The 134,649-nt window shown below is 44.5% G+C and overlaps 2 protein-coding genes across 3 annotated transcripts; one reads left to right on the top strand and one right to left on the bottom strand.

Moving 5' to 3' along the window:
* Nucleotides 1–77,435: 77,435 nt before the first annotated feature.
* Nucleotides 77,436–104,785, bottom strand: QRSL1 (glutaminyl-tRNA amidotransferase subunit QRSL1). The gene is made up of 11 exons (XM_053288773.1): nt 104,609–104,785; nt 97,463–97,622; nt 95,897–95,995; nt 94,993–95,089; nt 94,157–94,333; nt 92,318–92,493; nt 92,101–92,213; nt 87,492–87,684; nt 82,042–82,159; nt 79,527–79,732; nt 77,436–77,820 (listed from the first exon to the last, which is right to left on the bottom strand). The coding sequence occupies exons 1-11, from the start codon at nt 104,630–104,632 to the stop codon at nt 77,609–77,611; spliced, it is 1,575 nt and encodes a 524-aa protein (XP_053144748.1). The 5' UTR covers nt 104,633–104,785; the 3' UTR covers nt 77,436–77,608.
* Nucleotides 104,784–132,231, top strand: RTN4IP1 (reticulon 4 interacting protein 1). Of its 2 annotated transcripts, XM_053288881.1 has the most exons (10): nt 104,784–105,712; nt 110,481–110,632; nt 111,036–111,104; nt 112,586–112,710; nt 117,257–117,305; nt 117,973–118,109; nt 122,151–122,334; nt 122,985–123,077; nt 127,114–127,160; nt 132,106–132,231. In XM_053288881.1, exons 1-10 carry the CDS (start codon nt 105,412–105,414, stop codon nt 132,197–132,199), a joined length of 1,251 nt encoding a protein of 416 aa, XP_053144856.1. In that variant the 5' UTR covers nt 104,784–105,411; the 3' UTR covers nt 132,200–132,231. The 2 variants fall into 2 exon arrangements, with proteins under 2 accessions (XP_053144856.1, XP_053144934.1); XM_053288959.1 differs by lacking the exon at nt 127,114–127,160 and having other exon boundaries at nt 104,796–105,712.
* Nucleotides 132,232–134,649: the final 2,418 nt, after the last annotated feature.

Genomic DNA, 134,649 nt, shown 5'->3' with positions numbered 1-134,649 from the left:
GCATCACAAAGCCTGATTTGCATGTGTAATGGCTCTGCAGTTCTGCTTTGATTTGAGAACAAAGGTAAGTATAGCAACTCCAAGATGTTTTCTGCAAATAGCCACTTCGAGGACATTCAGCAGCTGGTGGGGGGGTGGCAGGAAAATGTGTCAGGGGGAAAGGAAAATGATGCAACCTCCCCCTCAGCATGCACCATGGTGGGGGTCAGAATTCTACCCCCAAGGGCTGCTTTTGATTTTATTTATTATGAATATAATGGATATTATTTATATACTGTTTTTCAACAAAAAGCTCCCAAAGGGGTTTTCAATTCAATTCAATTCAATAGTCCCCTGTCCCCAAAGGGCTCACAATCTAAAAAAGAAACATAAGATAGACACCAGCAACAGCCACTGGAGGGATGCTGTGCTGTTGATGGATAGGGCCAGTTGCTCTCCCCCCGGCTAAATAAAGAGAATCACCACTTTAAAAAAGGGTGCCCCTTTGCACAGTTAGCATGGGTATTATTGTTAGATTTAGATACCGCCTTTTATAACATAATCCTGAAGTGGTAACTGCTTTTAGTAACTGAAAAGACTTTCTGTTTTAAGCATGTCTCAGTGTGATTAGCCACATGTTCAGTGTGACCCTTTGTGTCAAGAGCTATTCTGCTTTTCCAGATGGGCCATCTATTCATGCAGCCGCATTCCACAAAATAGCTTCAACTGTAATTGATGCAATAGCTGAGGAAAGGACAACATGGGGCTTGAGCACTTGGAGATGGTTAAATCCCTGCAACAGATCTGCTACAGTATAGTGGGCCCTGTGCAACAAATGACTAAGAGCTGCTTATTTGTTTCATGGAAATATGATCCTATCAAAGGGGCTCTGAGCATATGAAGTAGCCTTATACTGGCCACATTCACACGTAACACAGAACCACGGTTGAATGAGCCAGCAGTTCCATGGACGTTACGTCCAAATGGAACTCCAGTCTGAACCCTCAGGTTGTCATTAGTTTTTTTGCTGGTCCTGTGAGCAAGTAACTGGATACCAGACCACAGAATAGTGGCAGAGTGTAAGAAAGCTTAAGAGGGGAAGGTCTGCTATTTGGATATTTATTTATTATTTAACATATTTTCATACCACCCAAAACTCATGTCTCATTGACCCATGTCAATGATATGTCTACCATTAAACCATCTAGCTGCAATAAGTGTGTGCATGAGGTCCAAACATGCCAAATTGCACCAACTCAGGTGCTATCGATTGAACCAGTTCTTTTTGAACAGGAACTGACATGAACTCCGAGAAACAACTTTGAAAAAAGAGATGGTCATAGCAAACGCAACATGGATGTCGGCCATTCTTGGCCTACGTTGTCATTAGAGAACTTTGCATTATGAGCACAGGAAATAAGAGCAAACGGGGTAGAATTAAAAGATGGTGAGGCTATTCACACACACATGCAGAACTGGGCTAGGGGAGCCCAGCCCGGTTTGGCACATTTGTGTGAACCACTGGGATAGAGCCCAATCTCAGCAGCTCCAGGGCAGCAAACCCGACTATGGAGACACCCTTCAAAAAGGGGTAAGGAACATCGCACTCTGGTGGAAGGGAACTTCAATCTTTCGGGCCTTGTGAAGCGCAGCCATGGCAGCAGCAGCAATCTGAAGCAGACGGCCCTGCTCCCTGGATGCCTTTGCCTTCTTGAGGCCAAGAGCATCTCTGATAGCCAGGTGGAGCATGTTTGCCATGCAGCGGATGTTCATACACTCCAACACTGACTCTACTGCTGCGTTGACATTGGAGTCATTGTCTGTTACAATGAAGCCCCGGATGAGATGTGGCAACCCACCTATCCACTTCTCAATTTGGTGTGCAAGTACGGCTGCCACCTCTCCTTGGTGTGCTTGACATCCAAGGTCTCCATGTGCAAGACAGCCCACCTGAGCTGAGATGCAGTGTGGCAGCACCAGAGCTCCCCTCTCTTTCCAGGCCCCACCAGTGAGCACTTAGGGCCAGGAAAGCAGCGGGCATTCCATTCACACTGTTCCAGAGATCAGTGATGAAATGCATGCTGGTGCCAGCCAGCGCTGCACACAGCATGACTGACACGAGCTCCCTGCATCTCATGTACAGGGAGGGAACCATGTTCCAGCTGAACGTGGTTCTTGAGAGGATGTTGTAGTCGGGAGCAAGCGTCTGGATAATCCGGCTGAAGCCGGGGTTCTCAACCACCTGAAAAGATTGGTTATCAGTGGCTATCATCTCCCCTATGACATGGGTGAGGAGATGTGGGTCAACATGACCAGGATGCTTCTTGCCTGACGACTGTATCCATCGCTTGACTGGCAGAATGCCCTGCTGCAGGGAAGCCTTTGCACAGCTCTGGTCAGCTCTAGTCGCAGGCACACTGCTGACAGACGCTAGCACTGTTAGCAGAGTCAAGGAGATCCGGGTGATGCTGTCGCATGTGTTGCCAAATGGAGGTCATCCCCAGATGCTTAGCATCCTTCCCTCGACTGACCTGTGCCCTGCAGTGAACACAACAAGGAGCGGTTGGGTTATCTTGAGGAATTTCAAAATGATGCCAAACAATACTGGTGGACTCAGACATCCTGGACAACTTCTTGGGCCTCTTTGGTGATGGTAGCTCTAGGGGGGCTGGTGGTGGTTGCCTGTCACCATCACCCAACCCCCTTCCACCCTGTGCATTGGAAGAAGTGCCTGGTTTCAGCTGAGGGAGTGCCTCTGCCTCGGCAACAGACCCTTCTTTCTTGGAACCAGACTGGGAGGACCCAGAACTGGACTCCGTCAAGACCTAGGCATAATCAGGGGGGCCTCCACTGAGTGGTGAGAGGAGCATTGGGAGGGCTGCAAGAGGGAGAGGAAATAATCAAGCCAACCATCAAGCCCCTGCCCTCCATTCCTGCCATGGAAGCAGCTTCCCCTCACTGCCAGGCTCTGCACAGGGTGGCAGCACTGGCGGTGCACCCGTTGATGGACCCGCTGTCTCAGTGGCAGCAGGCTCCTCCAGATAGGAGAGCCTTCACGCCAGCGCCTCACCTGGGGCAAATAACTTGCCAGTGGGGACCTATGGGACTCCATGCCAGCATCTTCTCTGCCCCCACCTTGGCCTTCCACACCAGCTTGGGGATCCCTCCCACCTCTGCCTGCCACCCTGCTGCGTGCCTTGCTGGCCACACGGTGCTCAGACATGACCCCTATGGGTGTGGGCTTTAAAAAAAATTAAGAAATTAAATATATATGGTGGGGACCTCTATCCAAAAAACCCTAAATTAAACTGTGCACCTACCCACCCACTCCACCCACAACAAGAATACAATACACATACAATGGGGGCAAACAAGAGGGACCTGCAAAAATAAGAAACGACCTGCAGAGAAAAGCACAGAAAAAATGCCTCCCCAACCCAAACAAGGAAGGAGGCCCTATTTAACAAAAACTAAGGACAAAGGGGGCACCAAAAAGAAACCACCACTTATCTTCTGCCCCCCACACACTGGTCAGAGGGGGAAAAAACCTTACCTGACCAGTGGCAGGCTAGCAGCACACTCAGCCCGGGTGGGGGAGGACAAAATGGGCAGCCTTCTGGCTACCCACCCAACATGGAACACATTTTAAAAAAAATACTGAATACAATAAAAGTAAAAGCCGGTGGGGAAAAATGTGTGGGGGAAACAGGTCAGGAAAAAGGGAAGGGAGGGAAAGAAGACAGAGGGGAGGCAGCCCCTGCACTGGAGTCTGGAGCAGGCGATGTGCTAAACACAGCAGGAAAAGGGTTAAAAAGAAAGAAAAGGACCTGCTCCGGAGAACACAAGGACCGACCCTACCCCCCCCCCCCCCAATCCAAAATGAAATAAAGCAACTGAGGCTGCTGAGCTGAGAACTCTTCAACTCAGCCCAGAATTAAAAGCAGCAGCCAGTCAGTATAAAAGCAAGGGGAGGGAGCAGGGAGTGGGAAAGGCCGGAGAGGCCTCTCATGCCAGAGGGCCTGTGGCCCCCTGGCAGTGGGGCACAGAGCAGGAGAGGAGACAGACAGTCACTCACTCGGGGGGTGGGGTGGGGGGAGAATCAGCACCAGCAGCACACACATACACACACTCAGCCAGGATAATTACTTGGAAGAAGGAGGAGTGGTGGTGTGAAGGGGGTGGGGAACAGAGGGGACTGGGGAGTCCTCACCAGGTGCAGCACAGAGTCACAAAGGCAGGCAGGCACCACAAGTCTGCAGCCAGACTCTCGCACCAGGAGCAAGCAAGCAGCAAGAGTGATTTTTGCAAGACAGGCTTGCCTTTAAACAGAACTTGAATCTCCCTCCATTTGGAGCCCCCACATTTGCCCTCCCACCTGGCCAAAAGGGTGCCAGTTCTCAAGAACTGGCAGCACTGGAAAGCCTACCAGGGAGCCAGACTCATCTGGCCACTCAGGGAAGTAGGAGCTCAGCAAATGAAATCAAGCAAGACAAGTGACACAAAATGGCCACTAGCACCTAAAATGGAGGCTCAAGCCTTTGTGCCTCTTTGAACCAGTTTGAACCCAATGAGGCTCATTTGGTTTGAACTCGGACTGGCATTGCCAATGCAATGTCCTGTTTTGTCCGAGTTTGAACCTTTGAACGGAACCAGTTCGAATTAGAACGGGTTCGAATTCGAGCCTGTTTGCACATCCCTACTGGGCAGGCAATCCACCTGCCCAGGGATGTCAGAACAACAGTCTGTTTGGAGGTAAGTGCTTTCAGGCTTCCTCCTCACAAACCCAGTAGCCCTTGTCACTGCTCATAAGAAAGGGCTCAGTTTTAATCTCAAATTATCATTTACACTCTTGCATTTAATTTATACATCCATTGTTCTTTGTTTAGAGCAAAACATCAAAATAAAAATGACTCAGTCTGGTGGTGCTGAGCAATCCAGCAAGGAACCAGGAAATCACATGTCCTTGATTCAAGGTAGTCCTGGACAAACATTTGGAATTAACATCAAAAAAGGTGTGTGTGTATCTGCCTAGTTTAGGGGCTGAAATTATTCGCTGTTAGATCCGTTATCATCCTTTTAGTCCTTTATCATTTTTGCTGATGAACCATTCCCAATTCCCATATTGTCCACATTCTTCCAGAATGGTGCTGCTAGTGGTATTATAACAATTTTCCAGTTCTTGGAAATCATGCTCCATTTGATACATGCTAAATGATTGGCCTTCTTAGCCACAGAACCATAGTACTGGGTCATACTATATTCTTTTTTGAAGTATGATTACATTGCCATTTTATGCTTGTAGGTCAGCTTCTTCTGCTCACATGATGAAAAGGCTTTCACAAAATTCTGCTTATGCACTGGAGTTTCCTTCCCACAAACAAAAGTAGTCACCAGTTCTGGGCATGACCGGCTTAAGCATTTCAAGGAAATCTCTACAATCATGAATACTTTAAAAGTATTTTGATGCAAGGTAAGATTCCAGTCGGGATGCCTGCAGCAGACCACAGGATGCTCCAAAGTGGGGCTGTGGCATGTATCATCTGGCGATGTGCCTACCCCCCTCCTCACTTCTCTATTTGCCCAAGGGGAAATGCCACTCCAGGGCACAGATTCTAGTTCCCCCTAGAGGAGAGATCATTGAGGGCTTGTGGTGCCTTTGTAATATTTGGTTTATTATAAATAAATGTACAAGTTGAGGTGGAGCTGAGCTGGCAGAGCACTCTGACAAACAGCAAAGGTTACATCAGTTCCTCAGAGAGCAGCCATGTATTCCAAGGTGCTCCAACTCTTTGCCCAGCGTATCTGTTTCAGATTTGCCAAAATTCTGTGTTTGTCTCACATGAAAGCTGCTGTAAACTGTAGCTTTTTGTTTTTTTCTTTCCCCTAATCACACACACCCCTGGCTGGGGTTGGGGGAGGGGGTGGGTTGGTGGAGGACAAATTACCTCATGCTCTCCCATCAGCCTCTCCCATCAGGTAGAGCATACATGCCATTTTTCAAGACTATTTTCTCCCCTACGGGGTAATCCTTCAACCATTTATTATAATCAACTTGAGGTTTTACAGACAGGGCTCCCCCCCCCATCCAATCCTGATTCGACTGTGCCAGTCCACATATTCGCTGGATTTAATCCAACCTCCCTGCGGACTATCAGGGACCAGGACAAACAGGACTTTGATTCTCCCCGAATGGAGACTGCGAATTCTGGCTTAGCCCGAGTTATGTCCGAGGTAAAAAAATCCTCTATTTCCAGCAGCTTTTGAAAAAAAGAGTTTTTGTCATCTGCTTTCTCCGAGGGTGTTGATGGAGGTGCTGATGGCTATGCAAAGGAGGTGCTGATGGCTATGCGAATGGTCCATCTAATCCCTCAAATTAAAATGCCTCAAATCTGCTGTGAAGCAGATTCACTCTTCAGATACCCCTAGGCATCGAGCCATGTGTGAAAAACCTCCTGGCGTCTCGAACTATTCACCTGGGAGCTGCCTAACAAAGGAATAGGGCAGCTAGCATTCATGACTGCAAACTCGCTATAATACCTATCCCTCCTTCTTCATCTCTGAGAGGACAACAGAAGGAGATAAGAAGGTTTCACCTGACATCGTTTTGCTGATTTCTTTCTCATTATGAAGTCATTTGTCTTTGTTCACAATGAGTAAATTTCAGTGTGTGAATGGGGTCGTCTCTAGAAGTATCTCTTAATACAGTCCCACTTTTCTGTTTTCAAGTGTAATTTATCCTGGTACAGTTTTTAGACGCTATTTAATGGTCTTTTTGGAAGAACAGCAAAGGTATTTGCATCCATCATTTTGACTGATGGTTATTTAAGTATATGCCTTTCAGTATACAAATACCTTTCTTTGCTTCTTTATTACATTGGCGTAATAATGATAATTAAAAATAATGTAATCATTTTGCTTTGATGATGAGAACTGTCAGGTGTCTGTCTTTTGCCTTTGATGATAGATGTTTGATAACAGTAGGTCAGTATTTCTGTCTTTAAAGTAACAGTTGTTCTGGGTCCACCTGTGCACCTAGTCCATGAACCTGGATGGATTATTTTCTTCACTTTGCATAATATTAGAGTAGAATTTGGTACTGGGCAGTCCAAGACATTTTGTGGCCTGAGGCAGATAATGGGATCCCCACCACCACCACCACCCCTGCAGGCAGGAGCTCAGCATTCTCAGGCCATGATGCTGAATCATGAACATTCCCACACTATGCCACCAAGCCAGGCAGTGGTGGCAGGGCAATTCCTAGCTCAGTAGAGTTGCACCCCAGTGGGGCAAGGAGGTGGTAAAAATGCCCCAGAGGAGTGAGGAAGGGTGATGGCAGCAGGTAGCAAGGAGGCTCATGGGATGGTCCCCATGGTGGTGGAGGCTGGCAAGCCTCCTTGCATCTGAGCTTAAGATTTCCATCTCACCCTGCTTCATGAGAGGGCTGCTTCTGTCTGGGGTTGTCTACTGCAGTAGATCAGCAGTAGGCTTGGATCAGAGAAAGCGTCTTCACACAACTCACATAACTTCTCCACTTCTTAAATTAAAATACATTAACCCATGAAGTTCATCACCATAAGAATGGCCCTGCTGGATCAGACCAAAAGATCCATCAGGTAGGGTTGCCAGATTCAGATGGTGAAAAGAGTTGACAACCATCGCCAAGAAAGTGGAAATAGAGGATGCTTTTTTTTAAAAAAAAGGTCCGCAAATGGTCTCCACTTTGCATAAAATTTGCATATGTTTATTGGTATTATATATGCATATTATGATACCAGGTGAGCTAGGGGACTACTCAGTCTGCTGCCTAGGTGCTGAGTTCTCAAGGCTTCTTAACCATAAATTCACCTCCTAGTTAGATTTACCACACACACAGTCCTCTGTCTTCTTCCCCCGTGGGTCACCCAGCCAGCTCTCCCCAACCAGGCCAGCAACTTCACCTCTTGGCTTGAGGCAGGACAGCCAGCTAGTGACTGAACCAGCCTCTTTGCATGCTGACACAATGGTGCATGCACAGTCTCTCGCTTGCTTGCTGTACTCTATGACAACAAACATTTATATATTGCTTTTCAGCAGAAGGTTTCACAGTGGTTTTCAAAGAAAGAAAAATAATAAGATGCTTCCCTGTTCCCAAAGGGCTCCCAATATAAAAAGAAATGTAAGGTAACAACCGCATCAGTTATTTAAGGGATGCTGTGCTGAGACTGGAAAGGGCCAGTTGCTCTCCCCATGCTAAATAGAAGAGATTCACCACTTTAAAAGGTGAATTTTTACTCATTTAGCAGGGGTAACTGCTGAGTAGTTAGTTAGCTAACTGCTAACTTCTCTCCACCACACCACATGAAGGAGGCAGGCTGCACCTACTGGGCCCACCTATGCCCACCTATTCATACTCCTGCATTACGTGGCTCTGCAGAGCCTCCCCTCTGGCTTCCCCATTGGATGGATGGTCAGTAGGAGGCCGGCAGGGAAAGGAGACAGAGGATGAGAAGCTGCTCATGACAGCAAAGTGCTATGAGAGAACAAAATGTTCCAGCTGCCCCCAGAACTTTGGTGACCACAACAAATACAACAAAAGTCATTTGGTCCTCCAAATAGTCATTTTTCCTCCTAATGACAAAAAGGTTATTTGGTCCCCCAAATAGTTGCATGCCCTGTATAAAAGCCACGAGCTGGCAACCCTATCTTCAGATTCAGCATCCTGTTTTTCACATAGCCAGCCAGCCAGACTCCTCTGGGAAGCCCAGAACTGAGACATGTAGTAGGCAAGTAGTCCTCTCCCATTGCTGCTCCCCAGCAACTAGTATTCAGAGGCATGCTGTCTCTGAACCTGGAGGTAGGTTGCATATAGCTGTCATGACTAGTTGCCATTGATAGACTTGTCCTCCATTAACTAACACTACCATAAGGCATGGTGATGGGGAAATTAATGGAGAAAGGTCTAGGAATGACTATTTGTCATAAAATAAATTTCTATAAATGCTATAGAAAAGATGGGGGGGGCACCTTGGAGGTGGAGTAGCACTGTATGTTAAAGAAGGGATAGAATCTAACAAGGTAGAAAACCTAGGTGGACCGGAGTCCTCCACAGAAACCCTGTGGGTGACAATACAAGGCCTGAAGGGGAACGTGCTACTGGGGACGTGCTATCGCCCTCCTGATCAAAATGCTGACAGTGACTGGGAGTTGCAGGAGGAAATCAGGGAGGCTTCAAGGAGAGCAGAGCAGTAATAATGGGTGACTTCAATTACCCACACACAGAATGGGTAAATTCATATCAGGTAATGACAAAGAGGTCAAATTTCTGGATACACTGAATGACTGTGCCCTAGAACAGTTGGTCTTGGAACCAACCAGAGAGAAGTTGACCTTGGATTTAATCCTGAATGGCACCCAGGACCTGGTGCGCGATGTCAGTGTCATCGACTCTTTAGGGAACAGTGACCATAGTGCGATCAAATTCAACATACATGCGGGTAGAGAATCACCAAGGAAGTCTAACACAGACACTTTGAATTTCATAAGAGGAAACTTCTCCAAAATGAGGAGTATGGTGAAAAGAAAGCTGAAAGGGAAAATCAAGAGAGTCACTTTGCTTCAGAGTGCATGGAGTTTACTCAAAACCACAATACTAGAAGCCCAGTTAGATTGTATACCCAAAAGGAGAAAAGGTACCACTAAGTCCAGGAGGATGCCAGCATGGCTAACAGGTAACGTCAAGGAAGCCATAAAAGGGGAGAAGACTTCCTTCTGAAATTGGAAGTCCTGCCCAAATGAGAACAGAAAGGAACACAAACTCTGGGAAAAGAAATGCAAGGTGACAATAAGGGAGGCGAAAAGAGAGTTTGAGGAACATTTAGCTAAAAGCATCAAGGGGAACAACAAAAACTTCTTTAAATACATCAGATGCAGGAAACCTGCCAGGGAGTTGGTTGGACTGTTCAATAATGAGGGAATGAAAGGGATTATTCAGGGAGCATATGGAGGTTGCAGAGAAGCTAAATGAGTTCTTTGCATCTGTCTTCACGGCGGAGGATACTGAGCATATACCTGTTCCTGAACCAGGCTTTTGGGGGATGGAGGCTAAAGAACTGAGTAAGATAGAAGTGAAAAGAGATGATGTTCTAAACTGTCTGGAAAAATGGAAAACTAGCAAATCACCAGGGTTGGATGGCATCCATCCAGGAGTCCTCAAAGAACTCAAATGTGAAATTGCCGACCTGCCGCTAAAATATATAACTTATCTCTGCAATCAGGCTCTGTACCGGATGACTGGAAAGTAGCAAACGTAACACCAATTTTCAAAATGGGATTCAGGGGCGATCCAGGAAATTACAGGTGGGTTAGCTTAATGTCTGTTCCAGGTAAATTGATGGAAAGCATACTCAAGGATAAAATTGTAATGCACATAGAAGAACAGGCCCTGCTGGGAAAGAACTAGCATGGCTTCTGAAAAGGCAAATCTTGCCTCACAAACCATTTGGAGTTCTTTGAGAGTGTCAACAAGTGTATGGATAAAGGTGATCCAGTTGACATAGTATACCTGGACTTCCAAAAAGTTTTCGACAAAGTTCCTCATCAAAGACTCCTGAGAAGACTTAGCAGTCATGGGATAAGGGGACAAGCACATGTGTGGATTGCTAACTGGTTGAATGACAGGAAACAGAGGCTAGGTATAAATGGTGGGAAGTAAGAAGTGGGGTCCCCCAGGGATCTGTACTGGGACTGGTGCTTTTTTATTTATTCATAAATGATCTAGAAGTAGGGGTAAGAAGCAAAGTGGGTGGCCAAATTTGCAGATGATACCAAACTCTTTCAGGTAGTGAAATCCATAACTGATTGTGAGGAGCTCCAAAATGATCTCTCCAACTTGGGTGAATGGGCAACAAAATGGCAAATGTGGTTCAGTGTTGGCAAGTGTAAAGTGATGCACATTGGGATGAAAAACCCCATCTTCAAGTATACGCTGATGGGATCAGAGCTGTCGGTGACTGACCAGGAGAGGGATCTTGGGGTCGTGGTGAACAGCTAGTTGAAAGTGTCGACTCTATGTGCAGCAGCTGTGAAAAAGGCCAATTCCATGCTAGGCATCATTAGGAAGGGAATTGAAAATAAAATGGCTAATATTATAATGCCCTTATACAAAACTATCGTGCGGCCACACTTGGAGTACTGCGTACATTTCTGGTCAACACATCTAAAAAAGGACATTGTAGAACTGGAAAAGGTACAAAAGAGGGCAACCAAGATGATCTGGGTCCTAGAGCACCTTTCTTATGAGGCAAGGCTACAACACCTGGGGCTATTTAGTTTAGAAAAAAGATGAATGCGGGGAGACATGAGAGATGTCTATAAAATCATGCATGGTGTGGAGAAAGTGTATAGAGAGAAATTCTTCTCCCTCTCCCATAACACTAGAACCAGCGGTCATCCCATGAAATTGATTGCCAGGAAATTTAGGACCAGCAAATGGAAGTATTTTTCACACAATGCATAATCAACTTGCGGAATTCTCTGCCACAAGATGTGGTGACATCCAACAATTTGGATGGCTTTAAAAGGGGTTTGGATAACTTCATGGAGGAGAGGTCTATCAACAGCTACTAGTCGGAGGGCTATAGGCCTCCTCCAGCCTCAAAGGCAGGATGCCTCTGAGTACCAGTTGCAGGGGTGTAATGGCAGGAGAGGGGGTATTACCTGCCTGTAGGCTTCCAGAGGCATCTGGTGGTCCACTGTGTGAAACAGGATGCTGGACTAGATGGGCACTCTTGGGCCCGATCCAGCAGGGCTGTTCTTATGTTCTTAAATTGAATTTTCAGGCTCAGAAGTCCTATATATCTGAATTCCAGTTGCTGGGAGACAGACAGCAGGGGAAGTCAGTGGTGAGCTTCTGGGCTTCCATTGGGAGGGGCTTGTGAGCTCTCTGGAAGCATCTCTGACAACTTTTTAAAAGTCCTTAAAGAATTATTTTTTCACCCAAGCTTTTTAACTTGACCGTGGCTTTAAATTTTTTTAAGGTGTTAATGTTTGTCTTAATTTGTTTTATGTTGTTTTAAATTGCCCAGAAATTGAAGCTTGGGGCAGTCTACAAATTAGATAGATAGATAGATAGATAGATAGATAGATAGATAGATAGACAGATAGATAGATAGATAGATAGATAGATAGATCTGGATGGCTCCTACGGAAAATAGAATGCTGGACTAGATGGACTGTTGGTTTGATCTCAAAGGGCCCTTGGAATATTCATATCCTCCAAGACATACATATTTCTGGTGATGAGTCTGCTGTGGAAGTGTACTCACTGCATATTTTAACACACATACACAAGACTAGGTTCCAAGAGGACCTTCTGTTTCCTGTTTAAGCAGAAGGTGGATTTGTACAGCTCCAATTGGCAAGCCCCTTGAGTGAAGTAACCTTTCTTCTTTCTTAGGGCAGGGCAGTGCATAGCGCTGACTTGCTGGTGCTTGTGTCACTCACAAACATGTTTTGAGCAGATTTCAGAGCATAAAAAACAGTGGGAGAAAAATTAAAAAACAAATCCCCTGCTAACTGGGCAAAGAGGCACCTTTTACCATGGTGATTCTCTTTATTTAGCAGGAGGAGAGTAACTGGCCCTATCCACCCCCAGCACAGTACTTCCAGTGACTGTTGCTGGTGTCTATCTTATGTTTTGTTTTAGAATGTGAGCCCTTTGGGGACAGGGAGCCATCTTATTTATTTATTATTTCTCTGTGTAAACCACCCTGAGCCATTTTTGGAAGGGCGGTATAGAAATCGAAATTTAACAACAACAACAACAACAACAACAACACACTGAAGTTAAAAGAAAAATTGGAAGTGAATACATCAGGAGAGTTAGAAAAATCCTCAAGTCCAAACTCAATGGCGGGAACACCATACAAGCCATAAACAGCTGGGCTATACCTGTTATCAGATACACTGCAGGAATAATAGACTGGACTCAGACAGAGCTAGAGACGCTAGATCATAAGACCAGGAAAATTATGACCATCAATCATGCTCTGCACCCCGGCACTGATGTCGATAGGCTCTACCTCCCTCGCAGCTCAGGTGGAAGAGGAATGCTGCAAGTCCATCAAACAGTAGAGGAGGAGAAAAGAGGCCTTGAAGAATATATCAAGGACAGTGAAGAAGATGCACTTCAAATGGTCAATAACGAGAAACTATTCAGTACCAATGAAAGAAAGCAGGCCTCCAAGAAAGAACAAGTCAAGAACCGAGCAGAAAAATGGAAAAATAAGCCCCTGCATGGTCAATATTTGCAAGTGGAAAATCAGACATCACCATGGCCTAGCAATGGCTTAAGAATGGTTACTTGAAGAAAGAAACAGAGGGTTTAATACTGGCTGCACAAGAACAGGCACTAAGAACAAATGCAATAAGAGCAAAAGTCAAAAAATCCACAACAAACAGCAAGTGCCGCCTTTGTAAAGAAGCAAATGAAACAGTGGACCACCTAATCAGCTGTTGTCAAAAGATCGCACAGACTGACTACAAACAAAGGCATGACAAGGTAGGAGGGATGATACACTGGAACATCTGCAAAAAATACAAGCTACATGTAGCCAAAAATTGGTGGGACCATAAAATTGAAAAAGTTGAAGAAAATGAAGATGTAAAAATATTATGGGACTTCCGACTACAAACAGACAAACATCTGCCACACAATACACCAGATATCACTGTAGTCGAGAAGAAAGAAAAACAAGTCAAAATAATTGACATAGCAATACCAGGGATAGCAGAATAGAAGAAAAAGAAATAGAAAAAAATCACCAGATACAAAGATCTACAAATTGAAATTGAAAGGCTGTGGCAGAAAAAGACCCAAATAATCCCAGTGGTCATTGGCGCCCTGGGTGCAGTCCCAAAAGACCTTGAAGAGCACCTCAACACCATAGGGGCCACAGAAATCACCACCAGCCAATTACAAAAAGCAGCTTTACTGGGAACAGCCTATATTCTGCGATGATATCTATAACCATTGACAATAAAATTCTGGCATCCCAGGTCCTTGGGGAGGACTCGATGTCTGGATAAAACAAACCAGTCAATAACACCTGTCTGACTGTGTAAACAAGAAATAATAATAAATGATTGTGTAATGCTGCAGGTACTGTATTTGTGGGCGGGGGGGGGAGGGGCTGTTGTATTCTATCCAGTATCTTTTATGTTTTGTTGTTTCCCAGTGGTTATCCCTTAGAGAGTGTGTGGGGTGGAATCAGGAAGGAAAGGGAAGCGGAAGGAGAAGGAGAAGGAGAAGGAGAAGGAGAAGGAGAAAAGGAAGTTGCTCCTCTTAGATAAATCTTTATGAGATCATTTTGTGTATGTGAGGGGAGCAGCTATAAAACATTTGGTGACAAGATTTTGAACCAGCTAAGCATGTGAGCCTGCAAAGTGTGTGAATGTTCCTCCAACTTTTATTCATTGCATTACGGGGCCGACATTCCTGAACTGCTTTCTACTGTTGCTGCCGCTGATTGTTTCTCGAGCTTCCTGACCTGCACAACCGCTCAAGGTACTTCCCCCTTCTCAGTCACTGGACGCCCACTGCAGTATGGCTCAGATCCCACCACTACATTTCAAGTTCTGTTCTAGATTCCAACTGCCTGGTTAATCTATCAATCAGTATGTCACAGCATTGTGTGCCTTCAGTGTAAGATGTGAGTTTGCCAACTTTACTGATGAAATCATTAGGGATTAGATTGTTATGAAAACAAACTACTACAAACAGCATGAAAAACTGCTACTGGACCAGAAACTCACCTAAGATAAAGTTATAGAGATGGCTAGGAGTGCATGAAATGCTCCTCACTGTGCCAAATTGTTCTTTTTGGTACCCCAAAATTGATCTCCTGAAATCTAGGCTGTTCAGTCTTAATCTTTCCAAACCCAATCTTCTCATATGGTACTGTCCCTGAAAGTGGCAGCACAAGAAAGGAGGAGCTACCATTCCTACCGATGTGGAGACTCTTTCCACCAGGGGTGTCTCAACTTCTGAGGGACAGCTCCACTCCTCTCTGTTCTCTTCATTATCTCCCTCACACCGATGGGCCACCAGGGAAAGGAGCGAACATGGGTCTCCTTCCCACTAGCTACGCCCCTGCTTTCCACAACATCAATTCTGCTCACTGTCCTGCATGGAAGGTCACTTGCAACAGGTGCAAAAAAAGTAATGTCTGTAAGTCTGCTATAGACTCCATTACTGATTCACTATATGGTAAGGATGAGGCAGATGAACCACTTCCTGACAGCGTTTTAAGCGTGACAGAATCAGAGCCTCTCATCAGGTTCCTCGGCTCAAAAAAAAAAAAAAAATTCTCTGATCATATATGCAGCCTTCATTACCCCAGATGGTCTTTTTCAGTACAAAAGACTTCCCTTTGGATTAGCCTCTGCAGCTTCGGTATTTCAAAGCATGATTAATGCAATTTTGGGAACTACGGACAGTATTACTTACTTTCAGGATGACATTTTAGTGTATGGCAAAACCATTAAGGAGCATGATCCTGAACTGTAAGAAGTCTTAAGAAAACGCCAACACGGACTTACTATCTCTGCAAAGAAATTTCAGTTTTGCACACAGAGTGACATACTTGGGACACACAATATCGCAGAGTGGCATACATCCCAAAACAGACTTGATGAAAGCTGTTCAGGAAGCACCAGAGCCACACAAGGATGCACTTCACTCATTTTTAGGACTCTGTGAGTATTACTCTAAATTGGTTATACAATTTGCCTCCAAAGTTGCTCCATTGCATCTTCTTTTTAAAAAGAATGTAGCATTTAACTGGGATGCATCCTGCAAGAGGAGTTTTCAGACTATCAAACCGGCCATTGCTGAAAGCCCTGCTCTCACTTCTTTTGACACCAACAAGCACACTGTTGTTAGCACTGATGCTTCTGAATATGGTTTGGGTGCAGTGTTCCCTCTAAGGTGTGCACATGTGCACGCGCTCACAAGTTTTTTGATGTCTGCTCAGTAAATTTTAGATCCCGCTCAGGTTGAATCAGGAAGGCCCCACTCTGAATGCACGTGCGCACACACTGCCTTGATACTGCCACCCAGAACAAAACTCATTCCGCACACAGACGAAAAAAATTAGAGAGAACACTGTTTGGGTGATGTCTTGACCCAGCAAAAAGGGGACAAGGTAGTTATAGTTGCCTTTGCTTCCAGAGTGCTTACTGCATCAGAGAAGATGTAATCTGTTATTGAAAAAGAAACTCTAGCATGTTTCTGAGCGGTGAGGCACTTCAAAATTTACTTGTGGGGCAGAACATTCACTTTACGGTCAGATCATAAATCCTTATCTGCTTTATTTACTACTTGGGGATCAAGCAAGCAACTCCAAGAACAGCCAAACGGATCACCAGATGTATGGATTTTGATTTCCAGGTAGAATATCTTCCAGGTCTTCAGAATACAACTACAGATTATTTATCTTGACTTCTACTTCCAGGCCAAGAGGAGATCCCAAAAGACAAGGATGGAGGAGTAGTAAGTGTGCGGATAGTTTCATCAACTCATGGAGTAATCACGTCTTCTGAATGGAAAGCAGCCCTCAGTGCTGATCAAGCGCTTACTGAACTTAAACCTTACATAACTAATTGGCTGGCCTTGCAAAAACAAGGTACCTGAATATCTTCAAGCATACATGCTCCTAGCAAGTGAGCTGTCTCTTCTCAATGAGCTGGTGCTGAGGACTGATCATTTGGTGGTGCTAACCTCCTTACAAGCAAAAGTGATCAAAATTGCCCATGAAGGTCACTTGGGCATGAGCTTGACTAAAAGGAGAATCAGAGAAAGTTCTGGTGACCAGGTATGGACAAACACATTGAAGATGTGATTAAGCACTGTTTCGCTTGTGCTGGATCTGACAAGTCACAGAAGACTTTTGCCATTCCCCTTGAATCCAGAAGAGTATCCCAATCAATTTTCCTTCTAATTTTTTAATTTGTTAGTACAGGAGCAAAGGTGAACAGAAGCAGAGCTCAATCCACAGCAAAAAGTCCATTCCTACTCCTTTTTTTGTAGGTCTGTGCACAGTCTAAGCCAGGGATGGCCAGCTTCTTGAAGCTCACCCTGTTATCCAGACCAGAGTGGCCTATGGGCCAGAAATGCCTTTTGTTGCACACACTTGTCCCCCCAGCAGTGTTCAAGCTCATTAATTTAGTTGGTGTCACTTCCCAGAAAGGGCTTTACAGTTGTTGACTCAGGCCTAGCTTGGGCATTTAATACAAAATAAATAAAGAGGAGAAATGGCCTTAAACTCATGGAAGTTATGAGTGAAACTGTGGGAAAACCTCTTACCACACCTTGATTTAACTTTGAATGGGCCATCAGGGGTCAGATAAAATTACTTTGGGGGATACTGTCTAGCCCTGCCTGTTCTAGATAAACAAGGAAATGCCATGAATTATATTCTTGTCTCCTTGAAGGTTCATCAACAATGACTCCTTTATGTATAGCTTTTTACTCAGGGGTTCTCACAAAAGGGAGGCAGCTTGATTTTACACCACCCTTTTACACAAATAGTATTCCATTTCACATATCCTGAAATACTGATCATAAAACTGGCGCCATTTTGGCCAGCTTTGCTCTCATTGCCCAGAGCTTTTAAATGCTGTGTGATTAACGAAACACTGGACATGAATTCTAGGAAGAATTTCTGTTTGTGATGTTGTTCATCTTGCATATCACTTGAATCAAGTCACTGTAATTTAAAACCAAGGAATGTCTGCATGCCAAGTTATCTCACTAGGAAATAACAGGGTGGCTGTGGCTGAGACAAATATTTTTAACCGGGAGCCAAATTCACCTATTGCTGCATGGAAGAATGCATTTAGGTACAACATTCTGGAATGAAGAGAAATTATAGCTTATTTATTTTATTAGTTTATACACATATGAAGCATTTTTCATTTTGGTGGCACAACTTAAAAATAATTATTTCTGGGATACGTTTTAAGTATGGTTCCTGAATATTCCAAAGCTGGAATATAGCCAGCCTGCTAATAGCCCCCAAAAGGAAAGGAAAGAAGGCACACTCTTGCCTGTCATCCAGAATTCACTCTGTGTAATTCAGCAGACTTCTGCAATCTGATCTCTGGGGCTCAGACTCATCATGGGTACTATGTGAGGCATGATTCTAGCAGAAGGGATGGAAACACCCTGTCACACATACCATGTTTAGGATAAGTATGAACAAGAACCCCTCTATTTCTGCTTGTACTGGAGAATGAAAACAATATAATCAATAACAGGAAGGATGGTACCCAGAGACATCTAATGGCGCAGCAGGGAATGACTTGACTAGCAAGCCAGATGTTGCCAGTTCAAATTCCCGCTGGTATGTTTCCCAGACTATGGGAAACACCTATATTTCCATGCCTCCCCATGGATTACCCTAAAAACTGAGTGCTGGCGGGGGGAAAGCGGCGGGAGGGCTAAGTGCACCCTCCCTTGCCCTTAAAGAACCACCCCTCTGGCATCGAACCTTCAAGCCAACACCACCTTCGAACCGGTTTGGAAGCCTTTAGAATGGCCTCCGGACTGGTTCGTGCACATCCCTAGTGGCAGATATACTGGCTGACATCCAGACTAATTCTGCACTAGTACAACAAACAAAGATACATGCCAGAAGGCTAAGCAGATGCTCAAAGTTGCACAATCTCTTGCAGCCTTGGCCCATTTGCACAGTAAAGACAGCAGATAGCTTTGCATCATTCACTGCAATGCATATGGACTGAGGAAGAGGTTTTATAGCAGGATGTGCACCAGAAGTTGCACAAGTGCATCCTGTTGCACCAGTGCAACACTAGGATGCTTGCCAGACTGCTCAGGAGGACGTGGCTAAGCCTAACACTTAGCCTAATGCTTTGTAACCAGTTAGAGTTAGCTGTTGGATTTTACACCACTACCTCCTGCGCTGTGTGAGAGAGAGAGGAGGAGGAGGAGGGGCAGGTGATGTCATGGTTTTCTCTCCCCTCCGCCACACCAGTGAATTTGCACAAGAGCACCAGGCTCTTGCAAAAAATAATAGTAATACATTGGTGGTTGCAACTGAAGGAGGTACCAAGAATGAAAGGAGCACCAAAGCAAAACATACGCACAAGCTGTCTCCCTAGACCAAGAGGCAGACAGTTCATTTCAATTACAATAGCCTAATAATAATATCAACAATAAAACACACAAATATAGACACACACACCTGTAGAGGGAGGGAAAAATAGTCTGCCTCTGTGCAAGCCGCTGAGCCACCTAATGATGCAGCGGGGAAATGACTTGATTAGCAAACCAGAAGTTGCCTGTTCAAATTCCCACTGGTATACTGTATTTCCCATACTATGGGAAACACCTATATTGGGCAGCAGCGATATAGGAAGATGCTGAAAGGCATCATCTCATACTGTGTGGGAGAAGGCAATGGTGAACTTCTCCTCAATGGAGAAGAGAGGCAATGGAGAGGAGAATTGGTCTTGTGGTAGCAGGCATGACTTGTCCCCATAGCTAAGCAGGGTCTATCCTTGTTGCATCTGAATGGGATGTGTGAGCACTGCAAGAGATTCCCCTCAGGGGATGAAGCCACTCTGGGAAGAGCATCAGAAGGTTCCAAGTTCCCTCCCTGGGACCATCTCCAAGATAGGGCTGAGAGAGATTCCTGCCTGCAACCTTGGAGAAGCCGCTGCCAGTCTGTGAAGACAATACTGAGCTAGATAGACCAATGGTCTGACTCAGTATATGGCAGTTTCCTATGTTCCTATGTTCCTCGCCTGTATTCTACCAAAGACAACAACAGGGCTCTGTGGGTGCCAGGAGTCGACACCGACTCAACGGCACACTTTACCTTTATTGTGCAAGCCACACTTCTACAGCTGCAATCCTGTGCACTCTTACTTGGAAGGAAGCCCATTGAACAAATTCATTTACTTCTGAATAAACCCAGCAAGCCTGCAAACTCTTCTCAAAACTGAAAAAAATCAGCTACTATCTTCTCACACACATACAATGCTTTAAACATGAAACGTCAAGATAAGATCCGAAAACAGGCTGTGGCTGTGGCACCTTGCTGTTCCTGTATGCAAGACGGTGTCAAAAAACCCAGATCGTAGGAATGAACACCAAGCCATTTTAAGTTGCCATCTAGAAAGCACCTAGCTCACAAATGCCAACTCCCAACTTAGTGGAACTTGCTAGCACAACACACGAGTATAGTTTGCAGTAGCGCAGTGTTAGTCTGGATGTTAGCCAGCATGTTTTAGGGACATGCTAGCCTGATCCTCCTCCCTGTACCCCTTCTGTTTCTGTTGTGGTCTGTTGTATCTGGGCATGCGCCCCTCAAAAAAGTCAGAGCTGTACTTCTAGCAACAGTTCAAATGTAGTTATTTTGCGGCTGGTCTAAAAAAAGCCAAATGTTATCCTATGGTATTTCCCATTAATTGTTAGCATTTAAGCACAGGGAAATTACAGGTGGACAACAGAGCGATGACTGAGTGAACAAAATGTGTCCATCGCAGACCAGCCACCCTATCTGGAAGTGTCCATGCACTGGTGGATTCAGAGCTGGCAGTGACTAGCCTTACCAGGAAAGAGGTCTTGGAGTTGTGGATAGCCTGCTGGGAAAAAACTATTAGCTAAGGTAGCTGTTTGTAGTACAATTTGCTTCAGTACTTTCAGTACAGATGTTAGGATAAATTGCTTTAGTCACTCCCACAATGAGTCATTTGTCATCTTACATAAACAGACTTTTCAGCTGGGGAATTCCTTCCTCAACATTTTTGTTGGTGTTAATTTGTACCTGTAAGACAGAATTCCATGAAAAAGGTCATTTACAGAAGAAACTCATGCTCCTCTTCCCTCTTCTTCCCCCCACTCTCTCTACCTATTATCAATATTTCCTGATATTATTTATTTATTTGTTTGTTCATTCCTTCATTCAATTTTTATACTGCCCTTCCAGAAAGGCTCAGGGCGTTTTACAATAAAACAAAGCCATTAAAATCAGTTAACGATTAAAACAGAAATTATAAAACAGTGTACAACAACAATAATTAACAATTAAAACATCATAAAATGGCAATTGAACAACCGGAACAATTTAAAAACCCTGAAAACCAGGTTACAACATTAAAACCCATTAAAACAATATTAATACATTTATTGATACATTTGAGATTGTATAAGGGTTTTTTTTGTTTTGTTTTTTCATCACTCTTCCCTTAGAAGAGTGATGAAAATTAACTTCCCTTCTCGTTAGTTTTTGTTTTAATACGGCTCATTAATAGCAAACAAGGAAGTAGTTTGTTTTTCAGTTGAGACTGAACACAAGTCACATGTTAAGCATAGTCACAGCATGCTCTTCACCTGAATGTTCCCCCAAGCTTGTAACTAGCATTAGACATTTTACAAGTCCAGTTCGATCAGCCATGACTTGCCCCTCAGAAGAACTAAGAAGAGTCCTCCAGGACCAGTCCAAAGGCCTCAGGGCTGTCCTTAGAGAGCCCTGGTGGGGTGCAGGGCCCTGGGCAAACCAGCCAGTGCAGGGCCCCCTTCCCGTTAATTCTAATGGGGGTTAAAAGAGTGGGGCCTGGGGCGGTCACTCTGCTTGCCATGCCCTAAGGACAGCCCTGAAAGGCCTATCTGTCCAACATCCCACAGTGGCCAACCAAATGTCTTTGGGAAGCCCACAAGCAGGAGATAAGGGCAATAGGTTGGGGCCCAGCAGCTAGTATTCATCTGTTGATCTACGAAGCCCCCACAGCTATTGATATTCATATATCAGGTGAGCTGGTGTCAAAATAAATTTTTTAAGGCAAAAAAGCAGCTCATACACATTTATTCATTCATTCTTCACCTTACCATAAACATGCAATTTAAAAGGTGTGTGTGTGGGGGGGGGGACATAACTTGTTCCAGGGAGTGAGGACAGGTATGTTGGTGACGATACAAGTGCTAGACAATAAATTCCTTCCATGGCAAGATTTTCCCTGATTCAAACTAGAAAGTTACAGAACTGGTTTTTCAGATCTTGCCCTATGATAGGAAGTATTTGTATTCAATGTGGTGAAGGTGCTTTCAGAATGGCTGTACTCCACTAAATATGTTTAATGTTCTTTTACCCAAAGTTGCATAAGCTTCAATTTCACTCTCTTGCATCTTCCTTATGATACCCTTCTTGTGCCTTTTGTATAAGTCCTGGGGCTTAAAACTACGACAGAGGGAAAATATCTGCTCTTGCTTTAAACATACTATGATAGTTGAATTAGCTGCAGTGAACTTCTGTGGAACTTTTTATTCCCCCAGAAATAAACCTTTGTACTTCCCTTCCTTGTCTGATTGACCCTCAAGGCATGACTGTAATAGTAGTGTACATGCAAATACACAAACACTCCGACAAAAGGTCTCTGTTTCCTGGACCTTGGCAAAGCAAACCAGCCTTCAACAGAGGCCACCACATACTCAATTTGTTGTAATTTAAAAAAGGTCTTGTAGAGAGCAATGTTCTAGTCAGACTTTCTTCAGCACTTGAGATACTTTTAGGCTGAAATGCACAGCTGAAAGTGCCACTAAACTGGGGTACCACATGACTGAAGGGGTTATCCCAAAGTTGAAGAAGGATTTTTCTAGATAACTAAAACAACAGTAGCAACCAGTCCAGGTGTTATCTATAGTGCTATATTTACGCTTTTAAGAATCCAACATAAGTAGCATGATATCCCTGTAGACATTCTTTTAAACAGGGCTGGATGAATGCCTCAGCAGTGACTTAGCAGTATGGAGAGGAATGTAAGCAAGAAGGAAAATAATCAAATCAAAATAAAAACAGGTATTTAAGGTTCCTGAGATGGCAGAGCAGAGGGGGTAACCTTGCTGATTTTCATTTATATATACCCCTGTGGCCCAATCTAGCTTTGCATGTTGGAGGGGCCTGACATAGGCCCTCCCTTCTCCTTTCTTACACAAGTTCTTGGTTGTGTGAATGTAATTCAGGCTCATTGCAATGCTTGCAACCATTGCAATGCTTCAACCATAATGCTTCAACCATTAACTGGGCAAAAAGGGGCACCTTTTAGAGTGGTGGTACTCGTGTATTTAGCAGGAAGTTATCAACTGTCCTTGTTCATCCCAGTGCACAGCATATTTTCCAGTGGCTGCTTGCTGGTGTCTTTTTTTTATTTGTAAATTAAGATTGTGGGTCTTTTTGGGACAAAGAACTAGCAGTGTGCCCGAACCGGTCCGGCGGCCATTCCAAAGAATGGCCGAACTGCCGGACCAGTCCGGCCCTGCCTGGTTCGGGTCCGGGTGGGGGGTATGCTTTTAAGGGCGGGAGGGCTTGCTTAGCCCTCCCGCCTCCTTGCCACCGCCAGCGCCCGTATTGAACAGTATAGGGGCGCTGGAAACCAGCCACCCCCCCCCCGCCGCCGCGGCGGCGAAATAACCCCCAAAGCCAGCCAGCCAGCCAGCCCTCCCTCCCTCCCAGCTAGCTGCCCTCCCACCCACCCACCCGGTCGCTCACACGCTCGCTCACTGGATCAGAAACGAGAGGAGCTCCGGCACAGAGCTCCTCTCGTTCGGAAGGCCTCCTGCAGAATGGCGGCTTGGGCACGCGCGCATGCGCGCGCCGCAAAGCACACCGTTCTCCGGAGGCCCGGTCTACCCGCCGGGAAAGGGCCGGGTAGACCGGGCCTCCGATCGCTGAGTAGACCGGGCCTCCGATCGCCAGAGGCCCGGTCTACCCAGCAATCGGAGGCCCGGTCTACCCGCCGGGAAAGGGCCGGGTAGACCGGGCCTCCGATCGCTGGGTAGACCGGGCCTCCGGCGATCGGAGGCCCGGTCTACTCAGCGATCGGAGGCCCGGTCTACCCGGCCCTTTCCCGGCGGGTAGACCGGGCCTCCGGAGAACGGCGTGCTTTGCGGCGCGCGCATGCGCGCGCGCGCGCAAGCCGCCATTCTGCAGGAGGCCTTCCGAACGAGAGGAGCTCTGTGCCGGAGCTCCTCTCGTTTCTGATCCAGTGAGCGAGCGGGTGAGCGAGCGGGTGGGTGGGAGGGCAGCTAGCTGGGAGGGAGGGAGGGAGGGCTGGCTGGCTGTCTGGCTTTGGGGGTTATTTCGCTGCGGCGGCGGCGGGGGGCGGGGGGGGGCGGCTGGTTTCCAGCGCCCCTATACTGTTCAATACGGGCGCTGGCGGGGGCAAGGAGGAGGGAGGGCTAAGCAAGCCCTCCCCGCCCTAAAAACAAGGCCCCCCTTCGGTGCCGGTCCGGACTTCTCCGGACCGTGCACATCACTACAAAGAACCACCTTTTCATTTCTTTTATCGTATAAACTGCTTTTGATAACTCATTTGTTGAGAAAAAAAAAATATCTAAATCTGTTTCTCCCATAACTTAACTTCTCTCTTACTTACTTCTCTCTTACATCTTCAAGAAGTAATGTACAGTTTTCTCATGTTCAGTCCAACCCAGGTTAACTTTCAGCTCGGTTATATGTGGTAGGGGTGTGCACAAAACCAGGTAGCCTGGTTGGGTTCAAGTCCAGACTGGACTCAAACTGGACTGTGTGTGTTTGGTTTTGTGCACCCCTCAGCACCCCGCCCCCGGTTTGGTTTGGGGTGTGTGTATTTTTTTAATGTAATAAAACTCACCACCTCCCACTTTGGGGGCGTCTCTGCAGCCATAGCGGGGGGGGGATCTCCAGAGGTCCCACCTCCCCTTGCTGGCCTCCATTTAGCCTCCATTTAGTCATACATAGCCCAGTTTGGGCGGTTTTCATCCCGTTCTGGGCGTCACCAATGTGAAGGTGGCCATTTTGGAGGCTGCTGCACTTGCCTAATGGGCTTCTGTGTGGCCATTGGGCATGTGTGGCAGCCTCCAAAATGGCCACCTTCACATTGGTGAAGCCCAGAACGGGCCAAAAACTGCCTGAACTGGGCTATATGTTAGGGATGTGCACAGAACTGGGTGGGGGAGGCTCGAAGGTGCTGCTTTAAGGGCGGGGGAGGGTGCACTTAGCCCTCCTGCCACTCTTCCTCTGCTGGCTGGCACTCCATTCTTAAAAAGTCCATCGGGGTGCCAGTGTACCTGCCTGCCACCCCGTTTGCCCCCTTTACCGGAACTAACTGAAAATATCTGATGCGCCTGCGTGCACACGTTGCACCTGCCGCATGCGCGCACACACGATACTTCCGTACAAGTGGAGAGTCTCAGACTGGCCATTCCTAATTTAGACAGTTCAGGAAGATGCCCCTTCCATATTTAAACCATTCATGACTCCTTGGAAATACTTCTATATCTGGCCAGCTCACTGGTTCTGTACCCTGAATGACTATTGTTGTAAACAACAGACATTATGCTGCACATCTGCATAGGTGTCTGTGCACATGTATATGTTTTTTGTGTGAATTATTGTGCATTTGTTCCTTTTAAAAGTGAACCTGGATACAGACCTCCTCAAACACAGGATACAGATAAGTGTACTATTGTATGTGTGTTGAACATAATGTGTGAATAACCTATTCATGCATACAGATTTGTATACATGTACACTGTACACAGACTTTACATGCACTGAACATAATGCATGAATAGAGCTAATGAAATGAGTCCATGTGCTGGTTATATATGCCAAAATTACAAAAAGGGATGACTGGCCTGTAGAGATAAATTACCACAGTTATTATACAGCAGAACAACAGGCACAATAAATTCTCTTCAAATACATTGCTTTTTGTGCTATTTAATCTCAAATATCTCTGAGGAATCTTGCTGTGAATCTGCCTCTGTACTGAAATCTCCAGTAGTAGCTTTCCCACTCCTCATCCTTGAATCTGCAATGAAATCCTTCCCTGCCAGGAGCTGGAGCTGCATAATACTTGGGTAATTGCTTTCTTTGCCAGCCAGTTTGAGAGAAGAGATCCCTAGGTGTGTACAGAGTGCTTCCTCTACCTATAGGTGGGCCTTGAATTCGGAGACCAGGCATTTGAAGACATTGCTTCCAGGCTTAGGCACTAGGACCTTAGGCACTTTTGTAGTAGAGACAGTGAAAAGGCTCCTTTAATACCTAGCCTAGCCATTCAGACTTGGGCAAAACATGGTTTTACATTACTGCAACTCACTTATCCAGCTACCAGGCTTGGTTTTTAACTGCCAAGGAAAGCTTAGAGGAAACCTTCAGAGGAAGCCGAGTCTTGGATACAGGTTTTCTATACAGCCATCTTCATTTTCCCAGGATGCTCCTGAGTACCAGTTGCAGGGGAGTAACAGCAGGAGAGAGGGCATGTCCTCAGCTCTTGCCTGTGGGCTTCCAGCAGCATCTGGTGGGCCACTGTGTGAAACAAGATGCTGGACTAAATGGGCCTTGGGCCTGATCCAGCAGGGCTGTTATTATGTTCTTATTTTCCATCGTTTCCCCTGTTGTTCTCCTCCAGCGTCTCTGTTAACGCTTCTGGGTCAGATATCCCCCCCAAGGATTCTGTCCAGGGGCTCATGAACAATCAAAAGTGCTGCAACCTTTTCTTTTCCCTTCTCTACTGATACAAAACAGGGTGAGTCTCTTCCAGATGCCAGGAGCTTTTGAACAGAAGAGCTAGAAGTAGGAAGTAGTAGTTACACAAAGGAGTTATGCCAAGGAAGGAGGAAGCATGTCTGGTGCTTTTTATTGTATAAAATGAGAACAGTGCAACAACCTTGTTAGAGTTAACAGCAAATGCATGTGTACTTTATTGAGTGGGTAGCCCAGGAAATGGTGGATATAAAAGTGATTCTCATTGTAGCTTGGTGCTCTCATATGTTGTTGCTCTTGTTATTCCTTGTGGTTCTGTCCTGTCCTGCCTCCAAGGAGCTCAGAGTAGCATACAAGGGTCTCCTACCCCATGCACTTTTTATGTTTTCAGCAAGCCTGGGGAAGATTAGTCTAATGACAGATCAAGGGATCACCTTTGAGTGTTATGGTTGAATGGGGATTTGAACCTGGCTCCTTCTGTTCTACCACACTGGCTCTCTTTGTTGTTGTTTTGCTTTCGGACTAGGAGTTTGAGAAATGATGACTGTTACAACTAGATAACTATTTTTTAAAAAAATTCTTAACTAGTTTTGCCTTCTGTACCTTGATGTTTTGTGAACAGCCACCTTTTGGTGGTTCTGCAGTGTTTCTTGTAGCCAATTTTATTCCAAGAGTATACCTCCGCTGCCCAAATACACCAATATTTGTTATTGCAAACACTACAGTAGCATTAGGCCTCATGCAATATCGACAGCATGATGCACTTATCTCTGTGTATTCAGAGGAGGTGGGTGCATCCTTCCTACTGGGGAAAGAAATAAACTTAGTCAATTTAGTCATAGAATTAAGAAGCATATTCATTCATGGACTGATAACTGGTTGAAGGACAGGAAACAGGGTAGGAATAAATGGACCATTTTCACAATAGAGAGATGTGAAAAATGACGTAAGTTTTGGGTGCTATACGAATATGTTAAATAATTTTTTTTTTTAATGTATGTAGTGGGGTCCCCCAGGGATCTATTTTGGGACCAGTGTTTTTTAATGTATTCATAAGTGATCTAGACATTGGAGTAAGCCACGAGGTGGCCAGATTTGCAGCTAGCATTAAACTGTTTAGGGCGGTGATATCCAAGACAGATTGTGAGGAACTCTCCAAGTTGGGTAAGTGGGCAACAAAATAGAACTGGGGGTCATCCCATGAAACTGACTGCCAGGAAATTTAGAGCTAACAAAAGGTAGTACCTTTTCACACAACACATAATTAATCTTTTGAATTTTCTGCCATGGGATGTAGTGATAGCCACCAGCTTGGGTGGCTTTAAGCAGGATTATTCATGGAGCTGAGTTCTATCAGTGGTTACAAATAGATAGCTATAGGCTGTCTCCATTTTCAGAGGCAGGATGCCCCCAAATACTAGTTGAAGAGGAACAACAGCAGGAGATCCTGCTCCTGGTTGTGTTGCCTCGCAAGGCATCTGGTGGGCCACTGTGTGAAACAGGGTGCTGGACTAGACAGTAGGGATGTGCACGCACCTGTTCAGAGGCCCTTTTACGGGCCTCTGAACAGATTTGAAACCCGGGGTTTTTTTCCCCTGAAGTTTGAGGCCGGGGGGTGCCGCTTTAAGGGCAGGTGAGGGCGCACATACCCCTCCTGCCACTTCCCCCCCACCGCCAGCGCTCGTTGCCGGTAAAAGCCTTCGGGGCGGCAGCATACCTCCCTGCCACCCCTTCCCCCTCCTCGGCCAGAAGTGGCCAGAAGTACCAGGTGCATGTGCGCCTGTTGCATGCACGTGCATGCAACAGGTGCACGCGCACCCGGTACTTCCGGCCAAGGAGGGGAAAGGGGTGGCAGGGAGGTATGCTGCCGCCCCGCAGGCTTTTACTGGTGGCAACGAGCACCAGCGGGGGAAAGCGGTGGGAGGGGTAAGTGCACCCTCGCCTGCCCTTAAAGTGGCACCCCCGCCACCTTTGAACTGCCCCACCGCAGTTCCATGCACATCCCTACTAGACAGGCCTTAGGTTTGATTCAGCAAGGCTGTTCTTATGAATAGATACATTGCAGGAGATAGTGAATACTGGAGTGGTGAATAAAGGGGGTGGAGAAGGGGTAGATGGCAGAGCAGGGGACAGCATGAGACGCCATCCTAGTCTGTTGCTAACTGCCCAGAACCTTGGATAGTAGTATAAAACGGAAATAAATAAAATATGTTCCACCCGCCCATGTTACTTAGTGAATAAATACCAAATTTCTATACAATGAGTTTGTGCCATGCAAATTATAACCTGTAGGTAGATAAACATAAATAGGCCCTTCTCCCCACTCAATTTCTCCTCTCTCTTTGCTGCCTGAAAAACATTCTGCCTGTGTCTGATAAATCATAATATTCACTCTACACTCTAGTGCTTACTACATACCCATTATGGTCTCTTACTACACAAATATAATGTGTGCTTTCATGTAAGAGGATTACCTGTAGAGAAGCAGCTGTACTTGTGTAATACTAAGTGTGCCACCACAAGGTCCCAGTCTTACTGGTCCTTCAGAGTTCTTGGACTAAGACTGTCCAGTATTCAGAAAGGTGCTGAGTAATTGGAATAGACATTGAAATAAAATGGGAGTTGCAAATGTTGCCAAGTCACTTCAGGAACTGGTCCAAAAGATGCAGAGTTATGCCAGGCTCCATCTTAAGTCCGATGATGCTTCCACTTTGTACATTTCTCTATGCTGCAGTTGATTAGCATGCCAATTTGTTAATCAAACTATGGCTGATTAAAGTTCTTTGGCAATAGTATCATCTGAAGAAAGCAATAGAACTCCAGTGGGCAGGAAAATAATTCTGTTATGTATCTTTCCATATCCATATTTTTAGTTTGTCTTCCCATATGAAAGAAAAGATTCCATAGGCAGCAGGCATCTCTTTCCACCATCCAGCTGTAAGAAATCTCCAAGGTCATATCTATTCTAAAGACTTAAAAAAGTTTAACATACATTCCTTCTTCCCAGGGATCTCTGGAAAACGTAGTTCTGTGAGGGGGCATACTATGGATCTCTAACGGAGAACCCTCAAGCCCCTGCTAAATTATAACTCTGAGAGTGCTTATGGTTTGTCATAAGAGAATGTGGTAGAAAGCCAGCATAGTTATGTAGTGCAGATAAGATCCCACGTGATAAACTCATCCTGTTTGGAGCTTTGAATTCACAAATGCATATCCATCATTTAAGGACGGCAACAGCAAATAGCTACTTGTAAAGCAGGCATCATGGATTAACTTTCATTTCTCTTGGCATTGTTGCAAAAACAGTATTTTCCAGTGGAGGCAATTCAATCACTGAATTGTCCATCACCACATAAAGAAGAAATCAACTGGGGTACATGCATGTTTGGATGAGTCCTTTTGATTGATTGACTGATTGATTAAGTGCCATCAAGTCGGTGTCGACTCTTAGTGACCACATAGATAGATTCTCTCCAGGGGATGAGTCCTTACACCATCTTAAATAATGACCCTTGGTTTAGTTCTTTCATTTTCTGGAAATTAAAATCTGTATTGAGTAGTATACTTTCAATTTGTAAATGATTCACTTGTGCTTCCTCCTCTCATGTATTGCACAGACACTAGAGTGCCTCTTTATCATGGGTGGAGAAGTAAAACTGCGTTCTGTCAGGTTATTTTAGCTGACATCCCCGCCAACCTTCTGTGGTGGCTTCTCAAAGCTTTCTATTTGCACTGCTTGTGTTAGAAGAAGCATTGTTGCACTCAGAATCACCTGCTCATCAAGCGTGTCAGGTGTTGTTGTTTTTAGCAAAACTGTGGATAAATGTCTTATGAGGAGTAAATGTTGAAAAGCGGACATGAAACCTCAAGGCCACAATTTGGTCTTTTTCTCTATAATAAGATTTTTTAACTTCAAATAGGGAAGCACAGACTGACTTAATTTCTTTGGGAAAGATCTTGTTAGATGGTCTGTCTTCTATATGAGGCCCTTTTGTGGATTTGAGTTTGTCGAAGAAAATGTGTTTTGAATTTCTGAGAAAAAAGAGGGCCCTGTAACATCCCACATAGAAAGCACATAGATAGCAGAAAGCTATGATAGCTTTCTGCTATCATAGGACCAGCTTTTAGAGAGCAAGATAAAAATTATTATTATTATTACATTTATATCCCGCTCTTCCTCCAAGGAGCCCAGAGCGGTGTACGACATACTTAAGTTTCTCTTTCACAACAACCCTGTGAAGTAGGCTAGGCTGAGAGAGAAGTGACTGGCCCAGAATCACCCAGCTAGTATTATGGCTGAATGGGGATTTGAACTCAGGTCTCCCCGGTCCTAGTCCAGCACTCTAACCACTACACCAATGCACTTGTTTCAGTGATAAACACACTTCTAACAGTTAAGATGTGCCTTTAATTTCTCTCCTTCGGTCTTTAGCAGGGAAGAAAACACCATAAAGTGTCAAATTTAGCATAATGCCATCCAGTTTCTGATGCTAGTTTCCCAAATGTTATAAAAATGGCAAATGGGGCCAGACCAATCATAGGATGTGTGCAATTATCACTTTATAATGCTAAGAAATAGATCCCACTGTCGGGATATGCTCATTCCTAATTTATTCATGGACAATAATTGGCTCAGTGGAAACACCACGTTCGTTTCCTTGAACCAGCAGATTTAATTCTGACAGAGATAGAAGGTTACATTGCACTCTTGTCTCTTTAGTGCAAATGAAGAATTATTTTATAAACAGAATCCTACATTACTCCTATATTAAAAAGTGTATTAAAAAAAATACTTGTAGGCTTTCTATCTTAGGTTTAGGACCTAAGTTACTGCCCCAGAAGAGTATCTTACATTATCCGCATCAACTCTGCTTTCCAGCCTGTCATTTATTCAGTTGGGTACCAGGGATGGGGTCTTCTCAGTGGCCACATTTATGGAATCCTCTCCCCTGAAAGATTTGCCAGTTTTTCATGTCTTTTAATGTATAGAAGTCCTGGGTGAATTGACATCAGTACTTTACAAAATAATGATTTAAGAGGGCTAAAATAGACAATATTCAAAACGATGAATAAACACAGTGCAAATGTCTTAGATCATTCTAATTCAAGACTCCTTCCAGTTCTTCAGATCCTTTTGATATTAAGGTTTCTGAAATGTACACAGTATTCTTGTAGCAGTGGCCTATAGCAAGAATGGTACTCCAAAATGTAATTGAACTTATTGCTGATGCTTGCTTGCTTGCTTGCTTTCATTTTATTAATGTTGCAATATTAGAAGGGCCATCAATCTGTTAAAGGGCTTTGGGCTGCAGTCCTCTAAACACTTTGGAATAAATCCCTTTGAACTCAGTGGGCCTTACTTTCAAGCAAGAATACATAGGCTGAGGGCTGTTGGTAGCTTAGCCGCTCCATTTTTAAATGGATCAGCCGATCAATTAAGGTAGATACAGCAGTAGCTTTATTGGAGATGACAGATGATGTTTTATAAAAATACTAACCCCGCTTTGTTTAACTGTTTGTTTTGCAGTTTATATTTATACTTTCTACCGTTTAGGCCTTCAAGGTGACTTACAAATATACGTGAACACATGCATGCTAGGCCAGTGGATCCATTTGAACTGTGACTAACATGTGTGGAGCTTGGAATAAGCAAGTGCTCATTATGCTGCCATTGGCAACTGCTAGGCGTAGGGGGGCTTTATATAAAAGGGCAGCAAGAACACAGCATTCCCTCATAACCTGGTTGTATATAAATACCACATTCTTCTCTCCCACTCCCCATCTTGCAGCATTTTGTTTTTTTGGGGGGGCATGGAAAAAAGAGCTGTATGAACTATTGCAACTGGCAGAGGAGGCTCCTCATTTGGGGCAATGGGGTATTGCTCCCCACCCCCGCCACACCAGCCCCGCTCCTTCTCACCAAACATGCAGTCTCTTTCTTTCTGTGTGTCTGTCTCTCTTGTGTGAATGTTGCTTTTGTGTTTTCATTGCTTGTGAGTAGATGGTACTGGCCCCTGGCTTTACAAAGGAATGCAAAATACCATTTCCTCCCTTTTAGGGTGTTCAGTGGGATCCACTGCCCACAAATGAAGTAATTACCATACTTAGTCACTATCCAAATTGCATATTTAGTGCCTCGGCACCAATCAGGATGTGCATTTGTTCTCCCCCACCTCACTAAGGATACACAGGGACTAGCCCAGCCCCCAACCAATCAGAATAGCTTACAGGCACCTATGTATCCTTAGTGAGGTGGGGGAGAACAAATGCACATCCTGATTGGTGCCAAGGCACTAAATAGGAAATGGGAAGCAAAGCCAGTCATCTGATTCCCCAAGGCCCTTCTAGGCAAGCTGAGCAGACTCTCTGGTGGTCTGTGTGCAAAATTGGAGCACTCAATCTGTAAGCAAATTGAATTCAGAACGGATTGGAGCCCCGGCTACCTTTCTCCAGCCTCCCCTTCTCCAGAGGTCCTCTGTGTAAGTTCTTTGGACAGGTTTGTGATATGGCTTAATTTTCAAATCTGATAAAGGATTATTTCAAGTAAATGTTGCTTAGAACTGCAACCACTTCTATAAAGTTTATTCCAAGTAAAGCGTGAATGAACTCATGGGGGCTTACTCCCAAGTAACTGCTGTGGGCGTAGGATTGAAGCCCAAGGACCTTTCCCAGAAATGTTTATATTGTGAGAAAGGGAGAAATAGGGCTTGCTTTAAAAAAATAAGAAGTATTCATGTGCCTTTTTGTGAGAAGGAAGGAAACTAGTGGGCTCTGTGTGTGGCCAAATACACTGTGGTATTTTCAAGCGGTGTGAATGTGTGTATGCAAATAGGTGCTCAAGATTCAAAACCTCCCCCCCCGCCACCCACTTCAGTTGAACTTCTTAACTGGTCCTGCATGGGGAAGGAGGAGAGGGCTGAGATTGCAAGGAGGGGGAGAAATGGAGGCAATGTTGATAGAAGAAGGGATGGAGCTACTGAGGGGAAGAAGAGGTAAGGGGACTTCAGAGTGAGAAGGCATTGCCACGATTTTCACATTGACACCCACCATGGACCACTCTAAGGGCAGGATATTATTTTACTCACAGCCAGGGGTGTAGCTATAATTGAGCGGATGGGTTCAAAGAACCTGGGGCCCCAGCTCCTGAGGGCCCCCCCGCTCCACTCCGCATTCAGCTCCACCCCCTTCATTATCTCCCTCAGTCTGAGGCCCGCTGGGGAGAGGGGTGAACATGAGCCCCATCTCCCCTGATTACATTCCTGCTCACAGCCAACCACGGGGTGGATTTAGCACTAAATAGCTAGCTGCCAAGCGTTGGTGTGAGTTATGGAGATTTTGGTTGAGACAAGTAAACAACATTATAGATGTAGAAAACCATGTGCTGGTGATTCACTTCTTTTTAACTTTAAGGTTGGACCTGCCTACTATTAGCCCTGCCTATGATTTCCCCTGGCTCCCTTCCCTTCCTTTCCCTCCGCCCCCAACCCCAGACCCAAAAAGCAGTAGCCTCCACCAGCAACAGGACAGAAATTTAATCTCTAAAATCAAGTTTGTTTTTAAGTCTCCAGTGACAAGTTGGGCCAAAATATTGTATGGTCTTAACCTCTGGTAATGAATTTAATGTTAATAATTAAGAGGGCTAAAGTTGTGTCATAGCTTGGGAACAATCTTATTCTCTTGCTGCTCACAACAGATAATTTTTTGCTGAAAGATCAAAAGCCAAAACTGTGTAATAGCTATTACTGGGCTTCTGATAACAAGAAATGAAAAATGTGGAATTATTTCTGTAATTAATGTCCGTTTGCAGTATTTCACTAATATGAGTCCTTTGCTTTGCTCTTATTCACTGTAATTTTCCATTGCTCTCAGAGTTAATGTGAAATATTGATTGCTTTGCACTTTCTCACATTGGGTTAAAAAGAAAGATTGTTTGATAGCCACAAATTTAAAGTTCATTCTGCAGTATTATAAAGAGAGTTTCACCTTAGTCAAATGGGAAAAATACTAGAAGGCTTATTTTCAATCTTCTTAAAGGAACAGCATTCAGGAAACAGATTCAATGTTACTACAGCTTTTCATGCTTTGGTAACATCAGACTTGTTGACGTTGATTACAGTCATGTGTTTAGATACAGGGCTGTCCATGAATAACACATGTTCAGTGTTAATGAGACTGCTCTGTATTGACATACCAACCCAGACTAACCTTTGGGCTGGTGTAAGGGACAAGCAAATCTAGAGTGAGCAGTTCATTATAGAATAGATTTTTGCAAAGCTTCGGTCTTGGAAAGTGATGAAAGAGAGTTGAAGTCAAAATATATCAGATTTATTTATTACATTTATATACTGCCCCATCCAAATGGCTGTGGGCGGTGCACAACAACAAAAACAAAACCCTCAAAGCGGTAATTTAAAGAACAATCAATACAAACAAATCTTTAAAACAGTTTGAAACCAATAACAATTTAAACATTTAAAACAGTTTTTAAAAAACCCCGGAAGGCCAGGCAAACAGATAGATTTTAAGGGCTCTCCTGAAGGCCAACAATGAACTCAAACTATGGATTGCTGACAGGAGTGAATTCCACAGCCCAGGAGCAGCTACAGAGAAGGCCTGACTCTGAGTCACCACCAGACGTGCCGGTGGTAACCCTTATTGAAGGGCTATGGGGTACAGAAGGCAAAATTTGATTAATAAGCAACACAATATTAACTAATAAGACCAATAATACTAAACTGAGGCTCACAAAGAGGTGTTTTAACTTGAGATGCAAATTAAAATCAGCTGGCCAGAGAAATGGGGCTTTAGAGAACAGCTTTCGACTTAGAAGACAGCAAGGAGGTGAGCAAAATCGGTTGGAGCAGAGGTTGGTTAGTATACCTGGATCCTCTCCGATGGTGTGTTGGACACTTGTTGCTCAGCTGGTGTGGAGGGACCTCTCTCTCCAGGGACAAGCAGGAAAACAAGGTGCAAGAGCAGGGACCTGTGTGCCACTCATGGGTCAGGAAGCCAGTAGGAGGCAAAAGGTGGTCTAATCCCAGGAAGCCAGTTCCTTGATGTAGCCAAGCATGCTGCACAGATTGGGCCTGAAGATAGGGCCAACCTGGAGGCAGAAAGTGGGACAGGCCAAGGCACAGCATGATGGAATAACTGGTGACCAGACTCACGTACACACAGTGGTTGAATCCAGAGAAGAGACACACTGCTTGATGCAGTTCGTGGTACAAATAGGCAGAAGTCTGCCTTGGGGCCAAATGTTGACCCCACGTTTCTGCAGAAAAGGGTGACATCTGTAATGAACAAAAGAATACATTTTGTCCTGTTCAGTTGTAGGTGGGCGTGGCACAATGAAGTGAAAAGGTTTAGACAACCTGTATGTAAAAACCTTGAATAGGCAGACTCAGAGCTTATCTTGTGTCAAGAAGACCTTTGGGGGAGAAGATAACTATATTTATGTAACATAATGAGCGTGTTTCCCATGCTTCATACCAACCATTAACACATATGTTAGAGAGATGAACCTCTTACAATCTCTTCTGCTCTTCCTGTGAAGGTGATTGGCTTAGAAGGTTAATCTTTTGTGCTAACACTGGGGTTTCGGCTACTCCTTAACTCAGATCTAGCTTCTCCTTAACTCAGATCTACTCAGCTACCTCCTCTGTGCGTGAACAGAGAGGGAGCACAGGGAATAGTTCTTTCAGTCTCAGGTTAGGCTTGACCTGAATTTACTTTCCCATGCTACCTGATAAGTGACTTATTCTTGGGAGTTAGCCCATGTAGGAAAATGTTGAGCCCATGATCCCATGAGTCAAACTGGAAACTACAAGCCTGTCATTCCAAATCACATGTAGGGTGATTCATTGTCATTCCAAATCACATGTAGGGGTGCTGCTGGGAGCCCCCAAACAGGGTATTCTCTTAACATCAGCAACTGCTTCAGAACATGGAAGCCAGAGTATTAACTGGGATTCACCATGGTGAACACATTTATCCAGTGCTCAAAGACATTCACTGGCTTCTGGTTTGTTTCCAAGCACAACTCGAAGTGGTGGTTTTGACCTATAAAGCCCTAGGACAAGGTATCCAAAAGACTACCTTCTCCCATATGAACCTGCCTGTCAACTGAGATGTTAATCTGAGGTAGAAATGTGCATGGATTCGGTTTGAATCCAGACTACATTTGAACCGGTCCAGACTTGTGTACAGCTGAACTGGGCCAAACTGGTTTGCGGTCCAGTTCGGGGTGTGTGTGGGTATGCTTGTAAAGGAACATCTGGTGAGGGGGGAGGGGAAGAAAGGGAACTGTTACCTTTCATTTATAGGTGGAGGCAGCAGAGACATCGGTAGCGGCTCCTCCAACCCCCTGCTGACCTCCCAAATTACAGCCCAGGCTGGCTGCAGCCTGGTTCGGGCCTCTGCACAATGCCTCTGCACATGCACAGAGGCCTGAACCAGGCCACAGCCAGTTGGAGGAGCCCCCGGTAACAGTTCCCTTCCTTTTGTCTCCTCACCCCCCACTTTAGTATAGGGAATGCCCTTTGCCTGTAAAGGGGAATTCTCTCCAGATTTCCCTTTATAAGTATACTCTGAGAACCAGCTGGCAAGCCAGTTCTTAGAACCAGGGCTGGTCTGCTTCATACTCAGATTGGCAACCCCCCTTCGGAGGGCCAGGCTGGTCCAAACTCAGACTGCCCGAACTGTGGTTCGAACTGAGCCGGCTCTCAAATCCCTAATCTGAGGCTCTTCTCCAGGTGCCTCCATCTGGTGGGTACCAATAGGAGAGCCTTTTCTATAGTGGGGCACTGTTTGTGACATTCTTCCCCAGGCAGATTCATAGGGTACATATTACTATCTTTTAAGATACCAGGTCAAATCCAGCCTGTTTGCCAAAACAGTAATTAATATCAATTGTTTTTAGCAGTAGCTGTGCTATTGTTTGCTTGGTTTGTCTAACTGGCTTTTAGTCTTTTTATAGTTACCTTATCTGGTTGCGTTGGAGTTGGAGATGTCATGCTCTGGCGTAGCCTTTAGAATGTTGATGTCTGAGTGACAGCAGCAGGGTGGTGCGTGTGGGGGGGAGTGGCAGTTGGAATCGGTAGAGAGGGGGAAGAGAGATTGTTGTGCCACAAGTGGAATAGCATAGGCATGCCAGAAATACATAAAAATTAATAATTGAGTTATATAACCTTCTTGACCATACTTGTGCATATCACTACATCAACTGCCTTGAAGACTATTACTGGGCTGTGGAAAAGAAGAACGTTGAAGTGAGAATCTATGTTGCTCGGCGTGTTGCTTTGTTAGGGCACCCCTGTTGCTTCGGCTTATGCACTCTGGGGGCTTCATTTCTACAAGCATGGTGCACAAAGAAACAGCACAGGCTGTGTAGTCTGTATAACCAGCATTAGCATGGAATGGTTCCAGGAGACAAGAGATCTGGTGTTTTTTGTTTTTTTTTAAGGATTGCTGCCAGTTGTACAGACTGCAACACTTGTGCTGCCCCTGTGTACACTGTGTTGATGGGTGAAATCCCAGATTGCGCTTCTGGCTTTATGCTACAATGCATGGGCTGAAGTTAGGGCCAGCTCTAGAACAACTAGTATGGGGAAGCCAAGGGGAGGCAAAGTACTAGGGATGTGCAGAATGTTTCTACAGTGAAACGTTTTTCGACTCAAAATGGGCCATTTCAAGTGGCTCAAGCTCAAAGCGGAGCACATTTTAAATAAAGGGCCTGTTTCAAGCTCTTCTTCTTCTTCTGCTTGTCTGAACTATCCTTGGATTAGCCTAGCCTAATACCACAGGCGTTCATTTTGCTTGGAGAGGAAAAGATTGTTCAAATAAAGCATACGTTCTCTTCAGGCTCATATCTTCTAATCAAAGGTTTTGTGTCCGTGACAAGACCTTGTGGCAAGAAAGACTGGGGTGAGGATAGAGATCAGTAGCGGACCAGCTGAAATATGCGGAGATTACCCTGCACCCCCTGAGCGACTGGAGATTGCTCTGGATTCTGCTGCTTGTTCCGGAGTAGAGGGGTGAATGAATGAGACTTCTTTAAACAGTGGAGGCTTTTGAAAATAATTAAAAGTGGATGAGGACATGGTAGCATCCACCACCCTTTGGAGTCATTCCTGGCCTCAGTCCAAATACATGTGTGCATAGGATGAATCAGATGATCAGTCATCACCCTAAAAATAAGGTTTTCATTTTAAATCTAATGTTGTTGTAAACCACCCAGAGATGGCATTTTGGGGCGGTCTACAAATTTGAAAAATAAATATCTGTTTTGTAGGCATGTGCCCGAAACATTTTGGAGGCCATTATAAAGGCCTCCGAAACATTTCGTTGCTGGGGTGGTGGTGGTTTTGGCGCCGGCAGGGGTAGTATTTTAAGGGCGGAGGCAAGAAGGAGGGTTTATTCACCCCTCCCACCGCATTTCCCCTGCCAGCGCTGTTATTTTTAAGCCCCTCGGGGCGGCAGCGTTCCTCCCTGCCACCCCGTTTCCCCCATTGGCCGGAAGTGGCCAGAAGTAGCGAGCGTGCGTGCGTGGGGGAAATGTGGCGGGAAGGGTGAGTACACCCTCCCCCGCCCTTAAAATACTACCCCCACCGGCGCCAAAGATATTCGTGTACATCCCTACTGTTTTGTACTATCATAACTGATCTGACGGAGGCTATGTGTGTGCAGCCTTGTCATCTGGATCAGTCTAGAAACCACATGCACAATCTATCCAGTGTTCAGGCAGTACCTCATCCAGCCAGGGATATACCTGTAGAAGTCTGCACTTGTACACAAGGTTACCCCTTGCTGAGGTTGTGCCTATTTGTCAATGTAGTGGTCAGAGTGTGAGGCTAGCACCAGGGAGTCTAGACCCAATCCTCCTTGAGTCATGAACATAACACAGTTATGATTAATCATCATGAATATAAGAGCCAAATGAATTGATTTCCGTCTGCAATGTGCTAGATCCTCAGGTTTGTTCATGACATGGGCATTTTCCACTTTGAAGAGGTATTTACTTTTTCACAGTGAAAGAATGTGTAATGCATTTTTAAAATGGGACCTTGTGTGACAGATTTACAGCCAATGCATTGTTCTGAAAGTGATGTCCAGTTTCCTCTTCCTCCTTTCTGTGAGAGAGCTGTGTCCCTATTCATCTTTCTATAGCGATTTATGCCCAGCTGCATCTGGGTGGCCAATAAAAATATGATTTCCTATTGCGACAGCCAATTCATTGTTGTCATGGCTAACCCAGGTCATCTGTAGTTCAGGAAGTATCGTTGTTCTTGGAATCCAGCCTTCAGCCGATGTTGCAACCACCATGACAGTAGCACCAAACGTATATACCACCACAGAGACAGATTGTGATTTGATATACCAATGGCGTAATGTGGGTATGTCACCAGCTCAGAAAATAAAAATTTAAAGAAACAGTTTATCCCAAGGATGGGTTGCCTGGAGACAGCCGAAACAAAAGAAAGTGACTTCTTTGGTCGCTGGGAGGCTTCACCCCCTGCCTCCCAGGAAGAACATCATGGCTAGGGAATAACCAGCCTGGCCCCATCTATCGACCAGGGAAACAGCAGTCTCAGGGAGCCTGCTTCTCCGCTTCCTGCCGGTTGCATGGGGGTGGCAGAAGCAAGGGCAGTCACCTTCTGCTCCTACCATCTAAAGACTGCTATGCTGTGGATGCATGGTGTTTTTAGCCACTTTCCAGTAGGCTTATGAGATCACCTGGCATTCTGTGTGTGTGTCTGTGTGTCCCCCCATCAACTTTGCAACGCCTGGACCAATATGAACCAAATCGGGTGCAGTTGTAGGGGCACATAGGGACACCTCAACGATGTAGTTTGTGATGATGTTGTCCACCCTGATCCAAGAAGGTGGATGCGTAAACTTCTGAAGTGCAAGTGGGCTAACTTGTGAACTGCCCTACCGATTTGAACCAAATTTGCTACAGCTGGGATGCCCTAATGGTATGTGTGATACATACTGTAGGGACACATAATGGTATGTGTGACACATAGGGATGCCCTAATGGTATGTGTGAAAATGTTATTTACAAATTAGCTAAGAAGCATTGCTAAACATGAACGACTAATTCTGAGCCTTGGAGTCCCCAAAGGGATAAAATGGGAGAAGAGAAATCTGGGCTTCAGGCCAAGGCAGAGCAAAATAATGTGGTCTTTAGTTATACCCCTACTTTTTGACTCAGTGGTCCTCAAGATGGTTCACAATAGATTAGTGTCTTAAAAAAACCCCAAGTTCTAGTAAGAACTAATCAGCCTACTTTCCTTTCTCTGTCTGTACAACTGGATTAAATTTGGTTCTAACTGAGGTCCACAGGCTAAATCTCTTGCACCTCAAATGTTCATTCGTCCATCATCTTGGATTGGGGTGGATTACATCATTACAAAATACACCATTGAGGTGTCCATGTGTGTCACTTACTACAACTGTACCAAATTTGGTCCAAATGGGTTAGACAGTCCTCAAGTTAGTGCATTTGCACCTCAAAAAACTACACGTCTGCCATCTTGGATCAGGGTGGTTGACATCATTACAAATTACATCACTGAGGTTTCCCCATGTGCCCCTATAGCTGTAGCAAATTTGGTTAAAACTGGTTAAACAGTTCATAAGTTAACCCACTTGTGCCTCAATAGTTCACACGTCCACCATCTTAGATTGGGGTGGGTGACATCATCACAAACTACACCATTGAGGACACCCTATGTGTCCATTCAGCTGTAGCAAATGTGGTTCAAATCAGTTAGACTGTCTACAAGTTAGCTTAACTCACTTGTGCCTCAAAAGTTTATGGTTCGGCTATCTTGAATTGAAGTGGATGACATCATCACAATCTGTGCCATTGAGTGTCCCTGTGTGTCACTCACTACAACTGTACCTAATTTGATTCAAATCAGTTAGACAGTCCACAGGATAACCCACTTGGGGTAGATGACATAATCACAAACTACGCCATTGAGGTGTCCCTTTATGTCCTACATTTGCAGCAGATTTGATTCAAATTGGTTAAGGTTCACAAGTTAGTCCACTTGAACCTCAGATGTTCATGCGGCTGCCATCTTGAATTGGAGTGGATTAAATCATCACACACCACACCATTAGGGCATCCCTATGTGTCCCTGCAGCTGTAGCACATTTGGTTCAAATCGATTAATCGGTTCCCAAGTTAGCCCACTTGAGCCTCACAAGTTGAATTGGTGTGGATGACATCATCACAAACTACACCGTTGAGGTGTCCCTACAACTGTACCAGGTTTGGTTCATATTGTTTCAGGTGTTGCAAAGTTGATGGGGTGGGGACACACACACACACAACACACACACAGAATGCTGAGTGACCTCATAAGCCTACTGGAAAGTAGGCTAAAAATAAGCTTTAAGCTCCCACATAAAGTAGCCATGTTGGTAGGTAGGAACCCAATTTACTAAACACAACTTTTTTTCAAAGATTGTCAGCCTATCCAAAGGTCTGTTAAAAAGCAGTAGTAATGCAGCTCGACTACTTAACAGGAAGAGAGAAGTTTATAGGACTAGAAAGATAGTCCCCCTATCCCTTGCAAAGCACTAATGGATGCAGTTGCTGCATTTAACGAAGGCTCAACATGCATAGCCATGGAAGCTTGGCATGCCACAATCCATTTGCGTGCGCAAACTGATCCTCATCCAGCTAAAGATGTATGCAAAGAAGCCACCTATCTGTTCTGCATATGATGACCCCTAGCTGGATTGGGGCTATTGGGTGTATTGAGTTCTTTCATTGAATTAAATGGGAGCTGGATTGCATCCACTGTCCAAAGCAATGTAAACTCTTGCTGAGCTGAGTTCAAAGCATGAACACCAACCCCGCTCGTATTTTGCACTTAAATGTTCCTGTTTACTTTAAGTTAATTGTTCTGCCCCTACCAGCAGCATACCTTTCCAGACTTAAAGCACTAAAGCTGTTCTTTACAAACACACATGCTGGGACATTTTAATTATTGACCCGGTGTGTAAATAATTGATGGTGCACAAAGGTATCGGTGTAACAGCTTTGGAAAGAGTTACATGAGTTTGCTTGAGACATGGCAAGGTCAGGGTTTCTCTCAAGAATAATGATTAGGCCCCCCCACCCCACCTGCTGCTACCTGACTTGAATGCGATTGTGTTTGGTACTGTATGGACAATGCATTAGACCGCTCCTCTTGTCATCTGCATAAAAGCACAAGCTACATGTAACAGCTGCTCCATACATTATAACATCCCACATCAAGATATATTTCTTAGTCAGTAAAAGCATATAAGAACATAAGAACAGCCCTGCTGGATCAGGCCCAAGAATGCCCATCTAGTCCAGCATCCTGTTTCACACAGTGGCCCACCAGATGCCGCTGGAAGCCACAGGCAGGAGTTGAGGGCATGCCGTCTCTCCTGCTGTTATGTTATATATACGTTTGAAGAGTGAAATGAGTTTTTAGCTGCCGGTTCTTGTACTATGCATATCAGCATTGCTAGGCATATCAGCAGCCTGACCAGTGAACTCCATGGCAGAAAAATCCCACTTACATATCATTTAAGAATACTTGGAGAATGATCTCTGGAAATGCATTAACAGTTAATGTTGTTACATCTACATTGAAAATGGAGAAGAGCCATTTTCAAATCAATTGTATGCCCTAGTCAAAAACAGCATTTTAATTCAATTGCTCCCGAGAGACTAATTGCAATATATGAAACGGCAGCTTCTGAAATGGTCTGGAGTCTCTTTAGAAATGGAATATATTCAGTATAAACAGGAAAGGTATTGTGTTGATATTCCAGTTCTAAACGGCCCAAGGACTGTTGGGATAGGTCATAAGAGATTTGGCACATGCATTTTGTCCAGGGGCATCTTTGTACATTTCATCACACAGGTCCCCAGGTACAGTCTAGTTCGTGCTTCTTTCATTTTTCTTGAGGTTTTCCCTGCCTACCGTTGTGCACAGTTTCTTTTTGGTTTTTTCGCCTGTTGTGCGTGCACCCCGTTTGTCACCCTGTACTCGTTCCTCATCGCTTGTGGCTATGGATGCCCTCACGAGCACGTTTGCCTTTACTGATGAGGACTGGGACCATATATTAGGTAGACTGCCAGCTGACAAGATTATGACGCCTAATCAGGGTTTATTAGAATGGAACAACTTTTGTGGGCTAAAAAGGAAATCAGTCAAATTACAACATCATGCTAATATGCTCAAACAGTATTGTCAAGAATGACACTCGGCTAATTAGGGTAGTGAAATCCACAACGGATTGTGAGGAGCTCCAAAAAGATCTCTCCAAACTGGGTGAGTGGGCATCAAAATGGCAAATGTGGTTCAATGTAAACAAGTGTAAAGTGATGCACATTGGGGCAAAAACCACCAACTTCACATATGATGGGATTTGAGCTGTCGGTGACTGACCCGGAGAGAGATCTTGGGGTCGTGGTGGACAGCTAATTGAAAGTGTTGTCTCAGTGCATGGCAGCTGTGAAAAAGGCTAATTCCATGCTAGGAATAATTAGGAAGGGGATTGAAAATAAAAATGCTAACATTATAATGCCCTTATACAAATCTGTGGTGTGGCCACATCTGGAGTACTGTGTACAGCTTTGGTCACAGGATATTGTAGAACTGGAAAAGGTGCAGAAGAGGGCAACCAAAATGATCAGGGGCCTGGAGAACCCTCCTTATGAGGCTGGGCTACAACATCTGGGGCTCTTTACCTTGGAAAAGAGGCGTCTAATGGGAGACATGATTGAGATGTATAAAATTATGCATGGAGTGGAGACAGTGGACAGAGAGAATTCCCCCCCCCCTCAACACTAGAACCAGGGGTCACCCCATGAAACTGAAGGTTGTGAAACTTAGGACCAATAAGTGGAAGTACTTTTTCACACAGCGCATAATTCATCTATGGAATTCCTTGCCATGGGATGTGGTGATGGCCACCAGCTTGGATGGCTTTAAAAGGGGCTTAGACAGATTCACGGTGGACAGGTCTATCAATGGCTACTGGTGGCTGTGGGCCATCTCCAGCCTCAGAGGCATGATGCCACTCAATACTAGTTGCAGGGGAGCAACAGCAGGAGAGAGGGCATGCACATACCTCTTGCCTGTGGGCTCCCCAGAGGCATCTGGTGGGCCACTATGTGAAACAGGATGCTGGACTAGATGGGCTTTCAGGTGGTCTTCATAACCTTGTCCTGCACGGGGTGAGGGCTGAGACTGCAAGGAGGAGGAGAAATGAAGGCAATGCTGATAGAAGAAGAGATGGAAATACAGAGGGGGAAGAAGAGGCAATGGGACTTCAGAGAGGGAGAGAGAGAGAGGGAGAGAGAGGACATGGCTACTTCCCACAGTGACAACTACAGTTAACCAGTCTAAGCAGAGGCGTAACTATAGGGGGGGCAGGGGGGGCACGTGCCCCGGGCGCCATATTTTCTGGTCATATGGGGGGCGCCGCCATGACAAAAAAAATTTTTTAAATTTTTTTAAAAATTTTTTTGTTAATACAAATGTTTCCTGCTCAGTGCAGCAGCGCTGCAGCAGTCAAGGGAGCGCATCAGCGCCCCCTCCCCCATGAGTGGTCCCTTCCGCGCCGCCCATGCCCCCCCCCCACATTGCTTTGCTGGCGCCTGGCGGCCAGTCAGTGGCCTGGTTTGGCGGCGGCGGCGGGCGCTTGTGAGGAAAAACCTAAGTATAATGTAGTATGTGGGGGGGGGGGCGCAGGGGGCGCCATTTCAGTGCTTGCCCCGGGCGCCTCTAGCTACGCCTCTGAGTCTAAGGCCATCATTACTTTACTTGCAGTCAATTGAGGGACAAATTTAGCACTAAATAGCCAGCAACAAAGTGCTGGTATGAATGATGTAGATCTTGGTTGAGACAAACAACTTTAGACTGGCAAAAACCCATGAGTTGGCAATTGTCCTTCCACTTTTTAAAAAAAACTTGTCTCAAGGTTGTACCTGCCTCCTCCTCGCCTATGGTTACCCCTAGCTCCCTCCACCCCCCACCCCAACAGGCAGCCACTGCTGCTACTTGAACAAAGTTAAGATCTCTGGTCAGTGAAAAAGGAAAATGTAAAGAATAAAAAAAATGCTTGGAAATGTGTGGGTAGAAATACCAGAACTTTGTAGAGTGATGTGAGAGTGCACTGAGGTGCCCAACAGGGGTGTCACTAGCATTAAACAAGGGGAGACAGTTTTCTGGGGGGCCCCTCTGCCTCAAGGGCCCCCCGGAAGCACGTCACATGACTCCCTACCTGCCCATTTTGCACCCCCTATTAATTAATACTGAGTCTCTTGGAGATCGGCACTTCAGCAGTAGCAGAGAGTAAAGAAAGGGTTAACTTTTCTCCCAGCCCTATTGGTTCTCCTGGTGTCTTGGCTCCTCCCCTGCTTGGAATTTGTACGGAACTGCAGAGCCCAGGTAGCTGGCTGTTGGCTTGTTGGTCTCCCTCCAAGAACGAAAATAAGAAGACATTTTGTAAAAATCAACCCTTTGCTGTTTGTTTCTTTGTTCTGGTTTGTGTGTGATTTGTTCCCCTTGGTCAAGCTACCATGTTGCTTGCTCTCTCCCCCCACCCCCATGAACCTTATGTGTGTTGTACATGTGAGAGAAGTCCCATCCTGTGTGTGTGTGTGTGTGTGTGTGTGTGTGTGTGAGAGAGAGAGAGAGAGAGAGAGAGAATTCTAAAGCTTAATTTTTTTCCCCAAAGTATGCCAAAACTATTCTAGTGCAAACTTGTAAGAAAAACCCTCCCCATCCCAACAGTATACCTTGTTGTGATGAAATTACTTAGTGCAAAAATATTAAAAGCTTTGAAAAGAATGTGGTGGGGGGGGTCTCAGAAAATTGATGTTTTTGTTCCTTTTTATTCCTGAAGTTACATTGCTTATAGCTCTAATCTGGTCTCTGTATGTGTTGCTTTCCCCCCCACTCCGCCCTTATTTAAAATATTTATATGCTGCTTTTTTAGCAACAGAGTTCTCACAATGGCTTAAATAGCAAAATATGAGAAAATGGTTTCCCCTTTTAAACATCACTATTTTATTTTATTTTGCTTTGTGCTTGTACCATGCTCCCCCACCAAAAGTCTATTTTTGTACTGTGTACACTTGCTTCAAAATCAGGCTTTGCAAATCACTTCACAAGAAACTCATTTTTAAATTACACATGAAATGATTGGTTGTCTTTAAATTCTGCAAAATTGGGGTAAGAACATACGAACAGGCCTGCTGGATCAGGCCCAAGGCCCATCTAGTCCAGCATCCTGTTTCGCACAGTGGCCCACCAGATGCCGCTGGAAGCCTCAGACAGGAGTTGAGGGCATGCCCTCTCTCCTGCCATTACTCCCCCGCAACTGGTACTCAGAGGCACCCCGCCCCCGAGGCTGGAGGTGGCCCACAGCCCTCCGACTAGTAGCCATTGATAGACCTCTCCTCCATGAAGTCATCCAAACCCCTCTTAAAGCCATCCAGGTTGTTGGCCGTCACCACATCCTGTGGCAGAGAGTTCCACAAGTGGATCACGTGTTGTGTGAAAAAGTACTTCCGTTTGTTGGTCCTAGACCTCCTGGCAATCAATTTCATGGAGTGACCCCTGGTTCTAGTGTTGTGTGAGAGGGAAAAGAATCTCTCTCTCTCCACTTTCTCCATGCCATGCATGATTTTATAGACCTCTATCATGTCTCCCCGCAGACCTCTTTTTTCTAAACTAAAAAGCCCCAGGTGTTGTAGTCTTGCCTCATAAGAAAGGTGCTCTAGGCCCCTGATCATCTTGGTTGCCCTCTTCTGTACCTTCTCCAGTTCAACAATGTCCTTTTTAAGATGTGGTGACCAGAATTGTACGCAGTACTCCAAGTGTGGTCGCACCATAATTTTGTATAAGGGCATTATAATGTTAGCCGTTTTATTTTCCATCCCCTTTCTAATGATCCCTAGCATGGAATTGGCCTTTTTCACAGCTGCCGCACATTGTGTCGACACTTTCAACGAGCTGTCCACCACAACCCCAAGATCCCTCTCCTGGTCCGTCACCGACAGCTCGGATCCCATCAGCATATACTTGAAGTTGGGGGTTTTCGTCCCAATGTGCATCACTTTACACTTGCTAATATTGAACCGCATTTGCCATTTTGTCGCCCACTCCCCCAGTTTGGAGAGATCCTTTGGGAGCTGCTCACAATCCGTTTTGGATTTCACTACCTGGAAGAGTTTGGTATCATCTGCAAATCTGGCCACATCGCTGCTTACCCTTGCTTCTAGATCATTCATGAATAAATTAAAAAGCACCGGTCCCAGTACAGATCCCTGGGGGACCCCACTTCTTACTTCCCTCCATTGTGAAAACTCTCCATTTATACCTACCCTCTGTTTTCTGTCTTTCAACCAGTTAGCAATCCACACATGTACTTGTCCCTTTATCCCATGACAGCTAAGTTTCCTCAGGAGTCTTTGATGAGGAACTTTGTCAAAAGCTTTTTGGAAGTCCAGGTAGACTATGTCAACTGGATCACCTTTATCCACATACTTGTTGACACTCTCAAAGAACTCCAAAAGGTTGGTGAGGCAAGATTTACCTTTGCGGAAGCCATGCTGGCTCACTCCCAGCAGGGCCTGTTCTTCTAGGTGCTTTACAATTTTATCCTTGAGGATGCTTTTCATCAATTTGCCTGGAACGGACGTTAGGCTAACCGGCCTGTAATTTCCCGGATCGCCCCTGGATCCCTTTTTGAAAATCGATGTTACATTTGCTACTCTCCAGCCCTCTGGTACAGAGCCCGATTTCAGGGATAAGTTAAATATTTTAGCAAGGAGGTCGGCAATTTCACATTTGAGTTCTTTGAGGACTCTTGGATGGATGCCGTCCGGCCCTGGTGATTTGTTAGCTTTCAGTTTTTCCAGACAGTTTAGAACATCATCCCTTGTCACTTCTATCAGACTCAGCTCTCTAGCCTCCATATCTAAAAAGCCTGGTTCAGGAACAGGTATATGCTCAGTATCCTCTGCCGTGAAGACAGACGCAAAGAACTCATTCAGTTTCTCTGCAACCTCCATATCCCCCTTAATAATTCCTTTCACTCCCTCATTGTCTAATGGCCCAACCACCTCCCTGGCAGGTTTCCTGCTTCTGATGTACTTAAAGAAGTTTTTGTATTTCCCCTTGATACTTTTGGTTAAATATTCCTCAAACTCTCTTTTTTGCCTTCCTTATTGTCACCTTGCATTTCTTTTGCCAGAGTTTGTGTTCCTTTCTGTTCTCTTCGTTTGGACAGGGCTTCCCATTTCGGAAGGAAGGGTAACTCCATATATGACATTCCACTGTCCTATTTGAAATCAAAATGGTGGCTTTTCTTTCTGTAGCGTATACACACTATACATTGTATATACAGGTGAAACTCGGAAAATTAGAATATCGTGCAAAAGTTCATTAATTTCAGTAATGCAAATTAAAAGGTGAAACTGATATATGAGACAGATGCATTACATGCAAAGCGAGATAAGTCAAGCCTTAATTTATTATAATTGTGATGATCATGGCGTACAGCTTATACTGAAAACTATAAGCATGCATATGTATTCAGTACTTGGTTTGGGCCCCTTTTGCAGCAATTACTGCCACAATGCGGCGTGGCATGGATGCTATCAGCCTGTGGCACTGATGAGGTATTATGGAAGACCAGGATGCTTCATTAGCGGCCTTCAGCTCTTCTGCATTGTTTGGTCTCATGTCTCTCATCCTTCTCTTGGCAATGCCCCATAGATTCTCTATGGGGTCAGGTCAGGCGAGTTTGCTGGCAAATCAAGCACAGTACACTGTATACTTTTCAGAGGTCCGATATTGTTCTATTCTACAATCCTTGTCTTCTTGGTTCCATGTAATATTCTAATTTTCTGGGATTGTGGATTTGGGGTTTTCATGAGCTGTACACCATGATCATCACAATTATAACAAATTAAGGCTTGACTTATCTCGCTTTGCATGTAATGCATCTGTCTCATATATCAGTTTCACCTTTTAATTTGCATTACTGTAATTAATGGACTTTTGCACGATATTCTAATTTTCCGAGTTTCACCTGTATACTGTAGTATATAGACATACACTATAGTTGCATATGATTTTTTTTGCATATGATTTTCTTGCTTAAATGAAATGTACTAAATAAAAGATCAAACTGAATTGCATGCTGTTGTGATTGGTGTAAAAATGCTATTTGAATGTTCTTATGAGTACATGCTTAGGACTGGAGTGCATGTGGCTAAAAGTCATATATATATATGAATGACACATATCTTGTTCTTCCTCCAAAGAAGTCAGTGTAGTGTACATGTTCTCCCTCCCCACTTTTATCTTTCCCACAATCCTGTGAGGCAGGTTTGGAGGGGAGAGAGAGAGTGTCTCAGCTAAAGTCCCACAGTGAGTTTCATGACTGAATGGGGAACGCAAGTCCCCCAATCCTAGTCTTGACACTCTAATCACTACACCACACTGGTTCTCAGCTGTGTGTGTAGGATACAGGAGAAATCTGATGCAGGAGAAAAAGGAGATTCATTTTTAGCTGTGAAGCAAGCTAGTGGGGAGGAGAGTGTTGAATACCTTTAAGAGAGCATGGAAGGGTTTCATTATCAAAATGTGGGGAGGCTGTGGGTCCAAGCTCTTAATTACTGGATCTCTGGATCTCTTAAGTACCTAGCAACACCTTTGTAAGGGAGAGAGGAAGAGTGATAGGATTTTCCATGCAAAAGCTGGTATTAGCAGATATGTTCTGAATTTCTTCTAAAAATAAAAAAATCAATCTTTCCCTGAATGTATTTTAGGGTAAAAAGTAGTGAATTCAACTAATTTAAGGGAAGTGGGAAGAAACGGAATGAGAGAAAGAGCAGAGAGGAGGAGGAAGATAGGTGGTGTGAGGTGGGCGCAAGGCTATGTGTGGCTCCCCAGAGGTGCATCGGAATCTAATCTGGCCCACCACCAAACTTTAGTTTCACACCCCCTGGCATAGTGTATTTGCAAGAGAGAGAAAATCCAAGCCCCAATATTTATAGGGGGGGGGGATCTTTTAATTGGGGGGGATTCTTGTTGGACCCCCTGTAATTTCCTGCTGGATCCTGTGAACTAGATATTCACTGTATTCATAATGAGTATGAGTATGAGTGAACTATATGTTGTGAAGTGTGTTTGTGTGTGTATATCAGCAAGGGGCCCATTTTAAAATCTTGTCTCTGGCCCACTCCAACCTTGCTATGCCCCTGGTGCCCGAAGAGTGAGGTATTGCAGTTGGAAATGTCTTTAGAACGCAAATACATCTAGGCCATGTCTGCATGGGTTAATTTACTTCAGTTGAGTGCAAAATTGGTTCTCCATGTTTTGTATTAAGAAAAACATCCTGTGTACACATGCATGAAGAGTTATTCTGGGATAATCAGATTATTTCTTGGAATATATGGATGCCCTTTAGTTCTCGTAATCTCCAGTGAGAACTACATGCCTGTATTTTGCCAGGAACATCCCGCATGACCTTTTATTTGATGTGGTGTTTTTCATTATGCAGACTATTACTTCTATCGGGATTTATTTCAACAGGTTCAGGACATATCAACGCTGTTGTTTTTTTTTTTTTTAAATCTTCCCGTTTGAATTCTTGAGTCTGTTTTTCTTCTGCACATTTGCAAGGATGGCAAACTTAAAGCAATCCAATCTATAAAACTATTATCGCCATAGCTCAGTGGTAGAACATCTCCATGGTTGCCGAGGGTCCCAGGTTCAATCCCTTGCCTCTACAAGTAGGCTGGAAAAGACTCCTGCCTGAAACCTTGGTGAGATGCTGCCAGTCTGTGAGTGTGTAGACAATACTGATCTAGATGCCTTGGTATAAGGCAGTTTCCTATATTCCTGAGTAAGAGAATTGAGATTGTCTGTTGTGGTGGAGAGCCTGAAGCTCTTCTCATAATCAGTGAGTATTGCTGTAAGGGGGTTTGTGGGGAGAGCGAGCTAAGCCCGCTCTCCCCGCAGACGATTGGAAGGAAGCCCTTTGTGGCTGGATCAGCTACCCACACGACTGCTGGCTCCATCACAGAGCTGGTGGGGATAAGGGGCCGTGCGGTCCCCGGAAGTTCCAGGATGCCCTGTGCAAGCACGCAGGGCATCCTGGAGAGACACCCAAGCCCAGGAGTCAACTTGTGTGTCACCGCGCGCCGCGGCAACACATGAGCCAAAAGACGAGGTTAATGGAGTGCTTGCTCCATTAACCTTGGCTAAGGGAAGGGGCAGTGGCAGAGCGTGACCGCCGGCGGCCCGTGTGCGACCACGGCGGCGGCCCCGCTCACCCCGCCCCCTGCATCTGACATCAGACATGGGGCTAGCCATGCTCCCGCATCTGACATCAGACACTGGGGGCATGGTCTGGCTCCCGAACGGAGCCGCAAGGCTCTGTTCAGCAGCAGATGGAGTCTAGCTCCTGAAGGGGCCGTGTGGCCCCTTCGGGAGCTAAGTGAAAGCTGGCACTGTGTTCGCAGCACAGCCAGGAGCGGCTCTTCCCTGGGGACATAGCGCCAGCCTTCGTTTAGTTCCCCAAGGGGCCACGCGGCCCCTGCAGGAGCTACCTAGGCTGGTACTGCTTTAACCCTAACCCTTAAAGGCAGGGAAGAGCCACTCCTGGGTGCATCACAAATGCAGCAGCCATTTAACTTTCGAACGGGGGCTGCGCGGCCCCCGCTCAGGAGCTAAACTAGCAACCCCGTGTCTGACGTCAGACGTGGGGGAGGGTGTCGGGACCGCAAGGCGCAGTCCCTGATTGGGCATGGCCCGGGTTCTTTGAACCCATTGGCTCAATGGTGGCTCTGCCCTGGGGAGGGGTATTTAGGGCAGCTAGCTGCCGGGAGCTGCACGGCTCACGTTGCAGCACAAAATCACCCCAAAGTGGGCTAGGCTCCCTTAGCCCCTTTGGGGGGATTGTGAGAATTGCCTCCCTGTCTTGCAGTAGTGAGCATGAATTGTCCCCTTTGCCAAACAGGGTCTACCTTGATTTGCATCTGGATGGATGACTATATATGAATGCTGCCTGCTGTAAAATATTCCCCTTAGGGGATGGGGCTCTAATGCAGAGATAAGAGTATCTGCTTACATACAGAAGATCCCTAGTCCACTCCGTGTCATATTAGGGCAGTTCTGGGAAATGCTCTTATCTGGAATCCTAGAATCTCTGTCAGCCATAGAAGACAATACTGAGAAAGATGTACCAATGATGTAATTCTCCATATGCCTCCTATTTTGAACTGTACAATATCGATCCCCAGGGCCATAGCTGGCAGAGCTTCCTGAGATGCTGACTACCCCAGTATGATATTATCATGCTTGCTTTGTAACAAGGCAGTTGCAAAGCTTCTTAATGTGTCCTAGCTTTTATACATAGTAGCTCTTCTTTAGCCATGTGCCATTGTAGCTTATTGCTGTTTCAACTCATCATGGCATGACAGCAAAATGATTGGTATGGAATTGATTTTGGAAGACTCCTCCACAATCCCATGGTTATATGGCAAATCAAACATACAGGTGAAACTCGAAAAATTAGACTATCGTGCAAAAATTCATTAATTTCAGTAATGCAAATTAAAAGGTGAAACTGATATATGAGATAGACACATTACATGCAAAGCGAGATAAGTCAAGCCTTAATTTGTTATAATTGTGATGATCATGGCGTACAGCTCATGAGAACCCCAAATCCACAATCCCAGAAAATTAGAATATTGTGAAAAGGTTCAACAGTCTAGGCTCCAGGTGTCCCACTCCAATCAGCTAATCAATCCATAACACCTGCAAAGGGTTCCTGAGCCTTTAAATGGTCTCTCAGTCTGGATCATTAGGAATCACAATCATGGGAAAGACTGCTGACTTGACAGTTGTGCAGAAAACCATCATTGACACCCTCCATAAGGAGGGAAAGCCTCAAAAGGTAATTGCAAAAGAAGTTGGATGTTCCCAAAGTGCTGTATCAAAGCACATTAATAGAAAGTTATGTGGAAGGGAGAAGTGTGGAAGAAAAAGGTGCACAAGCAGCAGGGATGACCGCAGCCTGGAGAGGATTGTCAGGAAAAGGCCATTCAAAAGTGTTGGGGACTTTCATAAGGAGTGGACTGAGGCTGGAGTTAGTGCATCAAGAGCCACCACACACAGACGGATCCTGGACATGGGCTTCAAATGTCGTATTCCTCTTGTCAAGCCGCTCCTGAACAACAAACAACGTCAGAAGCGTCTTACCTGGGCTCAAGAAAAAAAGAACTGGTCTGTTACTCAGTGGTCCAAAGTCCTCTTTTCTGATGAGAGCAACTTTTGCATCTCATTTGGAAACCAAGGACCCAGAGTCTGGAGGAAGAATGGAGAGGCACACAATGCAAGATGCTTGAAGTCCAGTGTGAAGTTTCCACAGTCTGTGTTGATTTGGGGAGCCATGTCATCTGCGGGTGTTGGTCCACTGTGCTTCATTAAGTCCAGGGTCAATGCAGCCGTCTATCAGGAGATTTTGGAGCACTTCATGCTTCCTTCCGCAGACGAGCTGTATGGGGATGCTGACTTCATTTTCCAGCAGGACTTGGCACCTGCCCACACTGCCAAAAGTACCAAAACCTGGTTCAATGACCATGGGATTACTGTGCTTGATTGGCCAGCAAACTCGCCTGACCTGAACCCCATAGAGAATCTATGGGGCATTGCCAAGAGAAGGATGAGAGACATGAGACCAAACAATGCGCAGAAGAGCTGAAGGCCGCTATTGAAGCATCCTGGTCTTCCATAACACCTCAGCAGTGCCACAGGCTGATAGCATCCATGCCACGCCGCATTGAGGCAGTAATTGCTGCAAAAGGGGCCCAAACCAAGTACTGAATACATATGCATGCTTATACTTTTCAGAGGTCCGATATTGTTCTATTTACAATCCTTGTTTTATTGGTTTCATGTAATATTCTAATTTTCTGGGATTGTGGATTTGGGGTTCTCATGAGCTGTACGCCATGATCATCACAATTATAACAAATTAAGGCTTGACTTATCTCGCTTTGCATGTAATGCGTCTATCTCATATATCAGTTTCACCTTTTAATTTGCATTACTGAAATTAATGAACTTTTGCATGATATTTTAATTTTTCGAGTTTCACCTGTAGGCAGGAAGTTTTTCACACCCGGCTTTTAGTTTTCATCTCTTCCAGAATGGAGGTGGTCCATTCACATATTGGCCAAATTTACCACCAAGTCCCCGTGAGCTATCAGGGAGCACTTCACACACAATTTGGGTTTTTCACTGCATGTTAGAGTGTAGCCCGATCTATATCTGGGGTCTCCCCCTTTCCCCCCCTTTTTTTTGCTTTGGTTTTTTGGGGCAGCTTGGAACTCGCAGTAAATCTTCACAGTAAACCTGCGGTAAAGATGGTGTGAAAAACCCACATGTGAAAATTCTGGAAATTTGTTCTATGAACAATTTGTTTGTTTTCCTGGCTGTTCATAGTATCCTCAAAAGTAGTGGTGTGCCCGAACTGGTCCGGCGGCCATTCCAAAGAATGGCCGAACTGCCGGACCGGTCCGGCCCTGCCTGGTTCGGGTCTGGGTGGGGGGGTATGCCTTTAAGGGCGGGAGGGCTTGCTTAGCCCTCCCACCTCCTTGCCCCCGCCAGCGCCCGTATTTAACAGTATAGGGGCGCTGGAAACCAGCCCCCCCCGCCGCCGCCGCCTCCGCGGCGAAATAACCCCCAAAGCCAGCCAGCCCTCCCTCCCTCCTAGCTAGCTGCCCGCCTGCCCGCCCGCCCGCCTGCCCGCTCGCTCACCCGCTCGCTCACCCGCTCACTGGATAAGAAACGAGAGGAGCTCCGGCACAGAGCTCCTCTCGTTCGGAAGGCCTCCTGCAGAATGGTGGCTTGGCCGCGCGCGCATGCGCGCGCCGCAAAGCACGCCGTTCTCCAGAGGCCCGGTCTACCCGCCGGGAAAGGGCCGGGTAGACTGGGCCTCCGATCGCTGGGTAGACCGGGCCTCTGATCGCCGGAGGCCCGGTCTACCCAGCGATCGGCGGCCCGGTCTACCCGCCGGGAAAGGGCCGGGTAGACCGGGCCTCCGATCGCTGGGTAGACCGGGCCTCCGATCGCCGGAGGCCCGGTCTACCCAGCGATCGGAGGCCCGGTCTACCTGGCCCTTTCCCGGCGGGTAGACCGGGCCTCCGATCGCTGGGTAGACCGGGCCTCCGGCGATCGGAGGCCCGGTCTACCCAGCGATCGGAGGCCCGGTCTACCCGGCCCTTTCCCGGCGGGTAGACCGGGCCTCCGGAGAACGGCGTGCTTTGCGGCGCGCGCATGCGCGCGCGCGCAAGCCGCCATTCTGCAGGAGGCCTTCCGAACGAGAGGAGCTCTGTGCCGGAGCTCCTCTCGTTTCTTATCCAGTGAGCGGGTGAGCGAGTGAGCGGGTGGGCGGGCGGGCAGCTATCTGGGAGGGAGGGAGGGCTGGCTTTGGGGGTTATTTCACCGCGGCGGCGGCGGCGGTGGGGGGGGGGGCGGCTGGTTTCCAGCGCCCCTATACTGTTAAATACGGGCGCTGGCGGGGGCAAGGTGGCGGGAGGGCTAAGCAAGCCCTCCCCGCCCTAAAAACAAGGCCCCCCTTCGGTGCCGGTCCGGACCTCTCCGGACCGTGCACATCACTACTCAAAAGTCTCCTCCAGCACCAAAGTTCGAAAGCATCAATGCTTTTTCTAACTTGCTTCTTCAAAGTCCAGCTTTCGCATCCATAGAGTGTCACAGGAAAAACCATTGTCTGAACGATTCTAATCTTTGTAGGTTAGACATGTCACGGCATCTATATATCCCTTCCAAATCCTTCATTGCTACCAATGAAGTGCTAGTCTGTGGCGTAGTTCTTGACTGCTGGATCCTTTTACTGTTGATGTTTGATTCTAAAAGGCAGAAGCTATCCACCACTTTAATGTCTTCATTATCAATGCTGAGGCTGGTTGCTGTACCCGTTGTCATTAGTTTAGTCTTCTTTACATGTAGTTGTTGTCCCTTTTTCCCCACTGTGCTCCTTGACTTTCATTACTAGAGCTTGCAGATCATCCGCATTCTGAGCTATTAGAGTGGTGTCATCAGCATAGCACAAGTTATTGATGTTTCTTCCTCCAACTTTAAAACCATGCTCATCTTCTTCCAATCCAGCTTCTCTCAGTATATGTTCAGCATATAAATTGAATAAATATGGAGAAAGTATACATTCTTATCTTATTCCTTTGCCAATCTGGAACCGGTCTGTTTCAGAGTTAGGTATTTCAATGGACCTGTTAGGTGCATTTCACTCTGCATAGGGCTGGGCTGTTAGTTCATACACTCTGCCACCTCTCCCTCTTACTACACCTCCCTCAACTACTTCCTTTCCCTGCCTAGATAAGTAGATATGAAAGGAAGATAGTTGGGAGGTCCTGGAAGCCAGATTTAGAATTATAAGTAGCATATTGACTTGCAGGACCCAGGACCCCCAAGGTAGCATTCTCAGAAATGCTAGCTGTTCCATATGCAGGGTCAGCGAGACAGGCAGAGCTGAGGGGACTCAATGCTTGGATGGGACGTTGGTGCCAGGAGAAGGGATTTGTTAGATTTGTTAGGCACTGGGATACATTTTGGGGCAAGTAAAGCCTGTACAAAATGGACAGGCTGCACTTGAACCAAGATGGAACCAGACTGGCACTTAAAATCAAAAAGGTCACAGAGCAGCTTTTAAAATGACACCTGGGGGATAGCCAACAGGAGCTGGGCAGTATCCGGTTCGGCAAATGCCATCCCTTAAGGTGCAAGGGGGGTAAAAGATTCAGATAAAACAGAAGGGGACAGAGCAGAACCACATGAAGAGCAGACAGGAGGCTGTGCTTGCTGGTCAAAGAGACCAAAGAGCCAAAAGAAAGAGAGCATACACCGGGTAGAGATTCCATGTATAGGTGCTTATATGCCAATGCCAGAAGCCTCCGAGCCAAGAAGAGCCTCGAGTGAGCTCTCGCCCATCCATTTAAGGCAGTGTTTGCTGCCTGACAGCCAGTGAGAGAGAGAAATGGAAATAAAGGCTGTCAGGAAGCAAACGCTGCCTGAAATGGATGGGGGAAGAGCTCGCTCAAGGCTTTCCAGATCCCGGGCCACACGCCCGTGCATGTGACGTTGTGCGCACAGGGCGTCACTAGAGAGGCCACCGGGCAGGCCTAGACACAGGCCACTGTTCAGCTGGCTCCGCACCTGAGCTCAGCAACATCTATTCTGACTTACAGTAGCTCTCCAAGGTTTCAGGCAGTGGGCTTTTACCAGCCGTATCTTGCGATGCCAGGAATTGAACCTGCCTGGCATTTCCAGGCAACCTCCTCTTGGTCCCCTCTATTCAGAATTCCGCTCCAAATCATATACCTCTCTCATTACTCTGACCATATGACACACATCCGCCTTCATTCTCTACACTGATTTTCTTTCTCCTATTGGAACTTGTGTGTAAGCTTCTTGCCCTTACCTTCAAAGCCTGCTGTGGCCTCTGCTGCCTTCTCTCCATTCTTATATTTCACGTCCCTGCCTGTAGCCTTCATTCATTTCGCTCCACCATCCTCAACCATGTGAAGGCATCTTCCTCTCTCAAATAACTCTGCTCTTTCTCCCTTGCTGCCTGGAAGTGCCTCTCAGAACACCTTCATGGTGCTGCCTCTTTTACTGCCTTCAATCCCCTCCTTAACATCTACCTTTTCTGTCAAGCTTTTGGTACAATCCCCTAGAGTACCTAATCACACCTTACTGTAACTGAGCCAAAGTAACTGAAATAATTGCATATTTTTCTCCATTTATCCCTACCTCAATTTCCCTCCATATCCTCTATTTGTCTCCCTTGCGTTGATTTCCGATTGTAGGCCACTTGGATCTGTCCTCTTATACTTTGTAAAATACCATCTGCATGGAGGATGCCACATAAAGAAACAATTTGTTTAACCACTTCTACTGCTATTAAAGTGAAGCTGCTTAAGTCTATGAATGCAAGAGCAACATTCTCCCTGTATTTAGAGTTTGGCCGTCCTTCTCAAAGCTGGTTGTCATATGGTACTTGCAGAGAGCTCTCCACTTCAACTGCCTGTTGGTTGGTTTTGCAGTATCTTTCTGTTGTTCTTGGAAGATGTTTTTCCAGTTTTAGTTTCACTTGGAGGGAGGATTCTTAAACAATGGCATGAGTGTTTTTTTGGCAGGGCCTTCTGTACATGCTATTCAAGTCTGACGGAGAAGGAAGGCCAAATCAATCTTCCGTGTTGGTGAGCAGTAGCAATGACTGATAACAGACTTGTTAATAGCACCTGTACGAAGGAAAGCATTGAATCTTGGCTCTTGCAACATGCAACACAGCATGACCGGATTAAGAAGAAAGAGGAAACTGTCCTGTCAGTTGTTTTCTGAAGTAATGTATTTTGCTGAATACATTTTAGGAAATATATTGCATAATACATTTTACCCCACATAAGGCTATTCCCTTTATCTTCACAACGGTCCTATGATGTATCATGTACGTTGGGCTAAGAGAGAGATTGATTGATTGCATCAAGATCTCTCAGTAAGTTCCCTGAGTGAATGCGATATGATCCAGGGACTCTCCTCTGTACCATTTTGCAAAGAAAACGTGTAGTGGCTAAGAGGCCACAGGAAGGCCCTGGTTCGGATCTCAACTCTTCCACTAATGCACTAGCAGTGAGTTAGGGTGGGGTGGGTGGAGGCAGATGGGGCAGGCAGACGATCTCATAAGCCTCCTAGAAAGTAGGCTAAAAAGGTGAGAAGACTGTGGCAAGGGCAACTCCTGCTATGAGATTGTGCACTCCTTAGGAGGTCTTAGGCAGACCCCCCCCCCCCGTGCCTCATCTAACAGAATATGGGAATAAAGTCCCCATATGTCTCCTATTCCCGTACTGGGAATAATTACAGGTCCACTTCTCAGGCGTGTGCCATGGATTCCTGAAGTAATAGAGGTGCTGCAAACACTCTCAAGTGCTAAACATTATTCTTGCTTGACCAGACTGTTAGTCCTTTTAAAGCTACTTTTCAGTCCAAGTCATTTTACTTAATAGGGCTGTAGATTTTGGCTGGCTGACAGTAAAACAAAAGTTTGGATTTGTTCCTGGAACATTTGCCAGTGGTGGTAGAGCTACCATTTCCTTATCCAAGTGAATAATCAGATTGTGTGTAAAGAGATTACCTGGTTGCATTCCAGGGGGGCCCTGAGTCATGGCAAAGGCATCTGATTAAACCAGATTTCAGAGGCAGGTTCAACGTTGCCTTTTCCATTCTTAGGGGGGAAACCTTTCAGCTCTCAGCTCAAAGGATACATTTCTGTCTCTGACATGCCACCATTGCTCAAAGGCAGATATATTGCTCTTCTTAACTCTTGAGACCTGATGCTTCTGAAAAGAGATGTGCTGAGCCCTTGAAGCTCAAAGAACCTGTTCACAGCCCCGAGGCTGACTCAAAGATGACTGTGACTACAGCTGATCACAGCTGATTGTGACTTGGGCTTCTATTGGTTTAGATTTCAATAGGTATAATTCTCAGGAATCTAAAATATTAGCTTAACCCCATGATTAGGGGCAATTCAGAAGGTCTTCCGCCCACATTGTTATGCAGGGACAGAATGGCTCGCTGGGTGGAGGTGGGAGATGTGTGTTCACACACTCTTCCTCATGTGATGGGGCAGCTGGTTGGATGGTATCATCCAAAACCAGCCTGGTTATACTCTTGCAAATGTATAGCACTGGGATTCCTGTCTCAAAGAGTTGGCCTCTCTGCAAAGAAGCAATGGCAGTTTTAAAATGTAAAGTCATGTTGTAAAATATAACACTTGGCAGTTCTTCTCTGGATGCCCTGTTAGCCCTCCAGCATCAGTAAAGGAAAACCCTTGCCAACGGACTGTGTTCTAGGCATGTGAGTAATCACTGAGGGATAAGCTCTTCTTCTGCAGCAGCAAAACATGGAGAGAGATCCAGCCTCTGCAAAAAAGAGTAGGTGAGAAAATCCACTGGATTCCAGCTGAACAGCCTTGTGTTAAAGGCCTGTTCAACATGTTTGTAGTGGATTTCACCCAGCCTTTGTCTTAAGCTCACAGGAGGGGAAGAAAAATGCTGAATCATCTTGCTTTTACCCACAAAGGCTGTTCCTTTAAACCTTTCCTGTATCCCCAGTAGCTGATTCACTGCCACCACACACTGATTATTAAAGAGTGTGACACCACACTCCCTGGATTTGTGTGAATTTCCAGGGAGAATCTCCTTCTCTTTAACTTTGGAAAAGCACAAAAAACCTCCCACATCCTTGCTTACATGTGGTGAGAAAACTTGGTAGCTGATAAATGGTCAAATTGAGACGTGTTCTATACAAGAGATTTAAAAAACCCTTTCCAGCCCCACTTTCCTGAGTTAAAAATCCACTCAGAGGCATGTAAGATGCAAAGAACAAAAAGAGGTGGTGGGGACTCTATTCAAAATACTACAGACTGTTTCTATCTGAGGCTTTCTCAGCTTTTAGATACAGGTAAAAGGAACACTCAGTAGCTGTAAGAATACTTAAAAAAAAAAACACCCTCAAATTATATTGGGGCGGCACACTTTAAAAATTGAGGTTACCCAGTTGCAAAGTACATGGATGTAGGAAAATACAAAAGCATCTTTAAAAACCTGCAGAGAATTTTGCATCACCCTAGCTGGATAGATGGGTGCAGGGCCGCAGGCTATTGCTTCCTAGCTTATTACGTTACAGATAAAACACAATAAAACAGTTAAGAGGATATGCAAGGCACACGAATGGAAAACAAGAATCTAATGCAAACTGACTAACAAACTGTTCCCTAGGCTAAACCTGAAAGGCTTCTGAAAGCCCTGGTTTCCTTCCCCCTTGAAATCACCCCAAACTCCAGGAGAGAATTCAAGCTTCCTGCAATCCTTTCTCTCAAGGATCTGCAGATTTCCTTCCATGAGAAAAATATTCAGGCTAGTTGTTGACCATGAGGCAGCAAGACTCCATTGCTCCTCCCTAAACCTTCCTCCTGTCCTCTCTCACCTCCCACCTAGCTGCTTCCAAAGAAAGACATGCCTCTCTTCCTGCCTCATGGCCCTCTAGATTCCACCCACTGTGTGCTGAGTGGCTGATCCCTAGCCTGTCAGTCAGGACAGGGTACACTTCCGGTTCACTCTTTACAGGAAAGAAAAGGCTGTTACTGCCTGATCATTACAATGTTAGATAAGTGGGTTATCTAATGTATTTGTGTTTTTTATTTTATATACCGCTCTTCCTTCAAGGAGCCCAGAGTGGTGTACTAAGTTTCTCCTCACAACCACCCTGTGAAGTAGGTTAGGCTGAGAAGTGACTGGCCCAGAGACACCCAGCAAGTATCATGGCTGAATGGGGATTTGAACTCAGGTCTCCCTGGTCCTAGTCCAGCACTCTAACCACTACACCATGCTGCTCTCTTGTGTTAGTATTGCTAGCCCTCCAGGAATCTGTATCAATCTCCAGGTGATTATTAAAACCAATCCTGGATAATTTAATAGCTTGATATTTGGCAAAATATTGTAAAAAAACCAAACAATCTTCAGGAACAGCTTAAGTCAGAGTTTGCAACCCTAGTCTGGGCAACATTTACTTAAACATTCAGACTGCAAGCCTGAAGGCAGGGCCTTGTTCGATTCAATTTTATATAGCATCTAGCCATTTTAGCCATTGATATTACTGTAAGAAGCCCAAACATATCAAACTAGTGCTGTCTGCAATAGAATTTCCATGGTGGAAGGACATAGGGTTAAAGACAAAAGTTTGAGTGGTATATAAATTTAATAAATAAATAAATAAATAGTTTATATTAGAAATGGCAAATGCTGGGTTTGGGGCCATAGCCCCCAGGTTATGGAACTCCCTGCCTCTTAAGGCTTGCTTGATCCTCTTCCCTGATGATTTTTGGTACCTGGTTAAGAAGACCTATTGGCGTCACTAAGCGTTTGAGTTGGTTTGAGTTTCCCCCTTGGAGTCTGATTGGATCTGACATGCCCAAGCCACCACTTGACATGTCATTTTGGCCAGTCCATTGGTGCAATCCAGATGAATTTGGGAGTGCCTAATGTCCACTTTGGACTACACCTCTGCATGTAGGTTGCAGATACAACAGAGTGCAGGACTTAACCTCAAACTTGTATGCCCTGCCCTAACATAGGTAGAATGTGTCTAGAATGAATCCGGCCAACATGTTTAAATGCCTCTGTGAGCAAGGCCTACTTCCAGGCCCTGCAGTGTATACAGCCTGCATTCAAGGGTGCTGTGTGAAGCAGACCCAAGTTCCAGCTTATAAGGCCATATGTATGCAATAAATGTGCAGGATGTGGCAAGAAGAATGTGATCAGTTTCTTGTTCTCAAGACTGCAAAGATACACTTGATAGTGAGTCGGCAATGCTTGCTGGAATCTCAGAAGCCAGAGAAGAGACTGAACCAGATTTCCAAAAGTCAGGAGGTGTAAGGTTTCAGGATCCGCATTGTTCCTTGTTCCCTGACCCTCATGACTAGCAAAACCAAAATAAATTATGCAAAATAATACAGATCTGTCTCCTCTATTTGTATAGGTCACAGAATGTAATTTTTCTAAGTAACAAACTTGTGTTGTCCATATGCAGAATTTGTAGCAATTATCTGTTTTAACCTTTTCGCTGTTTGGTTTCAGTGGGACTTAGGCATGCCTTCCTTTTAAGTGCACATCACATGTACTTGTGGTGGTGGTGTTATCCTCATGTTCCACTGAAATGCAGCTCAAGATTTCTATACTAGGCGGTATAGAAATGCAATAAATAAATAAGAAAGGTTCCTGGCAAATGTAGCAATTTTTAAAATTATTTGCCATTCTATTTATTGACTGGTAGAGGCTGTACTGTCCCTGCTGTTTAAAGAGTTTGCAAACACAGAATGAACCGTGTGTGGCTCATTCAAGTGCTACTTTGAGTATTTACTGCTTTGTTGTTGTTTTTTAATAGAACTGAAGCTCTACCGAAACCGTTCAAATGGCTGACTTTGAGCAAACAGCCTCTGAGGGCCAAATCAGATGAGATGCAAGAGATCTCTGCCAGATTTTCTAACATTCTTCCCCCACCCCCTTTTAAAGGCCAAATTGGATCAGAGACACAGCACTTAGTTGGTTTGCTTTTTAAAAACCCTTCACTGTTTTTTTAAATCTAGAATTTTTGGCATTATGTGGTTTACAAACATTTCTCCCAGTCTTTCCCCCTTGCCCGACATTTCCACCCCATTTTTCACCCTTCACCATTTTTCTTGTCTCAGTCACCCCTCAGAGCTGCTGTTTACTCTGCTGGGGAAAACATGACACTTCTTAGGATTTCATTGGAGGTTTTAGAATCTTGCAGGAATTCTGGCATCACTAAAACATCAATCTCCAGTTTCTCATTGCAAAAGTAAGGCAATAATGAGTGACCAATGTAGTAGATGCATAAGTGGAAAGGAGTCCAGATTGTGGGTAGAGATGCCACCAAATGTCACTTCAAATGGAACCCGGCAGAGGTTGTGCACAGTGAAAAGCAACCACAGTGGAACCAGGACTTAACAGAATTGAGTTGGTTTCAGTGTAGTGGTTTTGTTAAAATGGTAATCTCATCTTAAAAAGGAATATTGTCGTGCTGGAGAAAGTACAGAAAAGGGCAGTTAAAATCATGAAGGAGAGGGGCTGCAAGAAAGAATGAGAAAATGTTTGGGGCTTTATAATATTTATAAAATATTTAATATTTGTACTTTGTATTTTGTGCATTAATTATATTGTAAACCACTTTGGGATTATTTTAATGAAAAGTGGTATAGAAATGGAACATAAATAAATTTAGAGGAAAGACTAATGGAGATTTTTCTACAACTGAGTGCTGTGGAGAGGCAATGAATCATGGGAGATGTTTCTTTTTCACATGCAATACTACAAATTGAGGTTATCTAGGTAAACTGCCTCACTAGTAGGTTCAGATGGCTTGATGCATGCCTAGACCTTTGGTAAGGAAGGTGATGTGGAGAGGGATTAGATCCAACCTCCTCTGCTTTCTCTTGAACAGGATTAGGAGTAGGATTCCAACTTTGTTTAACGGGCAAAGCACATGCAGCCACAGACCCCTATATCCATGCTGTTCCTTATCCAGTCAAATGATGTATATGCAGACACTGGTTCTAACCACTTGTTGCTGTGTATGCTACTTGCTTACCACAGTTCAACAGGGGAAAACATTTTAAACAGTTGGGTAAACCCTTTTTGTTGACTACTTAAGCAGCAGCAAAAAGAAACATTCCCTTACAACAGAATTGAATAAGTTGTCTTGTCCCCTACAAGGGTGTTGACCTACAATGAAAGTATTGGTTTAAATGGTTTCCTTAGCACCTCTCCTATCCTATTTCTTGGTCATAATTAAGTCCTGCCTATGAGCTTCTCTGAGGCATCTGTCTGCCAAGTTCTGAAGTCAAAGTGATGGACTTTGCTGGACCTTTGGCCTGATTCTGTTAGGCATGATATATTCTTAATGGTCATTGTGAACCATACAGTTTATTCAGGTCAAGCTTGAGAGATGTTCTCCTGTTCTGCCCAACCTGTACTTTTGTTTATGGCTAAATATTGTTATTTCAATCAAACAGATGCCATTAAGCACTAAGTGTTCCTATTTTTTTCTATTGACTTGAGTCAATAAGTGAGAGCTAGAACTACTGAGGGCAGAACTATACATTAACTGTAGTTCCAAGATTATTTCCCCCCAGATTTCAGTTTTGTATAATACCCCGCAGCTGCTCATGCTGCAATTTGAAGTGAAAGACAAATGTAGGGAGCAGGGAGAGGAGGAGAGGGCTTTCCTAAGCCTTTCTCCAGAGCCCACCCCCCCCCCGCCAGCTGTTCAAGGGAAAAGACATACGGACCTGCTGAAGAGAGGCTGGATAATGGGTTGTGGGGGAAGAGAGCTGGTCCTGTGGTAGGAAGTATGAATTATCCCCTTTTGTTAAGCAGGGTCTGTCCTGGTTTGCATTTGAATGGGAGACTACATGTGTGAGCACTGTAGGATAGTCCGCTTCTGGGAAGAGCATCTGCATGTTTGCATGCAGAAGGTTCCAAATTTCTCTCCCTGGCATCTCCAGACAGGACTGACAGAGACTCCTGCCTGTAACTGTAGACCATATTGAGCTAGATGGACCAGTGTTCAGTTCAACGTTTATTACAATCTTTGACCAGCACAACAAGGAAATAGAAAAGAACGTATAACACAGTTATAAAAACATAATACCACTTATATCACAACACCCTAGGGTATATTACTGAAACCACCAAAAGCCTCCCAATCTTAAGGAGGGAGTTAATTACTAAAACAAAAAAATGTATAAATAAGACAGAGTGAATATACAATTGAAATAAAAACATAAAAATGGACCAGTGGTCTGACGGTATATATAGCAGCTTCCTATGTTCCTAAAAGCATGCTTTTCCTTTCTTGCAATTATTCTGGGGTTCTCTCCGCCACCATCCAAGGCTTGCCTCAGACTTGTCTCTTCACTAGATCCTGGGTGGGAGATCCCAGTCCCTCATATGACAAATGAACTATATTCTAACACAGGTGCACAACTCAAATGCCCCAGTGGGCAGGAATCAACCATGACTTGGTGTGTGCGGGCCAAGCTCAATTTTCAGCACCCTAATTACACTAAAAAATATGAGAAATATTAACAAAAGTGAGGGAGCAGAGAGTTGGAGTTAAGGAAATAGGGATGAAGAAAGGTGTTGGACTCCGATGAAATTGTACAGAACCACTTTTATGCAAATGAACTTAAATCCTTGGAAAGCTGTCAATCATAAGAATCGAAGAGATAGTGGAAGCTCTTTTGGTTGGGGAATTGGCTCTCAGTAGGGATAGTCTCAAGGTGGAGATGTTATGAGACTCTCAGTATGATAATCTAAAATGAGATCAGGTTATTAGGAATTAGACAGTCTGAAACAAACTGGGTGAAATACAGTTCTGGGAAGGAACTGGGTTCAGGTTTATAGAGCTTTATGTATTGTGTATAAAGTGACTAAGTGGTGTGATAAGTAAGAACTCCTCCTCTGTAACCAAGTAAGTTCTCATCCCTACTGAAAAGCAGTGAAAACAAACAAACCTAAGACTTCAGTTTAAATAAATATTATACTTTTTTTTGTTCTTAAAAACATGCTGACTTGTTTTCATCAAACCTTCCTCATGGCTGCAAAGCCATGTTATCAGGCTAAAGAAACTATATGAGAGAGGCTTCATAATATCATTGGTGGCAGCAGAGACAAAGGTGTAGTAACATCAAAGGTGGAAACAATATAAAAACACCCCATCCCCAATGCCACAGGCTCCAACCTGGTGCGGCAGGGCCGTCCTTAGGGTGGGGTGACTGGGGCAATTGCCCCGAGCCCTGCGCTGGCACAGGCCCTGCTCTGGGCACACTGCAGTGCAGCCTGCCCTCCTCTCTCCTCCAGTCCCAGCAACTTATCTTTCCCCACAAGCCCAGCTGGAGCCGATCTTCTGTGTCTGTGTGCAGCTTCAAAGGCTCCCAGGCAAACTGCTAGAGCTCCATCTCTCTGCCTCTCAGCTGTTCGGTGGGTTGGTGGGGCTTCCAGAGAGGCCTACATACAGGCCTCCCTGAAGCTCAGGAAAGAAGCAAGCAGGCAGGCAGGCAGGCAAGCAAGCAGAGAGTGTCCAGCACCAGAGCTCTCTGCAGACCCCCAACCCAGCCCAGCCTTAGTAATGGAGGTACGATGTGATTTCCTTTTTGTGGTTATCTTCCCCCCCTTGAATATTTAGGGATTGGCTTGCCACAAGGCTTTGGTTTTGAGCAGAGATGTAGGCTAGAGTGAGAGGAAGATGTATATTTAAATTGAAGTGGATTGTACAAATTGTTGGTTTAAAAAACAACAACATCCAAAAAGTCCTATAAGTGTTGTTTCATGGCAGAAAATTACAAAAACTTCTGGAACAAACATTATAATTAATTATATTATATATTAATGCACTATGCTCAAGTTGATTTGCAACCCCGAAGATCTGAGAACTGTGAAGCATGTGTTGTGCTTTTTATTTTTATTTCTTTAGAAATGCATTATATGTCCAAGCTGGTTGGACATGTCCAAAAACCTCACTCACACTATTTTCACTGTATGTCATCAATCAGTATGATTCCGTAATGATATGAAATGTTAAGGAGGCTCCACACATGCTGATTTGCCCCCAGCCCCCCCCCCCACCCCGGGACGGCCCTGTGGGGCGGGGACAATAAGACAGGCAGGGGAGCATGCAAGTCAGTCAACTGCTTTGAGCCACTGCTGCTTGTCAGTGGGACGGGCAGCCAAGGCCTCTTCATGGCTCCTGCTGTTGCTGCAAGGCATTCTCTTCTGTGGGCCAGCAAAAAAGTCCCTGTGGTCTGGATCCATCCCCTGGGCCTCAAGTTGTGCAGGACTATTCTAACACCTTCCCTTTCTCCTCTGACTTTAGAACTCCCCGTGCTCCATGTGATGCTCCAAATTGCACATGCTTGTTTCAGTAAACTGAACCTAGATATTGTAGTCAAGATGTTTAGAGAGAGAGAGAGAGAGAGAAATGGAATTGCTTGCCCTTAAGGAAGCACAGTAGTATTCAGAATGTGTTGTAGCAGCCAGAGTACCACAAATACAATGTGCAACATTTCGAGACATGTTCCCTGCACTCTCTTCCTCACTGAAGCTCTCTGAACCCCCTCCCACAAAAGCTGTGGCTGACGATTGGTAGACTGGGAATTGGTAGATTGGTAGAGGGGGAATACCTGGAAACTGCGAGCAGAATGGTATGTCATGATTTCCAGGTATCTCTCCTCCACCTATGCGAGCCATCTAATAGTGCAGCAGGGAAATTACTTGATTAGCAAGCCAGAGGTTGCTGGTTCGCATCCCTGCTGGTATGCTTCCCAGACATACTGGATGTCACCCTTTTCTGCAGAAATGTGGGGTCAGCATTTGGCCCCAAGGCAGATTTCTGCCTATTTGTACCACAAACTGCATCAAACAGTGTCTCTTCTCTGTATTCAACCACTATGTTTACGTGAGTCTGGGCATCAGCTATTCCATCTGGCTGTGCCTTGGCCCTTGTGCCTGTCCCGCTTTCTGCCTTGAGATTGGCCCTGTCTTCAGGGCCAGTATGTGCAGCATGCTTGGCTGCATCAAGGAACTGGTTTCCTGGGATAGGACCACCTTTAGACTCTTACTGGCTTCCTGACTGATGAGTGGCACATGGGTCTCTCCTCTTGCAACTTATTTTCCTGTTTGTCCCTGGAAAGAGAGGTCCTTCAGCATCCGTAATGAATCCATAATGAATGCTGAATCCTCCTTGTTCTCTTCTAAATATAAAGCTGTTTTCTAAAAGCCTGTTTCTCTGGCTAGCCTTGTGTTGATTTGGATTTCATTATTGGTCTTATTAGTCTTGTTAGTTTTATTAATATTATGTTGCTTATTAATCAATATTTTATTTCTGTACCCCCTTATTATCATTCAATAAAACTGAGTATGTTTTGATTTCAGCTCCCCGTCAGTAACTTGTAAGACCAAAGTTTTGCATAAATTTATTCGTTAATGAGCTGCTCACTCTTAAGCACTGGTTCCCCACACAAGCCCAAAGGTTAGTCGGGGTTGCTTGCAGCAGTCTCATTAACAATGTTCTTGCCAGTGATACACTCTAGGTCCAACCCAAATTTGCTTCTCTGTGTGTGTGTGTGTGTTTTTTTGCATGTTTACAGACTCTGCAATTTTACCTGTGCTTTAAACTTTGTCTGTGCAGCATCATATCCATCTGCTGTGTGTCAAGTTTGCTATTAGTATCCAGTTCGTTCTTCACTGTGCAGTGCTACTTGCCCTTAGCTTTCAGGGATATGGTAGAATTAGAATATAATAAATTGCAATAATCAGAACTAGCTAAATTAATACATATGAATCAGTGTGGCTCATTGAAAGTAAGTGATATGTTCTAAGAAATCTTGCACTTGGAAAAAACAGAGTTCTTTTTTGAAGCTGGTGAGAATAAAGAAGTTACATCTTATTGCACCCACTAGCCAAGTCAGCAACTAGTTTTTGCTTCAGGGTTGTGGTATGCCTTCAGAGTTTAGGAATGTTGCTATTTTTGACAATTGTATGTGGTATTTTGCAAAGTACTGTGGTCTGGAGATTTTAATCTAGAGGTGACTGGTCCGTAATTCTCCACTCCTAATTTTTGGTTCCTCATTCAGGCCATACCATGACTTTTGTGACCATAAATACCAGGGCTGGGGATATCTCTTCAAGCAGCAAGGAAGCATGTAAATTGTGGGGCCATATTTGCCTTTGGTGGCAGTCTTAAGAAGCAGCCCAGAAGCTGGCTGCTAGGCACTGCTTGCCATCAGTGCTGCCTACCAACTCTGCCCCCATGTTTGCCCGGTGTGAAGGACAAGGAGGCTGTGCCTGTTCTGGTAGCTCATCTTCCTGTTTTATCCCAGCTGCACCAAAATGTGAATCAAGCTGAAGCTAAAGCAAGGAGACACATGACTGTGGAGACACCTTGCTTCTCTTGGTAAGAAAAGAGGTGGCACAGAATGGTAGGTAGGGTCAGAGGAAAGAATCAGAGCCAACATGTTCCTGATCTTGCAGAACACTTCTGCAGCACGAGGAAGTCTTAGCCCTGTACAACAGCACACAGAAGGACTGGGGAGTGGAACACCGGCTCCTGGCACATCCGCCACAGAGCCTCCTTACGTGCACAGTTCATTAGGATGGTAGCCTTTGTGGACAACACTGAGCTAGATGGACCAATGGCCTGGCTCTTTATAAGGCAGACTCCTTCCTATGTATGAAGAAGGGGCACATAAAGAAAAATCAGCTGTGGTCTAATGCCCAGTGTCCTGAGCCAGCTTTAATTTGTCCTTGTTCTTCTTACAGGAGTGACTACCTGGTCTCTAATGGAGTAGAGACTTCCATTTGGAAGATTTACTTATGAATGAGCTCACCCCCATCTAGCTTGGATATAAAGTAACTGGGCTGTCAACTGTTTAAAAGGCTTTTTAGTAGATCAGTTTATCTTTTAATCAGTTAAGAGATTCCATTGAAAGGGGGTTGCAGATCACAAAACCTGAGTATAGGCTCTTTGTGAGATACTGAAGGAAGTGTAAGATGAGTTTTATATTTAAGAAACAATTTACCACTAATTGTTGAATGAAAGGTCAATTTTAATATTTTCTTTTTTTCATTTCCTGTTACAGTCTGTCTCATGCACACCCTCAAAAACAAACACTGCCCATAATTTGCATCCCTACTGATTTGTCCTCAAGATTAGCCTCCTACAGCTTAAACAGCCTTTTTAATGGGAAAATGGGAAACAAAGGTTGCAGCCCTAATCTAACAAAAATACCTGGTAGTGAGGCTGTATGGCATTTGGAGTTAAGTGAGAACAGAAAATTAAACCAATTAAACCAAATAAAGATGTATGTCGGATGGTGAAAGCAATAGTGCATTGCTGTGCATCTCTCTGAACTAATAATCAGCTTTCATACCAACATAAAGAATTTGATCTATACTATACTTATTTCAGTAAACCCCAAATGGGACCGACTTGTACATGAGGATACCATTTACTTGCCTAGAGAACAAGGCAAGTTCCCCACCGCCCTTTGAGATAATCTGGAGGGGTTCGTCTGCAGTTGCCACCAGCTCATAAGGTGGCTACTCAGGGATGGGCCTTCTCTAGGGCTGCCCCAAGTCTGTGGAATGCACTCCCTGTTTGAAATAAGAGCCTCCCCATCACTGACAACTTTTTAGAAGACAGAGACATCTGTTCACCCAGGCTTTTAAATAGATTTATAGTTTAATAGTCTTAAGTGATTTTAACATTGTTTTAAATTGTTTTAATGTGTTAATATTCTAATTCTGTTTTAATTTGTATGGTTTTTATTGTAAGCCACCCAGAGATATGGGTTTTGGGAGGTAGAAAAATATGTTAAACAAATAAACAAGCACCATAAGAAACTAAAGACTGTTAACTTCTAATCAGGAATGGTCAGAACATCTTGCTATTAATTGGTCTATCTCCCTCCAAAACAAGTTTTTTCAGACCTGCTGCATTGACAAAGCCCGTCCTGTGTTAACTAGCACCGACTTACCTTTTCCTGTCTTATCCGCTCACCAACTGAAGTAGGGGTGTGTGTGGGTGTGGTGGGGGGAATTATATAATAAAACATACACATACATACGAACACAACAAATATATATATATATATATATATAGAGAGAGAGAGAGAGAGAGAGAGAGAGAGTGGGGAGGAGATATATATGAGTGAGGTGAAAATAAATAAATGTGCATGCGTACACACACACTCTCAAGTTCTGGAATTCATTTCACAGGATGATAGTCACTAGTTTGGATGGCATACACAGTTTGTTCATTCAGTCAGTTCCTATATCACTTTTATATCACAGCATTGCCTAAACTGATGTACAGTCAAACCACACACCACTAATAAAAATACAGTTTAAAATTAACAAAACGTACAATAGCACCAGATGTATCCCACCTCCCTCACTGCAGCAGTCAATCATTAATGATAAAATCAAGCCTTCTAGACATCAACAGGCAAATACCTTTCTAAATAAAAAGGTCTTGGTAAAACAAAGAAGAGTAACATATACAAAAGTACTGCTTCATAAAGAGAGATAGATATTTGTGTATTAGACTATTACTACACTGATGTCTTCAAGTCTGGAGAACAATGAATTGCCACCACTCCTGGTGCAAATGGCGCAGCCAGAGTAGGGCTTTGCATCTGAAAAAGACAAATGATAATGACTAGATATCTCTGTCATCTTCTCCTGTGAGAATTACTCCTGCATAAGACATTCAGGAATTGTTCACCAAATTTTACCTGCTTATCTGAAAATGGCCAATTCAGAATCTTCAGTGTTCATCTATTTCTTTCTTGGCACCTGAAAATTAGGTAGCAGTGACTCTAACAAAATTACTAATTAAAATATTTCAAACCACCAAAAAATAAGATGGCCAGCTACTTGGAAGTAAGCAAAACAGTCCACTATATCATTTTTGACCATTCATTTATTTAAAATTTGGGATAATATATTGGTCTGTTCTCTTGAAAAATGACAGGTGAAAGGCTAATTCCTTTTCTCCCTACTTTCTTAGAATTAAATATGTTCTGAAATGGTTGCAGCACAATAGTATTTCATTATTATTTATTATTTATTTATTATTAAAACTTTTATACCGCCCTTCCAAAAGGCTCAGGGCGGTTTACATTAAAACACAATTAAAATCAATTAATCATTAAAACAAAAATTATAAAACATAAAACAATAATTAACAATTAAAAACATCATAAAACAACAATTAAATATTCAGAACTATTTAAAAACAAGTTTTAAAAAGCTGAAAAAGCCTGGTTGAAGAGGTGTGTTTTCAGGTGTTTTCTGAAAATTGCCAGAGATGGGGAGGATCGTATCTCAGCAGGAAGCGCATTCCACAATTTCTGGGCAGCAGCCGAGAAGGCCTGTCTCTGTGTAGCCACCAAACGAGGTGGTGGCAACTGGAGACGGACCTCCTCAAGTGACCTCAACGGCCGGTGGGGCTCATAGCGAAGAAGACGCTCTCTTAAATGCTGTAGCATTTAGCACATTTACTTTGCAAATTCTGGCCATTATAGAAATGTGACATTTTCTTAATGAGTTTGCTTGGCAAAACCGACGATGATCTAATGAACTATCTGTGCCTTCTGTTAGTGTGGCAGGAAGAAGGGAATTCTACGGCTTTATGCAATAGGTTTGTCAATTGCTGTGATTTTAAATCTTCATCAACTGACAGCAGCATATCCATGTACAGCAGTGAGAACCATTTTTCTATCTACTTCTGAAAGGCTTCTGCTGTATTCATGGCAGCCTGTTGCTGAATCTTGCCTTTGGAGAACAGGTTTATTCCTTTAGGGCAGGGAATAAAATTGAAAACTATTTTCATAGTCGTAAAATGGAAAGGAACTAGATTAAATGCGGCTTCTTTGCTAACCAAATACAGGTATGATACAAATACAGGTATGATATAAAATTGAAAACTATTTTCATAGTCGTAAAATGGAAAGGAACTAGATTAAATGCGGCTTCTTTGCTAACCAAATACAGGTTTGATACAAGCGCCTATTCTCCAAGGAATCCAAAATGCTCAGTTACTTCTTTTCTTTTGCAGGCCAGGCTGAAATTAAAAGGGGTTACTTTAAAAAAGGCGTTGTGGCCCAAAGGCTTCTCAGCTTTAAAAAGGAATATTTCCAAGAATAGCAGAAATGCTTGCATGCAGAAGATTCCAAATTCCTTCTCCAAGATAGGGCTGGGAGAGACTCCTGCCTGCAACCTTGGAGAAGCTGCTGCCAGTCTGTGTAGACCAGGGATTCTCAAACTTGGGTCCTCAGGTGTTATTGGACTTCAACTCCCATAATCCCCAGCCTCAGTGGCCTTTGCTTGAGGATTATGGGAGTTGAAGTCCAATAACACCTGAGGACCCAAGTCTGACTTGGTATAAGGCCGTTTATTATGTCCCCATGATAACTTAGAAGCAACTCTATGAATCCGATATAAAACTGATGTCTCTTAAAACAACATATCCTAGAGCTGAAGTCTAGACCATCCAATAGTTGCCCAGCTTCTCTTGTCCTGACAATTTTCAGTGGTTTCCCCCCAGCACAGCATCCCTTCAGTGGCTGTTGCTGGTGTCTGTCTTACATTTCCTTTTTAGATTGTGAGCCCTTTGGGAACAGGGAGCCATCTTATTTATTATTTCTCTATGTAAACCGCTTTGGAAACTTTTGTGGAAAGGCGGTATAGAAATAATTGTTTGTTTGATCATGTCAGGTTAGTTGTAGCATTCAGCTCTTTTTGAAAACCATGTTGTAATTTCCTGGGGTGGGTTGTTACTAAGAATTCATTTCAACAAACAAACTGGTGTAGAAAAAGAGATAAGGACAATGTTACTATGAGTTTGCCTAAAACAGATTGTGTGTGTTAAATGTTAAAAACACCACAGTGATGTAAGACCTTCTGTGGTGATGTTAATCTGCATTGTGTGTTTTTTAAGATAGACTTCAAAAATAATATCCAGAGGCCTGTGATGACTAGACATCATATAGTTTTTATTTTACCTTCAGATAACCCTTTCCACTCCAACCACTGCACATCTGCCATAGAACCATCTATACCCTGCAGATTCCGGAGCATGTAATTAGTGCACTATCAGTTCATCAGGGCACAGGCCAAGCCAAGAGTGACTAACGATGTATCATGTAAACCCAGGAGTCCCACTACATAACACAACACTTTCCTGAGCATTGTAGCAGATGATCTGTGGTGGTGGGCATGCTGTGTCTCAGGGAAGCAAGTTCTCCACTGCTGTGTTCTCTTGAGAAATCTTGGAATTCCCATTTTGAAAAACAGTTTCAAAATGACTGATGTATACATTGCGGAGGATAAAAGAAAGCAAATAAAACAAAGCTATCTTAAGAACAAGCTCTGTAATAGACACAGTTTTCCATCTGTTCAATTTCTACCAGTAAGTGTCCAGCATTGTTGTAATGACTTCACAGGTATTAGGCTTTGGATTTCTAGTAATATTTTCTTCCAGAGAGATGTTATCCCAAACTTTAGGCTGCATTAAAGGCAAGAGTAGCATTGTGGCCATAAAATCTAAAGAACTTGTGGTATGTTCTGATCTCTACAAGTGATCTTTCACATATTGGTGCTGATCTGGCCTAACAGGGCATTGGTTTTTTATAAGGACTAAACATAGGGCCATCAAGATGGTGGGTTGTGGATAGGAATAACTTCTGTGATGCCCTGATAGCTCCAGCTGGACTATGGTTAGCAAGTACTCATGATATTAGTGGCTGGCTGGCATCCCCACTAATGGTGTGAGGCATGGTGTGACCCTTGGGGGCCTATTTCCATGTCACAGGAAGTGCTTTCAGGGCAAGGGGGGATTGGCAAAAATCCACCCCCCTCCCCGTGCACACCATTCAACTTTGGGTGACTAAATGCTGCAGAAGTGCTTGCACCTCCACACCATTAGTGGGAACATCGGCCATTGTGTATACGCTGCATGGGTGGTGGTCGTTTTCAGAATATTAAATGCTTTACTTCAGCCTTATGAAATAATGTAGGCTGAGAGTATAGAATAGGCTTAATGTAATACCTGCCTTTAATGATATGGTCCATGGGAGCACTAACAAAGGATCTAGGCCAAAGGATCATATGTAGCCTCTTCACAGCTCCGTTATCTGTGAATTCCCCAACCATAAATTACCATGGTTTAGCATTACATCTAACACTAACCTTGGCTAATACAAAGATGGCCTCTCCAAACTTAGTTTTTGGCACAATACTGGGTTCTAAAACTATGTTTATGACATCTATAGATTTATTTTAATGTCGGTCAGATGTAATGCTAAACCAGAGCAAAGGGGACAGGGAGAATTGGCACATGGGAGGAGCTGGTTGAGGGGTGGGTACAATCCCGTGACCCTTCTTCTGTAGACAGCACAGAACCTCTCAAGCAGGGTAGTATATCACAGGAATGGTTTAATCAAGAATGAGTGTAGCTCAAGGAAAAAAATGTAGCTGGCTTTAAAGCCTTTAAGCAAAGCTCCCCAACTCTGTCTCCCCAAGGGTTATTGAACCACAAAAAACAATATAAGATTCTCCTTAAGGAGAAAAGGGGGAGTCTATTAAAAAGTCCTGGCAATCGTTGACACACTTTCCCTCGCTTTTCTGGCAGGTCACTGCCCCAGAGGCCTTATTAAAACTCTTATGAGTCTGATCAACCAAGTCCCAGTACATGCATGGTAAGAACACTTTAGAACTTATGCAGACTCTGAGCTGGAGTAGAAACTGGATGATTTAGTTATGGACTTACTACCTGCCTGGTCCATGATAACTCTAACTGAAGTGGTTGGTCTGATAGATACCCTGAAGGTGGGGAAGGCCCTGGGTAGTGACCTAGTCCTCCTTGACCTAATTAAAGTGAATCCAGATTGGTGGGCTCTCCTGTTAGCAGCTCTGTTCACACATATTGACCCAAAAGCGCACATTCCCAAGGATTGGGGTGTCGCAATAGTTGTCCCAATATAGAGAAAGGTTGGTTATCAACTTCCAAAAATCAAAGATGATGGTATTTGCAAAAAGAGTGAGATTGCAAAAATGGATTATTGAGGGAAACAGAATTGAACAGGCTTCTAATTTAAAATATCTGGTAGTATTCAGTTCCATGGGAATTTGGGTCTCATATTGAGTGTGCAAATGGCACTAAGATCTTCAATGGACATAAAGAAATGTTTTTTTCACAAAAGGAGAAATAATTCCAGCAGCTTTTAAAGCTCTTTGAGGCTAGAACCCTAGCCCAAACTTTATATACAAATGGGAATCTATATTAATCGGGATGCCTCAGAGACAGTTCAAACTAAATTCTTAAGAACCATCCTCTCTGCCCCCTAGATGTGTGTCTAATGCAGTACTCTGATTACAGACTGGGATGCCCAAAATTCAGACTGGGAGGCCTCTACCTTGCTCACTACTAGCCTTTTAAAACTAAAAAACGTTATAGACATCTGCAGATTTGCCTACGAGGTATGTCTGATGTCCACCTGACTTGCACTTTTGCATAATGAACAAAGCATCAGTCTTTGCACATGGCTTGTTGTCTAGGTTTGAGCTGAAATTTAGTTAGTCCAAGTATCTGCTGGCTTTCTATTTACAATGTAAACACTATGATACAGTTACAAGCCTCATAACAATTTAAGTGTACACTAAGAAACTTCTAGTGATTTCAGTTTATTCCATTCTTAGAATAAGAATTCCATTCTACGCTTGCTTCTTAGATCAGAAGAGTATCATTCTTGGAGAAATTATGTTTGAAACTTCAAAATACAGCTTTTGATTGCTCTAGAATTCTTTTCATTGTGCTGTTAATAAAATCTCAAGTTACATGTCATGAAAAAAATGCTGACTTCTCCTGGGGGGAGACAGAATCAAGATGATCCATTATTCCCTGTAGCTGTATTGCAGGAAACTGCACTTGCTCTTCAAACCATTTGGCGACCGTGAGAAGCTGCATGTCATGGAATGCACGGCCAATAAACTGCAGCCCAATTGGCAAACCCTTTTTTGAGAGTGCGGAGGGAACACTTACAGCTGGCAATCCTGCAAGACAAAATAGATGTAATGGGCACTAAAAAGTGGTAAACCCAAAGCAAGAATATCTACACAAGGCAATTATTTGTTTTTTTAATTTATTACATGTATGTACCACATTTCATCAGAATAACCCAAGGCAGTTTAGTTTGTATAGCCTCGTCTAACCTTAACATGCTAACCACATTTCTTTATTTTAATTCATCTTCAGAACAAACTTGTTCTGTTCTTTACTAGCATGAGAAGATTGAGATATATAGTTATCTTAGAGAGCACCTTCTTCTGCATGATCCCCACTGCACGTTAAAGTCATCTGAGGAGGTCCGTCTCCAGTTACCACTGGTTCATCTGGTGGCGACTAACAGGCTTTTCTGTAGCTGTTCCTGGGCTATGGAATGCACTCCTGGCAGAAATCCTCAATTTGAGTTCATTACTGTCCTTCAGGAGAGCCCTTAAAACCTATCTGTTTGCCCTGGTTTCCCAGGGTTTTTAGCTGCTTGAATATTTAATTGGTTTCATTCTGTTTTTATAGTGTTGATTTTAATTGTTAACTGGTTTTAATTGTTTTTATTCTGTTGTAAAGCACCCTGAGCCATTTTGGAAGGGTGGTATATAAATTGAATGAATGAATAAATTAAAAAATATAGGTACTTGCCAAAGCTACCCAGTGAAGTGGGGTTTAGATATCATGTGGAACCACATTGTATTTCCTCTGTGGTTAGTTTGTATGTCTGCACACGTGCCAGGCAACAAACTGTGGTTTTTTCTTGGCCAGTAAAACCACAATCTGAACTCAAGGTCTGAAGTTGCTTTCTTTGCTCTAACCATGGTCTTGAGTGATGCCTGAACCCATAACTGTGATTTAATCTTGGTTTGTTTCAGTAGCTCTGCCCTTGCACTTTCCCATAGAAAGAGGCAGGTTTAGATCACAGGAAGTAAGGAGAAGGGGCGGAATCTGAACCACTACACTATGGCAAAACAAATCAAGATTTTGTATCATCTGTGGTGCCATTCCAGGTTTGTAAAATGAACCCTGGTTAAAATAAACTGTGGTTCTGCATGATGTCTAAGCTGTGATTTGAATCTGGCTATCCAAAGGTTGAATCCATATGATCAATATAATTGAATTTCAAGGGTGCTTACATTATATTTATACTGTATATTTCAGTATAAATGTACAGCTTATCTTGAATAGACTACAAGGAGCCTTTTCTCTCCTTTTGGCAAGCATTTTAAATGTAATATGTGTTGTAATTTGTTAACAACTATAAATAATGTTGTTTGGATAGCTAACATGAAGAAGTTCCCCGAACCCCATCTTTCTTTCACTCCCCACAGTAGTGAAGAACAGTCCACTCCGATTCCTCATTTTTCACAAGTCAATAAGCACAGGAGGTGGGCTGTAAAGCACACATGGAGGCCCTCTAAGGGGAAAAAATTACTCAGAAGTAGGGACCAGGACATTGCTTTCCATGTACAAATTACCCAAGACCCTATTATACTGCAACTATAGGTGAATGCAGGAGAACAAAATGGTTCTAGATCAGTTTGGTATCAAATCCAGGATGAATATGTAAAAAGAGAATCTGGTTTTTTTACTGTTTGAAAGGTTCCAGTAGTACTGCACAAAGAAAATGGGTTGTTGGAAGTGTCTGTTTTAAAAAAGAAAGATTATTACAACAAGAAGTGTTAGAGAACAACTCCAATTTTCTTACCAGCCATATTGGCAGCCTGGGTGAAAATATCATCTTGGGTGCTGCGGGTTCTGTTGTCTTCTTTGATGAACTCTGTGTACGGCACAGTCTGATTCAGAGTAGTTGGGGTGAGCAGAACATTGACCCCAGAACTAAAGAGTTTTGTGAAATCATTGGCAATGAGTCGTCTCACTTTTTGGGCTTTGATGAAATAATTCTCATAGTTCCTAAAGGGGAAAAAGTCCTGTGAGAGCTGGAAACAGAAAAAACAAATCTGTCTCCCAGTCCTTTAGGCAGCTGGGACATGGAAGCCAGGGTATAAATTGCAAGAGGACATTAGTCTTTCTCCAACTACTGTTAAAGCAAACACAGGCATCAAACCATTGAGGCACTGGCCACAATCAACAATCCATCTGCAATGCACTATTCTTAGAGATGAAGTTTATTATAAAAGATGAGGAGGCCATAAAGATGATCAGACTACCTCAGGTGCGTCCTCTTTTTTCCAGAGGTAACTTGGCCTTCTTATTATTCTGTCAAATGGTAAGGTTGATTTACCACACATCAGTGTAAGATACATGGTCAAATTTCATTGAACATCAATAGTGGAGTAGTTGTGGACATCTTTCCCAGCAGTGTTGCCATATGTACTCTTGCTTCTATGGTTAGCAGACTGTATCTCTTCACCATCGGGATTATTACAGGGCTGAACCTAAAAATCATCCTTAAACAGCTACAGTTACCTGTCCATGCTGTAGTCCCTGGAATATCACTGAAGGCCTGTTTGAAAGTTTTTTCTGCTGAATAATATTTCAGCTAGGCCGGGCTATGTGATGGCACAGCTCATTAAGAACAGAACATACTGTATTTACCTGAATCCAAACTAACCCCCGCCCCCTCACCAAATACTTTGATGTAAGAAATGGGGGGGGGGTAATCGTTTGAAATTTGAGGACCTCTTCCTTTTGGGCAAACAGTATATTCAGAACTGAGGGAAGACTATTTAGTTATCTTATTCCTCCATCTAAAATTCCAAGCACTTCTTGGGTATCCTCTCTTAAACCAGAATTCTTACCTGGCCATTCATCCTGTCACATGGACCCCACCAGCATCCCACTACAATACCCTAATTGTTTGGGTTTTGTACATGTATTGCTGTTCTTTAACTCATTTGCATCCCTCCAAAGAATTTACAGTGTGTGCATGGGAGCTATTCCATTTTATCCTTCCAACAATCCTGTGAAATAGTTTTAGTGAGGGGAAAAGTGGCTAATCAAAGTCATCCAGTGAATGTCATGTTTAAGTAGAAATTTGAACCCAGGTCTCAGCCATCTGCTCATCATACCATACTGTACAAATAAAGATGTGTGTGTGTGTGTGCATGCACATGCATGTTTGCAAAGCGTACCTGCTTTGTCATTGTCTTAAAAACTATGCAGAACTTTCTCCAGTCAAGAATGGTAAGAAGCCCCCTTATTTCCTCCCCAGGGTTCTGACAGATTCCACTTCCTGGGTAAGTCAAATTTGCTAGGACTGTTTTACATGCAATAGCCTTTCTTGGGGCAGGGAACTGAACTAAGTAACCATTTGAGCCCTTTCCATTGAAGTTAGGCTGCAAGAGAATGATGCACTGAAGTTACTTTCTGGTTGAGTTGAGATCTGACCTCAGGTTTCTCAGGTATAAATAACAAACCTGACCACCTGAATTGTGGGCAGCATCTGGATTAGTGGCCTACGTCCAAATGGGTTTGCATGGGGAACATTTCTATGTGTGCAATGGGTGGGTGGGGAGGCAATTTTCAGCAATCCCCCACTTTCTATCCCTATCTACAGCTGCCTATCCCTACCAAAACTATATCCCTGAGAGTTGTAGGACCCTCAGATATATTTTTGGGAGGCACAATTCGCTGCAGAGGAAAAGCAAAAATATTTCTTATCCCCTCCATGTGCACATGGAGGTGTTCCCATGCACAATACTTAGTTTGAATGTAGGCCAGTATTTGCATGAATGGAAGATATTCTGCTCTGCAAGAGGGAGAAAGGTGATTTTTGCTGATTGCCTTTCCCCCTCTCCAGCCCAATTTGCCTCCATCAAAATATGTCCTTGAGGGTCATCTACAACCCTTAAAGACATATTTAGAGGACAGCAAAGGGAAGGGGAGGCGCAAATCAATGAAATTTGCCTCTCCTCCTGCTTGTACTCGTTTTCCATTCATGCAAGTACTAATTTGGGTGCTTTCTCTAATGTTTAGAAGAAAGACCCACACATGCATTAGTGCTTTTCTTAGAAAAATTAAAATAAGATCCTGGCTGAGAGAGAGAGAGAGAGAGAGAGAGAGAGTGTCACATATTAGATTATGCAGAAATTTACAAAACAGTGTTTTGCTGTATGTTACAGCTGTAGCAGTATCAGCAATAATAATATTGCTTTTACTAGGTGGAAAAATCTGTCCAGCATGAGTAATTTCACCCTTAACTGCACAACAAATAAAATGCTGGCTTTGTAAATTTGAGCTTTAAAATGTGCTGAACTTACTGTTTTAGCAAGAAGTAGTTTCCTGATAGAATTCTTCCCCGTACAACCTCATTAAAGCCTTCCCGGCGTGTTGCTGCATACAAGGCTTCCGTGGACTTGTCAGCATTGCTGCGGTGTCCTAAAATTAAAAGTCACCAGTGATTTGGAACGCATCTTAAAACCATTCAAAGTTACCTCATGAATAAGCAATAGACATCATTGTGGTGTATAGCAGAAAGGTATATTGGGGGTTTACATGCTGCTGTTGCATATAGCTCAGTGTCAGATGTTCTGTTTGTTCATTGTCGGGGACGCCAACAATTCCATGTGGGTTTCAGCAGGAGCCATCTGAGGCAGCTATTCAGAGGAGACTGGGCTGAAGGTTCTTGGATGAAATGTTCTCCTAAAGACTCCCAGAAGCTTACCTTTTCCATGCTTGTTTGCCCACTGTTGCCTGTCCCTTATAACAGTTGCTTCAGTGCCAGTTTTTGGTATCTTCTACCAAGCTTTTTTACATCATCATCCTGGCCAATTGGGAATCACATTGTGAATGTGGTGATATGACAGCACTACACTTCCACTCAGAGTTGGCGTTGTGACATGCTACTGAGAGCAAGTGAAGCTAATTCAAAGTGAAGGTAAGGCTTCCTGTATCTTATTACCCTTACTCTGGATGGAGGAAATAGGCCATGTCTGGATGAAGGAGGAGAATGCAGTTGCTGTTGAAGCCCCTGTCTGCCCCCAACACAGACTGACCACGCTACCTACCCATCACGTGCTGATGTCTCCCAGCCTGCAGCTTCACTTCTTGGGCTCTACTACCAGTAAGCCGGGTGAACATTTCACCCTTGTTTACAGCTCTGTCAATTATTGAAAGTGAAGCCCCTTTTTATAGCTACAAAGGCAGGTAGGAGGAGGACTTTTTCTGCTTAGTCCTAATTTGGACACCTTTTCACTCTGGTGATAATACAACTGAGTACAGGCAATGCTTCCACCCACACAAGAATTCGCTGATAGTATTGCAGAATCCACTCTGTCTTAATACTCATACAAGTATACAGTGAACACATGTACAAATCCGTACAGAGGTACAATCATTCACATGTTATGTTATACACAGGTACAGAAGTACACTTCCTATCTGTACCATGCATTTAAGGGCCTGTATCCAGGTTAACTTTTTAAAAGTTCACTTTTAGGTACAGTCATTCACAAACACATGTATGAGTGTTCAGACATCTGCACACCCATACAGAATAATGTCTGAATTAGGTTTTACTCCCACAATCAGGAAGAACCCAGTGAAGAAGCTACAGTTTTGACAGGCCTATATATTTCTAAATATAATTCTAAATAATCACTTGAGGATTAGATATTTGATGTACAGGCAACCCCCGTTATATGTAGGGGCTCCATTCTCTGTTACAATCACAGATAACGGAACTGTGGATAACAGGCCATTAAGCCAATAGGATGGGGGGGGCAGGTTTAGGTTCCCGGAGGCTGCAAAATAGTGAAAAAATGGCAAAAAGGGTGGAAATAGTGAAAATAAACTGCCATACCGCAGCTGTCTTGCACAGACCTCCAAAAGTCCAGTCTGCCATTTTGCTGCAATTTTTCACAGATTAAAACAAAAAAAGCCACAAAATGGCTTCTTTCGTTAAAATGGTGGCCAGGAATGACCTTGGAGGTCTTTTCCAGTCAGCCCCAAACCATGGAAATTTCAAAAAAACCCACAAACACCCTCCATATGCCGAGGTCTGGTGTCAATTACCTGACTGCAAATATGCAGAACTGCAGATGTCAGGCCCGTGAATGGTGAAGTTCGCCTGTATGCACAGCTGCACAACGGTGCTTGTGCAGGGGAACAGGGAGTTCAACAAGGGCTCCCAATGTGCCCCCGCAGCCCCTAGAAGCATGAGTGCTTCATTAGTCAGTATGTCAGCCACTGTTTGTAGCCTTCATGACTAATGAAAGGGCACTTTTCAACTCTTTCACTGCCTGTGGAAGCTGTATTCCCAGTATTTCATTTCATTTATATCCCAACTTGCATTACAGAAGTCAAGACAGTATACATGGGATTCTCCAGTGGTCTCCTAAGTAGACACAACAACTTATATACTGCTTTTCAAGAAATGTTTCCAAAACGGTTTATATAGAGAAACAATAAGTAAGATGGATCCCTGTCCCCAAAGGGCTTACAATCTAGAAGGAAACATAAGACAGACACCAGCAACAGTCACTGGAGGTACTTTGCTGGTGCTGGATAGGGTCTGTTACTCTCCCCCCTTGCTAAATACAGAGAACCACCATGTTAAAAAAGGTGCCTCTTTGCCCAGTTAGCAGAGCAGACACTGATGAGATCTGCTTAGCTTCAGCAAGGTGGCCTTCAGGCCATGTCCTGGATCCAGTATCCCAAAGTGGTGATGATTCCTTTATTTCTACCCCAGTTTTACACTGTGGGTCCGCACAATTGTTTACCATCCTAAGGTTCCTAAAAGAGTTCAATAAGCAACAATAAAAAACAATACAATTGCCACACCTGTATACTAGCACTTTAAGGGGAACAATATATTACCGTTATAGTTGCCAGGAAGTTCTGAAGACTTTATCTGCCATTATATAAAATAAGATGTGCTAAATGTGATATAGCACAGCTTCACAAAACAACATGCTATAGTGGCACCACAGCACCATTATGATGGCACAATTATTTTATATTTGGACACAAAATTTTTGAATTAGGGGCAGGACTTACTCCTCTTGGTTATTTTTCCAATAAAATGCTTGGAAACAGATTTGTGAATCAAACTGTTGAAGTACAATATTTCAATTAACTTGACACTTATAATGTACTCTGGAAAGTACAGGGGAGAGTAATACCAAACAGGAGCCATTGTCTTTGATCAGGAAGTGCAGAGGTATTTCAAAAACACTGTATTCCCTCATCAGTTGACCTTGAGCCAAACAATTGAGCTGAACATTGCATGTACTTCGTGCTGTGGAATACACTCCTCAAAGGACACAGCTGAGTCAACATTTCTCTCATGATAAAAACATGCTCCTAGGAATAATTATAAAGAAACTTCATCCACAAACAGACCTCACTGATGTCAATGAGAGACTTTCCATAGTGCTAAAAAGGCTCTGGCAGAGACCTAATCTTTCTGTAATTAAAAAAGCACATCAGATATGTTGGTTCAGAGTTGGTTCTGCAGCAGGCATTGCTATTCTTTTGACATGATTAACGAATCCTCTTTTACCTTAGACCAGGCCTGCTCAACTTAGGCCCCCCAGCTGTTTTTGAACTACAACTCCCATAATCCCCAGCCACAGTGGCCAATAGCCAGGGATTATGGGAATTGTAGGCCAACATCTGCAGGAGGGCCGAAGTTGAGCAGCCCTGCCTTAAACAGTTGGCTACATGTCATATTGCGTGACTCACCGACAGATGTACATAAAAAGCCCATGAAGCTATGCACACGACTGTGCGAAAGCAGGCTAATGCAGCCCAGCCCAGGTTTGGTGGTTCTCTGGCGGTTAGCCTGCCTAAAAACCCCTCCCCTCCCCCTCCCAGGTTAGTGGAGCGAGTGCTGCGCTAACCTGGGTTTTTGGGTCGTGAGACGCCATGCCACATCTCCGTGGCAACTCATGAGGACGAGACTCCTGACTAGGAGGCTCCATCAAGCCTTCCGGCCTTGGGGGTCTCCCCAGCATGCCCCGAGCACTCATGTGGGGCATTCTGGGGGCTGGGCAACCCTCGATCCCCACCACGTGACGGAGCCGGTAGTTTTGTGGGTGGCCAATCTGGCCTCCCAGGACAAGCACTCTGCTCATGTGTGGGGAGAGCAGGCTCTCCCCATACTAACCCTCCCAGCACTTTACACTAATTGTGTGAAGTGCTCCAAGTCTTCTTCAAAAGGGTTTCTTCTTTTAAAAACACATTTTTTAAAAACAACCCTTCAAAAACATACTTGGCTTTGGCTCTGAATGCAAATGAATCATACCAATGTTCTTGTTGGACTGCTCCAGCAAGATTCTTAAAAAAAGGTAAACCCTGGAAATTGTCACTGTTGTTTCCTTCCAAACCTCTGGAAATAGTGCTCATTTTTCAGCCATTTCCATATAATATACAATTGTGCAGGCCAACCAACCAGCTCCACATTTATGTTGGTTCCCAAGGCAAGTGACCTGCCCCTCTCCGAGAAGGAGCATGCCATTCACTTGCTCCTACAGTTCCTAACCCATCTTTTCTGCCGGAAGTGTCAGAGAAACAAGGATTAAAGATTTTTCCAGGGCTGGGACTTGGCCTGGTAGGGAATGTCAAATAATCATGGGCCTGACTATGAGCCAACCAATCAGAAACTTAGTGAACCATGTGCAAATGCCACTGTCATCATTTGTATCTGAAAACATGAACAGAGGATATTGGGGAAAGGCAGGAAAAGAAAAACACACATTATTGTGCTCATTAAGAAAAATGTGTTCTTACTCAAAGAGGTCACCTTGTAGCATGCTGACACTCTCTTAATTGTGTCTATACCAGTTCCCATACGTTTTTGTTAAACATGCAGCAAATCAACTGCTAGTCACTGTGTTGTGGGAAATGCATAATGCAGGCAAACACCACTCAGTAAGGTTTTTGGAGGACTAACTAACTTGCCTGTCATCTGGCACTGGGCCACCTCCAGCCTCAGAGGCAGGATGCCTCTGAGTACCAGTTGCAGGGGAGTAACAGCAGGAGGGAGGGCATGCCCTCAACTCCTGCCTGTAGGGTCCCAGCAGCATCTGGTGGGGCACTGTGTGAAACAGGATGCTGGACTAGATGGGCATTCTTGGGCCCGATCCAGCAGGGCTGTTCTTATCTTAGAAGCTTCTACTTGACTCAAACTGACTGCAGTGGCTGCTGGCCCTCCAGTCCTGTAAGCCATGTTTCCTTAATATTCAGCACATTAACATATACATGTGCATGCACAAAACCATACAGAAATATGGAGCCAGTACTGTGGAGACTATGAGCCAGCGAAAGGTGCAGGAGCAATGATGCTTGAGAAGAAGCAGCTTGTACGACCAATTAATCATTCAACAGATCTTATGTGGCCTGTAGGCTGCCAGTCAAAGAACGGATATAGATGAATATTCTATGGTAATATTATATCCAAGCAGAAAACCAAGGCTGACATATCATGCAATGGTATGTCCGTCCAGTAATAACGCATATACACAAAAGCAAAAGTTGTGGAAATGAGGTTACACTAGAGTAAGCCAATTATAAATAATGGGCTTACTCTTGTATAGCTTCATTTGCGCAACCTGCGTGCATGCAATGTTACTGGGCTGATACACCCATGGGCACTATGTCAGACACAGAGTTCAGTATATAGTTATTATTGTTCAGTATATAGTTATTATATATTGTGTAATTTGTAGATCTTACCCAAGTCTTCACATTAGATGGAAAGACGTCTTACCATATTCCAGCCCATCAAATCGGGCCATGTTTGATGCTACTTCTGCTGCACACAGCACATGGTAACAGACGATTGAGTGACAGGTGTGGGGCAAACTCACTTCAATCACTTTGGCACCAGCTTTCTCAAAAAGGTTGGCTGCCTTAGACCACACTGCCAGAGTTTCACTGCACAGTTCTGGTGTATTGTATTCCTTGGGAAGGGAGTTAAAATGCAACGAGATTAATTTCATGCTCACTCAAACATACATATTTAGGTGCATTTTAGTCTTTCTCCAAGGATCGAACACGAGCACCATTCAGACATTATTAAACCAAGACTGTACTCTGGTATAGCCTCTGAAAACACATTTGAAGTCCCTCCTGGGTGTGTCAGTTATCTTCTCCCGCAAGCCACTCATGATTTCAGCAGTTTGTCTGAAGAATAATAAGATTTACTTATGCAGTTGGTGGCACAAGGCATCTAGTTCAGAGCAAAATGATGCTTGACACAATTCAGTGTTTGTCTAAAGAATGTGAGCGGAAGGCGCAGAGCTAGCCAAGCGGCAGCCTGGGTCCAGCCCCGCCCGGCGGTCCCTTTGATGACATCCCGTGCTCATGACGTCACGTGCGTGGGGTGTGCCTGAGCCCCGAGAGAAATCCCCTCCCTGCCCACGAGCGAATGCTTGCCCATCTTTTTCAGGGAGCATCCAGAGAGGAAGAGAAAGGGAGAATAGATGCTTTCAGGCAGCAAGCACTGCCTGAAATGATAGGGAAGGGCTTGCTCGTGCTCTTCAGAGCTCAAGGCCACACTCCCTTTGTCCAAGCCACACACCCCTGGGGGCTTCATCAGCCCCTACCATTGGCGGCCCGGGTTCTTTGAACCCATTCACACAATGGTGGCTACACCCCTGGTTAGCGGCATGGGGGAGAAGGTGACTGATGCACCTGGGATGGACTTCCAGCATGCTTTCAGAGGCAGTACGAGAGTACAACCTTTGTTTAATAACATTTGAATGGGGCCGAGATGTTCAGCTAACCATGAGCTAAAGAGGCATGCTTGGAAGTAAAAGTTCATAAAAACCTTTTCATAAAGAACAGCTGTGGGGTAATCTCATCCTGATGAGGGTGGTGGTGTGTGGAGAGAGAGAGGTTAACTCTTACCTGTTGTGCTGTTGTCTGCTTTTGAGGGGGATTTTTGGCAGGAAAATAGCAGATGGGAAAAGAATTAAAAATGCCCTTCCTCGTGGTCCTGATCAGGGCCATCTCCCCCAGCCATGTTTTTATTTATTTTTATTATGAAAGAAGAGGTACTTCCACTCTTATGTATGAATCTTAATAATAATAAATTTTGTTAGCTGCCCCATAACAAATTGTTCTAAGTCTAGCCTGACATCCAACTGAAATTTTCAAAAATATTCAAGAGTCATTTAGTATGTCAAATAAAATTCCTGAATGCAAATTAGTCAGTAAAGCAATTTATCCTTCTAATATTTGGTATTTTCTTTTTAAAAAACAAAATTATGGAACAATGTTCTTGTGGTAGTTATTACCCCTGCTAACTGGGCAAAGAGGCACCTTTTAACGTGGTGATTCTCTTTATTGAGCAGGGGGAGAGTAACTGGCCCTATCCACCCCCAGCACAGTACCTCCAGTGACTGTTGCTGGTATCTACCTTACGTTTCTTTTTAGAGTGTGCGCCCTTTGGGGACAGGGTTGCATCTTTTTTGGTTTTTTGTTTTGTTTTGTTTGTTATTTCTCTGTGTAAACTGCCCTGAGCAATTTTTGGAAGGGTGGTATAGAAATCGAATAAATAACAATAACAACAACAGCAGCAGCAGCAGCAACCTTGGTATGCCATCCTTCCTCTATTCAGCTCAGGGTAGCATATACCACAGTACAACACATTACCCAGCGCCCTATGTTGGCTTATAGATTCAGTGCCAAACTGCAGCTGGCTCTGGAGATCAGCCTGCCTTTTGGGAACTGATGAGGAATGGTGGGGATAAGATGAGTCATAACAGCTCTAGCTGAGGAAATTGGAATGAGGAGTTCAAACTTAACCAGTGACCTCAGCCAGAGAAGAGCCGAGACTGTCTGTTCCAATTTGGCCCAATCCCTGACGGAGATTGAAGACTTTTCTGGTAGCAGTAATGATGACGAGTAATACGGGAAGGCTGAAGAGCAAAACTTAGTATTAAACCTTTGCCCTCCATGGTGGAATATTGACACACAGAAGGCCCAATTCCACATTGAGGAATGGCCCAATTGCTGTAATAATGCTTTCATCCTCACAAAACACTTCTGTACATGTTATTTAGCAAAATGAAAAACTCTCGAAAGTCGTTCTCACAACCATTACTGGGAAAGGGAGGGCAGGTGGGGAGAAAGGTCAGGTTGAACCTACGTTCCCACCAGACAATTGACAAAACACTGCGTGGCACACACCCACATGATCCATGCTGTTCCGAGTAGCATAGCTGTCTGGAGGATGGGAAAATGAGCCTCCAGGAATCCCAAGATGATGCACCATGCAAGCAGTGTGGCGCATCGAGGGATTCCCCTTTAAGCCAGGCACTCTAGGTGCCCAGCTCGAGCATACACACAACCACAGACCTGGGGTAAAGGGAGTGCTTGCGCCCTTTAACCCCGGTAGATGCCCGGGTAAAAAACTCGGGCTACTGGGGGAGGCAGTGATGGGATTGGCCTCAATTCCAGAGCCTGACATGAGTAGACAATATATTCTAACCAGTCCCTACATCATCATCATCATTATTATTTTTAATTTGATTTCTATACTGCCCTTCCAAAAATGGCTCAGGGCGGTTTACACAGAGAAATAACAAACAAATAAGATGGATCCCTGTCCCCAAAGGGCTCACATTCTAAGGGCTCACATTCACATTCTATGATTGAGATTGAGGATGCACATTTCCATTATCAGTACACTGTTCCTTAATTGCATGGGGCACAGTTCATCTGACACAGCCCTCTACTCACATTCTCAATACTACTTCAATGCTGCATTTGAAGTGCATGTAAGGGGTGGTTTGGATAATCCCCTCCCCTGTGGTGTGAAGGAATGGTGTGTTGGGGAGAGAGACATACTCAAGGGATTTATTTTTGTTGATATCCTGCTCTTTCTCCAAGGAGGACTCACTACACCCTTGTGAGGTAGGTTAGGCCAAGAGATAAGAGACTGGCCTAGAGTCACTTAGTGAGTTTCATGGCTGAATGGGGATTTAAACTCGGGTCTCCCTAGACCTAGTCCAACACGAACCACTACACCATGCTGCAATGCTCTCATCTTAATCACATGAGAGCAGGGCCGGTAGGAAAGTATCATCTGAATTGGCCCCTAAGCCAGTAAAAAAAGGGGCAATTCATTTCTGCTATTTACTGGAACTACATTTTTAGCAGCAGTCTGTATGTTAGAGTGGTTCCCAACGTCTTTTCTCTTTCTGTTGGTGCATACAATGGAGCTACAGTTTCCTGTTAACTTTATCTCTTTTCAGTTTACTCATTTTAGAGAAAGACAAAATTGTCAACTCTTGGTTTGATTCAGACATTTAAAATATGTGAAGAGCCAGTGGGGTGCAGTGGTTGCAGGGTTGGATTAGGATTGAGGGGATCCTAGTTCAAAACCCTATTCAGCCATGAAACTCACTGGGTGACTGTGGGCCAGTCGCTTATCTCGCAGCCTAACCTAACCGAAAGGGTTGTTGTGAGGATAAATATAACCATGTATGTAACTCTGGACTCCTTGGAGGAGTCCACTTCTACCTGACTCAGCTCAGATAGAAGCAACAAGAGATGATGTTCTAAACTGTCTGGAAAAACTGAAAACTAACAAATCACCAGGGCCGGATGGCATCCATCCAAGAGTCCTCAAAGAACTCAAATGTCAAATTGCCGACCTCCTTGTTAAAATATATAACTTATACCTGAAATTGGGCTCTGTACCAGAGGACTGGAGAGTAGCAAATGTAACACCGATTTTCAAAAAGAGATCCAGGGGCGATCCAGGAAATTACAGGCCGGCTAACCTAATGTCCGTTCCAGGCAAATTGATGGAAAGCATCCTCAAGGATAAAATTGTAAAGCACCTAGAAGAACAGGCCCTGCTGGGAGTGAGCCAGCATGGCTTCCACAAAGGTAAATCTTGTCTCACCAACCTTTTGGAGTTCTTTGAGAGTGTCAACAACTGTGTGGATCAAGGTGATCCAGTTGACATAGTCTACCTGGACTTCCAAAAAGCTTTTGACAAAGTTCCTCATCAAAGACTCTTGAGGAATCTTAGCAGTCATGGGATAAGGGGACAAGTACATGTGTGGATTGCTAACTGGTTGAAAGACAGGAAACAGAGGGTAGGTATAAATGGAGAATTTTCACAATGGAGGGAAGTAAGAAGTGGGGTCCCCCAGGGATCTGTATTGGGACCGGTGCTTTTTAATTTATTCATAAATGATCTAGAAGCAGGGGTAAGCAGTGAGGTGGCCAAATTTGCAGATGATACCAAGCTCTTCTGAGTAGTGAAATCCAAAACGGATTGTGAGGATATCATGAAAGGATATCAGTAGGATATCAAGAAAATTTAATTCTCCTCTATTGACTAATTATATACAAGTTACCTTTGGTATGCCTATGCAAAGATTCTTGATATCTGTCAAGCTGGGTAACTGGAAAAGACGACAAGGTTCTTGCACTGTGGTGGAGTCTTTTGGATCATGCCCACTGAGCACACCTAAAATAAGATGAAAGGTTCATGAATTCCTGGAAAGTGAGAGAACTACAGAACTAACTTAGCTTTGACACAACTGCATAGAGTGACATGTACAACTGTTATACCTAAAACAGTGGCTGCATCGTCAACATGTCTGGTTAAAATGCCTGGTACGTCCATGGAGTTCACGAGTGGAATGAGACCGTGGCGGGAAACCAGGCCATATGTTGGCTTCAGACCAACAATTCCACAGTGAGAGGCAGGATTTCTGGTGGATCCACCTGTATCAGATCCCAATGCCCTAGGGTTGAAACAAACCACCACCATCAGAAACAAACTACATGTCACATTCACATTGGGTCTACTGTTATAGCTGTGAATTATATCAAAGGCTCTTTACAAATATACTCAACCACACACAGTATAACAGTAAAAATACAGTTTTTAAAAACAGTAAACACACTAGAAAGGTTGCAGAGATTAGACAATATTTTTGTGTGGCAAGAACCTATTTTTTCAGATGCATCAACTATGAATGTGGCAGATATTCATACACCGAGGCGCTCTTACCCCTGGACTTCTGGGCCAAAGTCCAGGGCCTCCACCTCCTCTGGGGGCCCCCCAATCTACTTTAGTGAGTCCCAGGTGGTGTGGTTGACGTGCTGCGCTGCAGGCCTGAGATGCACCGGGTGGCCAAGCATGACTGTGACCTGTGCTGGGGTGGCCAAGTGTGACCTCTGCTTTAGAGACAGAGGGGAGAGTGGGGAAAGAAAAATGTGGGTTGGGAATATGTTATGTAGTGTGTTGAAATGCTTCTCCCAATGCATTTTGCATAAATACACCTCTTTTCTAAAATTCTTGTGAGTTAAGCTGCTGTTTGTGCCTCAAAAACCCATGTGTTAAAATTACTGCATGTGTCATGGTGTGTGTGTGTGGGGGGGGGGTTAACTTGCAAGGGTCAGGCAGCTCCAAAGGCCTTTAGGTCTGGGCTCCAAAATTACCTAGGTGCACTTCTGCATACACTCATGGGGTGAGGTACAGGGTGGGATAACCCCCAAACAATGTGAAACAAAGGCTAAATGGGAATAGACGCATGCATATTCTGATAAATATAATACACTATATACAATATAATTCAATTAATAATTGCAGCATCAGAGCCTATTGTGTCCATTCATCATTTTGTATATGGACTTCATACTCTTGAATAATGCACACTAGGCCAAAGTTAAGCACTCTGAAGAAGCCCCATTGATTCCAACAGGAGAGCTGAATGTGTGCATAGAACTTTTCCAAAGAAACCACAGGACCTTCAAGCGCTCAACTTGGGCTGGATCAGGCACCATCGTAAATGCAGTTTTAAAAATAAGCTTTTCTTAAAGACAGCCTATCGATGTCAGTAGAGCTAGATAATTTAGAATGTTAGTCAGAAAATCCTACTCTATCTGAAATATTGACTCACACTGACATCAAAACAAAGTCTGGGATGAAAGGGTATTTTGTGGTGCGGGATAAGATGCTGTAGAATCAAAATTCCTTCTGTTTTTTGTGGAGTTGAGCTCCGGGATATATTGTTGATCCCACAGAAGTTTTCAAAGAGAGGAGATTAGGAGGATGTCAGTAATATCTCCTACCCCTTACTGCCACAATAAATTATTTTCAAGTGGCACCAAATGCTCACATTGAGACAACAGACAATACTTAGAATGACATGGGTTAAGTCATACAGACAAAATATTAGGAAGCTTTATTTGATCCTCAAGCCTGCTTTATCAAGCCCTGTCCTTTTCCTCTATTATAGTCCTGTCCCTCTGGAGTAGATTGTTAGCATCCTAATCGGGAACAATTTTTTTGGGGGGGGGAGGGGTCTGTACAGAACTTAGCATATTGTTTGCACTTTAAACAAGTGTTAACATAGTAACGTTACAGCTCTTAAGGAGAAACTGTTCTAAAAAGCCTCTTACGCAAAGCATGTGAAAGACGACACTGCAGCTGCGCTGCCTCCAGAGCTTCCTCCTGTTATCAACCAGTTGGTGTCTTCATTCTGAGCACTGGAGTTTTGTGCACACTTTTCTCTATATTGTTGCGAGTAACTCCAGGGATTCTTAACTGGTCCAAATGCCCCATCTGTACTTCCAGAGCTAGGATGAGATAATCCGAGAGAATAAAGCTGGAGATGTATACTTCAGCTATAGATTTGGTCACCACTTCTTTCTGTCTTAAGTACATTTGAAATCCTTTACACCAAAGCAGAACCACAAAGGTCAGTCAGCTGTCACTCTTATAAGACAGATTCTTATCTGTCTGTGCAATCAAGGAGTTCACCCAGTGGTGAGCAACCTGGCACCTTCTAAGACCTCCCTCCCTCTCCCCACTGCTCTGGATTCCAGCATTCTGGATATAGCCTGTGGAACTTCCTGACTGCAGCCATCACAATCTCCAGCAACCTGTGCTCCTACAGTGTATGACATTATTGCAGGAGCACATGTGGAGTCTGTTGTCCTCACTGCAATTACTTATGTGCAGCTGGCTTCACTATTTCAGCCATAGGATTCAAGTTCCTTCAGGGACCCTAAGTGAATAAATGTTGTGTTTCCACATTAGCTAACCATGTTCAGCATTCACTGACCTGACTATTACAGATTTGTTTTTCCTTCAATAATAAGCACATTTCTAATCGCTATGGTTGCAGAAGCAAGCTTGAAACTTGTTTACAGTACAAGAAATACATGCCAAGTATTACTGAAACTTCAGTGAAACAATGCAACAGAGAGGCTTAAAGTTACTGAACTCAACTTACCCCATAGCAAATTCATCTAGGTTTGTTTTCCCAACAAGTAGTGCTCCTTGATCCAGCAATTTCTGAACTACTGTTGCATTGTAAGGGGGGACATAACCTGAAAATGCAAAGACTGAATTGGCTGAATGATTCTGTATTTCTAAATCCTTATGGCATTTTACCACTGCAACCAGATTTTGTTTTTGTATTTCTGTAATGCAAGCTAACTGTTGATGTCAAATCAATCAAACCTTGATTATGGTCTACGACCAGCACACGTCACAATACGTGCAATGTCTTATTAAGGGAGACTTAATGAGCTTGACACTAGATATGTATGCCCTGGCTGACATCCACACTACTGAAGTGGGCGTGAAACATGAGCTCCATGCCCACTGTGAACGACAGAACATAACTGTGCATTGTCCAGTACTCTGCTTTCGGGGTCACCCTTTTGTGCCACATTAAAGTATGTCTCTGAGGGCTGCATGACCCTCAGAAACATATTTCTACCAGACACAGGATGCTTTGAAGGGAAAGTAGGATCCACAAAACTCACCCTCCCCACTGAGCACTGCCTTCAGGAAGGCTTCCACTATGAGTGTGTACCTCTCGGTTCTGCACCTGTTTTGCTAGCTTGGATGTCAACCACTGTAATGATTGCCTAGGTGCAGTGTTCATTAGGCAAAGAATTAAGCCCTTGATAAACCTGACCAGCATGGACACAATGCTAAAAATCGTTGTGTCCCCAAATTCTTGGGTGTATTAAGACAGCTGTATGCAGATCAATCAATGTATCCATTCATCAATGCAGTTTTCTGCAAAGAAATAAACAGATTTAAGTCTAAACAGAAGCACTCTGTTTCCTTAAGAGACTTTGAATCGGAGCTAAAGGGTGTTGCTTTATCTTAGAACTCTACTTTACCTTTCAGCATATTGGATGCACATGTTGTTTCAATACCAGCTGTGCTGAAGTTGTCTTTCACTGCAACAGGAATTCCATCTAAGTCCCCTAGTGTCTGACCTACATAATAGTACAAAGACATTTTAGAACTGTGCATAAAACATGCCACATATTTATTCATTTATTTATCATAATTTTATACCGCCTGATATGCATATCTCTAGGCGGTGTACAGAATTTAAAATATTTAAAATTAAAATTAAAATACATGACAAAAAAACCAATAAAATTATTAAAACAAGTTTTTAAAATTATTAAAATTAATTCTAATTAAAAGCCTGGGAGCCTTATTTAAGCGTCAGGTTCTTCTAAATGATGCTTTACATTTAGTCTGATCCTATGCTATTGTTGGAGCTACTGGGCAGGCAGATTTGGAACAAATATGGAAGGCAGGTAGCCAGTCACTCCTCAAAGTGGTTCTAACCTCTTTCTCCTTATTACCCCATTTTGTAGTCTGCAGGCACTACTGTGTTCAGCGCTAAGTGGATGATGCTGTACCCCAGAGGTAGAAATGCAATGTGGTCCCACTTCTGTTTTGCTCTGAAGGACTCTCAAGTTGTACAAGCAAGAAAGGCATTTTGCAGAAAGACCTCTTAACTACAAGGGCTAGAGACTTATCTTTTTAGCAACAACAACAAAATCCCCAGAGATTCTCAGGGAGCCAAATCCTGTGCCAGATTTCTGTCTTTGTTTTTTGTGCCATGCACATCCTAGTCAGCCTCAAGCTGTACCAACAGTAACTTGTATGCTTCTTGCACATAAGAGGAGGTGCCTGGTGCCTTATTTCACTTCTGAAGCTAAACAAGTTTGGGGGCCTGACTACTATCTAAATGAGAATGTAAAGGAACCCCACTGGAGTTTGGGCAGTTTTACTCTCTCACCCCTGGTCCAGTGTGGTGTTTGGTAGTCGCTGTCTGGGAATTCCAAATATACATCCCCCTTACTCCTTGGAGAGAGGGAAGGATATAAATATAGCAAAGAAACCCAGGTTAAATACCAGGCCTAAACTTCCCTATTGTACAGGGAGGTTCACAATCATTTCAGCTGGGATTCTTAAACTTAAGCACCAGTTAAGCTAAACAGACAAAATGCTAAGTAGACCAAATGAAAGCACCCTATTTCAGCTAATTTGGCATTCAGGATTAATGTATACTTGCAAATAAATCTCCAATCCTAAATGCATGTAACATTAGCAGGACTTAAAAGCCTAAGTCTTAAATCATCCGCTCCACTATGCAAGAGTGTATAACAGCAGCCAAACAAGCTCAGTATGACCTTATGCTGGCACTACATAGACATTATGACAATATCCAGCAGATAATGTTGCTACAAACAAATGTGTTTCAGAATAGGGATCAAAATCTGTTCTGGTCTATGATGGAAATAAACTTACTACTACGGACCAAAATCTGTTATATCACAAGAATAAAGTTAATTTGGCTGTTCATTTTATACCATTCATTAATTACTGGAACACAGAAAAATGTTTTAAGGAAGATCATCCCCCATTCAGGAGAAATAAATTACCTTGTCTGTATCTCTTCTCAGATGCCTCGGCCTGTCTTAATGCGGTGTCCTCTGCTACAGTAATATAAGCATTAAGAAATCTAGTGGCTTTAATTAAGGAGAGACACTTCTGACAAAGCTCTGTTGGACTCACTTGACCTTCCTTCAGTGCTGCAGAAATCTGAAATGACAACAATTTATGTTTTTAGACAAAAGTAGATAACAAGATTTAAGTCTTAAACATGTCTATTGGCTTTTCAAAACTATTTCCTCTCCTCACACAAAAACTACTTGGAATCAACTTTGTACATAGAGTGCTTTGTAATTATATGTAAATAAGGAAATTTGGCAATAAATATTATCAACAGCAACTATAAACATGTGCAACTTCATAACAAGGCCTCAAGACTCACTCAACGTGGCCTGAATACATATTAATATGGCAGTGGAAAGCACTGAGACCTTTAACACAGGCTGAAGGCATCAGTGGAAGGCACTGAGACTGCCATCCTCAGAAGCTCTTTCCGTAAATAGAAGGAGAGTTGTGCTAGCAGAAGGCAACCTTGCATGAGTGCAATGCATTCAGAGCAGCACTCTGCTGAGGCCTGGATGCCTCTCTTTAACTATAAGAGTCACAAAGGCATATATGATTTGTCAAAACTGTTATCCATAGACATTTCATTATCAGTCAAACCCTATATTGCAGGAGTTCTTAACCTTTTTGCACCTACAGATCCAGATCCTCAAGTATTACCCACGGACCCCCACCCCATTTATATATTTTAATAAAGCTATCGTAAAAAACAGAGGGGGGGGGGGAAATAGTACTCAGGATAGTTATTTTCAAGAACTTTATTCCAGCTCACTAGGAAGCAAATTAAGCTCAGTGCAGCAAAGAATTTGCATTAAAAAGTGCTAGCCCTTTTCATATGCATTGCTGAGAAAGGCTGGGAATTGTAGACCTTGTTACACTCTGGTATCTCTTGTCAACAATGAAGTTCTAACGAAAATTCAAGGGGGTGAAAAAAAGGATGTGCCACATTTGATCATAAACAATGTTTTTGGGGAGCTACCTTTTATATTAAAAAAATGAATGTTCAGTGGACCATCTGGATCTATCCCATGGGAAAGGTCGTAGGAAGCATGACTTGTCCACTTAGCTAAGCAGGGTCCACCCTGGTTGCATATGAATGGGAGACATGATGTGTGAGCAATGCAAGATATTCCCTTCAGGGGATAGAGCCACTCTGGGAAGAGCAGAAGGTTTCAACTTCCCTCCCTGGCTTCTCCAAGATAGGGCTGAGAGAGATTCTGCCTGCAACGTTGGAGAAGCTGCTGCAGTCTGTGAAGACAATACTGAGCGAGACTGTCCAAGGGTCTGACTCAGTATATGGCAGCTTCCTATGTTCCTATGGACCCCTGCTATTAAGAACCCCTCTTATAGTGTAATCCTAAAGATACGTACAATTCCTTGTCAGAAAATGCCATGAGGACATTCATGGAGGACAGCTCTATTAATGGTTATTAACCATGACAATGGAACCTCCATCTTCAGAAATGATATGCTGCAGCAAGCCTGGTGGCCATGTGCATCCAACTGGGGCACGGGGTCTTATGAGCAGCACGGCGCAGCACCCAGAAAAGCGGCGGGGCGGTGGAGGAGCAGGTAAGGACCTGCTTTATTCATGCTTAAAAGGTGCTGAAACATTCGTGCACATCCTTAATCACCATATCTTAAGAAGGACATTGTAGAACTGGAAAAGGTGCAAAGGAGAGCAACCACGATGATTGGGGGCCTGGAGCACCTTCCTTATGAAGCAAGGCTACAGCAACTGGGACTCTTTAGTTTAGAAAAGAGGCAATTATGGGGAGACATGATAGAGGTGTATAAAATTGTGAATGGAGTAGCTAGAGTAGACAGAGAAATTTTTTTATCCCTCTCTTACAACACTAGTACCAGGGGTCATCACGTGAAACTGAAGACCAGGACTGACAGGAAGAACAGGAAATGTAGGACCAACAGAAGGAAGTTCTTTTTTACACAGCACATAATTAATATATGGAATTCTCTGCCCCGGGATGTGGTGATGGCCACTAGCTTAGATGGCTTTAAAAGGGGCTTAGACAAATTCATGGAGGGCAGGTCTATCAATGGATACTAGTCTGGTGGCTATAGGTCACCTCCAGCCTCAGGGGCAAGATGCCTCCAAATACCAGTTGCAGGGGAGCAACAGCAAGACAGAGGACATGCCCTCACCTCTTGCCTGTGGGCTTCTGAGAGAGATCTGGTGGGCCACTGTGTGAAACAGAATACTGACCTAGATATACCTTGGGCCTGATCCAGCAGGGCCTGTTCTTATGTTGTTATTTTATTTTTATTATTATTATTATTATTATTATTATTAACATTTATATCCCGCTCTTCCTCCAAGGAGCTCAAAGGGGTGTACTACATACTTGAGTTTCTCCTCACAACAACCTTGTGAAGTAGGTTAGGCTGAGAGAGAAGTGACTGGCCCAGAGTCACCCAGCTAGTTTCATGGCTGAATGGGGATTTGAACTCGGGTCTCCACGGTCCTAGTCCAGCACTCAAACCACTGCACCACGCTGGTTAATATCAATGCATTTTGGATAATGGCCACAGACTTTGAGCCTCTGGCTACAAAATAACCACGACACAGCTGCTTCTTTAAGTACATTTTAGGTACAAGGCAGATATGCAAGAAGCCCCATTACATCAGCAAAAACAAGAGTTACTGAGACAGAAACAAAGGCCTGAGCTTAGATTTGGATTACACAAATGGGGGGGGGGGCAGGTCAAGCTACTGAAAGAACCCTAGATGCTCTTTAGAATCCCAGCACAAGGGATATCCTTCAGAACAGATCATGTTAAAAATTAAGAATGACTCTTAAAATATCAGAGTTCCTCCCACACTTCTGCATTTTAAAATACAAAGAACTGATCAATGTATCTGTACAATGGAAGTTACTTCACACATCACAAAGTAAAGAAGGAAATCATGAGGCTATTCCCACATGCAGCAGAAACCGGGCTAAGGGAGCTCAGCCCGGTTTCTGCTGTGAATGTGAACCACTGGGAGCAGCACAGCTCCTGGCAGCGGCAAGCCCTCTTAGGTAGCCCGCCACTTAACAAAGGTTTTGGGCGTGAGCATGCCCAAACACCGAGTTAATGAATCATGCGTCTGCCGTGGCTGCTTGCAGCCGTGGCAGACACATTCGGGGGGGGGCGCTCCCAGTGTGCAATGCTTTGTTGGGGCTCTGGGGTGCCACATGGCAGCGCTTCCATGTGCCCAACCCCCAGAGCTGCTGGGTGAGTCGCAGCTGGGCCAGGAACGCCACAGACAAGCTACTGCTCGCCTGGGTAGGGATGTGCATGAATCGGTCCGCAGGCCATGTTAGAGGCCTACGAACCGGTTCGCAAGTGGCCCGGTCCGGCGGTTCGACGCTGGGGGGTGTTGCTTTAAGGGGGGGGTTGTACTTACCCCTCCCGCTGCTTTTCCCCCTCCGGCGCTCCATTTTTAAGTGAAATCTTTGAAGCGGCAGCAGTCCTCCTTGCCGCCCCTGCCGCCTGCGAAAAGCGGATGTAACTTCCGTGCATGCGTGCACCGCTTTGTGATCATATGGGTAGTGAGTACCCATAGAGTACCCATAGAGCCCAACCGAGGCTCTGGTCATGTGTGGGCATCAGGGTTAGAGTTCTTCCCAACCCCAAGCCACCCCCAGATGATCGTATGCAAGGCCCCATCATGTGGGTCAATATTCACATAGAAAATAATGTATAAGCTACTTGGTAGTACAAGAATTTTAATACAGATGGCCCTCTTTATTCGCAGGGGTTCCGTTCTCACCTACACGCATGAATACGGAAACCATGAATAACCAAAACTTGAGCAATGGGGATTGGGGGTTTAGGTTCCTAATCCCCACCCAAAAAAGGCCAAAAAAGCAAGGGAGGCAGAAATAAAAGAAAAGGTCAGTACCTTATTCTCTAGGTCTCCAACAAAACCCCCTCAAACTCGGAAGACAGTCAAATATTCACACACAAACATTTTCGTTTGGAAAATGGCAATCGGAAATGACATCGGAAGTCATTTCCGGCCACTCAAAACCATGGATAGGTTAATTTCGCCTATTTTTCTACCTGTGGATAATGCAGCTGGTTCTCTAAGACCCAGTTGTGGATACAGGGTCTGTGGATAATGAGGGCCACCAGTATACACATATGCATAGAGGCTGCTGCTGATTATCCCACGTAAAGGAGCTTGACAGTTTTCCATACTCCAGGTTCCCACCTCCACCCCTTTCAATTTATCTTCCTTTTAGCCAAGCTAATGTCGTGGTTTGAGAATGGTGGCAGTTAGTCTTAAAGAAAGCACAGAGAAAGATGGAAGGATGCTAAACAAATAAGAATTAATGGACAAGATCCAGACTGTTAGTCATGACTAAGCACCACTGCAGTAAATGAGACAAGTCAGCAGTGACCAAGTTAAGTCCCATTAATTTCAATAAGACTTAGTTGTGACTAACCTAGTCTGGATCCTGCCCACTGTCTTATACTTGGATCAAAATTTTATCTTCATTTTAGGAAGTGCAAGATGTCCAGCTCTTGAAAAACCACACTTCTGTGTGTTGAGATATTCCCAGGCAATTTTGTCATGTGTGCTCTTGCTGCTAGAGTATGATGGGAGGCAGAAATAATCAAGGGGTTTCTTGGTGGTAGCTCCCTAGCTGTGGAACTCCTTGCCCAGCAAAGCTGGGTAGTGGATCTTGCTCCACTACAGCTAGTAAAAACATTTCCTCTTTAGAAAGAGTAAGTGCCTCCCTTTCAGAGGACATTTTGAAACCCAGAAGCTATGTAACAGCTAGATATCTGCCATCTCCTGTCTGAATGATAGTCAAAGATATATCCGTGCCTTGTTTTTCACTGCTGTTTTACAGAGTTCTGTTGGATTATATTGTTTAATAGTTTTATTGTAAACCACTTTGGGAGTTTGCTGAGAAAGGAAACAGAAAGAAATCAACAAGGCAACAAAAAAAATGCTGGTCGGTTGAAAAGGTCTTTTTTCACAGGACCACCAGCTGCAGCCATGGTTATAACTCTAGGGCTAGAACTGCAGACTAGGATTACCACTTCTTTTGGTTGCCAGCCAGGGCCTTGGGCAAAATGTTCATGTGAAACCCCATTTTCTTCTCACGGGCTAACATATAGTGCAGGATGAGTGCATGCACTTTTCCCACCAGTTGAGAGTCCCCCCATCAGAGTTGCCAGAACCTAAGGGGTATACTCGTGGGTCAAATGGGCCGTAAGCCAGAATTTGGCTTTTTAAAAGCCAAATCTGGCCACCTAGCCTCACACTAAGCAGCAGTGGGGGCTGTTGTGTACACAGTAAGGTGTGCATAATAGCTGCTTATTATTTATTAATTATTAATGTATTATTATTATTATTATTATTATTATTATTATTATTATTATTATTAATACCCCCACCTCTTCAGTGCATTATGCTCGGAGCAGCTTATGACATTAATAAAATAGATACAATATAAGATAAAAAACAAGGTTAAAAAGTTAAGAGATCAGGCTAAAACAAATAAACACAAAGATGTTTTAGAACTGAAATTAAAAGCTATTAGTAAGACGCTGTTGTGCCACATTTGCCATTATTTCCAATGACAGTGGCAGTGCAGCTGCCGTTACACAGACCTTAGTGTGCACACAACAACCCCTGCTTGCTGCTGGCTGGGGCAGAAAGTGCGTGCATGCATCACTCTTCAGTGGGCAGCATGATGCACTATATGCTAGCCTGATGGCTATAGGCCACCTCCAGCCTCAGAGGCAGGATGCCTCTAAATACCAGTTCCAGGGGAGCAACAGCAAGAGAAAGGGCATGCCCTCGTGCCTGTGGGCTTCTCAGGGGCATCTGGTGGGCCACTATGTGAAACAGGATGCTGGATAGACTTTGGGCCTGGTCCAGCAGGGCTGTTATGTAGCCACTACATTCTGTGTCAATGCAATGTTTTTCTGTTGGGGGGGGCACGGAGTGCTAGATATGCATATAATATTTTTAAAAACTATCCATATTGATATCAATATGTTGATTAAATGTGCAGGTCAACAACAGGACCATGGTCCACTGAAGTCAGTGGTCAAGTCAATGGAGTGTGTGGGGAAACCGAAAATACTGAAAGAACTTTTGATCCTGGGTTTTATTTTAAGTGATTAGTTTTACTGCCCTGAATGAAAAGAATCAATCTAATCATTTCAAATACTGAACCATACTTTAGGTGAGGGGCCCGCCATGTGTGGCATCAGGACAGCTGACGCCACCCCCGCCCCCACTGTTGCCAAGAGAGACCTGGCTAGGGTTGCCAACATTTCATTACCAGAATGAGGGACACAAGTTTGTGGAGGCTGGCGGTTGGGGGGTGGCTGGGAGGTGTATGCAGTGGTAATCAAGAGCCTGAGTATAATTGACATATATTATTATTATTTCTTGTTTACACAGTCAGACAGGTCTTATTGACTGGTTTGTTTTATCCAGACATCAAGTCTTATTATTATTATTTATTTGATTTCTATACCACCCTTCAAAAAATGGCTCAGGGTGGTTTACACAGAGAAAAAATAAATAAATAAGATGGATCCCTGTCCCCAAAGGGCTCACAATCTAAAAGAAACATAAGATAGATACCAGTAACAGTCAGGTCCTGTGCTGGGGGTGAATAGAGCCAATATATGTAACTGAATTATATGCTATTGAATAAATGAGCAACGAATGTCCCTAAAAGGATCAACAATTCATCCCCGAAATGAGGGACATCCTGCGTAACGAGGGACAGTTGGCAACCCTACTGGTGACTGCAGGAACTAATTAACTGGCAGAAATACAAGAAGTGACTTTTCCCCAGCAAAAATGCAATTAATTTCATTCAGTGCATTTGAAATTATGCCTCTCAAGCAGCTGCCATACAGGGAGCTATGCGACCACCAGAAACAAAAATAGCGTTTCTGTAATCCTGCTTCCTCGAAGCAGACACAGAACCTTTGCAGAGATCTGTAAGCAATTAAAAGAAAAAAACACAGACCGTGTACTCCGCCCCTTAAAGGGACAGACAGCCCTACTCTGCCTGTATTCGCAGCCTCACCTCTCGGAGCGAAGCGCGCAGCATCTCCCTCGCTTAGCCCGGAGAGCCGGGTCTAAGAGCTAAGAAACTGCCGAACTCCTTAGTCCCTGGCATCGGTAGCGTGAGGTTGAAGTCATGGGCGCTGCCATCTTGGACAGCGCATCCTAGCATCGCGATCTCTCATTGGCTCAACCTTGTGAGGATGGAACGATGCTGTGTTTCTATTGGCCGGGAAGATAGAGCGTGCGAATCCGTGTAGGGGAATTGGGTGCCTGGGAGCAGCTGGGACGGGAGTGGGAGCCTGCCTGAAGGAGACTCCGGGCGAACAGCAGGAACAAGGCAGGGCGGATCTCCAAGCGGGCTGTAGGTTCTGCCGGAGGAGGGGACGGGAAACAGCTTTTGGATGTTAGTAATTTGGGGGCTGTTTCTGATAGGGGACGAGGATTAGCTTCATTGCCTGTCCCTACCTTTAGGGAGCTGGCTGAGTTGATGTTTCAGGCAGGAAAGGGAACATGCCCGCTCTACTGAGTTTTATTTCCTGTGAAACTCGGGGAGGAATGACACCGTGACAAGAAAAGCCAGTCCGCCCCTCTCTCCCCGCACGCCAAGTTTTATCATACTGGAAGGGAAAGATAGTCTTGCAATTATGAGGGAGGGTTGTTTATTTTTTTACTATGCAAACTAATTAAAAAAACACCACAACCCCTCTCCGTTTTAGAAAGGATTACGTCTGTTCTGATTTGTATGAAAAAGAATGCGTTTAAGTGCTGGTTATACTTTGTGAGTAGTTAAAGAGCCTTCGCATTTCTTTTTCATTGGCAATCATGTTGCTTAAAGTACACATAATTAGCAGGAAAGTGTGTAGTAGCTTGTTGCGCTGTCAGAGTTCAGTAATAAACTGCCTTGACACGGGGAAGAGTTTGAGTAGGCAACTTCCGTGTAGAAATTTCCACATCTCCTGTCAAAGATGTATAAGTATGCCATCCTGGGTGATTGATCGTTATGGAAAAAATGATGTGCTACGATTCACACAAGACATGATGTTCCCTGTGATCCATTTACCCAATGAAGTCATTATCAAAGTCCATGCTGCAAGTTTAAATCCGATAGACCTTAATATGAGAAGTAAGTGTTTATATATATATATGTGGAGAGTCAATTAATGCAATTAATACTGGCCAGTCTTAGATGCTTGTTATAAGAATTAATGAGCTTATGTAAAGTGTTTCAGATGCTTATATGCTATATAAATGCCACTTATTCTTATTAAGGATATATATTTCATACCTTAGTGTTTACTGAGTGTGATGTTAATGCAATTTTATATGACCTTCATAAAGTCTGCATTAGTCGAGGGGAATGCTGTGATTCATATGTGCTGTCCCAGTAACTTGCCTTGTGCTGTGCATTTAAATTTCAGTGGTTTTCTATGAAATGTCATTCTGTCCTGTAGAACAGTAATAGCTGATTAATATGGAACTTCCTGGCAAGCACTTCCTGGCAAGACTAACGTGACATTGTAGCATAAGCTTTCATAGGCCTAGCTGCATAGCTAGGATATAGCTGCATAGCTAGCTTTTGCCTATAAGTGCTTCTTTCACAATAACATCTCAGTCCTAAGTAGAGTGAAGTGTGCCCAAGTCAGTTGATGTCTCTAGGCATTGGCATGCTTAACTTTACATGGGGTGAGACTGTAAATTTGTTAATCTTTAAGGAGCCTCTAAACACTTGCTTTTGCTGCAAAAGACTCCAATTCTAACAGAATTTATAGTTACTACTAGTATTTTTAAGCCCGTTATGATAACGGGCGCTAGCTTTCTATCCCGTCTTTTCTGTCTCTCTCTCTCTCTCTTTCTGTCTCTTTTTTCCCCCCTTGTCCCCTCTCTCTTTTTGTTTTTTGTTTTGTTGTTGTCTCTGTTTTTGTTCTTCCTTATTTTGCTTTTACTTTTTTTGGGGGGGTGGATGAATAACGGCCAAAATGGCCCATGAGAAGGTGGCCGCCCCCGCCTATCGCCCTCCCGCGCACCCAGCTGCCGGAGCCCACCTTACCCGCTCCAGCCCGAAGGAGAAGAGAGGAACTCGGGAACAGAGCTACTCTCTGTGTTAAGCTGCTGCCCACACTGTCGCAATGGACGCAATAGGCGTCTTTGCGTCCATAGCGGCAGTTTGAGCAGTGACTTAGCACAGAGAGGAGCTCTGCTCTTTTCCCTCGGGCTGGAGCGGGTAAGGTGGTCTTTGACAGCTGGGAGGGCGATAGGCGGGGGCGGCAACCTTCTCATGGGCCATTTTGGCCCTTAATCTTTTTGGGGGGGGGAGCGGGGAAGGTGATTTTGGGCAGCTGGGAGGGCGGGTGAGCAGGCGGCGGCGGCTGTGAGCGGGCGGGGTCCTCGTTGGCGGCTTCGCCACCACCTCGCCAAGCTTCATTTTGGGCAGCTGGGAGGGCGGGTGAGCAGGCGGGGGCGACGGCTGTGAGCGGGCGGGGGCCTCGTTGGCGGCTTCGCCGCCACCTCGCCCAGCTTCCCTGTCCCCCGTCTTGGTCTTCCCCCGTCGCCATTGCCCTCGCCTTTTTCAGGGCGGCCGCTTCTGGTTGCCTCGGCCTCCTCTTGCCGTGCCTCAGCTCATGGCCGAGGCGGCGGCGGAGCCGCCGCCTTGGCCACTTTCCCCCGCCGCCACACACCGGCTAATGGCCGCCCGTGGCTGTGGGACACTGGTGTCTGAGGTCCTGTGTCCCTTGGGCTCTTCTGGGCCTGCGCTTTGCGCAGGCCCAGAACAACCCAGGGAGGCAGGGACGCAGATCCCCAACGTTCCAAAGCCACGGCCACTCACTTAGCCTTTTATTATATAGGATTCTGTTACTATATAGTTTATAGTAACAGAACTTATAGTTACTAGAGATCATCTGTGCACTATGACTTTGGTGCTTTCCTTGCCCCCTCCCCTCCCCGCCGCGCCCTCGCCCACCCCCTCCCTGGGGCTTGCCATGTACAACCTTAGTGTCTTTGATAGATCTATATATTATATATATATATAGATATTGGACACCGATTATTGTGAGCTTGCCTGTGATGAAATGGTGCAGGACTGCTTTTATGTAAATTGTCTTCGAAATCCATGGAGCTGACAATCATAAGAGGCAGTTAGAGAGTAGCAGTTATAACATGGAAGTGAAGTTTAGTTAGAGTGGTAATTTGGGTCTGGGTAGAAACAGTCTCAAGGAGGAGACTGTTCCCACAAAGAACTAACCATTTACATGGGCAGGGGAGACAGCGAGTTCAGGCACAGACCTTTACACCCATTCGAAGTTCCTGGGTCTAGTCCAGCATCGTGCTGCATGTAGATCTTCAGAAGAGGGGAGCCCTAGTTCCCAGCTGCCCCAGGATGGCATTGGCCCTGGGGGCGCAGGCAGGGGTGCACATTTCCACATGGCTGGGCAGGCTGGTGCTGATGGGGGTCACAGTTTTGCAGAAACTTGGCCATGGTCCCCAAGACAAGGAAAGCAGTCTCCAAGGCACACCTCCACACAACTTCCTTCCACATAGCAACCTAGCTCTGTTTAGAGCCCCTGTGGTCTGGCACTCTCTTGAGTGGGTGTTGTCTGCCCCCGGCCTGTACCATCATTATCATAAAGAAAGAATCCTTTCATTCGCTGGAGCAGTGCTGATCCAGCTGCCCGGCCCTGCTCATGAGTAAGCCTAGGGAGGGAACATTCCTCCCCCCCGGGGAAGAATCCCTGCTTGTGGCAGCCTCTTAAACCAGGACAGGAGCCCCCCTCCAAAAAAAAAAGTGCTCCCCACCCAGAGAGGGAATGCCCTCTTCATACTGGCTCTCTCTGCCATGAGGGTGCCATTTGTCCCCCTGTTATGCAAGGCATACCTGCTTGCATGGATGGCGTAGACACAGGGGTCAGGCCTTTAAACCCATTTAAAGTTCTTGCGCTTGGTCCAGCTTTGCACCGTATGCAGGTCTGCAGGTGCAGGGATTCCTGGGAGAGGAGAGTCTGGTAAATCCATAGCTGCATAGCCAACAGAAGGGATGGAGCTGGTTCTGTGAGAGGTGCCAGCGAGAAGTGCCGAAGGCTTGGAACAGCCACGTCTTTGGGCAGGTCTACACCACCGCCTCTATGATTGCAATTTGGAAATAGCTGCGAAAATGTGGTTATGGCTGTGCCAGAAGTTGAACATAGTTCTTTGGTGCCCAAATCTCAGGTCTTGGTGGCAAACCGAAGAGATAACCAAAGGTTCAATATGAAGTTTGGCGAGGCAAACCAGAGGTCGCTTTCAGCCTGTATCCATGGTTTTGTGAATTCAAGTATACTAGAGTTCCAACCTTGGCCATATTTAACTCTGGTTTGGCATTACATCTGAATGCGGCCTCAAAGGATAAGACAGTCTAAAAAACAATAAAAGACTGGATTATTCGGACAATCTGTAATAAAGACGGGGTTGTGAAGTACAATTCTGGGAAGGAACTGGGTTCAAAGGTGAAAATATATAATATATAAAAAGCCTTATATATTGTGTGTAAAATAACTAAGTGTTGTGAGAAGCTCAAATCATCAACTTTGTAACCAAGCATGATTTCAGCCTCACTAATCAGTAGTGAAACAAACCTTAGATAACATCTTTAAATAAATCACCTCTGGATTCTACCATTTCTTTGTGCTGCATTTGTAGACTACTCCTAAGAAACTTATAACTGCCTAAAGCAGTGAAGGCAAACTTCAGAAAACCACACACAAATCTGCCAGATCTTCTGTACCCAACCTCAAATCTGTTTGGCTATACCTGCCAGACTTTTGGTGCCACTTATCTCCCTTGGCTCCTACAGAATCCTCCTGCCTGTAGTAACTACAGTAGCTACCGTGGTTAGGAAAATGTGACCTCATGTCTTTTTTTCAGTGATCCTAGTGCAAGCACTTTGGGAAATATTTTTGATTACTTTGTTGGGGTTTGTGATTATTTAGCAAAGCACCAAGGAAGCTACCACTCCAGTTACAGAGTGCAGACTCTTATTTATTTTAGTATTATTTAACATATTTTTATCCTGCAAACCACATCTCTGGGTAGTTGTTGTAGCTATTTAAAGTAACACGCATGGAGATTCTAAGTTACTTAACTAGTTTATTGGTGAAGTACATTTGAGATAGGAAAGACCTATCTATCAGCTACATAATGAATAAGTAGGAAGAGAGAGAGATGTTTCTATCTTTTCTCTAGGAGGAAAGGAAGAGGTTTGATTCACTACAGGAAGTATCTGAGGAGTCAAGGCAGGGATCATAGAGTAGAGGCAAGCAGGGACAGGTAATGAGACCCTCACTAGCTGCTAGGGATGTGCACGGGACCGTGGCAGGAAGGCTCGAAGGCGGCGGGGGTGCTGCTTTAAGAGCGGGGGAGGGTACACTTATCCCTCCTGCCGCTCCCCCCCCCCAACAGAGAAAATGGCACGGTTGCTTACTGTGCTTGCTTCTTATTAAAATTGTTCTTTAAACACACGGAGTGGTATTTCAAGTCATGACATTAAATTGAATGTAGACAGTGAGCCTTATAAGGATCACTTATAGTGAGCCTTATAAGGCCAATGTGTGGTGGTAGTTTTGCGATGGGTTGCCTGGAAGGTCCATTGGGCCATATGGTGAGATACAAATCCAGTAAACAAACATGATTTGTTAAATGGCCATCTAGTTTTAGTGGTTCATCCAGGTCCTAACTCAGTGTTCGTTTCTCAATCTTCACATCTCATCTATAACATGAGAATAATGTAATCCACTACTACATGACTATTGTGAAGATGAGTGAAATGAGGGCATGTTGACTTGAATGAGCCATTGGGCCAGGTTGGTCTAAACGAGAACCCCTCAAACTTTTTTCATTCCCTACTTCTTTTTTTGGGATAGGTGGCTATGGAGCTGCTGCGTTAAGTCTGAAGCGTGATCCAATGCAAATTAAAAGCAAAGGCAGTGAATTTCCTCTGACTCTTGGACGGGATGTTTCTGGAGTTGTGATGGAATGTGGACTAAGTGTGTCCTATTTCAAACCTGGAGATGAGGTAATGTTAAGAAGGAACAGGAGTGATTCTGAATTGCTTTAAACCGTCCATCTCAGCAACAAAGCACTTCAATATGCAGTTTCTCTTTTAGCAAAGCCCAGGATTGTTGAAGCAGAGGTTGCAAATCTTGCTAAAGACTCTTTCTATATCTTGCCTGTTCTGTAGTGCTTCATGAGAGTATGGGGAATAGCCCCAAAGGAGAAAATTATGGGTTTCGGTTTGGGGAAAGCTGCATATATTATACAGCACCTTATTGTAAAATGAGCATTTTATTCATTGTTTCTTGTGTGAGAATAGATCATTTTTCTGGAGGCATAGAAAATGTACTACTTGACAGAAAGCTACTTTTTATAGCTATTGCACTGAGCAACATATCTGAGCTTTGGGCTTCTTCTTTTTTAAGGTATGGGCAGCAGTTGCTCCCTGGAAGCAAGGCACCTTGTCTGAGTTTGTGGTGGTGAGTGGAAATGAGGTAATGAAACAAAATCTTTGCTTTGAAACGAAGCACTCACCCCCACCCCGAAACATCACTTTGTGAACTTAATTTTACAACATCTTCTTTATATATAATTCTCCAAGGCGTACCCGTTACTAATCCCATGTGTGGCAGCTCTCACGAGAGTTTGCAGGCAGCTGCCTGGATAGCGACAGGGATGGGGGAGAAAATGGCAGTGGTGGGTGGGGAAGGAAAGTGCAGGCCAGACCGGCCAGTGAGGGAAAGCACCACCGGAGAGCAGGGAGGGAAAGCGTTGGCCAGGCCGGTGGGTGGTTGGGTGGGGAAGGAAAGCGCCGGGCCGGTGGGCGGGCTAGGAAGGAAAGCGCCAGCCAGGCCGGCCAGAGAGGGAAAGCAGACTGGGAAGGGGAGAATGAACTGGAGCTGAAGTGGGGGGGAATGAAAATGGGGAGAAGAGACAGGGAGAACTAGGGGCGCAGATGCTCTGCGCTGGATCAGCTAGTTTATAATACAATCCTACATATGTTTTCTTAGAAATCAGTCCCACTGACTTCAGTGGGACTTGCTCTCTAGTAAACTTGTTTTGGATTGCAGCCTAAAACTTCACAAGCTGATCAACTTCACAAGCTGACGCTGTGGTATGTTGCATACTCGAGAAGACAAGTTAGTCTGCTGGAGTATGCAACATACCATAGCATTTCCACTATTTACATCTCCCTGATCTGAAACAGTTAACCTCCTTACCTTGTGTATCCTCCCATGGGTCCACATCACAGTGAGCCAGAGTGGTGACTGCAATAGCACACTGCTTCATTCCCCCAGCTGGCAAAATCAAGCACTGCACAATGACCTTCGCATTGGTAATGAATGAGAGGATGAAAATGATGATAATAATAAACTTTATTTGTTAGCCGCATCATAACACATTGTTTTCTGGATGGATTGCAACATAGGATTAAAACATAGAATAGAAACACATATTAAATGAATGATCTGGCAGCAGCTGTTGAGCAGTCTTGTGGGTTTCCATGTTTTGACACATTCTTATATCTCCCCATACACAATTCTCTGGGTGGTTCATGATTGAATTTCTTCTAATAAAATTCAGTGTCAGGGCAGTGTGTAGGGGGAAGGTGACCTAGGAGCAATTTTTATTTATTAGGTAGCTTCTGATTTACAAGATTAGTATTACTTTTTTTGAATAGTATCCACATGTATAAGCAACACATCGCCTATGCCATTTTTTCTTTATGTCTGTGCATATGTTCAAATGTCTGTTCTTTTTCCAGTTCTGAAGCTTCCAACCATGTGGCAAAATAGGGACTTGTTTAGACACTGAATGACATACATGTGTATATTCATATGCATCCTTCTAGGGAAAATGTCATATGTGAAGCAGCCTGAAAAACAAGAAAACCCAGCTGCTGGGGTTTGAAAAGCTTCCTCTCTTTTGGCCTTGAGTAGCACACAAGTTTTGCCTGCTTTTTTGCTCTGTACAGATCTCAAGAAAGCCCAGGTGTCTCAGTCATCTACAGGCTGCTTCCTTGCCTTATGTTGGTCTGACAACATGGTCTGCAATGAGCCAGGTTGGAGGCCTAAAGGAGGATAACTGCAGCAATAAAAGGTAAGTAACCAAAACTGACATATTAAGAGGTTGGCATTGGAGTGTCTTGTAAAGCACATTTACATGTATTTAAGTGAGAGAGAAGCTTCTCCATTATTTTCATCTATGTGGGTGGTTGCTCAGTTATAGTGCATCTTGAAATATTTTGGACTACATAAATTGTGGCTTAAAATAACTCTTGTATTGAAGCTAGCTCGCACAGGAGAGACTCCTCCGGGGAGTTGGGATCTCCTAGTGTTGTTGTTGTTTGTTCGATTTTTGTACCGCCCTTCCCAAAATGACTCGGGGCAATTTACACAGAGAAATAATAAGATGGATCCCTGTCCCCAAAGGGCTCACAATCTAAAAAGAAACATAAGATAGACATCAGCAACAGTCACTGGCGTACTGTGCTGGGGGTGGATAGGGCCAGTTACTCTCCCCCTGCTAAATAAAGAGAATCACCATGTTAAAAGGTGCCTCTTTGCCAAGTAGCAGGTGATATGATCATTAGGGGCATAGAGAGATGGGTTTGTGACCTGCGTTTAGACCACAAAGTGACTTGCCTGCCTGGAGTGAAGATTGCACACATCACACAGTGTCTAGATAGGCTGTTGGGCAGTGTTGGTGAGAAGTCGGCTGTCATGCTGCACAATGGCACCAACAGTGTTGGGAAATGCAGTCGGGAGGTCCTGGAAGGCAAATTGAGGCTGCTAGGTAGCAAATTGAAGTCCAGAAACCCCAGGATAGCGTTCTCTGAAATGCTACCTGTTCTATGCACAGGACCACTGAGACAGGCAGAGCTGAGGGGTCTCAATGCATGGATGAGACAGTGGTGCCGGGAGGAAGGGTTTAGATTTGTTAGGCACTGGGATACATTTTGGAGGAAGCGAAGCCTGTACAAAAGGGATGGGCTCCACTTGAACCAAGATGGAACTAGACTGCTGGGGCTCAACATCAAAAAGGTCACAGAGCCACTTTTTAAATTATGCCTGGGGGATTGCCGACAGGAACTGGGTGGTATCTGGTTCAGCAAGCAAACTCCATTGAAGTGTGCGGGTACAAATGTTTCAGATAAATCAGAAAGAGACAGAGTACAACCAGGAGTAGAGCAGAAGGAAACACATGACAGCTAGTCAAAAAGGCCAAATGACAGTAAGGGAGATAGCACACGCCAATGCTAGGTAAGACATTTGGTGTATAGGTGTTCATATACCAATGCCAGAAGCCTCTGAGCCAAGATGGATGAGTGGAGTGCCTGGCTGCTAATGAAAACAGAGATGTAGTGGGTATAACGTAAACCTAGTGGAATGGTGAAAAGGGGACAGATGCATGTGTGGATCAATAACTGGTTGAAGGATAGGAAACAGAGGGTAGCAAAAAATGGACACTTTTCACAATGGAGGGAAGTAGGTAGGGTGTGCACGGACCGGTCCAGGGCCATGCAAAAGGCCTCCGGACCGGTCTGGAATTTGGCCGGTTCGGCGCCACGCCCCCCCCCCACTCTTCCTCCTCCAGTGCTGGACATTTCTAAAACGTTATTGGGGCGGCAGAGTTCCTCCCTGCTGCCCCTGCCCCCGTCGTTGTCTTCCAAGTTAATAAGCAGAAAAAGCTGGCGCCACGCATGTGCTCGTCACGGCATGTGCGCCCGTTGTTGCCGCTGGCGCACGCGCCACATACATCATTGTGATGTATTGTTTCTGCTTGTTAACTTGGAAGACGACGGGGGCAGGGGTGGCAAGTGGGAACTCTGCCGCCCCAAGAATGTTTTAGGAAAGTCCAGCACCGGAGGGGGAAGAGTGGTGGTGGGGGGAGTACTAACCCCCCCCCCTTAAAGACACACTCTCCCCAGTGCCGGACCACGCCTCCATGGTTCCGTGCACATCCCTAGAAGTAGGGTCCCCTAGGATCTGTACTGAGACCAGTGGTCTTTAATTTGTTCATAAATGCTCTAGAAGTTGGGGTAACTAGTGAAGTGGTGAAATTTGCAGATGATACCAAGCTATTTAGGGTAGTGACATCTACAACAGATTGTGAGGAGCTCCAAAAGGATCTCTCCAAACTGGGTGAGTGGGTGACAAAATGACAACCATGGTTCAATGTAAGCAAGAGTAAAGTGATGCATATTGGGGGGAAATCCCCAACTTCACATATACACTGATGGGGTCTGAGCTGTCAGTGACTGACCAGGAAGCCTGTACATGACAGATCTTGCTGTCGTGGTAGACAGCTTGTTGAAAGTGTCGAGTCTGTGTGTGCAGCTGTGAAAAAGGCGAATTCCATGCTGGGGATTGTTAGGAAGGGGATTGAATATAAAACTGCTAATATTCTAATGCCCTTATACAAATCTATGGTGCGGCCACATTTGGAGTACTGTGTCCAGTTCTGGTCACCATTTCTTAAGAAGGACATTGTAGAACTGGAGAAGGTTCAGAAGAGGGCAACCAAGATGATCAGGGGCTTGGAGCACCTTCCTTATGAGGCATCTGGGGCTTTTTAGAAAAAGAGGTGACTACAGGGAGACATTATAGAGGTGTATAAAATTATGCATAGAGTGGACAGCGAGATATTTTTCTCCCTCCTTCAGAGGGGCTTAGACAAATTCATGGAGGTCAGGTCTGTCAGTGGCTACTAGTCTGGTGGCTGTGGGCCACCTCCAGCATTAGAGGCAAGATGCCTCTAAATACCAATTTCAGTGGAGCAGCAGCCGGAAATAGGGCATGCCCTCAACTGTTGCCTATGGGCTTTACAGAGGCGTCTGGTGGGCTGCTATGTGAAACAGGATTCTGGACTAGATAGGTCTTGGGCCTGATCCATTAGGGCTGTTCTTATGTTCCTACTATGTCAGGTACAATAAAATTTCATAGTTCAATCAATACGTTCTTGCTCTCTGTATATCATGTATGTTCCCAACAGTCCTGTGTGATCAGTTACTGTCCCCCCTGCCTTATTTCACATCTGAGGAGTTCTGTTACCTCACTGCTTGATCCTGTGAACTCCTGTCAGCACAGAAGCTCATAGGAGCAATCTGTGAGGTTTACCGTTAGGGATGTGCACAAAACTGGAAAACCCGGTTCGGCTCTAACAGGACCCGAACCGAACCTGGTCCTGTCTGGTTTTGTGCACACCCAAACCGGCCCTGGCTTGAATTTGACCCCAGTTCAGGGGGGCGGGGGGGGCGGGTCGAGATCGTACGGGTAAGGGGGAATCTGGTAAGGATTCCTCTTTACTAGTACAGGGGAAGGGGTGACCAAGGGGCTTGAAGAAAAAGAGTTGAAAAATTCAAGGCAAATTTTTCCTCCACTCCGTCCCCATCTCTTTTCCTTCAGGCCCCCTGGTCCCCTCCTTTACTGCTAAAGGGGAATCATTACTGGATTCACCTTTACCAGTGATTTTCGAGCTAGTTTGAGCTGAACCGGGCCAGGTTCAGGTTGACCCCAACCCCCTCAAGCCGAATGGCTCACACACCCCTGCTTACTGTTTCTTGTTCTTAGCTGGAGATAGATGGAAGAGTTAGAGTTTGCTTTCCATGAGAAGCAAGAAAAGATGCATTCAGGAAGGATTATTTAGTATGTGTTTAGATATTACGGTGTTGGCCTGCTCTTCTCCTGCCTCAGAGTTCTCCCTGTAAGGCCTACTCTCTTATACGTTGTATAGCATAGTCTTTGTTTTGGTCTTTGACCAGCATAACTCTCGTATACTGAAAGTACTCCTGCTGTTGACTTAAGATCCATCATCAGTAAGGAAGTTCTTTGAGATAGATGGGTAAGGGACTGCTGGTTCATTAGCTATACTCTTTTTTCCTTGTTTTATTTATCTTTAGGTCTCTCTCTACTAGTAGAGAGTAATTGAGCCTAGTAGCCTTCTCTCTATACTAGTAGAGAGTAATTGAGCCCAGCCAGCTGCTGATCCAGCCCTTAGCACGTCTGTTTGACTGGTGTAGGTTTCTAAAGATAGAAGAAGCATAGAAACCAGAAGGTGTTCCTGGCTGCCTTCTGTTTTGAGTAAGTTTCCTTCACGCATCTGAGAGTGCCAGTTGTGTTGTTGGTTAGTATCTAAACCCCTGCTAACTTGGCAGAGAGGCACCTTTTGATGTGGTGATTCACTTTGTTTGGAGGTGGGAGAGTAACTGGCCGTGTCCACCCCAGTACCTCCAGTGATTGTTGCTGGTGTCTATCTTATGTTTCTTTTTAGATTGTGAGCCCTTTGGGGACAGGGATCCATCTTATTTATTTGTTATTTCTCTGTGTAAACTGCCCTGAGCCATTTTTGGAAGGGCGGTATAGAAATCCAATCCAATCTAATCAATCAATAATAAAAAGCCCCGTAATCATTTCTCACCACTACATTGGAGGGCACCACATTGCCATCTTGTGCTAGCATCTTCTCTTAGGTTATGTTCACTTTCAGTTTGTCATCTCATTGTTCTAGTGTTGCCCTCTATCATTTGGAAATTATTTTGCCCTATAGAGACTCTTTCAGTTTAGCTCCTTTTGATTGTTGGAGTCTAGAAATATGCGCCTAATGGGCTAATCTGCTTATTACCTGGAATTGTTTTTGTTCACAGGATATTGATCTTTGGTGCGTCGGGTGGAGTGGGTACCTTTGCTATACAGGTAAATAAGTTACAACTGGTTCTCTAGGCTGAGATTTCGAGCCAAAAGGGAAAGACCCCTATTCTGATACAGTGAGAGACTTAAAATGTCATTCCACTCCGTTATTTTCATGTTCTTATATGATGTGATTATCTTATTACTTTTGAGATGCGGCATTACTGCATTTGCTTTTGGTCTGGAGGTTGTCACCAAACTCACTTGAAGTTGTGGTGTAAACAACAGGTGAAGCATTTTAGAATGCTTCATTTACAGAGGAAGCATTTTAGCCATGTCAATTAGCCACAATAGCTCGAAGGAACCTCCTCCTGAGGCAATGTCCTTCCAAATAGCAGTTCTAGAGGGACAAATCGCAGGAGGACTCTTGCTTTTGTGATCTCCTTGTGTGTTTTCTGGAAGCATCTGGCTGCCCGCTGTGGGAAGCAGGGTGCCAGGAGAGGTGGAGTGTTAGTTTGACCCAAGAGGATTCTTTCTGTGTTCTTGAAATGCTAGAAACTACTTAGAGAAGTGCGAGCCTTATGACTTTGAGACCGCCACTCCTATTGATGCACAATACAAATTTACTCTCACTTGGGTTAGAAAGTATTTGTTCTGGTGGAACAGGTAGAAAGCAGATTTTAGTCCGGGAGCCTTTACTTGACCATGTTTGTCACGTGTGTTCTTTTTTCAGCTAATGAAAGCCTGGGGTGCTCATGTGACAGCCGTTTGTTCTCAGGATGCCAGTGATCTGGTAAAACGTCTTGGAGCTGATGATGTGATTGATTATAAATCTGGAAGTGTGGAAGAGCAGCTGAAAATGTTACCACTGTACGTATCCATGCAGATAAATGAAAAGTGCATTCGGTGAATGTCTTCAGTCACTTAAGGCAGTTCTGCACTTGCCTGGTAACTTTGAACCGGTTGCTAGGGGTGTGCGTGGCTCGGAGTCCCCCCCGGTCCGGCAGGGGGGGACTATGACTTTAAGCGGGGGGGTAGTACTCCCCCCCCCCCGCCGCGCTTCCCCCTCCGGCGATGTTCCTTTTAAAAATCTTCTTGGGGCGGCAGAGCTCCTCTCTGCTGCCCCTGCCCCCATCGTCGTTTGAAAAGCTTTAACAGAGACGAACGCTAGCGGTGCGCATGCGCTCTGCGCGGCGCGCACACTCGTCTCTGACAATGCAGCGCGTGCGCCGCATACGTCACAGTGACGTATGCGGCTCGTGCACTGCAGAGTCAGAGACGAGCGTGCGTGGTGCGCAGGGCTCATGCGCACCGCTAGCGCTCGTTTCTGTTAAAGCTTTTCAAACGACGACGGGGGCAGGGGCGTCAGAGAGGAGCTCTGCCGCCCTAAGAAGATTTTTTAAAGGAACAGTGCTGGAGGGGGAAGCGCGGCGGGGGGGTGGGGTGGAAGTACTACCACCACCCCCCGCTTAAAGTCACAGTCCCCCGCCCAGCCGGACCTCCGGACCGGTTCGGCGGTCTGGTCTATCATGCCGGACCAAAACCATGCACACTCCTACCGGTTGCCTATCTTTGACAGTTCTGCAGTAGCAGTAACGCAAGATGACTTAAATTACTGAAGTCTTCTGTTTTGCAAAGTGGTTGCAAGGCTGAATCTTTACATTACTTAACATCATGCCCTTGTATATGAAGTCTGCAAAGTTCAACACACTACCAACTACAGAGGGTATCCCTTTGAGCTTGGCAGGACTTCTTTCTGAATAGGGATAATGCAAACATCACTGCTGTTGCTTCTCAGTTTCTAAGGGCTGTTCCCCAAATGGAACAAGGAAGACATATTTGTACCTCACTTTCTGCAGAACGCCCTTTCCTCACACTTTCCTTCCACTATTGTGGTGAGGGTTTTGCATTTTCCAGTCATTCTGAAAGCAGTATTTAGCTGGAGAAAGGGCAGTTTTTCCTGTAACTGCATTGTTGCGATAGCAATGAATAAGTTTATTTTATTGATTTATATTTCTACCTCTCCTCTTCCTCATATGCATTAGTGAGGTGTCTGTCTATATGTAATCACAATAAAATAACATGATGACAGCTGTTAGAAGGGTAACAATTAAAACAGACTATAGGGATGTGCACGGAACTGGTTTCTGTGGTTGGAATTCAAACTGGACTGTGGTTCCATGACCTGGTTTGGTTAAACGAACCAGGCGGTCCGGTCTGTTTGGCCAAACCAGGTTGAACTGGTTTGGCAAGCTGGTAAAGGGGAATCCAGTGAAGATTCCACTTTGGAAACAAAAGGGGAAGCCTTCACAAAAGACTTCTAAAGGGCAGCCAGGAAGGGTGGTGAGATGCACCTAAAAGTAGAGGATAAATTCCTCTTCTTACTGCCCCTGGCCCACTGTGGAGCAGCAGCGCTCCCTCTCTTCAGCAGCCCATGTGCGGCAACGCAGCTCCAGCAGTGACCGAGCCTCAACACATGCGCAGAGTCCATTTACATCGACATGCTGACCACACATTGCTTCTGCTCCGTCGCCACGCATGGGCTGCTGAAGGGAGGGAGTGCTGCTGTTCCTCAGTGGGCCAGGGGTGGTAAGGAAGGGACCTTATCATCTATTTTTAAGTGCATCTTGCTGCCCTTTAGAAGCCTTTTGTGAAGGCTTCTCCTTTGCTTGTAAAGGGGAATCCTCACCGGATTCCCCTTTACAAGCACACCAAACTGGTCTGCCACAAGCCGGGCTTGGTTTGGTCCGATCGCCAACCAGCCAGCCTTCTTGAAGGCCGGCTCAGTTCATGATCGGACTGGTTGAACTGGCCTAGTTCGTGGCGAACCAGTTTGTGCACTCGGACAATACAGGATAACAAGGTAAAAAAAACTACAGTAGTGTTCTCAGTCTCTTCCTAGAGGTAATCAAGAATTTGACCTGGTGAAGAGAAGGAGAAGAGGAGTAAGGTGCTGCAACCTAAAACGCTCTTCTCATTGTTTCTGCCTGCCATCCAGAAGATGGGGACACTCTGAGCAGGGGGTCTGAAGATGGTCTTCATGGTCAGGCAGGTTTGCATGGGAGCAGGTGGTTTTCAGGTGCCTTGGCCTCAAGATGCTTAGGGCTCTAAAGCTTAGCACCAACACTTTGAATGGCTGTATATTAATTTTGAGATGGGCTATACAATGGTTTTCATTTGCCTTCTCCAAGTGAAAGGAAACTCTTGTGAGTTTTGTGAACCCTCTTTAAAGAAACATTTGGGTTCAATGCAGTCACCGCCAGAGTGGACCAGCATGTGCACACACAAGTGCAGGGAGGAGGGAAAGCACTGAAGCCTGCCCTTGTCCACCCACAGCTCTCCTTTTGCCTCAGATGCCTTAGGCTTAGGGTTGCCACAGCTGGGTGGAGCCAGTAAACCCACAAGGACAAGCTGGGCTGTTAATGTACTTGGGTTCTTCAGTGCTGCTCTGTGGCATTGCTTTGATGCAGTCATCTGGAAGCAGTATTACACTGTTGGTTCTATGGGGCACTTAATAAAATACTGTGTTCCTCATGAAAATTCAGTGATGCCTGTCCCCACAGGCAACAAAGTTCCATTTGGTTCAGTGGGACTTATGATATGTGCTTGGGACTTGATTTCCGTTGGCAAATCTGATTGAACTGAACAAATTCCAGATGCCTGGTATCTTTTAAAGGGGTTTCTCAGAGTCATTGTTGGTTAGTTGTTTCTCTCCAGCTAATGACTGAATTGAGAAAGGAGAGAATGGAGATGCAAGGAGACAGAGTTTTGAATTTAATTAGTCATGGTGTATTGCATATTGGTAGGTTCGAAATGTTGCTCTTTGCAGCCAGATAAATGTCTCATCCTACATTATTTATTATTATTATTATTATTATTACTACTACTACTACTACTACTACTTTAGAGCATTACAACTGCAATAATAACATAAATTATTGAGCAGTACTTCTGGCTGTCAGAAGAATGACTTCATAAATAGCCTGATGCTGCATAACAGACAGTTACTAATTGAAGACTTGTTCAGTAGAACTATGAGAGGGAGGAAACGGGACATAACCAAAAGTCACTCTAGTGTTTTGCCAGTCTGCCTTGGACAACCTGGCTCTACAGCTGCAGGTTAAGTTTTTAAAATTGCCGTATCCAGGTTTGAAAGGACAGGAGGACAATACAAAACACTGGAATGCAATGAGTTGGTAATCGTGTGGTTTTTCTTAAAAGCGAATGAATGAATGGTGTCTATTCCAAATAAATATACAGGCTTACCTCACTATTCACGGACTCACCATCCATGGTTTCACATATCCACTGTTGGGAAATGGACACCCGACCTCAGCATACGCAGAGAAAACACAACCAAAAGGAGTCAATTCCACATATCCGTGGGTTGGGGGTGGCCACAAATGTCCTCGGAAGTCATTTCCGGCCGCCATTTTGTGGAGGAGAGCTGTTTTATGGATCATTTGTGTAACAAAAAACAACCACAATTTTTCTCTGAATTTTGGGTACTTTTGGACTTGTGGGTGGCTTCCTTGGAACCTTGAAGGCCTGTGGCACATGGTAGAGGACTTTATTTGGCCCTTCTTTGTGTTTTTTGGGTGCTTTGGTGTTTTGTTTTGTTAAGTCTGGGAACCTTACCCCGTGATATCATAGACTCAGTGCTTCATTATCCACAGTTTCATTACCCACGGGAACAGAACCCCTGCGGATAATGAAGTCCTCCTGTATTCCAGAATAAAGGGTTAGTGTGGCAGCAATCTTGCTCCCTTCCAATGATACTACTTCCAAGTCACCCAGAGTCCACCCTACCACCACCTCATCTCAGAGTCGCATTCCATTTCCTTTGACACTCTCAACAGATGATGGTGTTGCCATTCTCAATAACTTCTTTGCATTTTTTTCTATTGGTAGGTTTGATTTTATCCTAGATAATGTTGGTGGGTCCACTGAAAAATGGGCTCCTGATCTTCTCAGAAAGTGGTCCGGGGCCACATACGTATCTTTGGTAACACCCTTCTTAGTGAATGTGGACAGGCTTGGTGTCGCTGATGGCATGTTACAGACTGGAGTGACCATTGGTGCGAAAGCGTTAAAGGTATATTAGCAAGCCCAAATGCTTTAACTTTCTTCCCATTGCTATTAGGGATGTGCATGGAACCGGCTGATCCAGTTTGGTTCGAGTGCGAACTACACTCGAACCTGACCAGACCAGTTTGGTCCGGCCACCCTTTGAACCCCCAGCCCACCCCGGGTCAGTTCAGTCTGGTCTGGGGGGGTTTCGTGAAAAATAAATAAATAAATAAATTCTTTGCCTCCTGCACCTTCGGGGTGTGTGTGCCTGTGAAGGTTCCCCCTCCCCCCGCCGGCCTCGATAATCACTACTGCAGCCCAGTTTACTGCTTTTTCCAGCTCGTTTGGGCCTGAGTATTTTGGCGCAGTGGCCATTTTGGCTGCCACCGAGCATGCACAAATGGCCTCTGTGAGACCTGGCATGGTCCAGGGCCTCGCAGAGGCCATTTGTGCATGCGTGGTGGCCATTAAAAAAAAAATTGCAAACTGGCAGCGGGGTTAGGTCCTGATCCGGATGGAACCGGGGGGGAGGGTCGGTTTGACCCCAAACCAAACCCCAGAACTTTTTTCGTACATCCCTAGTTGCTTTATGTAGTCAACACTTTTCTGGTATGTTTGGAGGTTTTGGGTGGTTTTTTTGTTCAGTGTTGACCACGTGCTTGCTTTCTGCTACAGCATCTTTGTAAAGGGATCCATTACCGGTGGGCATTTTTCACACCGAGCGGCCCATTTCTGGATGAAATAACTGCTCTTGTTGATGCAGGGAAGGTATGTTTGAATTGGTAATTTCTTCTTTGCTTGTTTACTGAAACGCTTATGGTACTGGTTCAGGTATGTCATTCATAATTAAGAATGACATACCTGCAGGCTTGTGCTTCTCTTTCAGTCTGCTGGCTTTTAACAGCATTTGCCTTTTAACCTGGTTTTAAGGCTGTATCTGCCTTCCAGAGAAGAACGTCCTGGTCTTCACTGTCATGTTAACTCCAGTTAACCTAGAAGCTCAGGTGTGCTCTGTGTATGTAGCAAAGTGTGTGCGCGCACACACACACACACATATCAACAGGGTCAAGATGAACAAATCAGCAATGATCCAAAGAATTAACTGGAGTTATTTCTTTGGCTCACTGCTGATTTGTTCATATTGACCTTTTTGTGTGCAGTTTGCTACATACACAGAGCACACCTGAGCTTCTCATTTTGCCTGCATACCTTTCACCGTGATAATCTTGACAGTTGGTCAGTTTCTCATGTAGCAAATAAGAAAAAATGCACCAGAGGACTATTGTATCTACAGCAATACGCCGCTTCACTGCCCTTCGATGATCACTTTCAGGCAACAGTAGTAAAATCTCTATGACCTTGAATAAACCCATAAGCAATGCTGCATCGCCACTTGAGAGAGTGGGAATACCTCTTTCCTTCTGGTCACTGTTTGCTTGGAAAGATTTTGAGGCTGCCTCTGTGTATGCAATAGAGGAGGGGTGTGGCTTTAAGCCATCTGCGTAAGACTCTGACCAGGTGAATGCTAGTGCTATTGAAAATGTCCTTCATCTGTTTGTGGATGGCTTGGTGTTCCTTTTGTCATAAGATTAACAATGAAGGTAAAAATGTTTGCTTACTCTTTTGTTCTCTGTCTTTACTGAGGGCTAGTCTTAATGTTAAAGCCATTAATGAAAGCACTGTACACAGCCCTAAACTAATCCTTTTTTATTTGCATAAATGTATGCCATTGTTCCATTTTGTGTGTGTACCCCAGTTAAGTCATACTTTTGGGAATCACAGATGAAATAGGGCAAGAGAAGGACCAGGCTCTCTCTTGCCATGCAAGGCAAATGTTTGCAAACTACCGTGTTTCCCCGAAAATAAGACATACCCATAAAATAAGCCGTAGCAGGATTTCTAAGCAGTTGTGCAATATAAGCCATACCCCGAAAATAAGACATAGTGGTGATCTCTCCTGGCTCAGTAGCAGGCTGCTTGCTGAAGCTTTTCCTCTATCCCCCTGGTGTTTGTGTGGGGTGAGAGAGACCCACAGACAGGGGCATAATGATACCGGTAGGGGTGGCAGGCTGCAAGCTGAGGCACACGGTAGAGGGAAGTACGGTAAAAATCTCCTCAGAAAATCTCCTCCTCAAAAATCTCCCCTCCTCCTGGCAGTGGCGGGCAGCGGCGAGAGTAAGCACAGTGGTGGCGGGAGGCGGCAAGAGTACGCTGGGAAGCGACGCCGGGCCAGACGGCAGGCCTCGGCGTCGCTCTGCGCACTCCCGCCCGCCACCGCCATGCTTACCGGGTGGGAGTGCGCAGAGCGATGCCGAAGCCTGCCGTCTGGCCCGACGTCGCTTCCTGGCATACTCTCGCCGCCTCCCACCACCGCCGCGCTTACTCTCGCCGCTGCCCACCACCGCCAGGAGGAGGGGAGATTTTTGAGGAGGAGATTTTCTGAGGAGATTTTAACCGTACTTTCCTCTACTGTATGCCTCAGCTTGCAGCCTGCCACCCCTACCGGTATCGTTACGCCCCTGTCTGTGGGTCTCTCTCACCCCACACACACACCAGTAAAGCTGCTGCTCCCCAACACTGATCAGCAACAGTCTGTGGGTCTCTCTCAACTATAATTGAATAAATGTAGATTGTTGTACCACACTTAATAAAAATAAGATATCCCCTGAAAATAAGCCATAGTGTGTCTCCTTGAGGAAAAATAAATATAAGACAGTGTCTTATTTTCGGGGAAACACGGTATTACATCAAGTGGATAGTTCTGTGCTTCATTTGTTGTTAAAAACTTAGATGATAAAAAACAGAGGGGCTAAATTGAAAGAAGATCATTCCATAATGCAAGATGCATGGTGAAGACACCCCTCTTTACTCTGGGCTTTGACTTATAATGTAGTGGTTCTTCCCCTCTCAGGCACTGTATTTTTTATTTTATGATGTATTTTAATTATGTTTTATATTGGTTTTATTGTAACATGCTCTGAGACCTTTGGGTATAGGGTGGGCTAGAAATGTAATTTAATTAATTAATTAATTAAGACTGATTAAAGCTGGTTCAGAATTCTCTGCCAATTATATTCTCAGTTTGTGGATGAAAGATGTTTAGTTTAATTTTCAGATGTTCCCAAGCTTTGCTGTAGAATCTTTTCACTCTTTCGAATATAATTTGTTTGCAAGGCTGTGAGGATAAAATTCAGATGCATTGTCCAAAGTGGCGAAATTGCTCTGTGCTGAAAAAGCTGTCCTTTCTCCTGATTTATGCAGTCTTCTCTGTTGTGAAGAGCGGCTCCTCTCTGAAACTGGGGCACTTGTATTGTATACTCCTATAAATGTTTGCTTTCATAAGCTAAGTTTCACTTAGTGATGCAAACAGATGCGTGCTTGGTGTGTTTTCTGCTGTAGTCAGCTTGTCCCAGTGACGGGTTCTGTGAGGATTTGGGTGCTGACTTTAGGAATCTGGGAAAGGGACAGTAGTTGCAATTTGAGTCCCAGAAGAAGAATAAACACAGAATAGATAAAGTGAGACAGCGAGGGATGCCTATTAAGGGGGGAAATGCTGCTTAAAAGCAAGATGTGTCTGGAAGAAGAGAGGCATAAAAGTGAGATGCAGCTGTGAGATCAGATCACCTTTCACATTTATCTAGGATTTCATAGCACTGGTCAAATAAAACAAACAAGGCCAATGGTGAACATTTAGGGAAGACTCCAAAAGCAGTCTTCCACTGCTTGCCTGCGGACAATTCTACAGAAAATCCATCCTTCTCATTGTGAGAGGCAAGATGCCCCTTCTAATGCACCTGTGTGTGCTATGGGGGCCGCATGCAGAACTGCTGTGCTAGAAAGGTTAGAATGCAGCCTAAATTGTTCCTTGGTATCAGAAAGGAATGTTGCTAATGGGAGGAGGGGAAGTAAAAGGTCCTTCTATATGCTCTGATAACTTAAACATTGTTGCACTACTTTTAAGAAATAGTGCAGATTTTCAGTGTCATTCTCTCTGTAGTTGTGTTACCTGGGCTGTCAGTTACCTAGGATGCTAGCCAGTGAAGAACAGGCAATCTAGCTCTTTCTTTTGGTAACCCTATTTGCTGCCCTTACATCTGACTCCTGCTTTTTGCCATCTGTAATAATACATTCTCTTTGAGAACTGCTCCCGCACTTGCTGCAGGAGTATTGAATGACTGATTTTACTATTTCTCAGCCACTTTTTGGTCAAAGCCTTTTTGGTCCCAAGCAGTGTATATTGATGCATGAAAGCAATTACAGTGTGCCACATCACAAAAAGAGCAGCACGATAAAAATATCCTCAGCAGTAGGCAAGAGAAATAACCATTCGGCGGTACAGCAGTCAAACCACACTGAAGGCCTGCTTCAGTAATGCTGTCTTCAACAGTCTCCAAAAGGACAAGAGGAAAGAGGCTAGGAGAGCCAGGGGCTTGCAGAATCTGGGCACCAAGAAGTCCTTGTCTTGTGTACTCACCTGTACCTTAGAGCAAGGAGTGTGGAATAGGGTCTCCCCAGGCAATCTCGATTTGCAAGCAGAATCCGGCAGGGGCAGGCAGACGGAGCTTTGTTTCATTGTTCAGCTGTTAGGTTCCTGAGAAGATGTGCCATTGTTCCAAAAGTGAGTCATCTTGATTTGAGGTCTCTATTCTACCTCTGGTGTCTAGCTTATGTTTCTTTTTTAGATTGTGAGCTCTTTGGGGACAGGGAGCCATTTTATTTATTTATTTATATCTATGTAAACCTCTTTGGGAACTTTCGTTGAAAAGCGATATATAAATATTTATTGTATTTGTATCCCAAACAGGTGGCGCTCAAGCCTCGGCTTGAAGGCCTCCCACGCCATCCCCTTAGGTAATTGGTTCCATTGTCAAACTACTCTTACCATTAAGAAATTTCTTCTAACGTTTAACTGAATCTACCCTCCTGAAACCGAGGCTCCTGAGACCTAGTCATACTTTCCGGGGCAACAGAGAACAAGTCTTTGCTCTCCTCTGTGAGAGCCCTTCAGAGATTTGAAGAATGCTATGATGTCTTCTCAGGCTAATTATGTGGAGTTCCTTCAATCTTTGCTCATAGGGCTTATTTTCCAGGCCATCTCTGCCCTCCTCTGAACCTGTTTCAGTTTGTCTTCATCCTTCTTAAAGTGCAGCACCCACATTACTCCATCAGGTCTAACTACCGTAGTATGAAATAAAGTGGAAGTATTACTTGTGACTGGAAACCATGGTTCTGTTAATGCAGTCTTAAATCGCATCAGCCTTTTTTGCAGCTGCATCATGCTGCTGACTCTTGATCCAGCTTGTGAGTAGCTGTATCCTGAGCTCTTTTTCACATGTACTGCTGCCAAGTCAGATGTTTCCCCATTCTATACCATTTGCTTTTTCTCGTAGGTGCAGAACTTTGCATTTGTCATTGTTGAATTTCTGCCCAGTATCTATATCCTGTCCTGGAATTATTTATCCTCTCTAATGAGGCAGAGTGTAGAACATTGTTCCTTCAGCCCTCTTACCTTCTCTTCCAACAGAACAATCAGCTTACACTTTCTGCAAGTGTGGTCTCTGATGCTTTCAGGCATGGAAACAAATATAACATGCACATTGTAGTTCACTGCCTCAGAGCCCTTGTTGCCTACCTTCTTACCTTTTCATATTCCCCAGCTGTGCTTCTGGTGATGGAATGACCTCCCTCCCTTCCTTCCTTCACGAAAGTTGCCCGAGGTCCTATGATTTAGGAGATGATTTAACCTTTTGACTGCTGGTGGAAAGAGGGTGGGGATAGCAAGAAGCCCTGGTGAACAACAGCATCTTCAGCAGAGGTAGCTGGGCAAATGTGCAGATGAGGTGCTGTCTCCCCAGCCCACTGCTCCACACCTTTTAGATTTGGTCTTTGTCGAGTCCCTTGCTCTGTGGAGGAAACTGCTTTCCCCCCCACCCCCTTTTTAAGGCTCATGTTTGAAATTAAGTGAAATGATTTAGAGCTCACTCTTGCCAAGAATGTACACTAGACAGTGTATGTAATTAGAACCCAGGGGGTGTGTGTGTGTGATATATTTAATTATGTATAAAATAATTTCAGACTAGCATGTCTGAATTTGTGCATATAATCCTTTCCCTCCCTGGACTTCATCATTTTAATCCCATTTCCCTGAACAAACAAGTGTTCTGTGGCTAGAGGGCTGTAGTTCACTGCCTCAGAGCCCTTGTTGCCTACCTTCTTACCTTTTCATATTCCCCAGCTGTGCTTCTGGTGATGGAATGACCTCCCTCCCTTCCTTCCTTCACGAAAGTTGCCCGAGGTCCTATGATTTAGGAGATGATTTAACCTTTTGACTGCTGGTGGAAAGAGGGTGGGGATAGCAAGAAGCCCTGGTGAACAACAGCATCTTCAGCAGAGGTAGCTGGGCAAATGTGCAGATGAGGTGCTGTCTCCCCAGCCCACTGCTCCACACCTTTTAGATTTGGTCTTTGTCGAATCCCTTGCTCTGTGGAGGAAACTGCTTTCCCCCCCACCCCCTTTTTAAGGCTCATGTTTGAAATTAAGTGAAATGATTTAGAGCTCACTCTTGCCAAGAATGTACACTAGACAGTGTATGTAATTAGAACCCAGGGGGTGTGTGTGTGTGATATATTTAATTATGTATAAAATAATTTCAGACTAGCATGTCTGAATTTGTGCATATAATCCTTTCCCTCCCTGGACTTCATCATTTTAATCCCATTTCCCTGAACAAACAAGTGTTCTGTGGCTAGAGGGCTGATGCATAGCTGTAAATAGATAGTGTTTTCATTGTCCTGCTAATCTGCACATACTCTCACGTCACCATTTGCTGAATGTATTTGCCTGACTGTCCGCCTGTGCACAGGAAGAAATATTTGTCTTAGTCAGGTTGATTGCAGTAAACACTCAATGACATATTGTGCTGGGTACACAGTCAGCCCTTTTTGGGTTTACTGAAACAATGAGTCTAGATCAGCCAGCCAGAAAAAGTATTTCATGTGCCAGATTGCTGTGATCATCAGTTTAACGTTCATGTCGCTTCTCTGCATTGCTGAGGGCCAGCAATCCAATCAGACCACAGGTCGTCATTAATGTAACTTATGAGTTCTGAGCATTTTGCAGCAGCCTTTTAAAATGATCTCAGGTTAAATCCAGGGCTCTTCTCAATGTGCTACTGCACTTGTTTTGTTTTTAAAAGATAGCAGTATGAACATTGCAGAATAGTGGCAGTATGCCCCCTTGAGATCAGTCCTATGAACCACATCTTATTTGTAAAAAATCTAGTGTGTGTGGCATAGCAGTGCGGCCTGGACAAAGAAATACTACCAAGTCTCCTCCTCTGTCAACCATCAGCGTCCACTTTGCCATTTGTGAATAGTGAAGTGTGTGTTATGGGGATTATCAGGCTGGAAATTTATGAGCTGGAAAATTCAGCTGGAATTTACATATTCCTTTTGAAAGAAACGCGCGTATTAATGTGTGGGTGCTTGGCATCCAAAGGTTTGCAGGGAGCTGTGTGACAATTGCAAATCTTGAATATTCTAAAGTTTGTCAGTATTTCAAACAAAAGGAGAAGACAGATGTTCTCAAGAGTGGTGGGAGTGGTTTGTGGCACCCTTTCTTTGTATTCTGATGTATCTCTTTTCAAGGGACAGAATGCAATTTGTCTTTTGATTATGAAGCTTTACAAACAGTAGCCTCATGTACCAAGTTTCTTTTTACAAGTGTGAGGAACAGAAACATGTTTAATCAAGTGTTGTAATTTTCAGAATATATGCTGATGCAGGCAAATCTCACTATTTGCGGACCCAACATCTGCAGTTCTGTGTATCTGCGGTCCAGTAATTGACACTCGACCTCTGCACATGTGGGGGGAAAGGGTTAATTTCTACGTATCTGCAGTTTTGGGGAAAGGAGCAGTTTTCGGAAAAGGACCCATTTTGTGGCTAGTTTTTAAAAACAACCCCCCCCCCTTTTCACAGAAAAATGGGGGACAGGGTGGGTGGGGGGGCATTCCTGGACAGCTGGAGTCCCACAGAGCATGGTAGGGCACTTTTTTCCTTCTGGGGTGTGTGTTTTGCTGATTTTTACCCATTTTTCCAGCCTACAGGAACCTAACGCCCCCCTTCCCTTAATGTCCTGCCTTAATGCCCGGTTATCTGTGGTTGTAGCGTAGAACGCAACCCTCGCATATAGAGGAATTTACCTGTACTTACATTTATGAAAAGGCAACATTAGTGAGCCAGTGTGATGTTCTGGCTAGAAAGTTGGAGTATGACCTGGAAAGCTGGATTCAGATCTCTGATCAGACCCAAAGCTTATTAGTTGATCTTAGGCCAGTCAGTTTCTGTCTCTTAGGCTAGCCTATCTCACAAGTTTGTTGTGAAGATAAAGGTGAGCAGGGGATACAAATGTCCTAAGATCAGGCCATTTGAGTTTATGGGCCATATATTGAGAGGTGCTTCTCAAACGACAGTATCTGTGCTTAAGTGATCGCTGTCTCTTCATGTGCCTTCTCTGATTGGGAGGTTGGTGGCCAGCAAAAGCCATATATCATGGTCCCTAGAATTGTGGATGATACCTTCTGTGCCCATTTCTAACCATTTTTTCAGGTCATCCATCCATCCGTTCCTCCTCCTTCCTAGTGATTTCCCCCCTGCTAGCTTTCCTTCTAGCGTTAGTTGTAGTATTTGATATTTTACTCCTCTGAGGATATGTCCACAACAGTGTTCCCTATAACAGGAATTCCCAGATGTTGTTTAAGTAAAACTCCCAGAATCCCCAGCTGCTATGGCTTTTGTTTGGGGATTCTGGGAGTTGTAGTCAACCTCTTGGAGTCCCTGTTAGTGGCAGTACTGATACACAGTACTCCAGTTTGTGTCTCTTGGTTGTATTTATGTGTTTTTGCTTTTCAAAGTACTTCTTCATTTGTTGTTCTGCTGGTCCATATAATCACATATAGAAAACTATTGCTCCATAAATTGGTTACTTCATTTCTCCTGGCATTCCTTGTAAAATGCAGGTAGGAAAGAGCAGATATACTTGCATCAGTAGATGCCTATCTCCTTTTCATAATACTGAGCCCTTTCACATGACCACATGGGGGGTGGTGGTTTGGGGGCAGGAAGAGCTCCTACCCTGGTAGCCACAGACAAGCAGACCTCTGTTTGGGTCTGCAAACTCAGCACTTACATGATCCAGGTAGTCATGGTCTCCATTGCTGAAATTGGCAGCTGGGTTCTATGATTGAGAGTCTCACTCAGCTCTATCTTAGAGATGCCAGGGACGGAATTTGGAACCTAGATGCTTTTCCCAGAGTGGCTCCATCCCTTAAGGGGAATATCTTACAGTGCTCACATGTAGTCTCCCATTCATATGTAACCAGGGTAGACCTTGCTTAGCTAATGGGACAAGTCATGCTTGCTACTACAGGACCAGCAAGTCAACTGCATCCTTACATGGTGAGAGTCAGATGCAGCCGAGTAGGTAACCCCTGATAATGTGGCAGAGGCACCTTTTAAATGTGGTGATTCTCTTTTATATAGCAGGGGGAGAGTAACTGGCCCTATCCACCCCCAGCACAGTACCTCCAGTGACTGTTGCTGGTGTCTGTCTTATGTTTCTTTTTAGATTGTGAGCCCTTTGGGGACAGAGATCCATCTTATATTTATTTATTTATTATTTCTCTGTGTAAACCCCCTGAGCCATTTTTGGAAGGGTGGTATAGAAATCAAATCAAATAAAAAAATAAGTATTTGTTGCAGTGGATAAAAGAATAATTGTCTGCTTTCTCCTGTAGATTCATCCAGTTATTGATCAAGTTTTCTCATTCTCTGATGTCCCCAAGGCCTTCCAGAAGATGGAGGAAGGCCATGCACGTGGTAAAACAGTGATCGATGTAATTAATAAATAATAGTGTAGTGACTGAGTTGTGTGAAATCCTTCCTTCTCTCCTCTTCCCCCGCCCCCCATATTCTGGCTACATATCAAAACCACAATTCCTATTTTAAAATCATTTCACAATGGGGAAAAGATTCTCCAGTGCTGTCTTAATTGCACTTTTGGAAGCAAAACTAGTCTCCTACACTGTGATGTTAATGGGTTGAGAAAGCTTTGAGAATGCAGGGCTTAATAATGTTCTCATTGTACTTTTGCAGAAGAATTTAAGGGCTAGAGGGATGGATAGCAGTTGTGTATGGCTGATAATCTTGGCATCTCTGTTAAATGAAAACAAAACATTTATTTGTACAAGAGTTCGCATTATGCTGCTTGTATTGTTGTTGACTGCATCACAAGTGTATCAGTTGTCAGGCACCAATGTATCCCCTGAACACTTGAACTGAGAAAAATGTGGTAGGTTCATGTTATTGGTGATAGTTTCATTTGGAGATAACTATATCGCCAGCTTGTTAAAAAAAATGTGCTGATCTTGCTGACTTCATGATGACTAAAAGGCCTTTATATAATACTAGTATTTTTAAGCCTGTTAAATAACGGGCGCTTGTAGGGGCAGGCCAGACCCGCTGTCGCCGCCTCTGGCCTTCGTGCAGGCCGGCCGGACCCGCCGACGCCGCCTCTGGCCTCCCCGCCGGGCGGAAAGTTCCGCTGCCACCCAGAATGCCACCCGCCGCCGCCGTTTTTCCCCTCCCCACGGCTGGTCCGGACCCGTTGCTGCTGCCCCTGTTCTTTTTGGCGGGCGGGCCAGACCCGGAGCCGCCTCTCTGATCCCCGCGGCTAGCCTCGGCCTGCTGCCATCGCCTCTGCCTCCCTGCGGCTGCCACCGCCTCTGCCCTCCCCATGGCCACCTCTGGCCTTTCCGCGGCCGGGCGAACAACCGGCCAACATGGCTGCCTTGTGCCGGCGGTCGTGTCTCCCTCGGCGTGTTCTGGGATGCCCAGAACAGTTGAGGGAGACACGGACGCACACAATCCAATGAAGACACGGACGCACGCCAGGGACTTTATTATAGAGGATAGTTCTTCATTATTCTCCTGTTTTGGGATGGGGCAGAGTCAGTGCTGCTCTGCCTGACAAGGTTGTACTGTCTCTGGAGAAGATGACTGTACCCTGCATAGCACCAGCAGCCTGCTGTTCTTCTGCTTCCTGGCATATTGCCAGAATGTTGACTTGGCGTTGTATAAAAAAACCACATTTCAACTCAATATTTATTTGTAAAATATGAATGTTTATACAATAGGTTTGACAGAAAAACTTTTGTTAAATACCACACCTTAAAACTAAAACATGTTTTATATCAAGGAAAGAAGCAGCACCTTCTTACAAAGAGTAGCAGGAATATAGTAGCTAACACTTGCAATAGTTTGTACAGCAGACAAGAGTGTGAATTGGGAAATTTTAATGTTGGATTAAGGGCATCAATTTCTTAATGATGAATTAACATTGATACAACTCCTAACATTACTTTTAAGGCACTGGACTGAGCACCCTAAGACTGTAAGTAGCAACTTATCATAAGTGGCTTACATCAGAACTAAAGTACAGGAACATGGCAGCAGAAATAATACAATCTTCACACTGGGAAAGAATGACAATACTGTGCATGAACAATTAAGTTATTTTATATATAAAATATTTCTATTCTTTCTTGCAAAATGATGGGCCTAGCTAAAGATTCTTAAACAGGTATTTGACAGTTTTATACTGATGACTTTTGGTTTCATAGCATTTGTCACTGGAGGAAGAATTTCTCCGTTACTGACTGCAATATGTGGACTTTTGCTGGAATCCGGTACAGAAGGTAGATGACCTAGAATTCACCCTAGCACTTCATTATACAAGTGTGGTAGTTGCTAGGACCAACTATAAAATTGTCCCTACTCTTGCAGGATTTATAATTCAACAAAAGTAGTGGTGTATTAAAAATGGCTTTTGTAATTGACAATCCAATTGATCCTATGGTGGTTTGGGGGAAAGGTTAAAAATTTACTAAGTATAGTCTGCTTACCCATTTAATTTGTAGCTTGGGTGGTAGGAAGCACCCATCATCCCTTACCACACATCCCACTTTGGTGTCCTTAGGAGTTACCCATGGGAAATAATGGGGTGTTTAGAGTTTCCCCATTGTTCTATGGCTAGAACAAGCTGCACACAATGGCATTGCAATTTGCAACCCTGCCTTGAAAAAACACTGCCAAAGCACACAATAAAAGGGAATCTATCCCCCTTAATACAGAATACACATGTCAAACAGTCCCTCTCCAAATGGCCAAAAAAGAATCACTGGCCCAGCATCTATTGTCAGCCACAGTGCCAGTACTGCAGTAACGTAATTGGCACAAGTTGCTCTCTCACACACATAATTATGATTGCTTTGTTACTTCCT

The sequence above is a fragment of the Hemicordylus capensis genome, chromosome 1, assembly GCF_027244095.1.
Source record: "Hemicordylus capensis ecotype Gifberg chromosome 1, rHemCap1.1.pri, whole genome shotgun sequence".
Lineage (NCBI taxonomy): Eukaryota > Metazoa > Chordata > Lepidosauria > Squamata > Cordylidae > Hemicordylus > Hemicordylus capensis.
Note: the sequence above shows the minus strand (reverse complement) of the source record. Positions and strands in the feature narration are given on the sequence as shown.

Excerpts from the sequence above, each read along its gene's own strand:
- QRSL1 (XM_053288773.1), bottom strand. The coding sequence starts at position 104,632 with ATGCTGCGCGCTTCGCTCCGAGAG. Across the intron at positions 95,996-97,462 it reads TGAGAAGAGATACAGACAAG|GTCAGACACTAGGGGACTTA; the intron begins GTAATTTATTTC and ends ACTATTATGTAG. Across the intron at positions 95,090-95,896 it reads TGCATCCAATATGCTGAAAG|GTTATGTCCCCCCTTACAAT; the intron begins GTAAAGTAGAGT and ends TTGCATTTTCAG.
- RTN4IP1 (XM_053288881.1), top strand. The coding sequence starts at position 105,412 with ATGTTGCTTAAAGTACACATAATTAGCAGGAAAGTGTGTAGTAGCTTG. Across the intron at positions 105,713-110,480 it reads GATAGACCTTAATATGAGAA|GTGGCTATGGAGCTGCTGCG; the intron begins GTAAGTGTTTAT and ends TTTTTGGGATAG. Across the intron at positions 111,105-112,585 it reads TGGTGGTGAGTGGAAATGAG|ATCTCAAGAAAGCCCAGGTG; the intron begins GTAATGAAACAA and ends TGCTCTGTACAG.